This window comes from Metopolophium dirhodum, chromosome 6 (assembly GCF_019925205.1).
Source record: "Metopolophium dirhodum isolate CAU chromosome 6, ASM1992520v1, whole genome shotgun sequence".
NCBI lineage: Eukaryota > Metazoa > Arthropoda > Insecta > Hemiptera > Aphididae > Metopolophium > Metopolophium dirhodum.
Genome location: NC_083565.1, coordinates 33,359,964 through 33,504,142, shown reverse-complemented (window position 1 = coordinate 33,504,142; position 144,179 = coordinate 33,359,964). Strand labels below are relative to the sequence as shown.

The 144,179-nt window shown below is 29.5% G+C and overlaps 9 protein-coding genes across 17 annotated transcripts; 3 read left to right on the top strand and 6 right to left on the bottom strand.

Moving 5' to 3' along the window:
- Positions 1-21,190: 21,190 nt before the first annotated feature.
- Positions 21,191-23,086, top strand: LOC132947161 (KRAB-A domain-containing protein 2-like). Its single transcript, XM_061017371.1, has 3 exons — positions 21,191-22,453; positions 22,519-22,605; positions 22,672-23,086. Exons 1-3 carry the CDS (start codon positions 21,905-21,907, stop codon positions 22,732-22,734), a joined length of 699 nt encoding a protein of 232 aa, XP_060873354.1. The 5' UTR covers positions 21,191-21,904; the 3' UTR covers positions 22,735-23,086.
- Positions 23,087-26,678: 3,592 nt separating this feature from the next.
- On the bottom strand, positions 26,679-35,048 carry LOC132947888 (kelch-like protein 2). 5 transcript variants are annotated; one of them, XM_061018131.1, is made up of 12 exons: positions 31,888-32,232; positions 31,010-31,277; positions 30,571-30,694; positions 30,281-30,509; positions 30,042-30,217; positions 29,876-29,972; positions 28,887-29,043; positions 28,709-28,821; positions 28,337-28,648; positions 27,835-27,975; positions 27,526-27,778; positions 26,679-27,452 (listed from the first exon to the last, which is right to left on the bottom strand). In XM_061018131.1, exons 3-12 carry the CDS (start codon positions 30,690-30,692, stop codon positions 27,265-27,267), a joined length of 1,788 nt encoding a protein of 595 aa, XP_060874114.1. In that variant the 5' UTR covers positions 30,693-30,694; positions 31,010-31,277; positions 31,888-32,232; the 3' UTR covers positions 26,679-27,264. The 5 variants fall into 5 exon arrangements, with proteins under 5 accessions (XP_060874114.1, XP_060874113.1, XP_060874115.1 ...); XM_061018130.1 differs by having other exon boundaries at positions 31,010-31,238; XM_061018132.1 differs by lacking the exons at positions 31,010-31,277; positions 31,888-32,232 and adding an exon at positions 34,786-35,048.
- Positions 35,049-41,370: 6,322 nt separating this feature from the next.
- LOC132947905 (major facilitator superfamily domain-containing protein 6-like) lies at positions 41,371-54,806 on the top strand. Its single transcript, XM_061018166.1, has 9 exons — positions 41,371-41,477; positions 41,545-41,724; positions 45,740-45,838; positions 47,508-47,768; positions 50,137-50,324; positions 51,544-51,680; positions 53,423-53,544; positions 53,608-53,850; positions 54,369-54,806. Exons 2-9 carry the CDS (start codon positions 41,658-41,660, stop codon positions 54,590-54,592), a joined length of 1,341 nt encoding a protein of 446 aa, XP_060874149.1. The 5' UTR covers positions 41,371-41,477; positions 41,545-41,657; the 3' UTR covers positions 54,593-54,806.
- LOC132947903 (E3 SUMO-protein ligase KIAA1586-like) lies at positions 45,750-47,132 on the bottom strand. Its single transcript, XM_061018163.1, has 2 exons — positions 46,607-47,132; positions 45,750-46,508 (listed from the first exon to the last, which is right to left on the bottom strand). The coding sequence occupies exons 1-2, from the start codon at positions 46,886-46,888 to the stop codon at positions 46,077-46,079; spliced, it is 714 nt and encodes a 237-aa protein (XP_060874146.1). The 5' UTR covers positions 46,889-47,132; the 3' UTR covers positions 45,750-46,076.
- Positions 54,807-57,507: 2,701 nt separating the features above from the next.
- On the bottom strand, positions 57,508-57,940 carry LOC132947711 (kelch-like protein 2). Its single transcript, XM_061017967.1, has 2 exons — positions 57,787-57,940; positions 57,508-57,695 (listed from the first exon to the last, which is right to left on the bottom strand). Exons 1-2 carry the CDS (start codon positions 57,938-57,940, stop codon positions 57,508-57,510), a joined length of 342 nt encoding a protein of 113 aa, XP_060873950.1.
- A 7,641-nt stretch (positions 57,941-65,581) lies between these two features.
- LOC132947898 (major facilitator superfamily domain-containing protein 6-A-like) lies at positions 65,582-86,179 on the bottom strand. Of its 2 annotated transcripts, none has more exons than XM_061018153.1 (8): positions 85,999-86,179; positions 85,796-85,886; positions 80,439-80,798; positions 79,601-79,788; positions 78,377-78,513; positions 77,597-77,718; positions 77,283-77,525; positions 65,582-66,004 (listed from the first exon to the last, which is right to left on the bottom strand). In XM_061018153.1, the coding sequence occupies exons 2-8, from the start codon at positions 85,860-85,862 to the stop codon at positions 65,799-65,801; spliced, it is 1,323 nt and encodes a 440-aa protein (XP_060874136.1). In that variant the 5' UTR covers positions 85,863-85,886; positions 85,999-86,179; the 3' UTR covers positions 65,582-65,798. The 2 variants fall into 2 exon arrangements, with proteins under 2 accessions (XP_060874136.1, XP_060874137.1); XM_061018154.1 differs by having other exon boundaries at positions 86,047-86,109.
- A 10,165-nt stretch (positions 86,180-96,344) lies between these two features.
- On the top strand, positions 96,345-96,878 carry LOC132947710 (KRAB-A domain-containing protein 2-like). Its single transcript, XM_061017966.1, has one exon. It carries the CDS (start codon positions 96,345-96,347, stop codon positions 96,876-96,878), a length of 534 nt encoding a protein of 177 aa, XP_060873949.1.
- Positions 96,879-108,534: 11,656 nt separating this feature from the next.
- Positions 108,535-121,159, bottom strand: LOC132947887 (modular serine protease-like). Of its 4 annotated transcripts, none has more exons than XM_061018124.1 (15): positions 120,886-121,159; positions 120,017-120,077; positions 116,741-116,886; positions 116,444-116,599; positions 116,281-116,390; positions 116,027-116,206; positions 115,337-115,481; positions 113,505-113,689; positions 113,143-113,356; positions 112,814-113,029; positions 112,395-112,565; positions 112,197-112,333; positions 111,943-112,110; positions 110,062-110,218; positions 108,535-108,874 (listed from the first exon to the last, which is right to left on the bottom strand). In XM_061018124.1, exons 1-15 carry the CDS (start codon positions 120,929-120,931, stop codon positions 108,696-108,698), a joined length of 2,271 nt encoding a protein of 756 aa, XP_060874107.1. In that variant the 5' UTR covers positions 120,932-121,159; the 3' UTR covers positions 108,535-108,695. The 4 variants fall into 4 exon arrangements, with proteins under 4 accessions (XP_060874107.1, XP_060874108.1, XP_060874111.1 ...); XM_061018125.1 differs by having other exon boundaries at positions 116,027-116,181; positions 116,319-116,390; XM_061018128.1 differs by lacking the exon at positions 116,741-116,886.
- Positions 121,160-127,175: 6,016 nt separating this feature from the next.
- On the bottom strand, positions 127,176-131,135 carry LOC132947709 (uncharacterized). The gene is made up of 3 exons (XM_061017965.1): positions 130,719-131,135; positions 130,166-130,655; positions 127,176-127,420 (listed from the first exon to the last, which is right to left on the bottom strand). Exons 1-3 carry the CDS (start codon positions 131,133-131,135, stop codon positions 127,176-127,178), a joined length of 1,152 nt encoding a protein of 383 aa, XP_060873948.1.
- Positions 131,136-144,179: the final 13,044 nt, after the last annotated feature.

The window sequence follows — 144,179 nt, the reverse complement described above, 5'->3', positions numbered from 1 at the left end:
CTACGGTCATTTTTTTTAGAGTTGCACCAAAAACCAAAATCGATTTTCTCGAAAACGGACTTTGCGTAAAAAATTCCCGTTTTTCCTTTGTTTTTACGTCGCTTTTGAAAACTACTGGGAAAATTTTACTTTTGACCCCCTATAGTACCAACTAGATTCACTTTCCTATCAGAAAAGTTACTGTTAAACAAAATTCAAGCACTTTTACTGTCCTAAAAGGTGATGACAGACACAAAAAATAAATAAAAAAAAAAACACACATCATTGTAAAATCAATACATTTATCGCTTCCCTCAGAATCTAAAAAAAAAAATTGGAAGTGACTCTGCTGAACAGTAGACTGTTATGGATAGTGTTAAATTTGAATTCAATGATATAATATCATAGTATACGAAAAACGATTTTAAGTGGAGACGGTTTGTCAGCCTAGGATATTGTATACTATATTTATATTGATATTATTTAATATTATTAATACCGTAGCCGGTTAAGTTGAATTATTATTATTTGTTAATCATCGTATTTGTATATGATAATATATTTTAGACGTTTCAATTACCCACGAATAATATTTTTAAAATAGGCATATGTATATATTACAAGTAACAACGAATTAAGAACGATATTGCAAAAAATAATTGCCGGAAATCATTAGTTTTTAACTGAAAACGACAGGGAAGTCTGAACTTGGCGGTCAGTCTTATTTTTAAGTTATATGTATTATAAGTAATTTAAGTTTTTGGTATTTTCATATGTACCCGGTGTACCACACTGCACTTGCTCGAACAATTAAAATCAAAAATATCCCTCGACTTGTTATGTAAAACCACCATGGGTGGGTGTCAGAATTATTTTTGCATCATCAATTTTAAAACGTTGATTTACTTAGATTAAAAAAAAAATTAATTTGTAATACTTAAGCTCGGTAAACTTTAAGCGTTGTACAGGTGCGTAAAACACCGAAAATCGTGAACTTCGTAAGGCTATACCATAAAAACCAATGATTTGCAGGTAGTAGAGTTTTGGACAAGTACCTACATAAGTAACTTATAATAATTCATATTGTAAATTAATTAGGTACCAAAAAAATATAACTTCTCAAACACTTTGTCTATTGGCACTGGCGGGAGAATGTATTAGAATGTCTATAAACTTGCGGACCAGTTTGTATAGTTAAATTTGGCATGCGAACTATAATTGAAATAGAAAACCAGAATAGGTGCATTGCAGATCACAAAGATTTCTGTAAAAAAACATACGATTTATAAATATACCGTATAGGTATACCGAGTACTTATATAATAATATATAAGTTCTTTGGATTTATCATAATAGTAAATAATATATTTTATGATATCTATGGCAATCGTCAATTGTCGAAATTCGTCGGCGACGGTTAACAATACTAATAATTTCAGCAATACTATTGTATTATAAATATAATATATTGTATATTTTGATTTCAGTGAACAAAAAAATAATAGGCCACAAATATAAACAGTTCGTTAAACCGGATAAGTTGTAACACAAACTCGCAAATTTCGTTTGATCAGGTTATTTTCATAAAATATTTCGATACTTTCAAGTTTCAGCTCATCGGAGTGAGATGATTAGATAAAGATGGATGAAGATAGCTGTTTCTTTGACGATGGCGGCACTCTAGCTACGTTTCACCGGAAGAGTATATGTTTACGAGTAAGTTTGTTTTCATATTATTACCTACTGTTTTACATTTACTTTTTAGACTTAAATTAAATATTCATTGCCACGGACTTATAAAAATATTCTTGTGCTTCTGATATCTATTCACCACCTTAATCAATAATTAAATTGATAAACGAAAATAATAATTTAAATAATACCTATATCATATTATTATAATTCAAATTCAAAATTATAAACTATTTTGGTTTATTATCATATCAAATTTCAATGAACAAATTGGTCCTTAACACAGAACTCTTTGGTATAAAAAGTTGCATTATATTATATCCGTGGATTCATCATATTGACGTACCTAGTATAATATCTATCATTTATTTATTTAATCTATGGCAAATCTCAAAGTCGTTGCAGAAGACACAGTCGATTAAAAATTCTAAAATTTCAATAAGCAAAGAAGATATGAGCAAAAAACTTACTGCGTTTCGTATAATTTTATTTTTCATAAATCACAATATTCGAATTTCTGGCTGTATTCTGGAGCGTTTCCTCATGGGCGTCGCAGTTCACACACGTCACGGATTCCACCGAAGGAGTCGATAATTAAAGTAAGTTTGTTCTTATATTCTTTCGGGGCTTAAATTTAATTTTAAGACTTAAAACAAATATTTAATGTCACGAAAAATGTGCTATCCAAGTGTTGTAGGCGCATATTTTAGTTCCGGACTAGAAATGTATAAAACACGCGAGATATAAACGCCGTCGTCGTTTTTCCAGTCCCTGTTTGTAGAATAATTATAATTAATAGGTGCATACCTATACAGGGTACTTCATATAAATATATAAATATTTTGGTTTAATTTATAGAAATATATGTTATGACTTATAACTGATAATAGTCATAAGATACAATTTTAATTAATAACTGGTAATTTTTTTTTCCAAATACAACGTTATAAGTTATAGGTAACTATTAATTTAGTGTCACATACTTAACTTCTATTGTTCACCTAATATCTATATTCTATATCATAGGGATTAGGGATGTATAACCATGTACACATAAAAGTATATTCACGGAATGGTCAACTGCCTATCCTGACGTGTGCGCACTTATGAATAATATACCTACTCATATACTCGTATAGGCAGTGGCGCCCAAGATATATTTTTCAGGTGTAGCAAGAAATAATTTCACCCACCCACCTACCCACCCCCTTACAAACTCAAAATTTTATTATTTTTACATATTATCATATTTTAATAGACAATATTAGTAAATATGAAGGTATCAACCAATATAATCTGTGATTAATAATGAACATATTTCAAGTTAATTATTTTATGTTATTATACCTACCCACCCCTTATTTTCAATGTGTAGCGACCGCTACACCTAGTAATAGGGTTGGGCGCCACTGCGTATAGGTATATAAATATACCTATATAAATAGTGTAATACTACATACACGAATGTGTTACCTATTATGTCCCTAAAAGTTCAACAGTTATTATTATATTTATTTATATTTTAAATATAGGTAGGTACATTATAAGACTCTAATTAAAATCACATTTTTTTTTTATTTTTTGAACACAATGTTTTAAAAATTATTAATTAATATATAATTTATTGGTATAGTACTAAATAAAATTAATGAAATAAAACAAACACAACTACTATAATTATTAGTAATAATAATATTATATCCATGAATAAATTATTAAAATACAAAACGAACAAACGAAAAACGATTCTGAGCAAAGATATCGTTGACTAATAAATAATATTGAGATTAAAGTAATTTATTTTTTCGGTAGAAAATCGGTATAAATATGAATTATAAATATTTTTTTATTTTCATACCATGACGCGTGTGTGAAAAATTGTTTATATTAAGTGTTTAAGATGTTAGATTTCGGTTCGGCTGATTGTCCACCCCCTCACTCTTCCGCATCAATGCATCAGAAATTATTATTTATAATATTTAAATATAAACTGCATTTTCTGAATTTTCTAAAACATTGCTTTCCAAGCAAAGAATTCGTTTCATATATTATCAACGAATTGAAAAATGAAATTAGAACATTTATATGGGATAAAGTCTATTTTATAAAAACTTATAGGCATTTTTCTTATTTTTAATGCATTTAAATCCACGTCCTATTTATAACTTAACGTTATTTTGTATATACCAATCGATTAGTGTACACAATAAAAAATATAATATTATTGATGGGTTAATAGGTTGATGACTATTATGTAGGTAGGTACAGTTTTGTACGTTCAATATATCGTTCTAAATTCATAAAGTAGCTAAATGATTTTGTCAAGGGGTGGTGGGGGTTATGGCTGATTTTTTAACATGCACTATTTCAAGGGCTCTTGACCTAAGGGGCGCACCACTCTAAGGAGGAGTGACACAATTTCGTAAGGGGGGGGGGGGGGGGGGGGGACGTGAAAATGTTTAAAAAAAAACACGAATTTATTTAGTTATTTTGTTATTTAGGTAATACATATTAATTAATAGGTATTTCTTAAATTTTTTTATTATTTTATTTGAAACATTATTTTTAAATATTGGGATCAATAAAACTATTTTTATATAATTACTATTTTATATCAATTAGAATTTGTTTATAAACCAAGTAATAAATAAATGGTTACCAAGTAAAAAAAACCGTTATCTATATTATAAATTTGAATTCAATTTACCGCATTTGCGTCTAGTAGAAACAAATAAATGTTTTTTTGAAGATAATGTAAAAATATCCATCATCCATCGGTTATGACCATATATATATTTTCTATGATTGGGACGGTTAGGTTATAATTATAAATAATCTATGGCAAATGACAATCGTTTGAGACGAACAGCGATTCCAATACGTACTCACATATTTCGTTCCATTCTGGTTATTAAGCAAGGTGCCTATTTTTATAAATGTCATTAATCTCAATACTTCCAGACTGAACTTTTGGATCGGAGATATGAAGACACGCACTGCATTTTGCTTGGCGGAGACGCACAGCTCTGACACTAGACAATATTATACACTCAAAGGGACCGCGTTTGGCCGGAAGAATAAATAATTACGTAAGTTTTGTCCTACTTCTCTGTTGACGCGGTAGACCTAATGTAAATATTTATTGTCAGACAAACATATATACCCGCTAGACGTAGAGTAGTTTTTAAAATCCAGTTGTTATAGGTGTACAAAAATTAGGATATTATGAAAAATACCTTAAATTATAAAACTTTGCCTACAACTGTTAATTTATTGTTATAGTAGAATATTTTTTAAAATTTTAAATCAATGATTAGGTAATGCTTTTATAAGTAGGAAGGTAGGTTTTTATACCTACCTAACAAAATAAGAAAATACATAATGATTAATGTTATTTAATATGATTTGTAAGTACATAGCAGATTATACCTATCACTTGGTGACGATTATTTTTGTTTTATACGTTCTTCGTAATTCAGTTCCGTCACGATAGTTTTAGTTTTCGTTAAATGTGAAACATACATTTTCTATGCATACGGGATACGGGCATTAAATATTTGGGTTTTAAGAGAACACCTCAAACGTACGTTTTATTTTGGGGGTTTTACGGGATATACCTATAGGAAATTTTCTTCAAATTTTCACATTTCACTATTTGATATTGTGATATTATTTGAACCTAGGTTAAGTTTCTGTTTTAGAATCGATCGATATGACCTAGGTATATCACATTCTTTAATTTAAATTCTGGTAGTCGAGTATTGGACAAGTACCTACGTAACTTATAATTTGTATCGTAATTTAATAACTAAAGAAATATAATTTCCCCAACAGTGTCTAGGGCCACCGGCAGCAGAACGCATTATAGAATGTCTATAAACTTGTGGTCTAGTATATGGTTAAAATTGGCATGCGACCAACAACTGGGGGCGAAAATTTTCAATATTTGTATTGTAACTATACTGGTATAACACTATTCGGGCTATCAATAAAGTCGTGTTCAAAATTAGAAAATTGGTGAGGTATGATATTTTTTTAAGAAATTCTTTCGAGTAGGGAATTCGCTCAATGATATTTAAATATTTTCACCGATAATCAAGTACGATGACTTGTAGGTAACTAGAGACTGAGTGAATAGGAATTAGGAAGTGTGTGATATGGCGAAGATAAGGAAATGGGTCAACAGGATTTCAGAATGATTGGTGTATGAAAGGGAAAGATGAAAAAGAAATGTAAGGTTAGAGTAGGTAAGTGGAGTGAGAGTAGAAGATATGAGAATAATAAGTAAGGTGTTAAGGTACAAAAGAGGATAGAATAAGAAATTAATTAATTAAGGGTAGTGTAGGGTAGTGTACATATTGTAGTGAAAACAAGAGAGAATAGGTTTAGGTGGTTCGGTCACTGTATGATAAGAGATAGTGAGAGTGGCTGTAGAAGTTAATTTACGGGAGAAATGATGGACGAGAAGACTGAAGAAGAGATGGATAGACAGAATACCGATCATATGGAGGTGTGGAATGAGAGTGGCTGAACCTGTATATAGCTGTGAGAGACGGGGGAAGAAAAAGTGTAAAGGTAGAATAGTTAAGTTAACAATGCCGTATACGTAGGAAAAGATATTGAATTGCAAAGGCCCTATTGACTCTTTGGCTTCAACTAACCATAGGTTTACCTAACTAACCTTCTTATGACTTATTAGGAAACATTGAATAAAAAGACCCTGAGTTGCAGGTTGCTGAACTTAAGTATTTGATTATCAAGTTGATCCTTTGATTGTTGACACCTTAATCCATGCTATGGATGAAGCCCATAGATAATAAAGATATGGATAGTCCACGCCTATGTTAAATACATTTGAGGCGGCGTTCCCGGAGGGGAAGGCTATTGAGGCTCCTTTATATTGATAGTCGATAGTCGACACTCGATATAAGTATACTTTATTTGGCCTCAATTTATTGTTCCCCTTGAAGATCGCTGATAAGACCATTATGTCCTATCCATATATTTATTATCTATGATGGAGCCATACCCAGCTCACTCGTGTAAACTTGTTGCGCCGGTTGGGATGTCAGCGCACTATTTGGTTTCCATCTTTGACCCACGCGTAGCATACCAAATGTACGATTAAGAAAACACTAAAATGATTGGGTCAGAGAGGAGAAATAAATGGTGCGCTAAAAATCTGACATCATCTTAGTGTTATCAAGTTGAAGAAGCAGTTGATTGTTGACAATTTGACTTTAAACATTAACTGTGGTAGGTATTATGATTTGAAGTAAAAGTAATTAGCAGGGCTGTGAATTTAATGCAATGAAAAAGTGTTAAATCTTTGCCTGCATGTATGCACCAAAAACAGGCAAATATATGCACCGAAATATTCAAAAATATGCACTTAAAATTCAAAAAAATACTGAATGAAAACGTTTTTATTAAAATTTTTTTAAATTAATAAATTATAATTCAAATTGGTTTACAAAAAAAATTCTTTATTTACACACTTGGTAGGTAGGTATGTAGGTAGGTAACGGATGAACCGAAAATATAAAAACATTTTAAGAAAATAAGCATAAATACGAAGAAATCATGAAAACATGCAATTATATTAACTAACCAAAAAAAAAAACGCATATTGGTAACGGTGTTGTAATAATAGGGATCTCCCAAAAAAAATATGTACTAATAGTTCAAACAAATCATAAAAGCCAACTGTAATAAATATTAATTTATGAAAAAGTATATAATGCTTTTTAATATAAAGCATTATTATTATAAATGAAACAAAACTATGAACTATGGACCGTGACATAATATAGGTATTTCTATATTTTTAGCTCCATAATTTCTGTTAAAATATTAGGAAAATGTATTAAGTACCGTAAAAGTGCTAAATTTGAGCTATTACTTAAAATATTATATTCATAACAAATTATCATAGAAGGTTAGGTACCGTTATTCCACATACTTATTATAGTTTAATTTAACTACAACATTCTAGTAGAGTCTGATAAAATTTGGTTCCACGACTTTGATCATACAAACTTTAAATACCAAACTATGGGTCTGAAATTTAGTTTATATAGATGTAAATAATCCAAAACATATATTGCTTCAAAATATAAAAATAAAGTGTCTTGTATTGTACTAGGTGGGTAACTTTCAAAAAAAAAACTAAAAAAAATCATACTTGAAATCTATGTATAATATACGTATATTGTAATAAATGTTCAAATGTTTACTATAGTACATTATAAAAAATTAACTTAAATTCAATATAATACATTATAATAGGTCTTCAAATAAACATTTCATACCAAAAATTTTGTTAATTCACACAGTCTCTCTTCAATTTTAAATTTTTTTCAAATTATCTACAAAATATAAATGTTTAGTAAATTGGAAGACTTGATTGAGTATTTAATCATTTATCTAAAAGAGATGTGCCGGGTCGCCACATTACTATATCGAGGGGCCATGGTGCAAGTGTCGTCCATAAATATCATAACATATATTATATTAGAAATACAAACTTAATATTTCACTAACAGTAAATATTATAAAAAAATATTACGAAATGTACTATAGGTACTCATGTTATATTATGATTGTATTAGTTACAAACTCTTGAATTAAGAGTTATGTGTGAGGATTTAATTGATTTCCTAAAAGGAAATGTCTCAAGGTTTCCTCAGTAAGTTGAGGGACCGTAGTTAAAGTGCTGTCCACCAATAAAGTACCCGAAAAAAAAAAAACGATTAATTCAAATATAGAAGGTACTTATATCATATACTTTTATCAATTGTGTTAGGCACGGTCTTGTGTAAATGATATTGTCTTATGTTTTCCCAATCTAATTATACAAAATACTGAAAATTAATGAAATCACAAATATTAGTACAATAGAGAGACTGTGCATTGATTTACAAATTTGTCTTAAATTTACTTTTTGCATAGAGAATAATATGAAGGTGGGCTGAGCTTTTAATATCAGAGTATGGGGGACAGGGCTGGGAATTCATATTATGAATTGAAATTAAAGTTCTAAAAATTCATGAAATTTATTTTTGTGAAATATTTCATTTTAATGAAAAATTAAATAAAATATTATTTTTTTAAATTGTAGTAAGAAATACAGTTAATTTTTACTTAGTGAGGTAGATATTTATTGCCTTTGTGTATAAGTATAATATACCTATATGGCTATATAATATGAATCTTAATGTATACATATAACTATATAAGTATATAACATATAAGATATAAAATATTAAAATATATATACATTTATTATAATGTAATGTATATGAAATATGAATATATTGATATAATGATTATGATATATCAATATCAGTATATCACTTAAAGTATTGTTTTTTGAGTTCAAATAAAAAAAAATTTATGAAATATAATAATTGGTATTATATTTATAAATAATAAATAATAATTATAAAACTTTAAAAATATTAACAAAAATAAACCTCTCTTTGGCAACTGTGTATGATTTAAAAATTAAAATAATAAATATAAAATTAAAATAAAACCTATAGTATATTAGATATAAATCAAAATATATAATTAAATAGGTATAAAACTAAAAGTTAATATTTTTGAGATTTAAAATTTTATTTTTAATTCGGATGATACCTCATTAAAAAAACTATCTATACCAGATCTTGATCCTTCATCATTTGAATCAATTGAATCTGTTTCTATTTCCAAATCACTAATTGAGTTTTTTTCTTGTAATTCTGCTAATTCATGATCAAAATTTTCTACATCTGGAGTTGGATCATTTACAAGTAAATCATTTATTTTGTCTGGTTTTTCATACTTGTACATTTACTTTTTTGTTTCCTTCATTCATTGTCACATGACTAAAACATTTGTGAATTAAACTTTTAACTTTACCCATATTAAGTTATAAATTATAATATATTATATAACTATTAACTCATAAATTATAATAGATTATTTTTTTTTATTGGGTAACCCGCGGCAACATAGGCCATTGGGTGTGGGGAGGGCACTGTAGGTTTTTTATATTGGGTAGGTTGATACACGTGTGTTGTGTTTGGCAGAATTTCTAATGGGGCACCCGTAGGTTTCTGCCGTGCCCCGGGGTGGGGGGATGGCGGCACTTGTTCTCCGGACACCGTGACTCGCACGGAGAAAAATGCCGCCCAGTGGTCGAGGACCGAACTCGGACCGGCTGTGCCGAATCCGTCGCGTTAGACCGCTCGGCCACCTCGTCCCCCAATAGATAATTTATTAACACGTTAATCGTAATAACTTTATATATTTATACCTTATACGTTTTGTAATGCTAACGTCGCTACTCGCTAGCACAAACACACACAAGTCACAAATACTGAAATACCCAATGGCCAATGGTGTTATTGAATATGCGGTAGCGGTATTTCTATTTCCGTTATTGGCGAAGAAAATGTAGATATTATCATGATTTTCTTTATACAATATTCTATGTTTATACTTCATTAGCTGATATTGTCATATGGATGATAAATATGAAATCAGTGTGACCATATAATTATGACTTTATTATGGACATACCAAAAAACACACCATTTTGAAAAAAAAATAATTTTCAATATTTCATTGAAATATTTCAAGGAGGGTGAAAGTTTCAATTTTGAAATATTTCAAAGTGAAAATTTCATGTGAAATATTTCATACTCATAACCCTAATTGAAATATTTAAATAATTATAGAGATTCGTTGATCGCATTTATGTGCTTCAAATTGTTTACACGAGTGAGCTGGGTATGGCTCCATCATAGATAATAAAGATATAACATAATGGATAGGACATAATAGTTTTATCAGCGGTCTGATCTTAGAGGGGAACAATTGAGGCTTCATCCATAGCATGGATTAAGGTGTCAACCATCAAAGGATCAACTTGATAATCACTTGAGTTCGGCAATCTGTAACTCAGGATCTTTTTATTCAAAATGTCCTAATGAGTCATAAGAAAGTTAGTTAGGTAAACCTATGGTTAGTTGAAGCTATGGTGATGATAGACGACTACCATCACCAGTCGTGAGCTTTGCGATGATCTTTTCCTACTAACTATCAAGGTATTCGATATTGTAAACATAACAATGAAAGAAAATATTTAAATATTATTAATTTGGTTAGGTTAGGTTAGGTTAGGATAGGGCAGGAAATTAGATGTTAACTAATTATCATAGTTTTTAACACGGTCTTAAAGAATGTCAGCAAGAGTTGTACCAGTATAGTTATTAAAAACTTAAATACAGCCAACATTAAATAATGATTTTTTTACCACAACAAATTATAAAATGTATTTTAAAATATTACAAAATATTATTTAATTAGGGTTTTATAAGGTTTTCAATACTTATGAGTTTTTGTAAATAAAAAATGTATAAAATCAATAGTTTGAATTTAATATATGGTTTTGTGTTTTAATATTCTATTGTCAAAGAATTCTCAGGGTTTCCTTTCCACATTTTTTTACATTGTACTAAATCTAATTTTTTTCCGCCCATATTTACAAAGACTAAAACAGATATCTGACTATGTTTTTATTTGCATTTAGACTTTATAGTTTGTAATTTATATTGACTGTAGACCCACCAAACACAATATTATTTTAAATTAAACATTTTATGTCCTTTATAAATAACAATCACATAGTAGAGTCCGTGCAGGACCTTTTATCATTTAATTTCTTTGCATCCATTATAATTTACATTTATTTTTATACATTTTCTAATACATATATTACCGTGATACACCTCTGATCATAATAACTGTGCGCATTATTTTTTTTTTTTTTTTATTTAAAGTTTACAGGCTTCAACTACAAAGGTTATTAGCCAACATTTATGTTTTAGTTTAACAAAGCAAAAAAAAAAAAAAAAGGAAAAAAGAAAAGTAGATTACAATATTAAAAAATTACAATATTTGTTTAAATAGATATACAATTTGATTTATATTAAAACTATATTTTGTTGATAAGGTTGTCTTTGGTGATGAATTCGATAGTTTTTAAAGTGTGTTCTTCATTTAGAGCTTCTTTGATGTTGGGTGGTAGGTTGAGAAGAGTGCGGGTTGGTTCGTGTACAGGGCATTCTTCAAAACTGTGTCTTATGGTGATACGGGTTTGGCATGTGTTGCATATAGGGGGTTGATCTTTACTGATGAGGAAGGAGTGTGTGAGAAAGGTGTGACCGATTCTAATGCGAGTGATGGCAATATTTTGACGTGCGCATTATTATAATGTAAACAACACCTAGTTTTTGGATTGTAGTTAATATGTATTGCAGTATTTAGCTTCCAGCGTATTCTTTTGTTTAGTGTTATTTCACCCAGATTTCTCAAACAATTTTTTTTTCACTTCACTGAACTCTAGTAGATTTTTTTGTATAAACATTTTTCAAGATTAACCGGCTATACCTGGGAGTACGCTGAGTACCTGTGTACATAATATATAACTTGAAAAGAGACTGGCTACGTTCTCTCACGTTCCCCATTTAATTAATATTTTTATATATTTAACTTTTTTTGATTCTTTTATATATATCTTTTTTTAAAAAATTAACAACTTGGTGCCATATGATTTTTTTTAAATTTTTTATCTGCTTCTTAAAATGCGTTTGCCTGCGGTAGCCCACGTTCCCCCTTTCAATTTTTTCTCATAAATTTAATTCAATTGATATTTAATATGAATATTTTCAAATTTGTAAGCCTTCAGAAAATTTTTTTCTGTCATTTAATTTCTATCTAGATATTTCTATATAGATTTTTTAAACAATGACAAGCCGGCGCCAACACCATCCTTCATATTTTTTTTTTGTAATGTAACTCTACTTGAATATTTAGTATTGACGTGAAAATTGATAACTTGGTGCCTGTAAATAACCATTCTTTAATGAACTAAATAATTCTTATCTTTAATGAACTAAATATTTTAAATGGTTTTTTTTGTTAAAGATTCTGGGCATTTTAGTTTGAACTTTGAAATGTATTTTTCTTCTGTAAAATTTTTTCAGAATTTTTTTTGGTTTCCTAAAATGCATTTGCCTGCAAACGCCAACACCCACCTTCAATTTTTTTTTATGATTTAACCTCTAGCCAAATTTTTTAAACTTTAACGATCGGGTACCCTTGAATAATCCTTATCTTAAATGAACTAAATATTTTAAATGGTTTTTTCTGTTTAATATTTTGGGCATTTTAGTTTGAACTTTGAAATGTATTTTTCTTCTGTAAAATTTTTTCAGAATTTTTTTTGGTTTCCTAAAATGCATTTGCCTGCGGCCGCCAACACCCTCCTTCAATTTTTTTTTATGATCTAGCCAAATTTTTTAAACATTGACAATCTGGTACCTCTTGAATAATCCTTGTTTTATGAACTAAATATTTTAAATGGTTTTTTTTGTTTAAGATTCTGGGCATTTTAGTTTGAACTTTGAAATGTATTTTTCTTTTGTAAAATTTTTTCCAAATTTTTTTTTTGTTTTCTAAAATGCATTTGCCTGCGGGCGCCAACACCCTTCTTCAATTTTTTTTTTATGATTTTACCTCTCGCAAAGTTTATTAAACATTGACAATCGGGTACCCTTGAATAATCCTTATCTTTAATGAACTAAATATTTTAAATGGTTTTTTCTGTTTAATAATTTGGGCATTTTAGTTTGTACTTGTATTTTTCTTCTGGAAAATTTATTCCAAATTTTTTTTTTTGGTTTCCAAAAATTCATTTGCCCGCGGGCGCCAACACCCTCCTTCAATTTTTTTTTTAGTTATGTAACTCTTGTTGAATATTTTGTATTGACTTGAAAATTGATAACTTGGTGCCCTATGAATAATCATTCTTTAATGAACTAAATATTTTGAATAGTTTTTTCTGCTTAAGATTCTGGGCATTTTAGTTTGTACTTTGAAATGTGTATTCCTACACTTAAATTTTTTCAAAATTTTTTTTTGGTTCCCTAAAATGCATTTGCCTGCGGGCGCCAACACCCAACTACAATTTTTTTTTATGATTTGACCTCTAGCCAAATTTTTTAAACTTTGACAATCGGGTCCCTTGAATAATCCTTATCTTTAATGAACTAAATATTTTAAATGGTTTTTTCTGTTTAATAATTTGGGCATTTTAGTTTGTACTTGTATTTTTCTTCTGGAAAATTTATTCCAAATTTTTTTTTTTGGTTTCCTAAAAAGCATTTGCCTGCAAGCGCCAACAGCCTCCTTCAATTTTTTTTTTAGTAATGTAACTCTAGTTGAATATTTTGTATTGACTTGAAAATTGATAACTTGGTGCCCTATAAATAATCCTTATCTTTAATGAACTAAATATTTTAAACGGTTTTTTCTGTTTAATAATTTGGGCATTTTAGTCTGTACTTTGTAATGTGTTTTCCTACACTTAAATTTTTTCAAATTTTTTTTTTGGTTTCCTAAAATGCATTTGCCTGCGGGCGCCAACACCCTCCTTCAATTTTTTTTTTAGTAATGTAACTCTAGTTGAATATTTTGTATTGACTTGAAAGTTGATAACTTGGTGCCCTATGAATAATCATTCTTTAATGAACTAAATATTTTGAATAGTTTTATCTGTTTAAGATTCTGGGCATTTTAGTTTGTACTTTGAAATGTAATTTTCTTCTGTATAGTTTATCCCAAATTTTTTTTTTTTGTTTTATAAAATGCATTTGCCTGCAGGCACCAACAACCTCCTTCCTTTTTTTTTTTTAGTAATGTAACTCTAGTTGAATATTTTGTGTTGACTTGAATATTGATAACTTGGTACCTCTTGAATAATCCTTGTTTTATGAACTAAATATTTTAAATGGTTTTTTTTGTTTAAGATTCTGGGCATTTTAGTTTGAACTTTGAAATGTATTTTTCTTTTGTAAAATTTTTTCCAAATTTTTTTTTTGTTTCCTAAAATGCATTTGCCCGCGGGTGCCAACACCCTCCTTCAATTTTTTTTTTTATGATTTTACCTCTAGCAAAATTTATTAAACATTGACAATCGGGTACTCTTGAATAATCCATATCTTTAATAAACTAAATATTTTAAATGGTTTTTTCTGTTTATTATTTTGGGCATTATAGTTTGTACTTTGAAATGTATTTTTCTTCTGTAAAATTTTTTCCAAATTTTTTTTTGTTTCCTAAAATGCATTTGCCAGCGGGCGCCAACACCCTCCTTCAATTTTTTTTTTTTAGTTATGTAACTCTAGTTGAATATTTTGAACTGACTTGAGAATTGATAACTTGGTGCCCTATGAATAACCCTTAGCTTTAATGAACTAAATATTTTAAATGGTTTTTTTTGTTTAAGAATATGGGCATTTTAGTTTGTACTTTGTCATGTGTTTTCCTACACTTAAATTTATTCAAAATTTTTTTTTGTTTTCCTAAAATCCATTTGCCTGCGGGTGCCAACACCCTCCTTCAATTTTTTTTTTATGATTTTACCTCTAGCAAAATTTATTAAACATTGACAATCGGGTACCCTTGAATAATCCATATCTTTAATAAACTAAATATTTTAAATGGTTTTTTCTGTTTATTATTTTGGGCATTATAGTTTGTATTTTGAATTGTATTTTTCTTCTGTAAAATTTATTCCAAATTTTTTTTTTGGTTTTCTAAAAAGCATTTGCCTGCAAGCGCCAACAGCCTCCTTCAATTTTTTTTTTTAGTAATGTAACTCTAGTTGAATATTTTGTATTGACTTGAAAATTGATAACTTGGCGCCCGATGAATAATCCTTATCTTTAATGAACTAAATATTTTGAATAGTTTTTTCTGTAAAGGTTAGGTTAGGTTAGGTCCTAACCCTTTGTCGACCGACGGTACATATAAGTACCATCACTTTTAAAATATATATAAAATCAATATGAAACAATTTGTACGTTATTTCCCGTCGGTACTCTACAGTGCCAGTGAAGTGCCACTACATCTATCGAAAAAAAAAAAGTAAGATATAGGTAATTCTTTATTGGAATTAATTTTTTTATGGGTTATCATAAATTACCTAGCTGGAAAAACTTCTGATCACCTTTTCCAGTTCTTGGTGTTAATTTAATATCTAATACAATGCCACGAAATAGGTTTGATCTAATATTATCAAATTTACATGTCCAGGACAACACTTTAATTTCTCCTAATAATACAGACAAACTTTTTAAACTTAATCCATTGATTGATTATTGTACTGAAAAATTTTCAAAAACATAATATGGCACGAGGAAATTATCAATAGACGAGTTTATGATAGTTTTTAAGGGATGTAATAAAGTATGGAAAAATACAACCCCATGAAGCCGATAAAGCGTGGCTATAAAATATGGTGTATGTCTGATCAGAATGGTTATATACAAAATTTTAAAATATACCAAGGTGAAGATGAACAAGTGTCTGACGAATTCAAACATTTTGGGCTTGGAGAATGAATCGTACTGCAACTGTCTAAAAGTGAGTGAAATAAAAATAGATGCTTCAATTTTGACAATTATTTTACGACTATTCCTCTTTTAGAAAAACTGAAACTCGAAGGTTGTTTAGCTTATGGCACTATTCGACCAAATCGTAAAGGTTTACCAAAATTGGCTGATGATACAAAATCTAAAAGGGGAACTTATGACTACCGCATATCTGATTTAGGTATTAGCGTCTTTAAGTGGAAAGACACAAAAACTGTTCATTTTGCATCAAATTATCATGGATCTGAGGTAACAACAGTTTTACGTAAAAACAAAACTGGGGAAAAAAATAATGTCACATGTCCGCAAGTTGTCAAAGACTACAATCGTTTTATGGGTGGCGTAGATCACGCAGATAACGATAGTACTTTTTTTATAACATATTTTATAAAGTATTCTAAATATTGAAAACCAAGTACATTTCTACAATTAATTACAGGACTTAAAAATTCTACATCAATAGCAACTTTTCAATAACTTGTTAAGTGTAATTTATTTTATAAGATATTTTAATTATCGAAGACCTAGAACTTTTTTTAAATTTATTAAAAGGTTTGGAAATTTATTTTTAAACTCAAAATATAAGCTCAGGTAACAATAATATATAAAATGTATCATAGATAGGGCACAACGGTACTAATGAGTACCATGTTAAAATTGTGAATTTGACCAACAGTACTCTGTAGTACCACCATCGTAAGTCAAATTTGGGTTTTTAAAACAAAAAAATTTTTTTTCTCTTTTAAGTATAAAAAAAATATTTGGTAAAAAAAATTTAAAAATTCATATTTATTTTATGATTGGTCTACAAAGGGTTAAGATTCTGGGCATTTTAGTTTGTACTTTGTCATGTGTCCAAGTATCTACAGTCATTCGTTTTTTAATAACAATAAAATAAGAAAATTGTTACATGAGAAATCGAGTGAAATTAAAAATGTGAGATCAAGTGGAATAAAAAGTAACAAGGCATATCGAATTTTGAAAAGATACGACCTCATTACTATTGGAGAAGAAGATAAATTAATATTGCCGTTGTTGGAAGGTAATACAAACATTTTGTACTATATTACTAAGATATTTTAATTATCGAAGACCTAGAACTTTTTTTAAATTTATTAAAAGGTTTGGAAATTTATTTTTAAACTCAAAATATAAGCTCAGGTAACAATAATATATAAAATGTATCATAGATAGGGCACAACGGTACTAATGAGTACCATGTTAAAATTGTGAATTTGACCGACAGTACTCTGTAGTACCACCATCGTAAGTCAAATTTGGGTTTTTAAAACAAAAAAATTTTTTTTCTCTTTTAAGTATAAAAAAAATATTTGGTAAAAAAAATTTAAAAATTCATATTTATTTTATGATTGGTCTACAAAGGGTTAAGATTCTGGGCATTTTAGTTTGTACTTTGTCATGTGTCCAAGTATCTACAGTCATTCGTTTTTTAATAACAATAAAATAAGAAAATTGTTACATGAGAAATCGAGTGAAATTAAAAATGTGAGATCAAGTGGAATAAAAAGTAACAAGGCATATCGAATTTTGAAAAGATACGACCTCATTACTATTGGAGAAGAAGATAAATTAATATTGCCGTTGTTGGAAGGTAATACAAACATTTTGTACTATATTACTAAGATATTTTAATTATCGAAGACCTAGAACTTTTTTTAAATTTATTAAAAGGTTTGGAAATTTATTTTTAAACTCAAAATATAAGCTCAGGTAACAATAATATATAAAATGTATCATAGATAGGGCACAACGGTACTAATGAGTACCATGTTAAAATTGTGAATTTGACCGACAGTACTCTGTAGTACCACCATCGTAAGTCAAATTTGGGTTTTTAAAACAAAAAAATTTTTTTTCTCTTTTAAGTATAAAAAAAATATTTGGTAAAAAAAATTTAAAAATTCATATTTATTTTATGGTTGGTCTACAAAGGGTTAAGATTCTGGGCATTTTAGTTTGTACTTTGTCATGTGTCCAAGTATCTACAGTCATTCGTTTTTTAATAACAATAAAATAAGAAAATTGTTACATGAGAAATCGAGTGAATATCAAATGTTGTAAAAATATAAATTTCAGACGCTCATAAAAATTTAATTTAAGTTTTTTTTTTTGATAAAGGTAGACAAACTTATGAGTAATCTTATATTACATTTTCACATTTTAGATTTAAAAAGAAAAATTTTTATGAATTCTCAACTCAAAATAAATTGCTAATTTTCGTGATTTTTCCGTATTTTGTCAAAATTTGAATTTTAAATGCTTATAAGTAAAAACTGTGACTAAGGATTTTTAATTTTTTTCATCTTTCTTTGAAACAATAACCTAGGAGCGTTCTACTAAATTTTCAAGCTTTTTTACTCAACAGGTAAAATTTTATTGATACTTATAGAAAAAAAAACTAAAAAAAAAATGGAAATTGACAATGTCCATTAACAGCTCAAAATAAGTCAAAATATTTGGAAAATGTTATGGTGTACAGGAAATGCAAATATAAACATTCAGTCAAAATTCCCTACGGTCATTTGTTTTAGAGTTACGCCAAAAACCAAAATCGATTTTCTCGAAAACAGATTTTGCGTAAAAATTCCCGTTTTCCTTAATTTTTCTTTTGTTTTTCACGTCGCTTTTGAAAACTACTTAGAAATTTTTACTTACAACTAGATTCAATTTCCTATCAGAAAAGTTACTGTTGAAGAAAATCCAAGCACTTTTACTGTCCTAAAAGGTGATGACAGACACAAAAATAAAAAAGGTGGATAAGAAAAACGATTCTGAGCGAAAACGGTCAGTCAACCTATGATATTACCAAGTATATTTGATGATATTATTGTGAATAAAGTAATTTATATATAACCTATTTACGTGGAGCCTTGTTTTAAATTTTCAATCCTTAGCTATAAAAGTTGAACATTTTATACATTTTTTACTACAAAATAATTAATAAATTATAAATTTGATAAATGTTGTCAAAATTTGAACTTTAAATGCTTATAAAAAAAAATTGTGCCTATGTATTTTTAATATTTTTCAACCGCTATTAAAATATCTTTCTAATAGCAGTTGAAAAATATTAAAAATGATATTATCAGGAGCCTTATATTAAATATTCACGCTTTTTTACCCAACAAATAAAATTTTATAGATATTTATAGAAAAAAAAACTAAAAAAATTGAAAACTGACAATGTCCGTAAACATCTCAAATAGAGTCAAAATATTTTCAAAATTGTATGGTGTATAGAAATTGCTAATATAAACATTCAGTGAAATTTTCAAGTATCTGCAGTCATTTGTTTTTAATTACAATAAAATAAAAAAATTGTTACAATATGAGAAATCGAGTGAATATTAAATGTTGTAAAAATATAAATTTCAGACGCTTATAAATATTTAATCTAAGTTTCTTGTAGACATATTTTTTGTTGATAAAGGTAGACAAACTTATGGATAATCTTGTATTATATTTTTAAATCTTAGATTAAAAAAGAATTCTCAACGCAAAATAATTTGCTAATTTTCGTGATTTTTCCGTATTTTGTCAAAATTTGAACTTTAAATGCTTATAAATAAGAACTGTGACTAAGGATTTTTAATTTTTTTCATCTGCCTTTGAAACAATAACCTAGGAGCCTTCTATTAAATTTTCAAGCTTTTTTACTCAACAGATAAAATTTTATTGATATTTATAGAAAAAAAAACTAAAAAAATTGAAAACTTACAATGTCCGTAAACAGCTCAAAAAGAAAGGTGATGACAGGCACAAAAATAAAAAAAAACACACATCATTGTAAAATCAATACATTCATCGCTTCGCTCAGAATCTAAAAATTAAATATAAACACATATCATTGTAAATTCAATACTTGGTTCACAATCTAAAATGGTTAAATATGCGAAATACCTATAAAACTATAAATTTTAAAAATCAACTCTTTTTGCTATGAAACAATATTCTATATTACTTAGCTATGTTTTTAATGATTATTTAAAAATATGCAAACTCCTATAAGTCCGAAGCCCTGCTATTGAGTAATTGACACACGACTAACATGCACATATAGAAATTGCCTGTATTGAACTCCTTAAAAGTGGTATCGCATCGCCTTTTGTTTGAGATTGTAAAATAGATCGGTACCAGGTCATTGTTACCACTTACCAATCAATGTGTAATTTAAGTTTTAACCTCCCCCCCAACATCACCACCGCAATTAGAGCCGATTGTACCTACAGTTTTAAAAGCTTTTCTTTAATATTATATATGTTACGGGTAAAGTACAAAATATGGTTAGTGTTCACATTATCCGGGTAATGTGTAAACTACCTGTACCTATTGGATAAAGTAAAAATACTATTTATAAAACGTTTATTTCGTACTTTACTCGGGTATTTTACACATTATCTACGACTGAGTGGGTAAAGTACTTTGATAAAATGTATATGAGAAAATAACGATTGTAGATAAATGTTTATGAAGAAACACACGCAATAATATTTAGTACAGTGCTAGTTCGTCTTAATACACGCGTCGTACATATAATAGGTTTTTAAAATGACTTCACCCGAAAAATTTTATGAATGTTTTTATAAAATAGTTAATGAAAAAAATAATAATTCAGTTTATTTATCGGCAGTTAAGTATAACGAAATAGTTACGGAAATTAAAAATGTGAGATCAAGTGGAATAAAAAATAATAAGGCATATCGAATTTTGAAAAGATACGACCTCATTACTATTGGAGAAGAAGATAAATTAATATTGCCGTTGTTGGAAGGTAATACAAACATTTTGTACTATATTACTAATGAAAATATCTATGATGTGCTACACGATGTTCATTTGAGTATTGGGCATGGTGGAAAACACCGCATGAATGCTGAAGTTAAAAAAAAGTATAAAAATATAACACAAGAAGCAGTGTCTATTTACTTAAAGTTTTGCGAATCGTGTCAATCTAAACAAAAATCTAAAAACAAGGGTCTAGTGAACAAGAACCAATGGTGTTTTCGGAAATGAATAGTAGGTGCCAAGTGGACCTGATTGATATGCAGTCGCAGGCAGGCACGTAGTCAGAAAATATTCACTAGGTGGGCCAATGTTAGATGGGTCCCCTACCTAAATATATTACCTTGTACAGTTGTAGGGGTGTTCGACAGACGAGTTGACGACCATAATAATAATATAATTCTATATGAAATATGAATCAATATAATGACAATACCCTTACTCAAAAGTATTTTAAAAATAGACATAAAAGTATACAACAGTCACTGACTAGATAAGATAAGAATAACATGACATGCTAGTATACTATAATAATATGGTACCAGTGTTGGGCTTTAAATAGCAATTATTTCCTAATCAATCGTTGACGATATTATGATTTATAAAAAATAAATTATCACCGATTCTTAGTAGGAACAGAATTTAAATGTAATACAATATACATATTTTATTCCAGAAATGGACATGGATTGAATTTAGTTACGTAACTTATTTTAGATTCTAATTAAAACCCGATATATTTGGTTTTATTTGTGTAATATTTAGACAATATTAAAAATTTGAAATTTCATTTAAATTAAAAGCCCCCGTATAATAATGGGCCCCTCTGAATACTTTGGGTGGGCCGGCCTACGGCCGGACACATAATAGGGTGGGCCTGGCACACCCTGGCCCCCCCTTAGCTACGTGCCTGGTCGCAGGGGGATGGAGAGTTCCGGTTTATTATGGTATATCAGGATCACCTTACTAAATTCGTTCAACTAAGACCCTTAAAAACAAAGAGAGCAGAAGAAGTTGCAAAACACCTTATCGACATATTTTGTATTTTCGGAGCTCCGATGATATTACAATCTGACAATGGCCGCGAGTTTGTAAATAAAATAATAGAAGACTTAAAAGAAATGTGGGACACACTGAAAATCGTTCACGGAAAGGGAAAGCCACGCCACAGTCAGTCACAAGGAAGTGTCGAGAGAGCAAACCAAGACATACAAAACATGTTGATAACATGGATGAAAACAAATAACTGTAAATCATGGTCAGAGGGACTTCGATTTGTACAGCTAATGAAAAATAGGGCCTACCACGATGGCATTAAAAGATCTCCATACATGGCCATGTTTGGTACTGATGTGAAAATTGGTTTGTCATCATCTTTTCTACCAGCTGAAACAGTGGAAAAATTAACCACTGAACAAGAATTGGAAGAAATATTGCAAAGTGTTGTGTCAAACTATGAACAAAGAGAAAATCATAGTGTTTCCGATAAAGAGGTAAATTGTTGGCAATATATAGTCGTTATACCAGATTTAATCACTTCTAATTTTTTTCTTAACAGGACAGTACTGTATCTAATTGCTGTGAATCGTGTGGCTGTATTCTTGGTAATGAACAAACATCTATTTGTGGTTTATGTGATAAAAAAGTAATTATTACAAAACAAGTTTTATTTAGGAAAAAATGTTATTTATTTTTATTAAAAATGTTTCAGAACACCATAAAAATGAGAGAAGCAATTCAAAATTATCGCTTGAGCAACAAGCAAAAAAAATGAAGTTCAGATCCATCAACAAATTCCCACCATGCAATGTTGGCGACACAGTTAGAGTCAAACTACCAGAAGTAGACAGAAGTAAGGGTGATCCACAGAATATACTCTTTGCGGTTGTGTCTATAAGTGATAATCAATATTACGAACTCGGTAATAAAAATGGCACTCTTCATCAACTTTATTCCAGAAATCAATTCACTGTATGCTCTGAACCATTAATAGATATTTTAGAAGTTTTAGCCACAAAAAAAATCTTTGCGTGAAATAGCTAATGAACAATCTTTTTCCGGTGGTCAAGGTTTTAAGAAGTGTTTATGTAAAACTAAATGCTTAACAAATAAATGTAAATGCAAATCCGGGGGAATACTTTGTAATTCTAAATGTCATCCAAACTCAAATTGTTCTAATAAATAATTGTATTTCGCTTTTAAATTTTAATTAGGTAAATAGTAAAATTGTTCAAATATATAATTTATAGTTTAATAGTAATAATAATAAATAATTTTTTTTTGAATTAGTATAATTTGGTTTTTGCTACTAGAAAGACTTTGTATAATCTGTACCATTTTAAGTGTTTGATGCGTTGGTCATGTTGTACCGAAGTTATAGGTTTACGATTATAGTTATACGAATACATTATCCACATCACACCGGATAATGTATAAATTGATTGGATACTACATATTTAAGGTGGATAATGTATACATTACACTAACCGTTTTTGTACTTCACCCGTAACATATATACAATATGGATACTTTAAATTAATGTACCTAGTTAAAATTCGACTTTTAAAACTATGTAAAAGTTATCCATTTTAAATTTTAGCAATATATTTCAAAATAAAGCAACATTTTTGGTAAATACTAGTTTTATTTAATAATACAAATTAATAGCGAAATATTAACAAATTTTAACAAGTTATCAGTACATGGCACTTAGATAGGTATATTATAGATAATTCGCCCCAAATGATTACGTGAATTTTTTTGTATCTGGATGTTGTGGAGATAGTAAGACAAAAGTAAATTACTTTTACAAACCACTTTTTTGTAATAATTTTGAAGTAAAACTATTAAAACGTAAATTAAAAATTAATTATTGATAAACACAATCAAAGAAAATATCTTTTCATCACACAAAAAATTAAAAAAATTAAAAAAAAAACACACATCATTGTAAAATAAATACATTCATCGTTCCACTCAGATTCTAAAAATGTTTGTTCAAAAAACGAGTGGTAAAATAAAATGTATAAAATACTAAATATATAAAATATAAGTTTATATGACGGCTATAGTAGATTTTCGATGGTTTAGATAGTCGATTTTGTCGATTTTAAAATTTTTTAATGTAATGCTATATTTTTTAATTTAACTAACTTACCAAATTAAATTGAATTATATCGTAAAAATTTCAATGGAAAAAAATTTGAAGAAAAAACATTTTATTCTTTTTCTGTAACAAATTTGAATACATTAATTATTTTAAAAATATATATTGATAAAATTTATAAAATTAATAGAAAATATAAACAAGACTTGTTGGTCGACAAACTCGTTATACTCTGATCGCGGTACTAATATGAGTAATATGACAAAAACATTTGAAAACTAACCGGATTTACAAATTGGCTATATTGACATTAATATCAGATTTAAAATTTTTATTTTCAGTAATTTACATAATATGTAAATTGATATTTTCTAATTTTTATAGAACATGGTGGCCTTATATAATTACCTACCAACTTTCCTGTTTTTTATATTGTATTAATAAAACTGTTCTGACGCATCCTCTGCAAAACTATAAAAAGCAATATTATATAATCATATAAAACTTATACTAATCACTAACAAGTAATAATTGTGTCACTGCGTATTTTCAATATTTTTTAATCGGAATAAGTACAACATCCGAGGAACCTTGTTTAAAATGTTAAAGCTTTTTACCGAGAATCAACATTTTTGCCAACATATCGTATAGAAAATAAACCAAAAAAATATATATTACTCTTAAAATGCATACCATGAATTAGGTAGGTAGCTTACACTTTTTTTATTATTTTTAAAATATCATTGTGCATAGATAATTTAACCGTTATCCGCCACTGGCCGACGGACTGAGCGACGTGAGTTCTACGTCATCAATAACCGTCGACAATCGGTGGTTGCAGTACAATGGCCGTACATTAGGTAGCCTATACTAAAATTAAGTCCAAGGAAACATCAAATGTGATTACAGAGGCTAAAATACCGTGTCCCCTGACACACTTTGTGTCCCCTGAAAATCAAAGTGTGTCCCAAGTTTTAAAACGTGTTTTCAGTATTTTTAAAAATAACAAACATTAAACGTTTAATATTTTAATTTACTAGGTAGTTATCTATTCTGTTAACTTAAGTTAATTACCTACTTCTTTTATTTCTATATTATGGACAAGTTTGTTATAAAAAAAAGAAGAAATGCTAATGGGTCAATTCAAAGTAATTAGGTACCGGCCTTAGTATAAAATAACTAAACATGAAGGTACCTACATAAAATATTTAAATTATTCTATGCTGTGTCTATTGAAAGTTGAAAGACAATATTTTTTACTTTAATATCTACTGAAAAGTTAACTTTACTAGTAAGAGCATCGTAATTTATAGAATATTGTCATAGTATTATATAATTAGGTATAGGTACTATTTAATATTATAAATATGTATTGTTGTTTATTTTAAGTCTAAAATAAGTTAAAATATTTAAAAAAATGAAAGTACTAAACTGATTATTATAATCATAAATCGGATTTTAAAGATTTAGATAGTTATTTTGTCTTATAATAAATATAACTTACTAAAAAGATCTACATACATAACAATATACATATAATATTTTATTACAGTTTATTTAACAAACCCAATATTATTTTCTAAACATAATCAAATTTGTTTTTAAAAACGTTGAATATTCTTATAAACTATTTTGTTACATAAATTATATTCTAATTGATGATGAATAAGTGAATAACATACAAAAATATTTAAATATTTTTCAATTTACTACACACATTGGTGTCTATAAAAATAATCATATCATGGGCCAATATTATATTTCGTTCAAAGAATAAAATTAATGTTCATGATTTATAATATGTCTTGTCACAAATTTAAAACTAATTTTTCTGGATCGGAAAAAAGTATTCTTTAATGAATAAAAAATACAAATAAAAGAATTCGGAATACGTATTTGAATACTTTTTAAAAAAAGTATTTAAAATAGCATTCGAATACTTTATGAGACTGCCCCCCCCCCTGAACTACGCCTATAGCCCCACAGGTTTTATTTTTGCTGTAGAAAACTGTCAAAGCCCAAAAGTAACAGTTCAATTAGTAAGTGTGTGGTGTGTCCCCTGAAATCAGATGTATTTTAGGCCCTGCTAATTAGTATATTAAACGTTCTAATCAGTAATAGTAGAATGCTTTAAGTATTTATTATCTAGGACAAACATTTTTTTAGTTATTAAAATTTATCATAATCATTTATGAAGCAATTGTACAAACATTGAATATCTAATGTGGTCAACATTTGAACTTCATATGTATATGCACACTAGTTTTACGCTATTTTACATATAAAATTCCAGTAAAATAAACTTATAAGGAATCTCGTATACATTTTACAAGACATATGGGTGTTGAAATTAAAATGGTGGGTGAGTGGATGTCTCTCTGCTATATAGTAGGTTACAAGTCGGTCACTGTATAATGGATGGTATTAAATTTGAATTCAATGATATAATATCATTGTATATAAAAACCCATTCTGAGCATTGAGTTGTCAGTGTGGATATTTTATATTATATATATTGTTGTTACTTATAATGAATACCCTATTCATAATAAGTAATAACAATAGCCGGTTAGTAGAATTAATATTATAAAAATATAGCAAAATAACTAAAATTGTTATTCTTGGTTATTTAATATGTAATTTCTTCCAAATTTGAACATAAAATATTTATAAAAAAAAAACTGTGTTTTGATGATATTTTTTGATTACAGAATAATAATTGCTTTAAATTTTCAATCCTTGACTAAAAATTTGAACATTTTATACATTTTTTACTACAAAATCATTTTTAAAATTTGATAAATGTTGTCAAAAATTAAACTTTAAATGATTATAAAAAAAAAAAATTGTGCATAATATGTATTTTTAATATTTTTCAACTGATATTTAGGCAATATAATATCAGGAGCCTTGTTCTAGATTTATTACATTTTCAATCTTTTTGATTCAACAAATACATTTTATTTACATTAATATAAAAAGAACTAAAAAAATTGGAAACATAAAATGTCCATAAACAGCTCAATACAAGTCAACATTTTATGGTGTAAAGCAGTGGTGTTTACAATAGGTATAATTTTATTGCTGGTTTATTTAATTCAACAATAATAGTTTTTTTATTCTATAATACACTAATTATCATAATATTACACATAATATGATTGTATATTATAACTACCAACCATGAGAGCATTTACGCTAATCGGTCTTAAAACAAGATGGTCTACAAACAGGTACTGCAGCAAAAATAAATCCAGTATCATTTATACAGGTTTGCATTATTTTCCATGCATTGGTTTTCGGATTGTATATTTGGATAGTCAGCGTATTAATACACTCTGTATTACCCACAACATACAATAAACCATCTATAACAACTACTTCACCTATATCAAAAAAATGTAATATTTAATACATTTTTACAAATATATTCTTCGAAAATATAAATATTATAGTTACTAGAATAGTTTTCAAAGGCCATATTAGTCACTTTAGTCCATACTCCGACACTTGGTCTATAGGCCTCGACAGATATACAATATCCTGTGCCTTGTTTACCACCGACAGCATACATAACACCATCTATGACTGCAATACCAGGATTAGAGCGGCGATGGAGCATTGGTGCTACTAGTTTCCATGTGTCAAGACTGGGATCATAACATTCGACTGAATTTAAATGTTCTTTTGTAGAAGTATCAAATCCTCCTACCTATACAAATGATACAACTGAATAAAACTTAATTTTACTAAAAAATATTTTTTTACCGCATATAAAAGGTTGTTTAGAATTCCAACACCAACATTGCATCTCTTGTTAGCCATACTAGAAACCATTTGCCATTTTTCCAAATTGACATTGAAAACTTCAACACTATTTAAACAAATAGAACCATTTTCCCCGCCAACCTAGATTTTAATATTATATAATGTTAATTAATCATATACTATCCATCCCACGCCTAGTTTTCCTTTTTTAATATAAAACTATAAATTAATTTTGGCCGAATGGTTCCATATCGTTAGTTTAAGTAAAGTAAACAAAAAATTCTATAATTATTTCTAGTTTCCAATACTCAGATGGTATTCGATTGATATTAGATGATAATCAATACAAATTTTATGGACCAACCTTTTATATACATTTTTTATGGGTATATTTAATTTGACAAATTTTTAGTATTGCTACCTATCTGTGTGAAAAAAGCTTGTAAACACAAATAATTTTAGCAATCACTGAAAAAACAAATGAGTAATATTAGTAACTTACAGCATATATATTATTGTTCAATAAACCGACGCCTAAACGACTTCGATCAACTAACATATTAGGCATTTGTACCCAACTGGATTTTTGTGAAAATAAATCAAGCATTTGAATACACGGATAAGATTTACATAACGCTGTCGATCTATGGATACGACCAACAGCAACCACAAATTGGTCTGCTATTAAGACAAGATGATTTATGTGGCACTTCTCTTCCATATCTAGTGCAATGCGGCTTACGTTGTTAGTAGGGTCATACAAACTTATAAAATTATTATCCATAAGCGGCGAGACACTAAACATAAGAATAATCTGGAAGAAATAAATTTATAAAATAACTATAAAGGTAAATTTATCAAAACAGAAACATACTTTTTGTAAATCACCAGATTGTCTAGGTTTACACCGAATAGTTTTTGGTATAGGTATTATTTTTTGTGACTTGAGTAAATGAAATTGTATCGCTTCTAATATATAATCTTTACCTAAAAATATTATAATTATATACTACAAAAATTACAATAAAATTATAATTTATGGAAAAGCATACATTTATGATTATTTTTAAGGAGAGGCTCTTCAGATACATTTTTTAATAGATACTGTTTTGAAGTTAATGGCAATCTTACATGTTCCATCAAATCTGGCAAAAATTGTTTTCTACAAGATAATTCATGTCTTACCCAATTCAGAACACTTTCAAATACCTATAATATATAAACACAATTTAATTAATATAAAATAACAAAATGTAAATATATAATATTGTCGCCAATATCTTTTTTTGCTCAATAATATATTTTTTTTGTTATACCATCAACACAAACATATTTAATTGATTTGCACAAGATATTTTGCATAGCTAGATCTAATAACAAATTTTTCTTGCAATCTCTTAAACAATTTTTTTTATTTTTTTTATTGCAAGCCATGAGTTGTTTACTATATCTCTATATTAGTATATTTAAAATATAAATATTGTTAAGAGTTATATTAGATAGGTATATATATAGTTTTATTATTTGTAATTTAATATCTACAGACAAAGTTTATTGTAAGAAACATTAATCATTAAAATGTATTACACCTATAATAGATGTGTAATAGGTACTTCATATATATTATATTAAAATAGGTATTTGGTTTTTATCAACCAAACCAAATCAATCTTTACATGGGACAACCACCAAAATATTAATTTCTATTCTGTAAAACGTAATTCAAATACATATACTTTTTACAAGCGGCCACTATATAAGATATAATATTACACTTGTACAGTTATTCATATAATATTTTCATGCATACTCTGTTCAAGTTCAGAATCGTATTCCCGACTTGAGCGCAAAGCTTGGCAATACAATAATGCGGGTATACAGATAATTTACAGGGTGGAGGAACAAACGATTGCTGCCAGACTAAAGCCTGACGAACTGATCGCCGCTGCATGACTATGCAACAGAGTATAGGTAAGCAAATTGAGCCATCTTCAAGTTTCAACCCATAATAATAAAATAACAATAATTTTAGTTTGCTTACATCTTCTTCAAGTTGAACAGCAAGGTCAGAACTGGAGATAAGTTGAATCACTTCTTCAAGAGATAAAGACAGAAATTCATCACATTTTACCAATTCTCTGAAAATAATAAACGTAATGTATAGAATTTACTTACTGAACAAGAAAATTAAGTTATGTTTATCATACAAAAACTTTTTTTTAATATAGGCATTAGAAGTTGACATCAGTTCTGTACAGTAATGTAAATCAGCAAGTGCTCTGATTCCAAGACAATTTGAAGGATTTAGCTGTATTTGCAAAAATTCTTCACATGAGGCTTTTATATAGTCTAACTGTATGAGACCTGCAGCCGCTAACAAATCCTTGAGAAATAAACAATAATAAATTAAAATCATTTTAGAATAAGTCTTATAAATATGTAATACCTTTACATTCTCTTCATTTACAATTATTTCTCCAGTGTAAATATAATTTATCAAAAGTTGCAAAATGGTTGAGTTTAATTCTTTTATAATAATACAATCTTTATTCCTTTCTTCAAAGCTAGTGAACATGGCTCTGAAATATGGACTTGCTGATACTAATACAACTTTATGTCCAAAAATTACTGTACCATCGTCTGTTTCCAACTTAACATCACAAAACATTTCATCACTAAAAACAAACATTTGTTAACTTTTTATTTTTCTAGATACTAAATTCAGTTACTACATACATCCTTAATGATTGCAAGACCCCAAATACTTCTGCCGGGTGAGAGCTATTTTTAAATTTTTTTGGTTCACATCTTTTAAATTTCAGAACACTTGGCAAATGTTGTAAATCATTTTCATCCATTTCTGTAATAGAAATTAAATATTTTTAAATAATATGTTGAAAATTGTGAAAATGATACTTAAATATACGTGGTTTTACCAATTATTCAATATATTATACATATTGTAAATTAAATTGAAAGCTACTTAAAAATATAAACATTTTTTGTGTTTAGTTCCAGCAGTAATTTACAAAAATTATTTTCATCAAATTTAACGTTAACAGTTGATTGAGCCTAAAATCGTGTTTTTGATAAAGAAAATCATTAATGAGTTCTTATGAATTATACTTAAAATGTTTCTTAAAATTGTTTTTATTGATTTTATATTAGTACTAACTGATCCCGCTCACTTCACTGCCCGTAAAAAATTACAAATTTAAAAAAAATTGTGATTGTTCAACTCAGCCTTCCTGTTAGACAATCTGACTACATCTGATCACAAACAATGTGTGACAGCATATCAAGTAAGAAATGTGCGAAAATTTGATTTGAGGCATGTTTTCAACTGATCTGCACGATTAACCAATGGCAACCAATCCTCATTAGGACACCTCCTCGGGTTGGACCTAGGAGGGTGAAAAATACATTACAATGTATTCTCATACCTACCAAATATACAAAAAAATTTTCATTAACATAGGTCGAGATGTTTCAGAGAAGTGCAACCACAAACACCGTGACACGAGCATTTTATACTAGATTATATAATAGTATGTATAATTATTTAAATTTTGCTATTCATATGCTCAAATGTATGCACCAAAAGGTGGTTGACCATGTATCGGCCCTTAAAACCATAATATTGACATCAAATTATTTTTTGATTCGTTTATGAATTATGATAGGTACTCTATACTCTGTTCCACCTAAGAGTGAACCGCTTTCGTGCACGCAGACTGAGCCGCCGAACAATGCCTGGCCCCCCATGCGATGGCTATGCATTCTGTGATTGGCAGACAATCAACACCGGCCGTCGTCAGTTATCGGGTGCCTGACACCTGTGCTAACGCTCTCATCGGTGTCCGGATTGTGGTGGTAATGCGCGGAAAAAAAACGTGTTTCGGTCAGCCGAGTGTTTCACTCTTAGATGGAACAGAGTATGAGATGGTGTGGTACCAATTTTATTTCTCCGTTATAATAAAACATTAAGTACCTACCTAGTTGTTTTGATAAAATATTATTGAATTCGATACAGAATATTATGTTTTATCTTACCTATTATTTGTTGTAGGTGGCTTACTTCAACAGAAATCGAATGTCGAATGGTATTTACTATTTATTTTATCTTATCGAAAACGTATCCGACTAAAGATTATTCTGAACCGAAATAATAATATTATGTACAACAGTCAGTATTGATTGGTGTAGTAACCTATGGGCTATAACTCTATGAATTGAGAACTATACGATATTATTCAATACGATTTATTTCACATTTAAAATTATAAAATGCCTTCGTGAATAAAATTATTGTGGTCCGTCGTCTGTGGAACGTAAAACAATATTGAAACTATACTCGAGTACTCGACATGTATGTCTAATAACAAATAACAATTACACAACAACTACACAAGATTAATTTTTATCACAGACCTTTGTTTTATATAACCTCAAAAAACTGCGATAATATTATATTGTTATCAATGATAATGAGGAGCTGGTCTCACTGCGCAGTGTTACGTGAACGAAATTAAATAAAGGGTGTCTCAAAAAGAACGCCGGATTTAAATCCGCTATACATTAAATTTATTTTTCTTAAAAGAACATTACAGATATATCATTCTCTTCAGGATAAATGGAGGTTTAACAGTGAAAAACAACATCGGGCATATGACCTACGGGCGATTATTCTTTCCATAAAATTTACCATCGCCCCATCAAGTTCGTTGAGGACACGACTAATGTCTTGCCTAAGTTCCAAGACGTTTTGGACTTTGTTCTGGTAAACTCGTGACAACTCTATGGTACAACAAATACCTATTGGGTATTAAATTGGTTGTTATTTATTGAACGCACAAGAACGATTAGAATATTTATGTATGTGTACAAGTAAAGTGAATTTATCAAATAATATAATATTATTATGTGGTGTTATGATTGATTGAATATTTAAAATTTAAATGACGTGAGTTTAATTACTGACGACATGTTTACAGCCAAGAAAAATCCTCCGTTTGAGAGAGGTTTCTGATAGCAAATTAGATGTTGAAATCTACTTTGTACTTAGCCGGTACCGTCTAGGTGAGTGGAAGAAAACAAATTTCCCAGTATTTTTCAAATTAATCAGGAAACAGAAAAAAATAAAATAATACCTTTATTAAAAACTGCAATATTTACTCGAAACTAGTTTTTGTTCTTTTGATGGACGTCTTGTGACCAATTCAAAAATAAATATAACCGCAGAGACTTACAATGTTCACCAAATATTTACTTAAACCTATTTGTATAGATATGATGATAAAATGTTCAATTTATTTATACAGTGTTGTTTGTGAGTTAAAATGCTTGATAATTCCTCATAAGGTTTTCTAACAGAAATTAAAATATATTAATATATGATGGTTCCTATCTGCAACAAACAATATTATTTACTTAACAAGTGTTTGAATTTCAAATGTAGATGTAAACGCTAAATATTTTGTATCGTCGTACTCGAATGGACATAATATAATAATAAAGTCTGACAGACCGTATCCCTACTAAGATATATCTTAAATCGTGATCAGAATCATACCTCTGATTTTAGATTTTTTTTTATGTATATACCTAACTTTTAATTCATTTTGTGATCAAACTAAAACATCCGTGATTTACTTGAACAATGATGTTGTTGTACAGTTTGAATATAAGGGATGTAGTCAAGTTATGAAAAGTCTATAGCAAAGTAATCTAGTTCATCAGTATACCTATTCCAAAATTCTTGAGTCCTCAGGGTTTTTTTTTTTTTACTTGATTATTATTTTCAGTTTCAGCCTGGAATAATCTTATTATTTATGTCTGATACTTTTTTTATTCGCTGTAGCCTGTAGGCATCTGCTATAATATTTACTAATTAATCTAATAATATAAAATAATATAGGAAGATATGTTACTTAGGTTAATTCCAAAACAAAATGTAAATTTATATTAATTTTATAAAATAGTTAACAGAGTTATTATAATTATAATATCCACTATAAATGTTTGCTTTATTAAATATGTAAAACATTGCCTATTATAATATATCCAATTTTTTTTATAAGCATTTAAAGTTCGAATTTTGAGAAAATTTATTAAATTTTAAATTTGATAATTATTTTGTAGTTGAAAATTTATAAAATGTTTAACTTTTATATTTAAGGATTGAAAATTTAAAACAAGGTTCCACGTCAATAGGTAGTAATAAATTACTTTATTCACAATAATATCATGAATTATACTCAGTAATATCATAGGCTGATGACAGTCTTTGCTCAGGTATCGTTTTTCTTATATAATGATATTATATCATTGAATTAAAATTTAACACCATCCATTACAGTGACCCACTTGTAACCTACTTTACAGCAGAGCGACATCCACTTACCCACTCTTTTTAACATTAATTTTTTTTTATAAATGCATATAACTACTTTTTTTGGAGCATATTTAAGTAATTTTTACAACATATCAGCATATTTTTTAGGGAATATTTAATATTTTTTTTTGGGCATAAAAATCCGAACCATAGTCATCACGTTTTAGGACAGTAAAAGTGCTTAGATTTTCTTCAATAGTATCTTTTCTGATAGGAAAGTAAATCTAGTTGGTACTTTAGGCCTTGGGAGGGGTCTCTAACCTTATAATATTGTTTAAAAAAATTCCTAACGATCTCAGTCCCAGTGAAATTATCAGGAATAATCATTAGAGTACTTTTATTCATTCTCCTCTTGTTCAGTGTATTATATATAAAATTATATATTATTTTTTCCTATAGTTTTGAGGATGTCAGTAGACACTTTTAAAAAAGTGGGTATATAAGTCCACTATGTTGTCTATGTTCTATAGAAAATATTGATTTACATATTATTATTATTTATTATTGTAGGTACAAAACACTTTTTCAAACATTTTTCAAAAAAAAATTGAACTTACCAAAAAATTGTCTATAATAGAACCGACGAAGCACTTTGTAAAAACTAAATTTTATATTATTGGGAACTGTAATTGAAAACTTGAAAATATGAACTTTTTCGAATCATTACTAAAATTAAATTAATATTAAAAACGGAAAATGTTTCGTACGATCTACAGACATTTTTCTGCTGAATTCAAATATTTTTTCAGTATCAAAATCAGACAACGTTAACTAACTTTAATTGTGTCAAAACAATAAATAGGTATGTCGTTGTAAAATTCGTGTAGTGAAATGTATAATATTATGGTTATCGACTTATTGACATGTGCATGCGCGTACGAGAGAGGTTTCCGTCGGCGGCTCCACCCCGTGAATATCCACCGCCGATACCCGCATTTAATTTAACTCAAATCATTTACAACAAATCTGTCTGAACTAAATTCAACCTGTCTAAAATTTAGTAAAACTTTTTCACAAACATTTTTATTACAATATTGGAACGACATGGTTTGTGTGCAATGCCATTTGTGTGATGCCGGCTGTCGATAGATGGTGCTGTGTTGAGAATATGTATATTATTATTATTATTATTATTGTTCTTCGTTTACCTATCAAATTTCGTCCAAATTTGAACTAAAATTATTTATAAAAAAATCATGTTTTAGGACTTAGGTATATATTTTATACATTTTTTGATTAACAGTATTAACTACTTATGAGTTATGAGAAACCTTAATTTAAATGTTCAATCCTTAGCTATAGAAATTAAACATATTATACATTTTTAGCTACCTAATCATCTGCAAATGTGCGTTATTGACAAATAAATTACAAAAACCTTTTAATAAAATATTAAAAATTTAAAAATTAATTGAAATACAATAAATATATATCATACAATGTATGAAAATTTTATATAAAAAAAATTATGTATCGTATATTATGCTATACAAAATGTGGCTTGTCAATGGCTATAAATTTATGATATACAAAAATATAATGGCCCTCTGATTCAACAAACATGCTCATTCCAATTTTTTCTTCAATAGTGCAATTGTTCAAAGTTATATGATTTGTGGAATTTATAATTTTACCTAGACCATATTTTCAATATCTTAAAATTTTTTTGTACCTACTACTGAAAGAGTATTCTGTAGGGATACAAAATTTAGTTATTCGCTTTTCTACTGTAAATTATTTAATGGGTATTTTTTTTAAAAAGTTTAAATAGGAATCTCATTTAATGAACTAACATTTGTATCACTGCAGGACAATGCTTCAGTAGTACATAACTTATAAATACATTATTAAATGGGTTAATATATTAAATTTTAATTCAATAACATAAAACCAATCTATACCAAAAAAATTCTAATAATTATTTTGTAGTTAAAAATGTATAAAATCTTCAACTTTTATAGCTAAGGATTGAAAATTTAAGACAAGGCTCCACGTAAATAAATTTATAAATTACTTTATTCACAATAATATCATCAAATATATTAGTAATACCATAGGCTGACGGACCATTTTCGTACAGAACCGTTTTTCTTATACAATGATATTATATCATTGAATTCAAATTTAACATCATCCATTACAGAGACCCCCTTGTAACCTACTGTATAGCAGAGCAACACCCACTTATCCACTTTTTTTTATTTTATTCATGTTTATATTATTTGAAATTACTCGTATATTTTCATGCAGCAGAGCGACATCCACTGAACCGGTTTTTTTAGATTTTGGTAACAATACCAACCAGAGTTGGGCAAAATTTTATCTAGGTAATTATTCGAATAAAAAAAATATTTGATTGATTTTTTAACATAATTATTCGAATAATTTGAGAACATTATTTTCAAAAATTTTTTTTATAATTATTCGAATATAAAATCTATTCGAATAATGTCAAAATATTATTATTCGAATAATTTGCGATCATAATTTTATTTAAATAATTTTCAAACATAGTTATACTAGTACTAAATATGTAAAATAATATAATGGTTATAATTCTTCTAGTGTGTCTACATGTATTTAGTATGTACCAATAGTAATTATTTATCAATATTGAAGACGTTATTATTACATCTAGTATAGTCAAGTTTCAGTACTAAATTATAGTCCCAGATTTTTTGGTGTTCGGTAGAATAACTTAATTTGTCTTCAAATTGATAATAGCAATAATTATTCTGTTATGTATTAAATTAAATTAATTTTTTTAATAATTTAATAAGCAAACGTTTGATTGATATGTATTACCTAATTTTAAATACTGCAGCTTGTTCTGACGCTCCAAGAATGCGAGGTGTATATATATAGCTGTAGCGTGTTTATACTACTATTTATGATTGTTGTAATAATGTTACGAAATATTATCATCAAATTATAATTTCACATTATAATATAATTAAGAAAATATATATATTTTAGATTCTGAGCGAAGCGATGAATGTATTGATTTTACAATGATGTGTATTTTTTTTATATATTTTTTATTTTTGTGTCTGTCGTCACCTTTTAGGACAGTAAAAGTGCTTGGATTTTTATCAATAGTAACTTTTCTGATAGGAAAGTGAATCTAGTTGGTACTTTGGGGGGGTCAAAAATAAAAATTTCCCAGTAGTTTTCACAAGCGACGTGAAAAATAAAAGAAAAATTAAGGGAAAACGGGAATTTTTACGCAAAATCTGTTTTCGAGAAAATCGATTTTGGTTTTTGGTGTAACTCTAAAACAAATTACCGTAGGGACATAAAATTTTGACTGAATGTTTATATTAGCATTTTCTATACACCATACAATTTACAAAATATTTTGACTCTTTTTGAGCTGTTTACGGCCATTGTCAGTTTTCAATTTTTTTAGTTTTTTTTTCTATAAATATCAATAAAATTTTATCTGTTGAGTAAAAAAGCTTGAAAATTTAATAGAAGGCTCCTAGGTTATTGTTTCAAAGGCAGATGAAAAAAATTAAAAATCCTTAGTCACAGTTTTTATTTATAAGCATTTAAAGTTCAAATTTTGACAAAATACGGAAAATCACGAAAAATAGCAAATTATTTTGAGTTGAGAATTAATAAAAATTTTCTTTTTAAATCTAAGATTTGAAAATGTAATATAAGATTACTCATAAGTTTGTCTACCTTTATCAAAAAAAAAATGTCTAGAAGAAACTCAAATTAAATTTTTATGAGCGTCTGAAATTTATATTTTCACAACATTTGATATTCACTCGATATCTCATGTAACGATTTTCTTATTCTGTTGTAATTAAAAAACGTATGACTGTAGATACTTCAAATTTCACTGAATGTTTGTATTAGCATTTTATATACACGATAAAATTTTGAAAATAATTTGACTTATTTTGAGCTGTTTACGGACATTGTCAGTTTTCAATTTTTTTAGTTTTGTTTTCTATAAATATCAATAAATTTTTATTTGTTGGGTAAAAAAGCGTGAAAATATAATATAAGGCTCCTGATATATTGTTCTAATAGCAGTTGAAAAATATTAAAAATACATAGGCACAATTTTTTTTTATAAGCATTTAAAGTTCAAATTTTGACAACATTTATCAAATTTATAATTTATTAATTATTTTGTGGTTAAAAATGTATAAAATGCTTAACTTTTATGGCTAAAGATTGAAAATTTAAAACAAGGCTCCACGCAAATAGGTTATATATAAATTACTTTATTCACAATAATATCATCAAATATACTTGGTAAAATCATAGGCTGACTGACCGTTTTCGCTCAGAATCGTTTTTCTTATACAATGATATTATAACATTGAATTCAAATTTAACACCATCCATTACAGCGACCCACCTGTAACCTACTGTACAGCAGAGCGACATCCACTTATCCACCTTTTTTTTATTGCTTGCTTACCGGCTCAAGTTTTGTCTATTTATTAAACATACCAGAAATTCTTTTCGATTCTTTTCGAGCAGTTTGCGGTAATTTTATACTTTTAGCCCCACCACCCATTTATTTTTTTAAGTCATATTTCTCCCAAATTAAAAGATTAATGTAAATACGCGTCACGAAAAATAATAATTTTAATTTAGGTAGAATAAGGTACTCAACTAAATTAACACAATACGCAGAATAATTGAATCATACACGGCTGTCGCAAGTTAACTGAAGTCCCTGATCAATGATAATTAATAAGAGTGCCAATCAGTTGTTGTTTTTAAAATTTGTATTAATTTTAGATTTTAGAAATTAAACTATACGAGATTATGATTGCAACTGTTAATTTTCCTTCACGAAACGTGTGTGAAACACACACAAACAAGCGTACATAAATACATACCCATACATACAATGTGTACGTCCCCGCATACAAATATAAATGTATTCCAATTATCAATTAATAAAAATGTATCATTGGGACAATAATTTCTTAGTACATAGTACTAAATATTATTAAATATTATTTTCTGAAAATATTATAAAATAGGCATGTTTTTGCGCTAATATAATATAATAATGGTAAAACAGCAACAACTGGACACCGGCCCATCGGGCCCCTTTTAAAATCAGACAGGGGCAAATGCCCACCTTTCCCCCCTCCCAAAATGATGCCATTGAATATATTATTATGATAGTTCGCAACACGCACTCATTTGAAACGAACTGGTCGGTCGGTGCCCGCGGTGGGATTGTACTATAATAATATATAACAATAATATTATATTATTAGGTGTAACTCAGTATAAGTACCTTCGTTTTACGCCGCCGACAATAATAATGTGACATTATTAATTTTATATTTTATACCCAATAAAACGGTCAAAACAAGAATCAAAAAATACCACTGACTAGTGACTACCGTAGGTAAAACAAATGTAAAATATACAATCAGTTTGTTATATGATATAATTAAGTGTAAACCCATAGGCGTGCGCAGACTTTTGGTTCCGGGGGTGCACACTAAAAATTAGGGCCCACAATAATTTTGAAAACAACTAAAGATACAGACAAAAGTTTTAAAAATATCAAATGCACTAAAGATATATTTTATTCTATTTTATTATTCATTCTAATAAATATTACATAACAATATATAGAAATACAATCTTATAATGATAATCGACGTTTAAAAGGAACAACATTTTTTAATAGAATTTGAATGAAATTTTATTAGTTTAATTTACACTTAGGTAATTAATAATTAGGGCCCTTATAGTTTTAGGTGAAGGGTCCGGGGGTGCCCCCTGTGCGCACACCTATGTGTGAACCATATAATAACTGTTTCATATACATTTAGTTATATTTTGCGTAAACATTTTTTAACGCGTACACACTATTGAGTAGGTAAATACTTTATTTTCATATACCAAATAACAACATTTAATAAATCATCATTCGTAAACTACAAATTTTCAAGGCTGGGCAAGTTAATGATTTTTTTTAACTCAGATAAGTTAAAAGTTAATACACACTTTTTGTTAACTTTGTATTAAGTTAAAAAAAAGTTAATTTGTATATACAACGCTAGCGTACTTAATTTTTTTCCAACCCAAAACTAAATTATAGGATATAGTGTTAATACTTCATACAGTATTTTCATATAAGTTAGATATGAATGATATAAATTTTTAACTTTAAACAATTTACGATACATATTTTTTGACATGAAAACGAAATAGACTGAAATAGTGAAATATTATAAAATTAAAACAAAATAAATAACCTAACTTACTTCTTAAAATGAAAAATTAACTCGTTAATTTCACGTTAATTAAGAAAGAAATTTAGTAAGTTAACAGTTAAGTTAATGAAAAGCCAAAAGTAACTAGTTAAGTTAAAAAGTTAAAATAAAATTAACTTTTTACCTTAACTTTAACTTTTTAACTAGTTAATGCTCAGCCTTGCAAATTTTAGTCAAATATTATTTGATAAAAACGCGTTAACACAATTAGATATGTAGATACTTTATTTTTATTTACTCTTCATTATTAGATTAAAAAGTTGGATATCAAAATATCAAAATTTTCCAAGTTACTCGTATTCTCCCGTAGTTGGCTGTTGGTAAAAAAAAAATTAAAAATAATCGTTCATGTTATATTATTTTTATTTTCACAAAAGTTTAGGAAACCTTAACTGTCGAGGACCGTACCAGTTTTCCGTTTACCACCTATATGGGCTATATTGGGTTTTCTATACAGGTATATACTCGAGCCGACTACATGAACATACGATCATCTGCCGGGAAAAGCATTTTTTTAGCGTACAAACCGGGAACAAAAATAATGTTATTTTTTTTTTTTTGGGGGGGGGGGGGTATTTTAGGTTTTTTTTAACACGTGTATGTATGTGTGGCAAGGATTTGTCACTAAAAATCCAGGGTGGTCACCCATCCGGAGCTAGTGACACCGGCCAGTGCATACACTCAGAACGGTACACGCCACGCCGCACCGAGCCAAACAAAAGAATAATATGTGTACCTAGTAACATAATATTAATACAACAAAATATACACACAATGTACGTGTATTGTCGGCGGCCTTCCTTAATTTTTTCTTCCACATTTGCCCGCACGCGCCAAGACGCGGTATTCGACCCATGATCGTTCGTTATTATGGTTCGGTAATCAGTTACCACATTTTATTTATTTTTTTGTTTAACATAGAATTTCGAGTGATCATCATCACCGTGGATGTGTGCGACGAGTAACAATATCCGAGCTAGGTCTGTCTTGCCTGTCTCTCCAGAAACTCGTGCACCATAAGAATTATAGTATTGTTTTTTTTTTTAGATTCAATACATTCGACACACGTTTAAACAATTAAACTCTTTAATAAACACGATAATAATATTATATTAATAACACAACTTGCTGTGTAGTGTGTACGAGTGACAACCACAAAAATGACCTACTTCCAGGTCAATAGAAAACTCCTGTTGATGAAAATTCACTATTTTTTTGGAATTGGAGGTGAGAATATTATAATAATATACCTACATACTCAGAGGTTTTAATGCAATAATAAAATGATAAGAAAGGATGATAGCATAATATTATGCTCAATTGTAAATAATATTATATTATAATAATATCGCACGTTGGATAAGTCACCGATATTTTAGTCATGCAACATACACCTGTTATCACATTATAATAATATTATATTATGTTCATTCAATTATTATATCGTGTCGTTATTATTTCTGACTATGTGCAGAATCATGTTTACCACTCTGCTATATTATGCAGATCCCTAATATGCTTATTTGAAAAATATTGAACACTCACAATTAACTATGAATTTCGTAATAATTATGAGATATTTTTTTTATTTATACAAAATAATTCAATATAAAAAACATTATTGCGATATGATTACTTCATAATTTAGAAAATTGAATTACATTTAGGTAAATATGAGTAGATATTTTTGGATGAAAATAGATTGTTTTTTTTTTTTCAAATCCTACACTTAATATATTAAATTATATTGTATAATATATAATATGGTCATATGGAGGTAGGAAGTTAAATAAGGAAGTCAAATAAAATATATGATTATGTAATAATTATAATAAAAAAAAGTTTAGCATGTAAGGATTTATTTTTTTAAAGTATACTAAGTGTGTATAATAATTATTAATATCAAAGGTTCTGGATATAATATGTATTGGATGTGTCCATTGACATACCTAATATTATATTTAAGGCCCGGAACTTAATGACCTTCAAATCTTTAAAAAATGCACACGAAAAAAATGTTAAAATTACTTATAAACATCAAAAAATTACTTAAAAAATTACCACAGAAATACCAAATTTACTTTATAATGACTTAATATTTTTAATAATTTAAGTTTTACAATAATTACGTTTTATACAATTCATGGGTCACAAATCGTATTTATTATAGATTCTAGCTTTTTCAAAATGTTTACTCTCGAAGGAGCCTTCAAAAATATTTTTTTCGATCGAATTTTGGGAATATTTTTTTTCTAATTGATCGGGCCTAAAATAATATTGGTCTACAGTTTATTAAATAATCGTAGATTGCGATACCAAATGATAAAGCTAATGAACGTCGATAATCGAAAAGCTAATGGAAACTGAATGTGTCACGATAAAGTGTAACAAGGAAAATGCAAATAAATGTAAAAAAAAAGTACAAAAATGAATAAAATGCACCAAAATTACTAAAAAATGACCGTAAAGCAATAAATTCCCTAAAAATGCATAAAATTCAAAATAAAAATTGTCCATTAAATTCATTTATTCCATGAATCAAATTTCTGTAAAGACGAGCCTCGTAAATGTATCAAGTTCCGGGCCCTAATTATATATTATTATTATTATTATAATGATATATTATTATAAGCAATCGATTCCAAAACAGTTTTTTTTATTCAATAGAATCGTTTGTCTTACTACTAAACAATATTATGCATACCTACTTAAACATAATATGTCACCGCTACGGAGACATGAAATATACACGGATACTGCGGTGTGACACGTATAATAATTTTATGGACACTCCGCCGCCGACCGGCTCACACAAAACACATTTTCGTTTTATTTTTGTATAATAAAGTTATTGTCTACGTTATTATATAATTCTAATGATTATGCAGATTACAGAGACGAGTAATCGGCCACCGCCGACGAGCCGGTTCGCGTACCTTTAGCACGGCCGCCCAAACAGGAATCGGTTCGCGGCAAACGGTCAAGCTAAACAATTATTGTTATTACTGGCGCAAAACGTCGTTTGGTTATTTTATATTGTTTTTTGTGGGCGCAAATCGTCACAGTTTACTATTATTTTTTTTAAACTCTCCGTGTTGATCGTCGTGGACGTGTTCATAATATTATAATTCAAAATTGCCAATCGCCTGCACTCATAATAAATTAACAATTCTCAAGGCACTAGTCGCCACTTATTATTGTATTATACGTACATAACGTTTTTTTTCTTCGAATTCCACAATTATCACATATAATATGGAGGTGGGAAGTCAAACCAAAAATTTGATTATGTAATAATAATAATAAAAAAAAAGTTTAGTGTGTAAGGATTATTTTTTTGCTTTCAATAGAATCGTTTAATTTACTACAAAATGATATGCATACTTAAACATATAATATAAAAATTCGTTAGACCTTGCCGGTGGCGGACTGAACTTACATTTTAAATGACGAATTTTCAGAATTAAGTACTTACCACCACCCTCACCTACCATTATAACCATAACGAAGTTATGATGTAAATAAAATGTGGTCGAAAGAGCCAAGAGGTCGGGCCTTAAGCATGTAATTTTGTGCCACAGTCACGGGGTGGCACCACCCCATCTGAAAAGTTGACGCAGCTGCGTCAAAATTGAGCCCTTCAGCCCACCACTGGACCTTGCAGTGAATAATAGCTGTATAGGCGTATAACATTGTATAATAATTAATAATACCATAAAATATGGCATGATTATGGTATTTGAGGTGAATCTGGTCAAAAAAATGATTTTTTCTTATTTTTGACTGAAGTGAATTAAGTAGGTAGATATTAGTCATAAACAAATTTCAGTATTCATTGTTTTATTTACCGAAATATTTAAATTAAATTTATATTCTATACAGGATATCGAATAGTCTATTGGATTTATAATCAAATTATAATACCGACACCGTTATCAACATATTATTCATTATACACTAACCTAAATTCAAAAAGATTATTCTTTCGATAGGACGCGCACGTGCGTTCATAATAATAATGACTGGGGCTCGGATTTATTTGTATTAAGAAAAAACTAAAATGTGTAAATATATGTATTATTATGTAATAAAAAAATGAAAATAATATGGTAGATTCTAAAAAAAAATACAAAATAATAATGCAAAAAGTACAATTTGTACTATTTGGATTAAATCTTAGATAAGTACTGGTTTGTTATATCCCCGCCTGGGCGTGTCAAAACTTTATAGCCACCCACATAATATCAATAAAAACTTTTTTATAAAATAAACTGTTATCATCACTTATATACCTACTGTCTTATATTATACAGACAGGTATTTGTAGGAAGACGTGTTATAGTCGCGGGTACCGCCGCAAATTTTAGATTCTGAGCGGAGTGATGAATGTAGTATTGATTTTACAATGATGTGTGTTTTTTTTGTGTCTTTCATCACGGTTTGGGGCAATAAAACTGCTTCGATTTTCTTCAACAGTATCTTGTTCGATAGGAAGTGAACCTAGTAGGTGTATTCGAGACGTCGAAATTCCCAATAGTTTTCAAAAGTGTCGGGAAAAACAATATATAAACGAAGGAACCAATCATATATTATAAATATTATTAAAACCAGAAATATAATGAGGTACATAATACAATATATAATAATATTATTTAATATTATATGGTTCTCGACTCAGTACCACGCTGCTCGCAATTCATGGGTTGGGAACCACTGATCTAGAACGTCTCGGAGGATTTTATTGATATTATTATTTTTAAGTAAGTTTTGATTGTTTTAAAATGTTCAAAAAATGAACAGTTTAAAAATGGTCATAATACTTGCTTCTTAATAAAAAAATTTCAATAAAAGCCTCCGGGATGCTTTAGATAGTAATCTTACATTTAAATTGTATAATAAAAGATTCACACTAGTTTTAGAAATTACAGTGTAAAACGTTTTAATGTGAATGTAAAATTTGCCATATTGTACGTTTGGAAGACGAAGACAACAAATGCCTGAGTGGCGGCCTCTGAATAATCAAGTGCCATAATGCAAAGTATGTCTACAAGTATAATTATTTTTAGTTTCAAATGCATGAGTAAAGAACCCTATAAAATATATTAAAGTTTTAAACATCAAATCGATTATTCTCAAAACTATACATTTGGAGTTATGACAGTCTTGTTCTGAAGCTAGATGTGATATTGAGATTTACGTATTGCAATCAATGACTAAATCGTTATTTTTCTTATTTGTTCAGGTTATGCGTTTACGCCATTTTTGACGATAGTATCAAAACAACGTGGTTATTCTGCATTCATTGTTGGTTTAATATTCATGCTACAACCAATTCCTGGAATGCTGATGAGCAGAGGTGTTCCCAATATTTTTTTTGAGAGTATACTAAGACTAGTCGAGGTGAAGATCCATGATTTAGTAATAAACATGAATATTTAATAATATACAAATATTTTTACTGTGGTCTATAATTATAAAGGATGTGTTAAAAATATGAAAAAAAAATCAAACTTTTAAAAAAAGCTTGAAATTACCTTTATAAGTCAATAAAATATGAAAATATACAAATACTAAAAAATTTAATTAAATAAATTGTTAAAAAATAATTTCTGCATCTTATTTTCGTCGTCTATTTCTTTTCTTTCTTTACCTCTAGGAGTGGAAACGGCAGAACGGTGATCTCTTAACCAAATTTTAATATAAGGTCTAGGATTAAAATCTGCAACTGAAGGGCCATTGATAGAGATGAACATCAAATCTGACACATTTTCAATGTTTAATCTAGTCCTTAAATCAGTTATTGTCAAATTCATATCGGAAAACCCTCGTTCACAATCAGCTGTTGAAGTTGGGAGTATATTTAATGCTTTCATGAAACTAGAAAAAACATTTCTTGAACGGAAGTCAACTACACTTTCAAATTCAGAAAAACCTAATGTCCGTGATACTCTTTTAACTTCATCTTCTCCCTTTGCATCATTAGTTGCTACTTTGAACACTTCATCAATTACCTATAAAATAAAAGACGATTTATTAAAATATTCATTTATTCTGTTTAAATAATCAAAATATTGAAATAAATTATCAAAATAATAGTTTTTTTCTTTACCTGAATGTCTTCTAGCATTGTTTTATTTTTTGAGTCATCAAATAAGCGTTGACGCATTCTGTCTACTAAATTTTGCAAAAATTGTAACCTGTTAATCCCTCCTGATTTTGTCATTGTAATATTGACACCTTTGTTAATTCCTTTCTGAATAGCTTCTATAATTTCCTTTTCTTTTTCCCCAGGTTCAGCTTTCAGACTTTCTAAAATTCTAATCGTTCTATTTATCTCCGACTGGGCACGCATTAGAGTTGTTTTTCTGGACTGTAATATACAAGATAACATTGCAAGCTCAGAAAGAACATCGTAAAAAAGTCCAAGTTCCTCCAAAAAAGAAGAGGATTCTAATTTTTTTTTTTATGCCGTTTGATGTCGCATCATGTGTTTTACTAACATGTAAATATATTCCCGGATAATTATTCCATATGGCTTTTATAGTTCGAAAACTGCTTGCAGACCAGCGTACATTCAAAACACGACCTATTTTTTTCATTTCAATGCCTACTTCAACACAAGATTTATCTAAACCCATTGAATTTTTAGGACTTTGATGATAGTAAGCGTAGAGTTTGTCCATTAGATTTTGGAAACGAGAGACTCCAGTACAATCTTTTATTACGTCATGTACTGAGAGTTCGAGGCGATGACATAAACAATGCCAGGTAAATAGATTCGGAATTTTTTCGCGTAGTTTAGTAGCAACTCCAGCTTTCTTACCCGTCATTACACTTGCTCCGTCACTGGCAAAAGCAATCCAGTTGTCTAGCATTTTCTGAGTAACCAAAACCAGTTTTTTTTTTTACTTTTGTATATAATTTGAGAGTATACGCAGTATACCCATAGTTTTCACAAAATATCTTGAGAGTATACGGCGTATATGTAGTATACCCTATGGGAACACCTCTGCTGATGAGACCAATTGTAGGTGCCGTTACAGATAAATACAAATGTCGTCGGTCTATGTTTATTGCGAATTCAATAATCATGTTTGTATTGGTATGTTTACTATCAATAATTCCTGGTACGACAACAAAAGAGGAAATGAACGATTTGGACGTGATCAAGTCGCCACTTTTTTGGATGTTTTTTACTACACTTGTCTTAATCAAAATGGTCGGAATGGCGAAAACTGTTTTAGAGGACACGATTTGTATGGATTTATTAGGTAAAAATAAATAATGATCTTATTAAATTATTGATGTGAGATTGTGGGAACAATTTACTTTTGGGAGGTAACAGCTGCTGTATGGAACCATAGTATAATATTAATTTTCCCGATATCACCAAGTCACTATATTATTGCCTATTGGTATTGTACACGTTTAATCTTTATGTTCTGAAAAACTAAAATTGTTGTGTTTAGGTAGGCAAGATGGTAAGAAGGTTTACCTATTAGTAGTAGAATACACTGAGAAACGTCTCAAAAAATGTAAACAGTTGAGCTTTCCTATAATACCAATAATACCTACTTGTTGTAATCGGTCCATGTTTTGTCTTTAGTTGGCTTCATTAACCATTACTTATATTATACCTATTGATCAGTGGTGTAGTGGGGCGTATACGCGGGTATACGGCGTATAACGACTTCTCCAGTTTTTGGTTGATGCGTATACTTATAATATAATTTGTGATACGCAGGTATACGGGTATACTGTATAGCTATAAATCAATAATATAAATAGTATTAGCGAATAATCAATAATACCAAACATATTTCCTTATTATCATGTTCATTAGGAACTAATTTTTACATTTTACACATCTATTTTTAACTTCATTGCATGGATTTCTATTTATTATATATATATTATATATTATACGTCTAAAATTATAAGCTTATCGATAACGATAGCCGACGCTGAGATTCACGGTCACATGCATTACTGAAAATAATTTTGTCAAAAAATATTATTTTATGTACATACACTGTGTCACACAATAATTACATAAATATAACAATTGATCTAAAAAAAATGATGTTTTCATTTATTTTTAATCATTCAAAGTTGTGATACCTTATTTATATACTACCGAGTATACATTTAAGACTATAAATATTAATAAATATTTAGGTTTTTTGACTTAAAAAGAAGTGGTGATAGGGGGGGTTAAGAAATTAACATAGGTAATCATAAACAATTTAAATGTATAGGTAATCATATATCTTAGGAGTATGATTGTAAACTATAGAGACTCAATTGCGGTAAGGTAGTAGTAAAGTGTATGTAATTATAAATATATCATTAGTAATAGCGTAGTATATATAGTGGTTGGGGGGGGGGGGAGGGGAGAAGCCCCCACGTTTACATATCAAGCACATTAAAACGTATACTCAGTAAAAAAATTACGACTACATCACTGCTATTGATACTATTATCAACCAAGCTGGGCAGTTACTAGTTAAAAAGTTATTAGTTAAGTTAATAGTTACTTTTTTTATATAACTTTTAACTTAACTAGTTAAAAAAAAATAGAATGTAGAAAATAACTTAGTTAGTAAATAAGTTATTTCTTTTTATAAATAATTGTAACTTAACTTAGTTATTTTGTTAAAATTAAAGTTATTTGTAAAAAGTTAATTTACAAAAATGTTCTTATTTTGATTTATGTACTGTATATTATTTGCATTGATATTTCTGAGAACCGCCAGGATTAATTAAGTAATTTTATTATTTTGAACACTTCTGTTAGTTCTAATAGTTTGATTGCTACTTTTAATAAACTGATGAGATTAGGACTGTAAAAATATTTTTGAAGTAACATTTTAATATTTTATATTTTAATGTGAACTGTAAATATTTTCTTTTTTATATCAATGTTTTAAACATTTTCCTTCAAATTCAAAAAAGAAACATTTAGATTAGACAACATTTAAAACAAAATAATTATTAATTTCACAAGTTTGCTTTATAGCAGAACTAGCAGCAGTAGATTAATTTATATTTTTTGAGTAGAATATGATTAAATAGGTACTATATTATACTATATTCTATTCTATATTTTTATTGTATTTTAATGGAAACAAATGGAAAAAATCATATTTCAAGATTCAACTACTATTTAGTTTTTTTTAATAAATAAATGCTAATATTTAAATTATACTGCAAATATATAATTTTGATCTGTATGTAAGGTACAGCTATAACAATAATCTAAAATAGTTGTATAATTTATAAAATAATAATATAGTCTGTGCATTTGTTATTAATTTGTTTTACTTTATACCAAAACTAGTTATTTTCCTACGATGAGATAAAAAAACGTTCATGAGTAAGTTAAATGTATTTAAAAAAAAAAAGTAACTTAACTTTTAACTTAACTTGGTTATTATTTTCATGAAAATTTGTAACTTAACTTAGTTACTCAAATTCAGTAACTTTTTAAAACTAACTTTAACTTAGCTTAGTTATTTTTTATTTTAGGATAACTTAACTTTAACTAGTTAAAAAAATTGGTTAACTTGCCCAGCTTTGATTATCAAATAATACGTACAATGTCATTATAGTTGAATCGTGTTTGTGTTTTCTATCAAGGCGAAGACAAAAATAATTATGGAAAACAAAGGTTGTGGGGATCCATTGGTTGGAGTTTGTTCGCCATTATTTCCGGTGCATCCGTAGACTGGTATAGCGCAGGGCTAGAGTACAAAAACTATGCTCCAGGTTACGTCATTGCAATGCTATGTTTCCTTTTAGATATATATGTCGTGTTTAACCTCAAGGTACAGTATATAATATCTACAAATCTAATAGACTTCTAGTTATAGTTATTGACTTATAGCTAGAACTATCCATCATATTATGTGTGTTTGGGCGCTCACGAATCGCCTCCCATCTGACCTCGAATTGCCTCCTGTGAAATTATTTCTTAAAGGTTTCTCCCAGTTTCAAAATTATTCGTTCACTTGAATTGCTTCCTAATTTATTTAGGTAGTGACCCTACATTATACCGGAATTGCCTCCGATAGTTATAGCATATAACTAAAAGATTTCTAACCTTAAATTATAGGAAATATTAATAAATTAAATAAATTGTGTAAATTGAGTCAGTGTCAAATTTTTTTAAATAATCAATAAAAATAATAGCAATAATTAAAAATAATACAAAATAATTAATAATCAATACATACAATTTAAAAAAAAAAATAAAAAAAAATTCGTTTCGCCTATTTTACTGTTCACGTTCATTTTATATTATTTTTTATAAAATTATGTACCTGCGCATTAACGTGTGATTTATGGAAACGGTTGCGCTAACGAAACTGACTATGATAATGGGCTAATATTTAACTTACTTAAAATATCGACAGAGACAAGAGACATTTAGTGATGGACAAGATTACAGCATTCAACAAATTAATAGTGAAATACTGTAGGTACCTATAATATAGGTATAAACAATATATTTTGAAGATCGATATAATCATTGATAGACGATAGTACACGGACAACTAACGATATATTAATTAAATATCTAGGTAGCTATGGAAGGCAATTCGAGTAGACCATTTGGGTATTTATTTTCGAGGCGATTTGAGTGTCATCGTGTGTTTAAGCTTTATTTTTGAACCAAAATTTGCTGATTATTAGGTGTACCTACTTTAAATTTTAATCAGATATATTTTATATATTTTACTAGTGTATATAAAATTCAATCGCACTTCACTTTTATACGGATAAAACAATCATAACAATTTGGAAGTCAAAAATGTGATTTTGTTTTATATTATTTTAATAATATTGTTTTCCAACGTTATCGCTTAATAGATTTCACTCAAATTTTTTTAAAGTTAGTTAAATTGGAAACAAATCCATCTCAAATTTGACGGTATAGAAAATCGATGTTCCGTCAAATGATTTACTTCGTAAATATGTAAAAATTTTTGGCTTACACATATAATGTCATGAAAAAACTACATATTTGCTTGTTCTGTATTATAGGTTGTACAAGAAAATGATACCAAAATTGTAGCTTCTGACGTAAAAAAAGTATTCACTGAAGGTAAAGTACTCGCGTTTCTTCTTTGGGTTGTTTTTATTGGATTTTTTATGTCTTTCATATGGTACTTCGTATTTTGGTAAGCAAACAATTACATAAATTTAAATAATACAAATACATGACCTGTTTTATTTTTTAAAAATACTAATAATATATAATTATTTTAACATACGTATTTCAGACTAACATATAATAAGTGTAGGCAATTTCGATAGTTAGTTAAATTATGTAATTATATTAAATGTACTGTTTAAAATAAAAAAACAAAATACAACAGTTTAATATTGTTAATATAATATTATAATAATTCATTTAGATTTTAGATGAAAACTGTTTTCGATATCTACAATAATTACCCATATAAAATTATTATCTTACAAATTAAGAACCAACGTTGATAATAAACGATAGTGCTAAATTATGTTCTATTAACATAAATATTCCTATGTAATGTATTAGTTTATCCAACGGCCGTGGCGCGAGCTAAGTAAAAAAAAAAAAATAATTGCACGACACGGTGTGTGTATAGTATAACGAAGCAGGAGTTGCCTATTGAAACTGTGTAAAATACAGGTAAATTTGTTATACGACATAACTAATTTTCTAATGCATCAACTAACTCCTAGTTAACTCTAAAACGTCAGAAATATTGTGTAGAACGTGCTTTTGTAAAAATCATCAAAATCGTACGTTTATAAATTAAATTATAAATGAAAAAGTGCAAACTTTTTAACGGAAATTTATATCAAATTCAGAATCACGGTAGTCGTCGTCGCAATGCGACTGCCGGATTCAGAGCCGAGTGTCGTGCAGTATGCATTCATTTCGTTATTTTCCGTCGTTTTTAGCTATCGTGTATATTAGTTTGGGTGTATATTAGTGCCGTTTTTGAATCATTACACAATCATAATTAAAAAATCGAATATTTGGTGTAGGTGTAATGATCTTATATTTCTAATAAAGAAAGATGGCAAATAATAGCTGTGTATATAATAACTCTAGAAAACAAAACTAAAATAATTATAGATACATTATTTAGATAAAGTTATAGATAAAAATATATAATAAACAATATACTATATAAAGATAAAAATATAGATACATTTTCGTTATTTGCATTGATGATAAAAATTAGTGGTATCACAACAAAAATCCTTCGTTAACTACGTGTACAAATGGCTAAGTAAAAAAAATATAAGATCTTAAAGCACTATAATGTGATAATGTGATAATGTGATATCATGAATAAATGCTAAGTATATTGAATTTAAGTAAACTTATTTTGTTTCAATAATTTATTTACTTGGCGAGGAATTATTTATAATAGTATATAAATATTAAAAATAATATTTTTAAAATAATAATAAGTTATATTTTGATATTCCTTCGCCATTTAATTATTTAGTTCATCACACTTTGTTTCTTTTAAGAAATAATTCCTCGCCAAGTAAATAAATTATTGAAACAAAATAAGTTAACTTAAATTCAATATACTTAGCATTTATTCATGATATCACATTATCACATCTTAATAGTGCTTAAAGATCTTATATTTTTTTTACTTAGCCTCTCTACTTCCAATTCAAGTTAAACATAATTTATAGATAAATAATAAACTATTCTATACTCTCAAATTCTATCCCATTATTGTACTATGATAATATTATTTCATATTTTAATACCATAAAATATACGAGATAAATAACACGGGCGATTTGGAAGATCAATTATTTTAAATGAACATAATATTAATATTAATATATTTAGATATTTTTGTTGGTTAGGTGCTAATAATAAATCCCAGTATTATACACATTATAGGTACCTGGAAGACTTGTCGAATGAGTTCCACCCCGAGACGAAATCTTGGATGAAGACTCTCCAAGGAACATCATTACTAATCCAATGTTTCGGTGGCGAAGTGCCGTCGTTCCTTTTTTCCAGTAAATTGTTGCTTGAAAACAACAGATAAAAATGATTGTTTTATATATTATATATTATTATAGGCTACATACTGAAACGTGTGGATCACATGACCATATTGTCCATAGTATTTTTCACGTTTACGTGTATATTCTCTTCGTACACGATCATCGAGAACCCTCTTTGGGCGTTACCAGTGGAATTACTCAACGGAATAACGTTCGCAATGTCTTATTCGGCAGCCATTTCGTATGCGGCACTTATAACGCCTGTCGGCGCTGAAGGAACACTCCAAGGAGTCGTCGGGACGGCTTACATTGGAATAGGTTCGATATATTTTCATGTTTCCATATTCAACTGATATTAAGGGCGGGTGTCGTAGGATTCTATTACCCTCAATAATTTTTATCTCATCTAAAAATTATATAAACAGTTATTTTTAGTACATGTGTTAAGATCAAAATATTTAGTCGAAATTAAATATTTATATGTATAAGTAGAATAACGATTTATAAAAAATAAACTAGTTATTTAACTTAAATAAACATTTTACCATCAATATTTTTCTAAAAACAAGATTTAAAAATAGGCTGTTTAGAATATTTGCAAAATTTTTTTTATTTCCAGTATTAAAAATAAACATAAACAATTTTATAATATATATTATTATAGCGCAAGTGTTTATACATTATTATAGGTACAAGAAAATCAGTTTTAAAATATTGATTTTAATACAAGTTTTTTTCGTTTGTCAGGTCATTTCGTTACACTTTAAATACCTTTATAATATAAACTTGAAAATATTTTGACTTTACATTCACGATGTTGATTGGTTGTGTCTTAGGCGCGCCCATTGGAAGCATCGTAGGTGGTTATATGTTCAAACACATTGGAAGTATTGCTACGTTTAAGCTGTTAAGCATGGTCGCATTTGTCACTTGTGCAATACAAATTATTGTCAATTTTATATTAAGGCGTTTGTCTAAAAATGATGATGTAAAGGACATGAATACTAATGTTCAAACTAAAGATGATAATATCAAAGAAGACATAAATTTAACAACCTAGTATTATTTTGGCAGAAAACTATTTTGTAATTACTTATATAATAAATATCTGAATTGTTGTGTATTTTGTTTTTTATTCAATATTATATATATTTTAGTTTTTTAAATTTAAATATCCACCTAAAAGTCTCAGACACCAACTATTGTTACCGGTAAACATATAGCAAAACATTAAAACATAATTTCTAGTAATAATTAACGAATGCATATTACACTTGCATAGATTTTTTAAACCTTAATTCATTTTTCAGAAACTTTTCTTTTAATGGAAAAAATATTAGTGAACATTTCATCGGATGACCAGAGAAAAATTACATTAACAAATGATTATGTATTTCTGATTCTGAATAGATTGATGGTGTATTCTCAAATTAATTTTTACTACCGGTAACTTATTTAGGTACTATGTATGTAAATATTGAATTTAATGCAAAAAACATATTATTCTAAAATTCAGTGCTGGTAAAATGAGAATAGTAAGTACCTATACATTTTGAGTAGAAACGATTTTTGAATTGTAATGGGTGTGAGCCAAATCAGAGAGGGATAGTTTCTACTTTAAATTAGCGCTTTTACATGGTTTAGTATAAACAATCTGCTGCAGCGTATAAGAGTTTTGTAAACAAAGATTTATAAACAAATTCTAAGCCATACGTAAATAATAAGATTGTTTATATTCAATTATGCTATACGCCCGTCTTCCACTAAATACTTAATAGTAATGTGTGTGGAGCCAAATTCGAGAAAGATAGATTTTACTTTAATTCAGTGTTTTTTTCCTCATTTAGGGTAAACAATCTGATATGTTTAAGAGTTTTGCAAACAATGTTTTGTAAACAAATTCTAAGTCGAACATCAACAACAAAGCTATAATATTATATACTTTTAATAAATAATTGAAAACAAAAATAATTGTGTATTTTAGATTCTTAATAGAATGATGATGTATTTTCAAATTAATTTTTACTACAGGTAACTATTTACTAGGTTTATTAATATTTAATTTAATGCAGACAAAATATTATTCTAAAAATCAGTGCTCAATAAAATGAGAATAGTAAGTACCAATTTGAGTAAAACGATTTTTAAAATCAAAATGTCGAAATACAATTTATTGTAAATATAGTATTAAGTATATATCCCACCTACTTAATGCTTAATAGTAATGGGTGTGGGCCAAATCGGAGAGGTATAGTTTCTTCTTTAATTTAGTGCTTTTAGATGGTTTAGTATAAACAATCTGCTGTGTAAGAGTTTTGTAAACAAATATTTGTGAATAAATTCTAAGTCGAACATCAAAAACAAAGCTTGTTTAACCAATTTCATTATACACCTACTTAACACTTAATATAGTATCTAGTGGATGTGATCATATGTATATTTGTGTGTGTGTGGGGGGGGGGCTCTTTACTTGTAAGTTGTAACACATGTTACAAAAATGAGTACCTATACCATATTTTATTGGATCTAGGACCTAATGGTCTTCATTTTTGTATTTATTTTAAAATTCTTAAGTCTAAAAATTAAATAAATTATAGTTTAAGACAAAGGTAGACATAAACTAGTTAAAATTTAAAGTTACTTTCTTTTTGTGATTTGTTATATTTTTTTTATACATTTTATGTAAATATGATGTGTACCTTTATATATGAATTTCTAAATTATAATAATATGCACATTTTCGAGATCTCGATGAATTTTGTCAAAATTCTGACTTTATACGCTCGTATAAAATGATTGTGGATTAACGGTAAAAAAACAAAATAGCTTTTTTTCGAAAACTGGTTTTGCGTGAAAAATTAATATTTAATAATAACTATTTATTGTTATTTTAAATTTTCAAAAATACTATCGAAAATTAGTGTGTTTAAATTTTTTGCAAGGGGAAAATTCAAGTTCTGCAGTTTCGGTAACTTTTTAGCTATCGGCTCTTAACATTGTCATCTATACTTGTTTAATTCGAATAAATCACATGGATATTATATTTTTAATTTCGCATAAGGAACACTGTAGAAATTTTACTACCTACTTTGTTTTTTTTCTCGCTCACTCTATATCGTTCCCATGACATCTCTCTCTAAGCGCTGTTCATTAGTTTTAAAGTCTATGGCCTTAACCAAGCCCATCTTCGACGTAACTATATTATGCTCATATTATATTTTATCTATCAAAGTATTGAACTTTCTGTTGAGTATAATTCAAATATATTTTTATAAATTATAAATTATTTTATTTTTTTCATTTTACGTGGTTAAAATAAAGACAGAAAATGTATAGACTAAAAAAAATAAGTTTTCTATTTATATGTACCTACCTATAATTTATAAATCACTATTATTTTTGTTATTAATAAACATTTTCAAAATACCAATTTAATTGGTTTTAGTTTAAAACTTTTTACTTAGTTGCAGAACGGCATTCGCCCATCTCAAGCTGTTTACTAAAGTGTTGAATTTATGCGTGTTTGAGCCTCTGGAAAAGCAAGAAATACTGCAGGTGCCGAGGGATTTGTATTTGGTCACTAGCATGATAAGTCCTAGGAAAAAAAATTGATTAAAATATTTCGTATTAAAAACCGAATAAAAAATTTTTGATAAAAAATTATCTGCAAATTTTAATTATATTTACAGAGATAATACGAAAACTTTTTTGATAAAACATTAAAATACTGTAAAATCAATAGAAATACAGTAATTAATATACATATTATTATACATTAAGGGAAAATATTTATGCAAAAAAAAAATTATGTATCTTATATGCTATCAATGGCTATCAATTTATTATGTATAAAAAAATCTTTTAGTAAAACATTAAAAAACTGTAAAATTAACGGAAAATTAATAAAGATACTATAAAACAATAGATGAAAACATTTATATTTTATATTATATCAAAAAAAAAAAATCACGAATTCTAACAAGTGTTAAAAAGTTGTGGCCTATTAATGGCTATTACTCCTGCTGAAGTCCGTGCATCATTCATTGGCACTGTCACCATAGTCCAGGTATTGGTGTGTGGGCTGTAACATTCTACAGAATTCAAACTAGAAGTTTCGTCGTTGCCACCTACGACATACAATACACCATTTAATGCAACTACTGCTAAATTGAAAAATTAAGTTATATCCATAAAATATTTACAAAAAAAAAAAATGTTCATACATTAACTTCTAATTTTTAAAGAACAAGATACCTGCATCACTTCGAGGCAAATGCATATCTGCAATAGAAGTCAAAACTTCTATACTTGGTCTGAATGTTTCAACACTACTTAGAATGTTTGATCCATCTTGACCACCCACAGCATATAGTACACCTACTCCAGCACCTTTGTGGCGTACACACATTTTTGCGACCGGTGTCCGCACGTATCAAAATTGCGATAATAACATTCAACAGTGTAAACCCTGCTTTGATGAATGATTATATCCACCTACCTACAAATGTACATAATAAAAATAGGGAAATAAAAATCCTTCTCACCAGGAAAAAAATTCCAGAATACAACATTATTGCATGGCATTTACAATGAAAGTGATTGAGTACATATTTATGAAAAGTTGAATAAATACAATATTATTATTTAATTAGCACAGCAGTTCCCAAACTTTTATAACCACGGCAACCTTTAGAAAAAAGTTTCGTGTTTCATGGAATACCAATGCTTGTAAAACGAATATTTTACAGCAATTAATATTATACTACTTGTAACTATTTTCTTTAGGTAAATTTTAAATCTAAAATAATTTTCTAAATATTCACATACACCTGGCGGAACCCTTGAGATTGTCCCACAGGACGACAGAACACTTAGGTTCCTTTGAACACACTTTGGTAATCGCTTGGTTTTCCGCCCGGGATTGTTCCGTCGTCGCGTTTATTTCATGCGACTCTTTTACACTACTACCCCCCCCCCCCCCCCCCAACCAACCAACCAACCAACTGACCCAAAATGGAAGAGTCATAAAATCACGACTGTCCTCCGGGCTCCGATTGCCGCAGACAACGCAGCTGTGCGTGTGCGCTGGTCTATTATACCGAAATAGTTTTCACCTGAAGAACAACATTATTACCTACATGTTATTATTGTGTGTCATTATAATATTTATCATAATATTATGAGGTATGTGTTATGCAGTTATACGCCACAAACATATTCAATATTCTTGTACGACATTGTTTAATACAGCAGACCGCAACGTGCGATTTTATAAAATCTATTTCGTATTAAACTACCTGTCACAGTGACACTGATTGCTGTGTTCGTGTCGATTTTCATACGATATTATAGTACATACAATATATTATATCATATACAGTAACCTCTCCTAGACGACATAATAAAATACCTTTCGGACCGACGATGATTTATTGTTTATTTCTTGTTGTTTTTCTTATTTAAAGATAGCTTGTATAATAACGTATACAAGAGACGGCAGACCCTTCTCGGCGTGTTTACTTTACCAAGGTGGTAAGGCATGAAGGATTTATCATTTATTTTCTACCAAATTTAGTGTTTACAATTTGTGCTTGGAGAGATTGAACAACTGAGTGCACAAAAGTAAATAAATCTGCATTATCTTAAAGCCTACAAAAATGACGTGAATTAAACGAAATTCACAATATTGAATAATTGTACTTTTACAATTTACATTCCGATTTACATATAATATATGTCCAACTAATAGCTATTTATACGACTGCTTAAGCGTGTTTGGGCCATCACGAAAAACTTTTTATGAAAAAACACAAATTTCGTAATAACAAGTCAATCATTTTTAAACTGCTTATTAACTCAGAATGAAGTACATTTGAAAATAATTAGGTACACTGAAAAGTATCAAACATCTTATTATGTATAACTGTAAATTATTAAAAAAGATTAAGTATGAAATAAAAATTTTTTTCATATCACCTTACATTAGTATACATTTAATTATTTTTTACTCGTATATTGTGTTTAACGTGCTATGCTTATAGAAAATTTTAATTTTTTATTGATTTAAATTTTGAAATTATAAATTATAAAAATCATTTCAATTAAATATACGAGTGTCTTATTTATCGTATTATCGTAACACAAGAAATATACCTTATAAGGTATACGAATACAAGTCTAAGTTGAACTTTTTATAAAATATTCATTATAGTAACTTACGTATTACATTTTTAAACTTTTTGACCGGATAAATAATTTTTTATTGATAATTATAGAAAAAAAATTTAAACTAATCAAATCCAATTCAAGTGAGGATGGTATAACCAAGCTGGTTACCAAACAATTTTAGTAAATTTTCATTTTTTTTTCTCTAATTATTTTAAAAAGCACTGATCATTTTCAATTTCGACCTGTTAAAAGTACCAACTAGTTCCAACGTGCTTCCAAAAACATACATTGGGCATCAAATTTTATGATCAGAGCATTTTTTCTACCAGAAAAGTTGAAAAGTTACAAACATTTTAAAATACCTTGAATAAACGTCTGAAATTATTAGACTGAACAAAACAAAAATAAAATTGTAACTGATTTTCAAGCCCCCCCATTGAAAAATCCTGGGTACGCCACTGGTCTTACGTGTAATTTTTTTGTGAACCAAATTAAGTAAAAGGGTTATCGGTATTTAAGCCGAACAAAGATACAGTTTTAACACTCATCGTTATAATGACAACGAATATCAAAATAATTAATTATCAACTTTAACGAAGTTTAAAACCTTAATTATTATGATAATTCATATAATATGAATTTATTTGATATGTTAATTTTAACGTCGGCATTATTTTTAAATGAAACCTTATTTCACAATATTTATCGTGTTTTTTTTTATCAAAATTTCCATTATCTAAAACGGAACGATATTATTCCAGGAATAATTATGTGTAATATTGCTTGCGTCGACTGTGGTAATAACCAACGGCGTAACCTCATATTGACAATTATTATGCATTTATTTATTTGGAATGACTGATCATTTAAAACAAGAACATATAGCATTGAGAAGAATATTACAACCAATTAGTATTTATACATTTTATTATTACATGTTCATACATTTTATTGTTACATATTTATACATTTTATTATTACATATTTAATATTTATACATTTCATTATTACATATTTAATATTTTTACATTTTATTATTACATTTATACATTATATCATTACATAATTATACATTTTATTATTACATATTTATACATTTTACTATTACATATTCATACATTTTATTTATTCATCTTTGTTGCACATTGTTTTCTAAAAGTTACAGTTCAATATGAATTTTTGCTTACAATAGAGCTATATATATTTGTGATTTTAACCCTTTGTAATTCGAAAATATGGTTAACAATATAACAAAAAATATTATGTGTAAATTATAAAATATGCATTTATACAGTGGGTATAACAAACAATCTTATATCAATCTCATATCCTAGGTAGGTATACATTTTTTTTAACACATTTTCAAGATTCAAACTTTTCTAGGTATTAGGTACATAAAAACCAGTATACCACTAAACATACCAACGTCAAGCACAGCATAGCATTCGCTTGGTCCTTTTCCAAATCGTCTTAAGCTTTGGTTTTCCCACATCCTCCTCTGTCACCGGTTCCGTCGCGGCGTGCAACGCTGTCTTATCGTTAGTTATCACACATCCGTTTCCCGTCTCGGACGGCTCGACCAATTCGCTTGACGTATCGTTTCCCCTCTCGGTCGACTTGACCAATTCGCTTGACGTACCGTTTCCCGTCTCGGACAACTCGATCAATTCACTTGACGTACAATTTCCCCTCTCGGTCGACTCAACCAATTCACTTGATGTACCGTTCCCCCTCTCGGGCGACTCGACCAATTCGCTTGACGTACCGTTCTTTACGTCGGCCGACGAAGATGTGGACAGCGAACCGTCAGAATACGAAATTACGGACACCGCAGATTCAGATGACGAAATTACGGATACTGCAGATTCGGACGTCGGCGTGGAAGATGCCGACGAAACGCGTGGCAAAGGTACAAAAGGCGAATTGTCACACGGCGAAAGTATGGACACCTCAGATTCGGCCGACGAAGATATGGACAGTAAACAGTCGGACGTCGACGTGGCAAATGCCAAGACGGGTGGCGTATGTATATCGACTTCAGCGGAACTGGACGACATAATTTCAGTGCTCACCAACCCAACGTCAGAGCAGATATTGGGACTTGCAGAATCTTCAACTATAATATCCGTCGGGCAACTTGAGTCGATTCCGACGGATGAACATTGAATCTCGTCTACCGACGACTTTACATCATATACTTTACTGATATTTGACATGACCGCAGATTATATTTAATTATTATATTATCAGAAACGTTTTTTTCTATTTTTTAGAAAAATATTATGTACAGTAAATATTTTAGAATTACGAAGAACGATACAGAATTAACAAATAAACAACTGAGACACAGAATCGAAATCCAAACAGTATAGTTGTTCGTAGCAACAATATTTTTAAAACTTCCATCTCGGGAATAATATATATTATATTGGTTTATTAATTATCATTAAAACATGTTAAATTCAAATTTAAAAAAGGCGGGCAAGGGGTGTCACTCTGCTGTACAGTAGGTTACAAGTGTGTTACTGTAATGTATGGTATTACATTTAAATTCAATGATATAATATCATTGTATAAGAAAAACAATTCTGAGCGAAGACGGTCAGTCAGCCTGTGATATTACTAAGTAATAAGTATAATTGATGATGTTTTTGTGAATAAAGTAATTTTTTTTTCGATCGTGAAGCCTGGCAACTATGGCCATTAGCTGTTTGTGTTTGTTTGTAGGGGAGGAAATTGTAGGTGTAACACGTGTGTGTATTTTTTGGCAGATTTTTTTAGTGGATATCTGCCATGCCTGGGTGGGGGATGGCGGCACTTCTCTCCGGACACCGTGACTTGCCCGAAAAAAATGTCGCCCGTGAACCGAGGTTTGAACCAGCGTCGGTTTGCGCCACAACCAACGCCTTAGTCCGCTCGGCAACTCCATCCCCCTAAAGTAATTTAGGTATGAGTATAACCTATTTAAATTTTCAATCCTATTAGATATAAAAGTTGGACATTTTATACATTTTTAACTACAAAATAATTATTAAATTTTAAATTTGATACATTTTATCAAAATTTGAACTTTAAATGCTTATAAAAAAATTGTGTCTGTGTATATATAGTATTTTTCAAATGACATTTTGTTATTATTACGTTTTTTGTATTAAGTTTTCACGCATTTTTACCCAACAAATAAAATTTTATTGACAATTATAGAAAACAAAACTAAAAAAATTTAAAACAGCTCAAAAAGAGTCAAAATATTTTCAACATTTTATGGTGTTTAGGTAATGAAAATATAAACATTCAGTGAAATTTTCATGTATCTACGGTTATTAGTTTTTGAATTACAGCAAAATAACAAATCGCTAGGTACATGAGAAATCGAGTGAAAATCCAATCTTGTCAAAATATGAATTTCAAACACTCATAAAAATGTAATTTGATTTGCTTGTGGACATTTTTTTTTTTTGATAAAGATAGACAAACTCATGAGGAATCTTGTATTACATTTTGAAATCTTAGATTTAATAAGAAAATGGTTATGATTTATTATCTCAAAATAATTTGCTATTTTTCGTGATTTTTCTGTATTTTGTCAAGATTTGAACTTTAAATGCTTATAAAAAAATTGTAATTAAGGATTTTAATATTTTTCAAATGTCATTGTAACAATATAGTAGGAGCCTTGTATTAAATTTTCAAGCTTATTTACCCAACAAATAAAATTTTATTGATATTCATAGAAAAAAAACTAATAAAATTGGTGCAAGCTAAAAATGTCCCTAAACAGTTCAAAACAAAACAAAATATTTTGAAAATTTGATCGTGTAAAGAAAATGGGATATGAACAACTAGTGAAAATTTCATGTGTGTGCGTTTTAGAGTAACACCAAAAACCTAAATCTATTTTGTTGAAAACTAATTTTGCGTAAAAATTCCCGCTTTCCCTTTATTTGTATGTTATTTTTCACGGCGCTTTTGAAAACTATTGGGAATTTCTTTTGCATACTTACCTAATTAATACATATTTTATAGTAGCTAATTAAATGACAATTCAGTTAGTGCAGTATATTATATTATTATTTTAGTTATTAAGGGCGGAAATTTTCCACAGGCCTACACGCGGGAAACATTTTAATACGCCCCTGCATGTACCTATTGCATAAAAAAGTTTGACCATTGTGGGTTGTGAGCATGAAGTGTTAATTGATGTGGGTCACGGGTGATGGTAGGGGAGTATACACACACTAATGATCATTTACTACACACACAAAGACGATCAGTAATCGCAGGAACGAAATAATTGCCAAAGCACAACTCTTTAAAAATGACACATTTGCAGGAGCCTTAATTTAAATTATTTATATATCTGTGTAGATTACTGGAACTAGAAAGGAACGAACAATTTTGTTATTATTCCTTGAAAAAAAGAACTCGTTTATTTTCTCGTTCTTTTTTTAGAAAAACGAATTAGTCCCAGGAATCCGTTTCTTTTGGAACTCGTTCATTCCAAACCCCGGGTCACATTCACTAGATAATATTAATTATTAAGAAGGTTATGGCGAAATTGCTTAAAAAAGCTTTGTTGTTGATGTTGACTTTGTTTACAAATCGTTGTTTGTAAAACCCTTATACATATCAGATCATTTACCCTAAATCATGAAAAAACACCGAATTAAAGTAAAAACTATCTTTCTCTAATTTGGTCCCACACACATTACTATTAAGTATTTAGTTGGTGTTGGGCGTACATAGCAAAAGTGAATAAACAAACTTATGTTTTACGTTTGGCTTAGAATTTGTTTACAAAACTCTTACACAACAGATTGTTTATCCTAAGCCATGTAAAAGCACTAAATTAAAGTAGAAACTATCCCTCTCCGACTTGGCCCACATCCATTACTATTAAGCATTAAGTAGGTAGGTATACTTAATACTATATTTACAATAAATTGTATTTTGACATTTTGATTTCGAAAATCGTTTTACTCAAAATGTGTACTTACAATTCTCATTTTACTATTTTATTGAGCAGTGATTTTTAGAATAATATGTTGTCTGCATTAAATTTAATATTAATATTCCTTGTATATAAGTAAATTAATTTGAAAATAAAACATTGCTCTATTCAAAATCTAAAATACACAATTATTTTTGTTTTCAGTTATTCAAAAAAACAATATAACAATAATACAAATCCAAAATCCAAAGACCTTATATTATTATGAATTATGACCTATTCTTAAATTTATATTTTACAAAATGTATACTTTTTAGTTCTGGCTCATGATGCGATGATGACATTTTCGGACAAACTTTGTCATTATTATTTTGACTACTACTCTGATAAATTAATACATCATTGAAAAACATACTACAGAAATATATTTTTTACTACACGTTTTGTGATTAAAACTGAATCATATAATAAGTACTTAAAAATATATTTGTATTTTTGATTTATTTTATAATAGGCAATTATTTTGATTCACTCGATATTAATTTGAAATTGAAAAGTAATGTAAACTTAATTTTAATTTTAAATTATCAAAGAGGTCATTAATTATGATAGTTTTAGTTTTTAAAATGTCACATACCATAAATAATATGTTTTATTTAATAATAGCATTATATAATAATATTGTGTGGAATTCAAAATGTAGAAAGTTTATTTTCTTGTATTACAGTGTATTAAAAAATATTCTTCCAGTGTAGATTCTGTGATAGGTAGGACTAAAACAAACACAAAAAACAGTTAATATTTAAATAAAACTATAATCATGTTAAATTTTTTTTTCTCGTCATCAGATTAAATATTTACTAATATTTTTTCCATTAAAAGGAAAGTTTCTGAAAAATGAATTAAGGTTTAAAATATCCACGCAATCTATGTATTCGTTAATTATTACTAGAAATTATGTTTTAATGTATTGCAACATGTTTACCTGTAATAATAGTTGGGAAATGTCTGAGACTTTTTGGTGGATATTTAAGTATAAAAATCTAAAATATATAAAATATTGAACAAAAAACAAAAAACAAAAAACACGACAATTCAGATATTTCTTTTATAAGTAATAACATAATAATTTCCAGCTAAAATAATACTATGTTAAATTTATGTCGTTTTTGATATCCTTAGTTTGAACATTACTATTTATGTCATCATTTTTAGACAAACGCCTTAATATATAATTGACAATAATTTGTATCGCACAAATGAAAAATGCGACCACGCTCAACATCTTAAACGTAGCAATACTTCCAATATGTTTAAACATATAACCACCTATGATGCTTCCAATGGGCGAACCTAAGACACAACCAACCAACCAACATCGTTAATGTAAAGTTAAAATGTTTTCAATAGCTTATATTATATAAGTATACAAAGTGCAATAAGATGACCTGACAAACGAAAAAACTTGTATTAAAATCAATATTTTAAAACTGATTTTCTCGTATAATATGTATAGACGCTTGGGCAATAATAATATATATTATAAAAATTTTTATTTTTACTTTTAATACTAAAAATAAAAAAAAATTGCCAAAAATTTAAAATACCCATTTTTAAAATCTTATTCTTAGAAAAATATCGATGGTAAAATGTTTATTTAAATCAAGTAGCTTATTTTTGATTTTATTTGAAATTATCAATATTTTTTTGAGTAAAATATGTAATTTGAAAACGTAATAACATTTTTCAAAATATTTTTTCTTGGAATTTTCAGATATAAGTAATCGGATTACTGTATATATTTACGTATTAATAATTTCTATGATGCTCAGCGAATCCTCGTACTTTGGCCCTGCTTGTAGGGCGTAGGCAACTTTGGCCCAAATTTTCTAATATTATAGTTATTGCAAATTTCATATTTGTAGAAAATAACTAGAGGAAAAATTTCTCTACGTAAACATTTTAACGTATGTAATTTTGTAAACTAATTCCTTGGCTCCTTGAGGATAAATATAGTATGAATATAGCAACTAGTTTGTACCTACTTAAGATTAGAATTATTTCATTTTCATACTAGCTTAACTGCACTGACTCTCGGGCATGAGCGTAACCTCTGTCTATAAATTCTTAAATACATAATTTTTTAGTTTTATTATTTCTAATATATATTAATTATACTCGTATAAAGTTTTACTTTTTCAAATTAACTGGTGTGATTCCTATTTCCAACAAACAAACCAACGACGAGACGTCAGACTTCGTTATTAAATAATTATGTGTGCAAGTGTAATATGAGAGTACTACGTGCGTAACTTTTGGCGTGAGGCGTCTTTTATGCTACAACAAACTATATCAATTAATTTTGAATTAAAAATATTTGTTGCTTTCGCGATAAGAAAATTATCGTATTTTAAATTAGTTAAATCATCGGTTCGTAGTATTCGTGATAGACAGTCGGCGTTCGTATTTTCGGATCCTGCCCTATGGATTATTGTATAGTTATATTCCGATAACTGTAATCGCCACCGCACGATTCGCGATGAAACATTGAAACGTCTTTAATTCCGAATAAAAAAGTAAGAGGTCGGTGATCCGTGACCATGTTACATTTTCGTCCGTAGAGATACGCTCTAAAATATTTCACTGCCCAAATTATTGCTAGTAGTTCCTTTTTTATCACGCTGTAATTTACCTTAGCTTTATTTAATGTGTGACTTGCGTTCGCAATGGGTTGATCAGCATTTATTTTGCTCAAAAATGATTTTTTTTTTAATTTTAATTTTTTTTTACGGTCAAGGGTTGAAAAGTACTTTGACGACTCTAGGGATTCTAAAATGTTGAGTAAATTTGGTAAGTTATAGGCTTCGTTTTCCGTTATTTCATAAAACTTACGAAAATCCACACTGCAGATTCTATGTTTCTGTTTCCCATTTTGGTCTGTTCTCTTTTTCTTAACCACTACCAATGGAAAATTAAAAGGTGAAGTGCAATGACGTATTACATTATTCTGTTTCATGTATGTATTACTTGTTTCTCTATTTCTTGTTTATATGCCCATGGTAAACGGTAAAGTCGTATGTTAATAGGTTTCGCCCAGTGCTGTGTATTTATCTTATTTGTTACTACATCAGTAGGTAGTGCTTAAATGTTCCCCATTTACGTAAAATAAATCGACACAATCTTTGATTAATTCTAACCAATTGTTTTTCTCTTCCTTATTTAAATGGTTTAAATAATTGTCGATAATTTTAGATTCTGAGCGGAGCGAGGAAGCTAGTGATTTTACAATGGTTTTTATTTATTTATTTATTTATTTATTTATTGTTTATCCTGTGTAAAAAAATTCTACTAGAAGAAGAGCTTTGATTTCAATATGTAGTACCTTATCTTTTACCAAATTGGATCAAGATGGTACTTTAGAGAGGTCATTTTTCGATTGTCTCAATAGATAACTTAATGCCACTGGAAAAATAACCAATAAATTACGAAAAATCGCTGGGATTTTAATTTTTAACGCTTTGTTTATCACCTTAGCAACGAATAAAAAATAATAATATTATGATATTAATTCAACTTTCAGGCTATAATAAATAATTCTACTAATATTATAAACGCGAAAGTTTGTAAGTATGTTTGTTACTCTTTCACGTAAAAACTACTGAATGGATTTTAATGAAACTTTACATATAGCTTATAAATCAGAATAACACATAGGCTACAATTTATAAAGATATATTGTGTGAATTTTAGATTCTGAGCGAAGCAAAGAATGTATTGATTTTACAATGATGTGTGTTTTTTTTTATTTTTTTATTTATTTTTTTATTTTTTTTTATTTTTTTTTTTATTATTGTGTCTGTCATCACCTTTTAGGACGGTAAAAGTGCTTGGATTTTCTTCAACAGTAACTTTTCTGATAGGAAAGTGAATCTAGTTGGTACTTTGGGGGTCAAAAGTAAAAATTTCCCAGTAGTTTTCAAAAGCGACGTGAAATACAAAAGAAAAATTAAGGAAAATCGATTTTGGTTTTTGGTGTAACTCTAAAACAAATGACCGTAGGGACATGAAATTTTGACTGAATGTTTATAATTGCATTTCCTATACACCATAACATTTTCCAAATATTTTGACTTATTTTGAGCTGCTTACGGACATTTTTAGTTTCCATTTTTTTTTGTTTTTTTTTGTATAAATATCAATAAAATTTTATTTGTTGGGTAAAAAAGCTTGAAAATTTAATAGAAGGCTCCTAGATTATTGTTTCAAAGGCAGATGAAAAAAATTAAAATCCATAGTCACAGTTTTTATTTACAAGCATTTAAACTTTAAATCTTGACAAAATAATGAAAAATCACAAAAATTAGCAAATTTGCTATTATTTAGAGTTGAGAATTGATAAAAATTTTTCTTTTTCAATCTAAGATTTGAAAATGTAATACAAGATTATCTATAAATTTATCTACTTTTATCAAAAAAAAAAAATGTCTACAAGAAAGTAAAATTAAATTTTTATGAGCGTTTGAAATTGATATTTTTTTTCAACATTTGATAATCACTCGATTTCTCATGTAACGATTTTCTTATTTTGTTGTAATAAAAAATGAATGACTGTAGATACTTGAAACTTTCACTGAATGTTTATTTTAACATTTTATATACACGATAAAATTCTGAAAATAATTTGACTCTTTTTGAGCTGTTTACGGACATTGTCAGTTTTCAATTTTTTTAGTTTTTTTTTCTATAAATATCAATAAAATTTTATTTGTTGGGTAAAAAAACGTGAAAATTGAATGCAAGACTCCTGATATATTGTTACAATAGCAGTTGAAAAATATTAAAAATACATGGGTACATTTTTATTTTATAAGCACTTAAAGTTCAAATTTTGACAAAATTTATCAAATTTAAAATTTAATAATTATTTTGTAGTTAAAAATTTATAAAATGTTTAACTTTTATAGCTAAGGATTGTGAATTTAAAACAAGGTTCCACGTAAATAGGTTATACAGGGTGTATCTTATGTCATTGTACGTGGGTTTTTTTAACGATTATGGATCGATGACATAGGATTTCGTTAAAACAAAAAAAGACGTGTTTCTTTATTTTTAACAGGCAATTTTTGATAACAATTTCAAAATTTTTAAGGACGCAGGTGTACCATTAGCAAAATCAACTTTATTTTTTAAATGGCAACTACTATATTTTTTAATGGATTATGGTAAAGCTTTTTTTTTCAGAAAATGTTGATAGTCAAATTATCAATTTTGGTTGGCTAGTTTATTTTCTATGGTCCTCTAAAGTTTAGTAAGATCTGCATTAATACTTTTAATTGAAATAATTATTGGTATAGGTTTAATTTACAAGATCTAAATAAGTTTTTCTTATAACTACCTTTTTTATACACTTAAGTAATTTAATCGGTAGTCTAATAACACTAAAAACAAAAAAAAAACAAACAAAATTGTTTGCAAACATAGTTCATTATTTTTATTTTAACATACAAATCAATATTATTATTTTAATTTGTTATTATAGTTAATCGTAATTAATTACTTCACGGTTACTTTTCTTACAATATCATAAATTTGGATTCTTTATTAGGTTGCTAAAGTAATAATGGTTAAAGGTATTCGATTGTTGACATTATTGTCTTAGGTATGTTTGGGGGTTAAAAAAAAAATTGTGTAATGAAAAAAATGCAATGTTTTGTGGTGCTCTTCTCGTAGTGGGACAAACTTGAAATTTGAACCATATAGGTTATACTTATTGGTAGGCCTATATTGGTAGATATCGCATGCAAAGTATAAATTTAGGAGTTGAAATTCATAACACCTCTTATTTTTTAGTTTTGGACATTTAAAATTTGAATTTTATTTCGTACTTTTCCTATCATAAATTCCTATCATACTTTTCTTACAATAGCATTAATTTGGATTCTTTATTAGGCGGCTAATATTATTTTTTATTATTCGGTTTATATTATTCGAAATTACTCGTATATTTTCATGGTAAGGTTCCCAGTCCAAGTTCCGCGAGGTCAATTCCTCGATAAGATATACCTATGGTTGTTCGGATATGTTTATTACGTTACTAATTATTATAATACATTTGTATTTACCGGTTTGCGATTATTACGTTTATTATTATTATTATTATTATTAAGATGCGTCGTCATTTAAATAATGTTTCGTTATAGTTATTTTTTTGCACTGAATATTCCTCGCATTTTTAATTAGCATAACGCAGTTACTTCGTAGAGGTATAATAATTAATGATAGTTCACACTCGCGATCGGTAATTAACAACATTTTTTGGTTCATATCTGATATGGCATTATTTTCCTTCAAAAATGTGCGGCCAATTATGCCACTACCGGGTATCGGATAAACGTCTTTTACTATGTCAAACTTAGTAATTAATATAAAAGTTACGTCATTAATCTGAATCTGAACCTAACGTTTTGATAGTTGTAGAACTGATGCCCTTGATCTTTTTTTCGTCCGACTCATTTACAGTCACTAGGTCCATATTTAAGCTGATAACTTATAATAATATTCATCTATGTCCCGAGTCTATAGATTACTACCCGATGCGAAACTGCTCACGTTAATTATTTCGAGTTCCTATTCCATCTGTGTAGTTATTACTTGAATGTTTTTTAACTCACCCGTTGTTCTATTTTGATTATCACCCCAAATTTTGCTTTTTTTTCTTTTCATTATAAATTCGTTTCCGACATTCGGAATTATCGTGGTTAGGACGTTTACAATACTTGCAAAATTGTACGTGGCCTGTTCGCTTTGTTTTATTCTCCATGCGATTGTTTATTATATTCCTAAAACCCGACGAGCCTGATGCCCCTAACCTACACTCGTTAGCGTAATGATCCATTTTACTGCACCGATTACATTTTATACAATTTTATATTTTATTAGAAACACGGTTGTTATCAAAAAATGGTCGATTATTATTTTAATTATAGTTTTTTTCAAATACGTTTTCTTAATCTGTTGCTATTTTTACTGACTCCTCATACGACGTAATATTGCGCGTTTCTAAAATAAGGCGTATTGAAGGGTTAATATCTTTCATAAAATATACGATAAGTGCGGTAATTAACATGGTCTCGGCTATTAATCGCGATTTGGCTGCTGTTTCGCCTAATGTTAAAGCGCTCTTGTGGGTTGGTGACAAGTTTGCAAGCCTGGGCATTAACGAGTTAAAAAGTTAAAGTTAAGTTAAAAAGTTAATTTTATCTTAACTTTTTAACTTAACTAGTTACTTTTGGATATTCATTAACTTAACTATTAACTTATTAAATTCTTTTTTTTATTAACGTGAAATCAACGAGTTGATTTTCATTTTACAAAATAAGTTAAGTTAATTTTTAAAAATTTTATATTTTTCCAATCACTCTGTACTCTAAAGAAACACCCTGTATAGTGATACATCAGAAAATATTTTATAATAAAAGGTTTTATATTATTATTAAATAATTATATCAAGTAACAATAAAAATATAGACATAATAATATTGTCCCATTATGACTCTATGGCATTATGATTTATGGCTATACCCTTATGGGTATATTATTGTTATCAATAACCGAAGTCGCCATTTCGGGAAAAAAATATAAATCCAACTAGCCTAAAAATAAACATAAACCAATTATCGATATTATGATTTTGTGTGATGTGGTCCTGAAATTTTATCATTGTTCAGTTGTGAACTTTTGGTTATACACGAACGACACAAACAGTATGCAGTATGCACGTTTATAATTTATTAAAATATAATATACTATATAAAATATAATAACTATATCTATATGACTAAAATGTGTATTCTGAAATAATAAAATATTATATAATTATCCAACTATTTCAACTTATTTATTATCTTTTACTTTAAATTATATGTTATATTTAAGTATTTTACTAAGTATGTAATACCTAGTACCTATCTATTTAATAAAATATTTAGTGATTATTTATTAAACACAGTAATATTCCATTTCAAACCCACACACACAAATAGTATCTGTTTTCAAGGCATGATTAATTAATATTAATTCATTATTTTTAGGTATTTATTTACTACTTATTATATATAGGTAAGGTAACTACTGTTCTTTTTTTAGAAATGAAAACTTCAATGAAGTTCAATAATATACTGTATGGAGTATAAACATTTTTCTAGTCACAGTCCAAAAATTAGTTTTGGGTTTCAGGGTTTGTAAGAAAATAAAATATGCAAAAAAAAAAAATTAACTTTTTTTTAACTTAATAAAAAGTTTAAAAAAAATGTGTATTAACTTTTAACTTAACTGAGTTAACCTAAAATTAAATTAACTTTTAACTTTTAACTTATTGGTGCATATTAACTTAACTTAACTGAGTTAAAAAAAATCATTAACTTGCCCAGCCTTGCAAGTTTGTCGTATACGGTTAGAGAAATTCGGTATGTTCTCACCGTTTCGTTGTTTCATAGCTGTTAATTGTTTCTGCAGGTAGTTAATAGAATGCGAAGTTTTGTATTATATTGTTTTAAGGTAATTTTTTAATTGATCCCAGGTATTAAATTCGTGATATTTCCCCTCTATGTTGACTATTATAGCTCGCAGTAATAGCAGTTTAATAGTATCGGTCAAGTTATCAAAAAGAAATTCACATTTTGCTATAAAAATGGAAAGCTGACTATCTGTGCTAGAGATGTTCTGGGTAGAAAATCTGGTATTAAACCGAGTACTGGCCGAGTAAATTTTTTTATACTAACCGGGTGTCGAATATTGGCCGAGTAAAATGTATAGTACTAACCGGGTATCGAGTATTGGCCGACTAAAAATTTTAATACTAACCGGGTATCGAGTATTGTCAGAGTAAAAATGTAAATACGAAATGGGTATTATACTACTATCAAAGTATCAAGTATAAACTATATAGACATTAGACAGTGAACACGAGATTTATTTTTGTAATTCGTAGAAGAAAAACATGATTTGTTTATAATCAACTGGCTATTGTAAATCGGTTCAGTTATTCCAATATGTACCAAAATAAATTATAATTTATTACCCTAGAATTTTAGATTTCCCGTTATACTAATAATTATATGCATGCATATATTTATAAATAGATTATCAGCGTTTGCCATTGGATACGAGTCGTGTAAAAATGTAGTATTTAACCGGGTACTAAATAAGGGCCGGGTAAAAATGTAGGTACTACGCCGATATATATATATAAATATATCATATTTAAGAGCTGAGTCTTAAATATGATATCCAGTACCCGGCCATCGAGTGATTGCCGGGTACCCGGAACATCTCTAATCCGTGCCTCCCGAGAAAGAAGGCGCCTTCCCAACAGCGGTTACTATAATCTCAATGTTGTGGCAGCAATAGTTATACGTTATACGTTATACGACATACGTTATACGTTATACGATTATACGTTATACGTTATAGTTATACGATTATACGCGTCTATCTGTCAATTATTACGTGTACTGTCAGACATACAAAATATATACTACACAATAATAACTTACAAAGTGTTTATGTTTGGAAGTAGTACTGGTCTGGTCCTTGCTAAATGAATAATGAATGCTTTGAAACGTGATATATAATGATATAGAATGCTCTGCTTACAACCGAAGAAATACACTTTTACAATTAATTATTTAATAACGAAGTATAACGTCTTGTTGTAGGTCTGTTTGTTAGAAATAGGAATCACGCCAGTTGATTTGAAAAAAAGTAAAACTTGATATATGTATTTATATAAGTATATTTAATATACCTATATTAGAAATAGTAACACTTAAAAATTATGTATTAAAAAAGGTGGGCAAGTGGATGTCGCTCTGCTGTACTGTAGGTTACAAGTGGGTCACTGTATAATGGATGGTATTAAATTTGAATTCAATGATATATCATTGTATAAGAAAAACGATTCTGAGTGGAGACGATATGTCAGTCTAGGTATAAGACATATTATACACTTATCTATGGTATTAAAAAAAAAATTGACCTATAATAAATTCCAAATTAATCATATCACAATATCCATTAGGTACATATAACGCGTTATACATCAACAACAAACCGTGATACTATCATCATAATATATCGATGAAAATATTACAAATTAGAAGTTTCAAGTGCCCACGAATAATATTATACAATCACAACAAAATAACTAAAATAGTTATTCTAGGTTTTTATGTAATTTCGTCCAAATTTGAACTTAAAATGACTATACAAATAAACTGTGGTTGTGTATTTTTTAGATTTTTTGGTAACCGAATTATCTATTTACATGGAATCTTGTTTTAAATTTTCAATCCTTAGCTATAAAAACTGAACATTTTATAATTTATTAATTACAATGGTTGATAATTTTCGAGATTTTGATAAATTCTGTCCAAATTTGATCTTTAAATGCTTATAAAAAAAAACTGTGCCTATGTATTTTCAATATTTTTCAACTGCTATTGTAAAAATATATCAGGAGTCTTGTATTAAATTTTTACACTTTTTGGCCCAACAGATAAAACTTTATTGATATTTATAGAAAAAAAAACTAAAAAAATTGAAAACTGAAAATGCCCGTAAACAGCTCAAAAAGTGTCAAAATATTTTCAAAATTGTATGGTGTATAGGAAATGCTAATATAAACATTCAGTGAAATTTTCATGTATCTACAGTTATTCGTTTTTGAATTACAAGAAAATAAGGAAATCGGTACATGAGAAATCGAGTGAATATCTAATGTTGTAAAAATATGAATTTAAAACGCTCATAAAAATTTAATTTGACTTTCTTGTAGAAATTTTTTTTTTGATAAAGTTAGACAAACTTATGAGGAATCTTGTATTAGATTTCAAAATCTTAGATTTAAAAAGAAAATTTTTTATGAATTTCTAACTCAAAATAATTTGCAAATTTTCGTGATTTTTCCGTATTTTTTCAAGATTTGAACTTTAAACGTGTATAAAAAAAAACTGTGACTAAGGATTTTTAATTTTTTTCATCTGCCTTTGAAACAATAACCTAGGAGCCTTCTATTAAATTTTCAAGCTTTTTTACCCAACAAATAAAATTTTATTGATATTTATAGAAAAAAAATTTAAAAAAACTGAAAACTGACAATGTCCGTAAACAGTTCAAAAAAAGTCAAATTATTTTCAAAATTGTATTGTGTATAGAAAATGCAAATATAAACAACCAGTGAAAATTTCATGCATCTACGGTCATTTGTTTTAGAGTTACACCAATAACCAAAATCGATTTTGTTAAAAATCGATTTTGCGTAAAAATTCCCGTTTTTCCTTAATTTTTCTTTTGTTTTTCACATCGCTTTTGAAAACTACTGGGAAATTAAAATTTTGACCTCCCCAATGCACCAACGATATTCACTTTCCCATCGAACAAGATACTGAAGTCGAAAATCGAAGCATTATTTCGACTACTTATCGTGTACACAGACACAAAAATAAAAAAATAAAAAAAAAAATAAAAAAAAAAATAAAAAAAAAAACACACATCATTGTAAAATCAATACATTCATCGTTTCACTCAGAATCTAAAACTAAAAAATTGTAGACAGAGGTTACGCTCGTGCGTGATAACTAGGGCAGTTAAACTAGTATGAAATAATTCTAACTAAGATTCTAACTAGTTCCTATATTTATATCTGTACGTACCCGCGGCGTGATCCTAAAGGAGCCACGGGATTGGCTTACATAATTACATGCGTTAAAGTGTTTACGTAAAGAAAATGTTAATCTAGTTGATTTCCACAAATATGAATTTGCAATAACTAGATTTGCATATTTGGGCCAAAAGTACAAGGAGGACCAAAGTACAAGGAATCGCTGAGCATCATAGAAATGATTAATACGTACAAATACAGTAAATCGTAATTACCAAAACACGGTTGACCACAATATAATGTTCATGTTTTTTTTCATACTAGGTTGTATCAATTTTGAATTTTAAAATTTTCAGCACTTTTTGTTACACAGTGTATAATTTATATTATGTATTTAAAAGGGTTGCAAATGGCCAGTTATTTCAATCAAAATTTACCAATTGTTTATCAATAATAATATACCTACAGGTAATGTGATTATACTTTTGAAAATTGATTTGAATTTAGTAGTATTATGTCTACTCGAGAGCGATCATGCCACTCTTTTAAAATGTTGTTCCTAAATACATGCATTTATTATCAATACACGCATTCTTGCAATTATAAAATTTTGAACATTTTAAAAATTGTCCATTTGCAACTCCCTTAAGGATGTCGGTGCCGGTTTTTCCAATATTTCTCAATTCCATAAAATTTGAATATTATATTTTATATTTTAATTGCTACGTTAATTATTATAATACTTTTCCACTAATCTACTGTTCGATACCTATTTAGGACCCGCCTAGGATATATTTTTCCCCCAGGGATGACAAAATATTCTAGTATATATTTACACCAGGTAACTATATATAACCTAGGATATTTTACGGGGGGAGTTCAAAATTATTGAGGGTAAAAGAATCTTACGACACCGGCTCCGACGCCCTTAATATTATTTTAATAATATGCAAACTTAAAAATATATCGAACCTATTCCCATGTAAGCCGTCCCGACGACTCCTTGCAGTGTTCCTTCAGCACCGACAGGAGTAATAAGTGCCGCATACGAAATGGCTGCCGAATAAGACATTGCAAACGTTATGCCGTTGAGTAATTCCACTGGTAAAGCCCAAAGAGGGTTCTCGATGATCGTGTACGAAGAGAATATGCACGTGAACGTGAAAAACACTACGGACAATATGGTCATGTGATCCACACGTTTCAGTATGTAGCCTATAATAATATATAATATAGAAAACAATCAGTTTTATCAGTTGTAAAACGGTTTTCAAGTAACAATTTACTGGAAAAAAGGAACGACGGCACTTCGCCACCAAAACATTGAATTAGTAAGGCTGTTCCTTGGAGAGTCTTCATCCAAGATTTTGTCTCGGGGTGGAACTCATTCGACAAGTCTTCCAGGTACCTAAATGTGTATAATACTGTGATTTTTTATTAGCCCCTAACCAACAAAATTATCTAAGTATGTTAATATTATTATTATGTTCATTCAAAATAATTGATCTTCAAAATCGCCGGTTACTTATCCCGTATGTTTTATACTATTTAAAAATGAAATAATATTATTATCATAATACAATATTGGGATTTAGAATCAAGGTATAGAATTTGAGAGTAGAGAATAGTTTTTTTTATTTATCTATAAATTACGTTCAACTTGAGTTGGAAGTATAGACGTATCATAAACTAATATATTACATAGAAATATTTATGTATATTTATGTCAATAGAACATAATTTAGCACTATCGTTTATTATCAATATTGGTTCTTAATTTATAAGATAATAATTGTATATAGGTAATCATCATGGATATCGAAAACAGTTTTCATCTAAAATCTAAATGAGGTTATCATAATATACTGTTGAATTTCTTTTTATTTTATACACTAAATTTAATATAACCACATAGATTACTAACTATCGTAATTGCCTACACATATTATATTATGTTTGTCTAAAATACGTATTTTAAAATAACTATATATTTTTAGTGTTTTGAAAAAATAAAACATAGGTCATTTATATATGTATTATTGAAATGTATGTAATTTGTTGCTCACCAAAATACGAAGTTCCATATGAAAGACATAAAAAATCCAATAAAAACAACCCAAAGAAGAAATGCGAGTACTTTACCTTCAGTGAATACTTTTTTTACGTCAGAAGCTAAAATGTTAGTATCATTTGATTGTACAATCTATAACAAACAAATATGTAGTTATTTTCATGAAATATGTGTAAACCAATAATTTTTACATGTTTACGAAGTAAATCATTAGACGGGACATGTTTGTACCATCAAATTTAACTAACTTAAAAACGATTTGAGCAAAATATATTGAGCTTTTACGTTTGGAAAACAATAATAAAATAAAATTAAATCACAATTTTGACTTCCAAATTGTTATGATTGTTTTATCCGTATAAAAGTGAATAGCGATTGAATTTTATTTGCACTAGTAAAACGTATAAAATATATCGGATTAAAATTTAAAGTATTCCTATTCGCCAGTAAATTTTTGTTCAAAAAACACGGTGACACTCGAATTGCCTAGAAAATAAATTCCCAAACGGCCTACTCGAATTGCCTTCCATAGTTACCTAGATATTTTATTAATATAATATAGTTAGTTGTACACGTAATATCAATGATTATTTCGATGTCTGAAATATATTATTTTTTAGACGTATACAGTATTTCAAAGACAGATTAATTTGTTAAATGCAGTAATCTGGTCCATCACTAAATGTCTCTTGTTTCTGTCGATATTTTAAGTAAGTTAAAGAGTAGTCCATCATCACCAGTTCAACATAGTCAGTTTCGTTGCGCAACCGTTACCATAAATAACACGTTTATGCGTAGGTACATAATTTTTTAAGAATGAACGTTAACAGTAAAATAGGCGAAATAAAATGTATTATAATTTTATTTTTTATTTTTTGTTAAATTGTAGGTATGTATTGATTATTTAAAAAAATTTGACATTTATAAATTTATTTAATTTATTAATATTAAAGTTAGAAATCTATTAGTTATAGGCGTTAACTATCGGATGCGATTCCAGTAGAATAGGGTCACTACCTAAATTAGGAAGCAATTCAAGTGAACGAATTTTTGAAATTTGGAGTAACCTTTTTGAAAAAATTTCATGGGAGGCAATTTAAGGGCCAGATGGGAAGTAATTCGTGAGTGCTCAAACACACATAATAAGATGGATAGTTCTAACTACAGTCTATAACTATAACTAGAAGTCTATTAGATTTATAAATATTATATACTGTACCTTGAGGTTACACACCACATATATATCTAAAAGGAAACATAGCAATGCAATAACGTAACCTGGAGTATAGTTTTTGTAATCTAGTCCTGCGCTGTACCAGTCTACACATGTGCCGTAAATAATGGCAAAGAAACTCCAACCAATGGATCCCCACAACCTTTGTTTTCCATAATTATTTTTGTCTTTGCCTTGATAGAAAACACATGACGATTAAATTATAATGACATTGTACGTGTTATTTGATAATAGTATCAATAGGTATAATATAAGTAAAGAAGCCGACTGTTTTAATATAATGACAAAACATGAACCGATTAGAACAGGTACAGTGGCGTATTTAGGAATTTGTCATGGGGAGGGTTCAGATCATTTTCAGAACACAAAGCCGTGGGGAGCTTATAAGTCCATATACAATTTTTGAGTTTTTAATCATCGAATATATAAAAATCTCGTGTCATGGTGTTAGTGTTCGAACCATTTGGTAGGTACGAAAATAGGTCGTAAAGTATATTTCACCCTCCTAACCCGGGGAGTTGCTCAAACGGAGATTTGCTGTGTCAATTTAAATAGGTATCTATAATTGTGCATAATCACAATGTTATACTGGTAATGTTAATTTATAACAAAAAAAAGTCATGCTATTAATTGAAAATTTTGACAATTGAAGCGACGAAAAGTTTTTAAAAATTCCTTCGTATAGTATGATAAAATTTGTTTTTCTTAATTATGTAAAAACACAATTTAACATGTACGAAACACGAGTTAATTGGAGGGACCATGGACCCCCCCCCCCCATCTTGAATCAATAATTTAATAAAAAAACAGTATTTATTTTTACCTAATAAATCCATGCAAATCGTGTCCTCTAGAACCATATTCATCATTCCGACCATTCTGATTAAGACAATTGTAGTACAAAACATCCAAAAAAGTGGTGACTTGATCACATCCAAATCGTTAATTTCCTCTTTTGCTGTCGTACCAGGAATTATTGATAGTAAACACACCAATAGAAACATGATTATTGAATTCGCAATAAACACAGACCGACGACATTTGTATTTATCTGTAACGGCACCTACAATTGGTCTCATCAGCATTCCAGGAATTGGTTGTAGCATGAATATTAAACCAACAATGAATGCAGAATAACCACGTTGTTTTGATATTATAGTCAAAAAAGGACCAAACGCATGACCTGAACAAGTAAAAAAAAAATATAATGTTGATGATTTGGCAACACCTCGTATCTGACATTTCAGTAATTGTTCAGGAGGCTCAAAAACCCGGTTTATTTTGTTTGTAAAATAGGAAAAACCTCAATTCTTTAATATTTACTAAAAAAATATAATTAAATCACTAATTTTTAATTATTTCAATTAATTTCATTATTTTTAATTTTTTTAGTGTAGATACGTGTTATTCCAACAAAAAAAGTTTTACGTGGTATTGCATTATGACGATACAAGTTATTTCAAAAATTATAAATGTATAAAATTATATTATGTAATTATTATTTTTTTTTATTTTACAATTCATATTTTATCTAACTAATATTTTTAGATTCTGTTTTTAATACAAACTATGAATTAATTAGGAAAATATTTAAAAAAAAAGTAACAATTTTATTAATTCTTTAATTTTGAAATTTACCTTTTTATTGATTCTAATATTATTATTAGGAATTGCACAGTTTACTTTAACATTAAGACAGTCTTTTTTTTCAATACATTTTGGAATTAAAACTTAAAAAAAAGACGTATTCATGGGTACTCAACAAAATTAAATTTTTTTCTTATATTTTTTAAGTCAAACAATACAGTACAACAAAAAAATTAAAAAATACAAATATCAAAATTTTTTTGATATAAAAACAACAAATTAACTCTTTTGCGCTTACACCATTCACTTTAAAAACAAAATATACTTTAAACTAAAAATATTAAATCATTATTAGGAATTGCACCGTTTACTTTTACATTAAGAGTCTTTTCTTTTCAATACATTTAATAACAAAACTTAAAACTCAAAAAAGTTAACTTTCTTCTTTATAAGACTTAAAAACAAAATATTCTTTAAACTAAAAATATCAAATCATTATTAAGAATTGCACCGTTTACTTTTACATTAAGAGTCTTTTCTTTTCAATACATTTAATAACAAAACTTAAAACTCAAAAATGTTAACTTTTTTCTTTATAAGACTTAAAAACAATACAATTTAACAACTTTAATCAATGTATAAAGAACAAAATAAACTCAATATACTAAAAATATTAATACTTAAAACAAGTTAGACATTTTTAAATGTCTTGAACTTTCCTCTGCTTATATGAAGCTGCATGAGGTAATGTATCATAAAATGAATGTGTGTCAATTAGTAATACATGTTTGAGTTTTTGTAAATCTGTCCATTTCGATAATGTTAATGGTAATTGGCTACTGTATAGTTTTTCATAATCCTCTGTTAGCTTAAAATGTTTATTTCTAGGTAAAGGTAATATTTCATAGGAATCGCTGAATGTGGTTTTAAAATAAATCATTTTAGTAGCAGGATCATACTTCAGACATCTTAGGTCTCTGACTTCTGGATCTCCTTTACCTTTACCCGGTCTAATAGATAAATAAGTTTGGTTTTTTTTATAATCTGTAAAAAATGTATGGTCTAACAGTGTTGCTTTATATGGAGAAGGGTTAACTCGTGCTTCTTTAGTAACCCGGATGAAGTCTGATGGTAAATGTATCTCTGTATTTTTTAACTTTCGTTCTATACAACTGTGGACACTATCACAACTCATCTGTGTGTGGCCTTTTTCCAAAAATTTTTGTTCTATAACTACATTATTGAGAACAGCAAAGTTTAAAAGTGCACTTGACAAGACAGAATTTCTGTTTTGGTATCCACAGCCATTATACTACAATGCAATGCACAATTATATCCAGCTTACACTATACCGTGTGTAGATACGAGTAATTGTAAATCAAATTCTGATACAAGTTATTACACTAACGTATTTTCCCAGAATATCAGTAACCATATTATATTTTAACCTCAAATAGTTTTTATTCTCCTTGAAATTCTGAATTGAATGATACCAAAATGTCAAAATCGAAAAATTGTCAGATACGAGGTATTGCCAAATCATCAAATCATAATTTATAATGATTTAGTCATTGATTGCAATACTTAAATCTTAATAACGCACATAGACCTGCAATAGCCGTAAATTTTATCCTCAGGCCCGGCCCGGCCCGATCCAAAAAAATATTGTGAAAAAAAAGCCCTGGCCCGGTCCGAAAATAATGCTAAGCTCGTAAAAAGCCCGGTCTGGTCCATAAATTGTATCCCCAAGCCCGGCCCGGCCTGGTCCAAAAAATATTGTGAAAAAAGTATAATATTATTATGGTATATAAATAGCTTTATTATACCCACCAATCAATATATTATTATATACCAACGTCGGTTTTACCATTATTATTTATTATTGTAAATTGTGATTCTTTATTTTCGAAGAAAAATCCTTAAAAAGCCCGGTCCAATCCTTGATTTATTATTCGAAGTCCAGCCCGGCCCGGCCCGGAATAAAATTCCAAGACTTAAAAAAGCCCGGTCTAATGTCACTACGGACCGGGCTTTCTGAGGACCGGGTCGAGCCGGCCTGGCCCTTGCAGGTCCTTAAAAGCTCTAGAACAAGACTATCACAACTCCAAATGTAGTCTTGAGAAAAATCGATTTAATGTCTAAAACTTTAAGATATTTAAAAGAGTTCTTTACTCATGTATTTGATACTAAAAATTTAAATATACTTATAGACATACTTAGCATTATGTGACTTTGTTATTCAGAGGCCGACACACGGGCATTTCTTGTCTCTGTCTTACAAAAGTGCAATTTGGCAAATTTAATGTTCACAATAAAACTTCTTACTCTGTAATTTCTAAAACTAGTTTGAATCTATATCTTATACAATTTAAATGTAAGATTATTATCTAAGGCATCTCGGAGGCTTTTATTGATATTTTTATTAAGAAGCAAGTATTATGACAATTTTAAACTGTTCATTTTTTGTACGTTTTAAAACAATCTTAACTTACTTAAAAATAATAACATCAATAAAATCCTCCGAGATGCTCTAGATAATATTCTGAGCTTTAAATTTCATTAGAGGTAAACTCACTCTAATTATAGAAATTACAGAGTAAAATGTGTTCTTCTGAACGTACAATTTTCCATGCTGTACGTTTGTAAATAGGAGTCAACAAATGCCCAAGTGGCGTCCTCTTAAATATTATGAAATACTCTCTCTTAATCCCTCAAGAGTCAAAATTAGTAACCCATAAGTGATGGTAATTAATTTTTTAATATGTATAATAGAAGTTTAAATAATAGTGGTTTCAACAATAAAAAAAATTCGAAAATAGTTAATACTTTTCGAAACAATTAGTGTACTCTCTTAAATGAATCACTCTGTATATAAGACAGTAGATATATAAGTGATAACAACAGCTTATTTTATAATTTCTATAATAATAATTTATTTAAAAAAAAAGGTATTTAATGATATTATAAGGCTATAAAGTTTTGACACGCCCGGGCGGCGATATAACAAACCAGTACTTACCTAAGATTTAATCTTAATAGTTCAAATTCTACTTTTTGCATTATATTTTTTTTTTTTTTTTATAAGCTACCATATTATTTTCATTATTTTATTACATAATAATATATTATATATTCACAAATAAATCCGAGCCACAGTTATTATTATTATGGACGCACGTGTGCGTACTGCGTATTGTCGAAAAAATAATTCATTTGAATTTAGGTGAAAATGACAAAAGAATTTCAAAACCGTTGGTGAAAACTAAACGCTTTGCAGTATATATTTTGGGTCAATTTTGGTGCAAATTGACTAGAGCTCTCTCCACGGTTGTTGAGCGTAACATAATTATATTATAATATGTAAAATGTTTTTAAAAATGTTATAGCTACTTCAGAAAAATATTTTTTTTTTAAAAAGTTATAAAAAAAATTATAAAATATTATATTTTTTAAGGCCAAATAGAGAGAAAGCAACAACGAATACATAGTGAATAATATGTTGATAACGGTGTTGGTGTTATAGTTTGATGATAAAACCAATAAACTATTCGATATCCTGTAGACTAAACATTTAATTCAAATGCCTTGGTAAATAAAACAATGAATACTGAAATTTGCTTATGACTAATATCAGCTATACTTAATTCTCTTCAGTCAAAACTAAGAAAAAAACAATTTTTTGACCCTATTCACCTCTATGACCATTATCACTCCATTTTATGGTATTGATTACATTTTAATTAATATATAATATTATACGCCTATACATTATACAGCTAAGGTTAGGTTAGGTCTACCAAGTTTATATTATGTTCAAGCATGTATATTGTTTTGTAATAAAACAAACGCTTCTATTGAATAAAAAAACTAGGATAAAATTGTTATGAAGTCGATTATAATATATTATAATATAATGCTAGGTATGTCAATGGACACATCCAACACATATATCCAGCACCTTTGATGTTAATACTTATTATGCAAATTTTTTATTATATAGGTAGGTGGTATCCATATTTCAAAAAAATAATTCCTTACACACTAAAATTTTTTTTTTATTATAATTATTACCTAGTCACATTTTTGGTTTGACTTCCTACCTCCATATTGTACCTATGTGATAAGTGTGGAATTTGAAAAAAAGCATTCTATTTTAATCCAAAAATATCAACTCATTTTTACCTAAATATAATTCAATTTTCTAAATCATAAAGTAATCATATCAATATATTTTTATTTTGAATTATTTTGTATAAATTTAAAAAAAACTCATAATTATCAGGTAATTTGTAGTTACTTGTGAGTGTTGAATATTTTTAAAACTAGGGTACTAGGTATCTGCATAATATATCAGAGTGGTAAACACGATTCTGCACGAAATCAGAAATAATAACAACCCGATATAATAATTTAACGAACATAATATTATTATAAAAGGTGTATGTTGCACGACTAAAATAGCAGCGACTTATCCAACGTACCATAATATTACAATATAACGTTAATTATAAAATACACACAATATTATTTTTTGCAATTGAGCATAATATCATTCTATTGTTGTTTTAACTTTATCATTTATAATATTCTTACCTCCAATTCCTAAAAAGTAGTGAATTTTCATCAACAGGAGTTTTCTATTGACCTGGAAGTAAGTCATTTTTCTGGTTCTCACTCGTACACACTACACAGCAAGTTACAGTTATTATAATATTACTATCGTGTATATTAAAAAGTTTAATTGTTTAAACTGCTACGTGTGTCTAATATATATATGTAAAAAAAAAAAACAATACTATAATTATTATGGTGCGCGTATTTCTGGAGAGACAAGCAAGACAGACCTAGCCCGGATGTTACTCGTCGTACACATCCATGGTGATGATGATTACACGAAATTCAATGTTAAACTGCTAAAAAAAAAAAATAAAATGTGGTTACCGAACAAAACGATCGTGTATCGAATAACGCGTCTTGGCTCGTGCGGGCAGATGTGGAAAATAAATTAAGAAGGGCCGCCGACAATAGACGTTACCTATATTATTTTTTGTGGCTCGGCAGTGTTGGGGAGTAACTTAACTTAAGTTACAAGTTGGTGTAACGAAATTTAAGTAATTTGATGGTTATTTAATTACATTTTATTGTAAGTTATTTATATGTAATTTAAGTTACTTTTGTGTAGTAATTATTACCAAATTACTCGTTACATATTTTGGTTCAATACATTTTTAGAACGTATTGATAATATTGTGCGTACATATTAAAATATACCATATAACTTATTAGTATTATAATTTATAGGTAAAGTTGTCTGAACTGTAATATTTTTGTTATAGCTATTGACTATTTGACTATAAAGTGTTACTTTTACAATGGAATTCTTATTATTTACTCTGTGTTGTAACTTTGCGGACAAAAATAATAATAAAAGTGTGGCTCGGCCGCTACCAGTCGCGCAATACGACTGAGAGTAAGTTACGTCCGCTGCTACTAGTTCCCGGATGGGTGACCACCCAGATCTGTAGTAGTAAAAAGTAAAAACCTTCCTACACATGCACGTGTTTGCATACCTACCGTAACAACACCTTACCATACCAACCTTACTAATCACAGTCAATAATCCCCTACAACAGCTAATGGCTATAGTAGCCGGGTTTAAGTTCAATAAAAAAAAAAAATAATAATAATAGCTTAGCATCATGAGTATCTGTTAATAATTTCATATTGTTGATTGTCATTACTTATTTAGTTTATGTATTGTTGTATTGACAACATGATCATTAAGCTCCAGTGATACCTAATTTTGAAGAAAAAAAGTAACTTCAATTGTAATTGAGTTACTTTTTAAACTCAAAAGTAATGTAACTTGACCAAATAAAAAAAGTAACTTAAAAATAATCTAGTTACGATTTTGATAAGGAATTAGTAATGTAATTTAATTACCAAAAATAAGTAACTTCCCCAACACTGCAGCTTGGTGTGGTGCGGTGTGTGCATTCAGTTACGAAACCCGTTCCAAGTGTATATGTTACGGGCAAAGTAGGAAATCCAGGCATTGTACAACAATGTCCGTGCACTGTGCACAATGCCCGAACATTTTGGGTAGTGTAAGAATGATAATTTTTTTTTTTTTATTGTAACAAATGCCTCGGCAACTATGGGCCATTGGTTACAAAAAAATATTACATAGTATTTATATTAATAATAGAAAAGTTACATTAAATATGGTAGGTACATTATACTTATAATTAAAGACCGGATTTATATTCTCTTAAAATACCTAAAATATGATGCTAATATTCTCTAAAAAACCTTCAAATATTCTCATTATATTCTCTTAAAATTTTTAAAAAATATGCCAACATATGCTAAATTATGCAATAATAATCAATAAACATCATTATTTGCCTAAATATGTATTTTTCAATTTTATTTTAATAGTGAGGAATTAAATAGGTATTAAAAGTTGCGTATCCTAATGGAATACTATTGCACTTTAGTGAGAGTTGGAAATGATAAAAAAAAAAAAATTTGAAAATGTTCAAAAAAATTTTCTGGGTACCGTAATATTAAAATTCAAAATAAATACAAATTTTTTCTCACAATTTGCGAAATATTCCAAAATATGCTAAATGGGTTAAATATTCTCTAACCCATGAAATATTCTGAAATATGCAAAAAAAACTTTTTTCTACGCATTCGGAATTGAACGAATCGTCCACATTTTTTACTCTCATAAGACTGCATAGACCCAGTAACGATATGTAAAAACATATAAACTCGGTCTTTACTTATAATATATATTAAATTTCTTTATGAAGTTCTGTATCCCTTAGGAATTTGAGAACGTTGGTTGTATCGATGTTGAGGTTTTAAGTGAGATGGTGAGTTAGATTGAATTTTTGACGTTGTAATTCGTACTTTCTGCAGTCGGTGAGGATGTGTTTAACTGTCATGGGATCGTTGCAAGTCGGGCACATGGGTGGGTCTTCATTAGGAAGGCGTGGGTTAATCTAGTGTGGCCTATTCTGAGCCTATTGATAACTACTTCTTCTTTTCTGGTGAGTGTGTTGTTTGGCCAAGGGAGAATGTGGTTTTTAATTTCATTCAATTTGGTGTTAGAAGTTTTCCATTCGTTTTGCCAGATATTGAGAATTATTATTTTAATTATTTGTTTGATGTCGGTTATTGAATAAACTTGGCATGGGGTTGCATTTTGTGACACAGTAGCCTCTTTGGCAAGTGCATCAGCTCTTTCATTTCCTGAGATATTTGTATGACTTGGTATCCAGATTATTTTTATGGAGGTGTTTTCTTTTTGTAATTTATATATTTGGTTCTGTATTGTTCTTGCAGTCTCGTTTGGTCTATATGAGTTTTGTATACTCATAAGGGTGCTAAGGGAATCACTAAAGATTATCGCTTTTTGAATATTTTTATTTTTGATAAGGTCGATGGCTTGAAGTATGGCTTGTGTTTCGGCGGTATATATGGAACAGTAATTTGGCAGTTTTAACATTATTTCAGTATCTTGACATGTCACTGCTGCACCGACACCGATTGTCCGATTTGGAACCATCGGTGTATATTTCCGTATAGTCTTTAAAATTTTCTCTTATCTGTAAAAAGTATTGTCTATATGCATGTGGTAATGTAAAATTGTTTTGAAATATATTCATTTCTGAATTTATATTTATTTCAGCTGTCCAGGGAGGGACTAAGGCATTTTCTCTAGTAATCATTCCAGCATAGGAGAAATTAATTTTTTTTAACGTGTCTTTGATGTTTTCCATGATTTTTAGGTTGTTTAGGGCTCTTTTGGATGCTGTTGTCATAACGTTCTGTAGTCTACGAATTTGAAGAGATGGCATTCCAGCAATGTTATAGATGCTGCTACATGGGATTGATTTAAAGGCACCTATAGAAATTCTTAGGCCTGAATTGTGAATAGTGTCGATCATTTGTAGGTAGTTATGTTTGGCATTGTGAAATAAGAAGGATCTGTATTCAATTTTTGAGATGATTAAAGTTTGTATATTTGCAGTAGAGGTTTAGAGTGAGCACCCCAAGACGTATGCGCTAAATGATCATTTTAATATACTCATTTTTGTACATTGACCGGGCATTGTACTAGATTGCCCGGACAAAGTTTACCCTGCCAGATTCAAGTGGGGAAAGTGAATTAAATACGGCGCGCTACACACATTTATATAGAATTGCATTTATACGTAACAATATCACTACAAAACTATACTAAAATATTTTATTCGTACGCGACAACTATAACTATATGACGGCTGCCGATAATACGAACCGATCCGTAATCTTAGCAATAAAGTGATCACATTAGTATATTACGCGGACATTATAGCTATCTAGGTGTCGAAGTAGGGGGTATTTAATGATATTATAAGGCTATAAAGTTTTGACACGCCCGGGCGGCGATATAACAAACCAGTACTTACCTAAGATTTAATCTTAATAGTTCAAATTCTACTTTTTGCATTATATTTTTTTTTTTTTTTTATAAGCTACCATATTATTTTCATTATTTTATTACATAATAATATATTATATATTCACAAATAAATCCGAGCCACAGTTATTATTATTATGGACGCACGTGTGCGTACTGCGTATTGTCGAAAAAATAATTCATTTGAATTTAGGTGAAAATGACAAAAGAATTTCAAAACCGTTGGTGAAAACTAAACGCTTTGCAGTATATATTTTGGGTCAATTTTGGTGCAAATTGACTAGAGCTCTCTCCACGGTTGTTGAGCGTAACATAATTATATTATAATATGTAAAATGTTTTTAAAAATGTTATAGCTACTTCAGAAAAATATTTTTTTTTTAAAAAGTTATAAAAAAAATTATAAAATATTATATTTTTTAAGGCCAAATAGAGAGAAAGCAACAACGAATACATAGTGAATAATATGTTGATAACGGTGTTGGTGTTATAGTTTGATGATAAAACCAATAAACTATTCGATATCCTGTAGACTAAACATTTAATTCAAATGCCTTGGTAAATAAAACAATGAATACTGAAATTTGCTTATGACTAATATCAGCTATACTTAATTCTCTTCAGTCAAAACTAAGAAAAAAACAATTTTTTGACCCTATTCACCTCTATGACCATTATCACTCCATTTTATGGTATTGATTACATTTTAATTAATATATAATATTATACGCCTATACATTATACAGCTAAGGTTAGGTTAGGTCTACCAAGTTTATATTATGTTCAAGCATGTATATTGTTTTGTAATAAAACAAACGCTTCTATTGAATAAAAAAACTAGGATAAAATTGTTATGAAGTCGATTATAATATATTATAATATAATGCTAGGTATGTCAATGGACACATCCAACACATATATCCAGCACCTTTGATGTTAATACTTATTATGCAAATTTTTTATTATATAGGTAGGTGGTATCCATATTTCAAAAAAATAATTCCTTACACACTAAAATTTTTTTTTTATTATAATTATTACCTAGTCACATTTTTGGTTTGACTTCCTACCTCCATATTGTACCTATGTGATAAGTGTGGAATTTGAAAAAAAGCATTCTATTTTAATCCAAAAATATCAACTCATTTTTACCTAAATATAATTCAATTTTCTAAATCATAAAGTAATCATATCAATATATTTTTATTTTGAATTATTTTGTATAAATTTAAAAAAAACTCATAATTATCAGGTAATTTGTAGTTACTTGTGAGTGTTGAATATTTTTAAAACTAGGGTACTAGGTATCTGCATAATATATCAGAGTGGTAAACACGATTCTGCACGAAATCAGAAATAATAACAACCCGATATAATAATTTAACGAACATAATATTATTATAAAAGGTGTATGTTGCACGACTAAAATAGCAGCGACTTATCCAACGTACCATAATATTACAATATAACGTTAATTATAAAATACACACAATATTATTTTTTGCAATTGAGCATAATATCATTCTATTGTTGTTTTAACTTTATCATTTATAATATTCTTACCTCCAATTCCTAAAAAGTAGTGAATTTTCATCAACAGGAGTTTTCTATTGACCTGGAAGTAAGTCATTTTTCTGGTTCTCACTCGTACACACTACACAGCAAGTTACAGTTATTATAATATTACTATCGTGTATATTAAAAAGTTTAATTGTTTAAACTGCTACGTGTGTCTAATATATATATGTAAAAAAAAAAACAATACTATAATTATTATGGTGCGCGTATTTCTGGAGAGACAAGCAAGACAGACCTAGCCCGGATGTTACTCGTCGTACACATCCATGGTGATGATGATTACACGAAATTCAATGTTAAACTGCTAAAAAAAAAAAATAAAATGTGGTTACCGAACAAAACGATCGTGTATCGAATAACGCGTCTTGGCTCGTGCGGGCAGATGTGGAAAATAAATTAAGAAGGGCCGCCGACAATAGACGTTACCTATATTATTTTTTGTGGCTCGGCAGTGTTGGGGAGTAACTTAACTTAAGTTACAAGTTGGTGTAACGAAATTTAAGTAATTTGATGGTTATTTAATTACATTTTATTGTAAGTTATTTATATGTAATTTAAGTTACTTTTGTGTAGTAATTATTACCAAATTACTCGTTACATATTTTGGTTCAATACATTTTTAGAACGTATTGATAATATTGTGCGTACATATTAAAATATACCATATAACTTATTAGTATTATAATTTATAGGTAAAGTTGTCTGAACTGTAATATTTTTGTTATAGCTATTGACTATTTGACTATAAAGTGTTACTTTTACAATGGAATTCTTATTATTTACTCTGTGTTGTAACTTTGCGGACAAAAATAATAATAAAAGTGTGGCTCGGCCGCTACCAGTCGCGCAATACGACTGAGAGTAAGTTACGTCCGCTGCTACTAGTTCCCGGATGGGTGACCACCCAGATCTGTAGTAGTAAAAAGTAAAAACCTTCCTACACATGCACGTGTTTGCATACCTACCGTAACAACACCTTACCATACCAACCTTACTAATCACAGTCAATAATCCCCTACAACAGCTAATGGCTATAGTAGCCGGGTTTAAGTTCAATAAAAAAAAAAAATAATAATAATAGCTTAGCATCATGAGTATCTGTTAATAATTTCATATTGTTGATTGTCATTACTTATTTAGTTTATGTATTGTTGTATTGACAACATGATCATTAAGCTCCAGTGATACCTAATTTTGAAGAAAAAAAGTAACTTCAATTGTAATTGAGTTACTTTTTAAACTCAAAAGTAATGTAACTTGACCAAATAAAAAAAGTAACTTAAAAATAATCTAGTTACGATTTTGATAAGGAATTAGTAATGTAATTTAATTACCAAAAATAAGTAACTTCCCCAACACTGCAGCTTGGTGTGGTGCGGTGTGTGCATTCAGTTACGAAACCCGTTCCAAGTGTATATGTTACGGGCAAAGTAGGAAATCCAGGCATTGTACAACAATGTCCGTGCACTGTGCACAATGCCCGAACATTTTGGGTAGTGTAAGAATGATAATTTTTTTTTTTTTATTGTAACAAATGCCTCGGCAACTATGGGCCATTGGTTACAAAAAAATATTACATAGTATTTATATTAATAATAGAAAAGTTACATTAAATATGGTAGGTACATTATACTTATAATTAAAGACCGGATTTATATTCTCTTAAAATACCTAAAATATGATGCTAATATTCTCTAAAAAACCTTCAAATATTCTCATTATATTCTCTTAAAATTTTTAAAAAATATGCCAACATATGCTAAATTATGCAATAATAATCAATAAACATCATTATTTGCCTAAATATGTATTTTTCAATTTTATTTTAATAGTGAGGAATTAAATAGGTATTAAAAGTTGCGTATCCTAATGGAATACTATTGCACTTTAGTGAGAGTTGGAAATGATAAAAAAAAAAAAATTTGAAAATGTTCAAAAAAATTTTCTGGGTACCGTAATATTAAAATTCAAAATAAATACAAATTTTTTCTCACAATTTGCGAAATATTCCAAAATATGCTAAATGGGTTAAATATTCTCTAACCCATGAAATATTCTGAAATATGCAAAAAAAACTTTTTTCTACGCATTCGGAATTGAACGAATCGTCCACATTTTTTACTCTCATAAGACTGCATAGACCCAGTAACGATATGTAAAAACATATAAACTCGGTCTTTACTTATAATATATATTAAATTTCTTTATGAAGTTCTGTATCCCTTAGGAATTTGAGAACGTTGGTTGTATCGATGTTGAGGTTTTAAGTGAGATGGTGAGTTAGATTGAATTTTTGACGTTGTAATTCGTACTTTCTGCAGTCGGTGAGGATGTGTTTAACTGTCATGGGATCGTTGCAAGTCGGGCACATGGGTGGGTCTTCATTAGGAAGGCGTGGGTTAATCTAGTGTGGCCTATTCTGAGCCTATTGATAACTACTTCTTCTTTTCTGGTGAGTGTGTTGTTTGGCCAAGGGAGAATGTGGTTTTTAATTTCATTCAATTTGGTGTTAGAAGTTTTCCATTCGTTTTGCCAGATATTGAGAATTATTATTTTAATTATTTGTTTGATGTCGGTTATTGAATAAACTTGGCATGGGGTTGCATTTTGTGACACAGTAGCCTCTTTGGCAAGTGCATCAGCTCTTTCATTTCCTGAGATATTTGTATGACTTGGTATCCAGATTATTTTTATGGAGGTGTTTTCTTTTTGTAATTTATATATTTGGTTCTGTATTGTTCTTGCAGTCTCGTTTGGTCTATATGAGTTTTGTATACTCATAAGGGTGCTAAGGGAATCACTAAAGATTATCGCTTTTTGAATATTTTTATTTTTGATAAGGTCGATGGCTTGAAGTATGGCTTGTGTTTCGGCGGTATATATGGAACAGTAATTTGGCAGTTTTAACATTATTTCAGTATCTTGACATGTCACTGCTGCACCGACACCGATTGTCCGATTTGGAACCATCGGTGTATATTTCCGTATAGTCTTTAAAATTTTCTCTTATCTGTAAAAAGTATTGTCTATATGCATGTGGTAATGTAAAATTGTTTTGAAATATATTCATTTCTGAATTTATATTTATTTCAGCTGTCCAGGGAGGGACTAAGGCATTTTCTCTAGTAATCATTCCAGCATAGGAGAAATTAATTTTTTTTAACGTGTCTTTGATGTTTTCCATGATTTTTAGGTTGTTTAGGGCTCTTTTGGATGCTGTTGTCATAACGTTCTGTAGTCTACGAATTTGAAGAGATGGCATTCCAGCAATGTTATAGATGCTGCTACATGGGATTGATTTAAAGGCACCTATAGAAATTCTTAGGCCTGAATTGTGAATAGTGTCGATCATTTGTAGGTAGTTATGTTTGGCATTGTGAAATAAGAAGGATCTGTATTCAATTTTTGAGATGATTAAAGTTTGTATATTTGCAGTAGAGGTTTAGAGTGAGCACCCCAAGACGTATGCGCTAAATGATCATTTTAATATACTCATTTTTGTACATTGACCGGGCATTGTACTAGATTGCCCGGACAAAGTTTACCCTGCCAGATTCAAGTGGGGAAAGTGAATTAAATACGGCGCGCTACACACATTTATATAGAATTGCATTTATACGTAACAATATCACTACAAAACTATACTAAAATATTTTATTCGTACGCGACAACTATAACTATATGACGGCTGCCGATAATACGAACCGATCCGTAATCTTAGCAATAAAGTGATCACATTAGTATATTACGCGGACATTATAGCTATCTAGGTGTCGAAGTAGGGGGGGGGGGGGGTACGGGGGGATGGCATCCCTCTACTTTTTTGTACTTACATTTTTCATCCCTCTACTTATTTTGTCTAGAATAACGCATCCCTCCTAAGACTTGTGTTGTAAAATTAAATATCATATTTATATTTATATACAAGAAAGTTTTTTATTTTTTCGGTGAAAATAATATTGTTTTATCACATTGAGGCCCGGCTATATCGTGTTGTTTAGTATAGGCAGTTTCACCTATACTAAAAATGATAAGCGTTGATAACAAATGTTACGTCATACTATCTGCCCGTATATCACAGACAAATAACAATATTGATGATAATAAGTAGGGACGTAGCAACTAGCAATATGCAAAAATATCTAAACGTAATTTCTGACACAATATCTTGTTGATAACTAATAAGTACCTAGATGTGTAATATGTGCGAGTCGATCAATTTCTAAATTAAGCCCATGGATAGAATACTGTTACTCCTTAAGTTTTTTTTTTATTTACTTTTATTACTTAATTAAGAAAAAGTGATGCTAAATTAAGTAGAAAAAATGTTTTATTTGAATATTAATAGATTTTGTTGTATTACATATCATATTTTTAGTATTAATTACAAATTTAACTATATAACCTTAAATCTATATAGAAAAATATTAGAAATAAAAATCAGTTTTGACTAAAATTTGAAAAAATGTATTTATTCGTTTAATTTTAAAGACTATTTATGATAAAAAAAAAATTGTTATGTTTTGATGCATAAACAAAACGTGAAATATAAAAAAAAAAATACAAAAAAAAAATATCATACAAGGTGCGAAGAATGTTATAATGATATCAGGAAATCTAAACTGTAAGGCATCTCTCCACTTATCTTGAGCCATTTCGACCACTGTGGCTATCTAGATAATATTATATTTTCGTCATCAAATGTACGATTCCTATTCGATATTTTCTAATGTCACGACGACGACAATTGAATTAAAAAATACGATGTTGTAAATAAAATCAGTTATCGATAAATTAGTAGTTCCAGTATCCGAAGGTAATTTAATTAAGTATTATGTTTACAACGAACAATTATTTTGACTTCTTAATGAAACACATGTATCTGTGGGACATGGAGGTAGAAACCACATGGAGTATGAATTGAACTTGAAATATAAAAATATAACAAGGGAGACTATAATGATATTTTTAAATTTATGTGACCAGTACTGTGGTCAAAAAAAAGGTAACACAATAAAAAAAGGTTTAGCTGTAAAACCTATTCTTTCATCAGAATTGAACTCTCGCTGTCAAGTTGATTGAATTGACATGCAAGCCCAACCTGATGGCGATTACAAGTTCATTATGGTCTATCAAGATCACCTTACGAAGTTTTTTTACGTAATTCTAAGACCTTTAACATATAAACGGGCTGAAAAAGTAGCCTACGTGTTAATTTATATTTTTACAACATTTGGAGCCCCTGAAATTTTGCAAAGTGACAATGGAAGGGATTTTTTCACGAATAAAGTTATTATTGAGTTGTGTAGTATGTGGGAAGAACTTAAGATTGTCCGAGGAAAGCCTAGATACTCACAAAGTCAAGGATCTGTTGAAAGAGCCAATCAAGACATTCAAAATACACTCGCAACATGGTTAGCCGATAATAATTCCAAAAAGTGGAACGAAGGTCTTAAATTTGTTCAATTTATGAAGAATCGGAGTTTTTACTATGGTATAAAACGTTCACCGTACGAAGCTATGTTCGGAACACCTGCTAAAGTTGGCTTGAAATCAATCCAAACCGATTTAATATCTACTTTAAAATCAGAGAAAGACTCTAGGCTGTGGAGCTGTCATTGAAAACTAAACGAGAAAGACGAAAAAAGTGATGCAGTTGATAATGACAGTGCAAAACAACTTTTTTCTGATGAAGATGAAAACGATAAAATAAAATTTAGAATAGAATCAATTTCTTAAAATAGATCAACAATACTCGGTCGTCGTGCACAATGTCCGACTTCCTACTTTGCCCGTAACATATACACTGGCTGGTGTCGCTAGCTCCCAGATGGGTGACCGCCCTGGATTTTTAGTAACAAATCCTTGCCACACATCCACATAAGCAATGCTGGGCAAGTTAATGATATTTTTTTAACTCGGTTAAGTTGAGTTAAGTATTTTTTGTTCAGTTAAATTAAAAGTTAAATTAATTGACATTTTTAATACATCAATAAAGTTTAAATTAAGTTAACAAATACTGTTAACTTAACTTAACTTCAATTAATAAGTTAAGAAAATAATAAAAAAAAAAATGCAATATGGCGGGTATTATTTAATAATAAAAGTGATAATTAGGGTTCGGGACTTCTTGCACTTAAAATTATCGAAATATGCATGCAAATAAATATGCAGTAAAAATCGACAAAATATGCAGCTAATTTTTTATTTTGTTTTTAAAAAACGTATAAAGTATATTATTAATTATTATTATAAAAATGAAAATCTAAAAATTAGATAGGTACTTAATATAATATAAATAATTTTTACACGGGATACATACCCGGCTAATAACTGATTACTTGGGAGAGTTTGAATTTATATTTGTTTCATGATAAGTCTGTTGGAGTATAGGATTCATTAGGTTTTACCACAACTATACAACTGTCGATATTGTCGATACAAATTTTGATTATTAAGAGATAAAGAGACTATCATCGTAAACAGTACGTGTTAGATGCGACAGACTACGACCATCCAATTATGATTTTCCCCGACAATTTTACGTTTATAAAAATATTAAATGTGAAAGATGCCGAAATATGCAAATTCAAACTTAGTATTTAATTTCGTTATTTCATAAAACAAATATATAGCTCACTTAGAATAGATTACGGCCACTACAGAAAAACATGCAAATGCAAGAAGTCCTGAACCATAGTGATAATCATTATTGTACTAATAAAAATAATAGTCCGTTGTTAAAATGTCTATAATAGTATGTTCTTACAAGCATGGACCCCCTTATCGAAAAATTCTGGTTGTGCCACTGTACCTACCTGCTACTTTTTTTTATGTATTTGTATTTTATGGTCATTTCAATTGATAGGTAGTAGTATTATTTTTTTGTTTTTAACATATATTATTTAAATTTAACTAGTGTACGAATGGTGATTCATTAAAACTATGTAAACATAGTAAATATTTTAGGACTCCTGAAAATGAAATTTTGAAGCGAAGCAGTATTCTGACAAACCCTATATAGGTTACCTATATGGTTATATATGTACATTATTATAACCGACCGACGAAATCGTATAAATTGATTATTTTAATTCATCGACCATAAATAAGTACCGTTATTGTTTTAATATTATCACTATAATATTGCGAATGATTATTAATTAATAAAATTATTATTAATGTATTTATAAATTGTTATTATAGTTTAATTTTAGTTTCTTTGCTATGTTTAAATTGTTTATTAATTGTATATTCTTGTTTTTGTTGTTGTTGTTAATTTGCTATATATGCATATACATTTTAGTTAAGATTGTATTACTCTATATCTCTAACATAAAGAAAGCTTAAAAGAGATAGATAATAATGTATAATGTTTATAATTACATTTTTATAAGTTATAATGATATTTAATAAAAAAAAAATAAATAGAAACGCCTGCTTAAGTACTTTATAGTTGCCTAGGAATTTCTAGATTAAGTATTTTATTGCGCACACGGTCTTAAGTCGAGTTCGCGTAAGTAGATAGGTATGTAGGCGTAGGTATATAACATAAATGGTGTTCGGGGCCGCAGACCAAAATAATGTATATTTTGCAAAAGCGTAATAACTGCACTCTGCCGGCGTCACGTCATGTTGTGTAGATTTGTGTGTGTATGTATCTCCAGAATAGGTTTTTACTGTGATTATGGTTAGGTAACGTTTACCGAGCTCCGCGTGGAGAGCTTAATAAATATACTTACATATTATTATATCAATATTACCCTCGTACGGTAGTTATCCTGACCATTAGTCGTGCGTCACCAAAGGTGGGCAAGTTAATGAAAATAATTAACTGTGGCAAGTTAAGTTAATTAAATTAAATTGCCTTCAGAAAATATCCATGATTACGTTGTTATATGTATGATATATGAGTTTTCGATGTAATAGGACATTTCCCCACCGATATATTTTTGATGAGAACATTTTCTCCCTATTTTTATTTTAAAGTTTACTATTTAATATTATTATATTATTATTTGATATGAAATCATATTTTTGCCAATTGACTAATATTTTCAACTATTTTCATAAATATAATGAATTAGTGATGTATATTTTTGAGCAACTGAACTACTTTAATCAAATTCACAAGCAATTATTAAATTCAAAATTGTTAAAAATCCAAACTGGTACAGTTTTAATAAAAAAAAAACTAAATAAATATGAAAAAAGGCTAAAGGTGGGTAAGTGGCAAATGTTTTCAAAATGTTATGGTATATAGAAAATGAAAAATATAAACATTCAGTAAAATTTGTGTATAAAGTTATTTGTTTTTAAATAACAATAAAATAACAAAACCACTACATGAGAAATCGAGTGAATATCCAGTCTTGTGAAAATATGAACTTCAAATGCTCATAACAATTGTATTTTATCATAATATGTTGATTTTCTGGTTAATATCCAATACCTAACTTCAATACTCATAAGAATATTTATTGACTTTCTGGTAAACTATTTTAGATTCTGATAGAAGCGATGAATGTATTGATTTTACAATGATGTGTGTTTTTTTTTAATTTTTAATTTTTTTTTTTTTTGTCTGTCATCACCTTTTAGGAGAGTAAAAGTGCTTGGATTTTCTTCAACAGTAACTTTTCTGATAGGAAAGTGAATCTAGTTGGTACTTTGGGGGATCAAAAGTAAAAATTTCTAGGTAGTTTTCAAAAGCGACGTGGAAAACAAAAGAAAAATTAAGGAAAAACGGGAATTTTTACGCAAAATCTGTTTTTGAGAAAATCGATTTTGGTTTTTGGTGTAACTCTAAAACAAATGACCGCAGGGACATGAAATTTTGACTGAATGTTTATAATTGCATTTCCTATACACCATAATATTTTCCAAATATTTTGACTCTTTTTGAGCTGTTTACGGACATTGTCAGTTTTCAATTTTTTTAGTTTTTTTTTCTATAAATATCAATAAAATTTTATCTGTTGAGTAAAAAAAGCTTGAAAATTTAATAGAAGGCTCCTAGGTTATTGTTTCAAAGGCAGATGAAAAAAATTAAAAATCCTTAGTAACAGTTTTTATTTACAAGCATTTAAAGTTCAAATTTTGACAAAATACGGAAAAATCACGAAAATTAGCAAATTATTTTGCGTTGGGAATTCATAAAAATTTTTCTTTTTAAATCTAAGATTTGAAAATGTAATGTAGGATTACTCATAAGTTTGTCTACCGTTAACAAAAAAAAAATGTCTACAAGAAACTTAAATTAAATTTTTATGAGCGTTTGAAATTTATATTTTTACAACATTTGATACTCACTTGATTTCTCATGTAACAATTTTCTTATTTTATTGTAATTAAAAAACGTATGACTGTAGATACTTGAAAATTTCACTGAATGTTTATATTAGCATTTTCTATACACCATAAAATTTTGAAAATATTTTGACTTTTTTTGAGCTGTTTACGGACATTGTCAGTTCTCAATTTTTTTAGTTTTTTTTTCTATAAATATCAATAAAATTTTATTTGTTGGGTAAAAAAGCGTGAAAATATAATATAAGGCTCCTGATATATCGTTCTAATAGCAGTTGAAAAATATTAAAAATACATAGGCACATTTTTTTTTATAAGCATTTAAAGTTCAAATGTTGACAACATTTATCAAATTTATAATTTATTAATTATTTTGTAGTTAAAAATGTATAAAATGTTTAACTTTTATGGCTAAGGATTGAAAATTTAAAACAAGGCTCCACGTATATAGGTTATATATAAATTACTTTATTCATAATAATATCATCAAATATACTAGGTAATATCATAGGCTGACTGACCGTTTTCGCTCAGAATCGTTTTTCTTGTACAATGATATTATATCATTGAATTCAAATTTAACACCATCCATTACGGTGACCCACATGTAACCTACTGTACAGCAGAGCGACATCCACTAATCCACCTTTTTTTTTGTGAAATGCAAGAATACTTATGGGGAATCTTGTATTAAATTTTCAAATCTTAGATCGGTATAATACATGTAGGTAAATTTTGTATGAATTTCTAACTTAAAATAATATGCAAATTTTCGAGATCTTGATGAATTTTGTCAAAATTCTGACTTTATACGGTCATAAAAATTATTGCGGATTAACGGTAAAAAATCAAATCAATTTTTTTAAAAATTGGTTTTGCGTGAAATGCTCAGTTTCTTTTAAATTTTTGTTAGTTGAAAACTTTGAAAACTACTGGAAATTTGTTATTTTTGAGTTTTGATTATCCCCCAAAGTACCAATTAGAATCACTTTCCTACCAGAAAATGCTGAAGTAGAAAACTGAAGCATTAATACTGCCCCCAAAGTTGATGACAGAACAAAAAAAAAATATAACTTTGAATAAAAATTTAACACATCCATTACAATGACCTTTATTTATTTATTTATCATATGAATAACCTCATAATGTCGAACCAAACATGAACCGAACAATGCAGTGCGATGTCGAACTCAAACCGAACTTTTTAACCGTACTCGAATCGAACATTTCGTTAAACATAAAAGCACACCTGTACCATAATATATTTATTATATTTCATTGTACGAGCCGGGAGCGACTAATGATATAATACGCGAGCCCGGTTATCTTTTTACTTCATGCGCATATACAGTATACCTGTAACACTATATTTATAGGCAGACCGGAATTTGTATGTGTGTGTAAGACGCGGTGTAAATAGCTCGATCAACAAGTGCATTCCCTGCACCCCCACTTCCGAATTTTGAATTGAAACCGAGTGCTCGAATTTTATCGTTTGTGCTGCAACCCTTAACTAACTACAGGGTATCATTAGTGGAAGGGGGTGGTATGGAGCCATAACACAACCACAATTCAAAATTTTGTAACTTCAAATGAGCCAGTTATAGCCTGATATCCAGTACCATCTATTTAAACTAAGTACTTTACTACTTGCGGAGTTATCCTTATAAATTTAATTAGGGGGTTGTAAAGACATGCCCCCCTCATAACGAATTGTTTGGTCAAAATCAGTCCCCACACCACACAACCCCCTAACCCTTATTTAATGACACAACTAGGATGAATTTTTAAAATTATAATAAGGATTCATAATTGTATTTATATTGCGTCTACCTAATAATTAGCGATCTAGGACAAATGGACGTAGCCGATATAAGTTATTTTATTTATTATATATTACGTCAAAAATGAATACAAAATATTTAAATATACAAATTAATAATTATATAAAATATTAAAATTAAAATCATATCTAAAATAAATTTTTTTCATTATTATTATAGGTACGCCAGCAATTAAAATACAATATAAAAATAAGTTATTTATACTAAATATAATATTTATTATAGTCCGTCAAAAGTGTGTATAAAATATCTAAAAAATGTATTTATTGTATAAAATATCTAAAAAGTTGTTGAATGTCAAACATAGTTATTTATACTAATTATATTTGCTAGAATACGTCCAAAATATAAATAAATTATCTAAGAAGTTATATTACATTTCATTGTTATATTTTATATTAATGTAGAAAAATATTTTTAGCGAGTCCACGTAAAAATTATAATAAAGTTCTAGTTTCATAAGTTTGAACGATTCTTAAAATACGTTTATCGGCATCAATAAATGTCTTTAATTTTTTGGGAGGACTCTTACCTGCTTCAAGTTGGCTGTAAAATACATCTCGACCAGCTTGCACTTTTTGTAGACTTACAGTTGACGAAAGACCACAAACTAGGATGTTGAACTCCCATTTCGAAATTTAGTCGACTATTAGCTTCTTCAGCATGATTGTTAGTCCTATCTTGAACATTCAAAACTCGTAGGTGTAAATTCCAAATGTGTGGTGGAAATAATGCTGTCCGACGACCTCTTCCGTTTCTATTAACCCTTCCTACGTTCATAGATTTGTGAGTATTATTATGTATAAATGTTTAGTAGATAATAAAAGTTAATCATAACTGAAATCCTGATATCTACAACTACCCTCGGCTACGGTAATTATATCTATAGGGTCCTACGATTCTCTCTGGATATCTTATATTTAACTGGTCGTTCCCCCGACTACGCTATAATATGATATGCGAATTTGATGCCATTTATGTTCACTTCGTGTTGTACGAGTGAAAATATGCTATCAGTGATCCTTTCAATTGTGGTTATAGTTGAAAATAAATTCATTATCAAAATACTGACCTAATAACTAACACGAAAAAAGAGAACTATATGTTTGTTGGTTAAAATAATATTATATTTTAAGATCAATGTATAAAAAAATGTAATATAATTATCTATAATCCGAGACCCAAATTACCGATAGATCCTTTTTGGTATAAGTATAATGATAATAGGTATAATGATTAGGGGATTAGGTAGAGTTAAATTAACCTAAAACCGTCGCAAGTAACTTAATTAATGGATGTATGCAATATTTTTTAATATTATACTATAATATATTAATTATATTTGTAACATAAATAATCAAGTTTAGATGAAGATAGTTATCATCGTTTTTTTTCCATCTATCTACGTAGTTTGACCATTGGTCGATCATGTCATCACATACAGTTTAAGGTAGGTACACAATAACAAACCGACTAGGTATATATATAAGCATCATGCGATAGTAGCTTAGATTTGTAGAAGTCTGGACATTGTATGCTAGAACTCTAGTGTTGTAAAGTTGTATTGGTAAGTCTTGTCTCTTCCATAGTGTTATCTTATTAAGTAAAAATTAATTAATTCCCTACACATGTTGTCAGTGTTTTTTATATAATACATTATATTATTAAAGTATATTCTGCTATACCTACATCTAAAAAAATGTACAGTCAAATATTTTTTAATATATAGTGGCTTACATTTTGCATAACTTATATTTAAACGTTTATTGAATATATTTTTTTAGTCTCAGCTCAACATTGGCAATGAAGGTGACATATTCTTGGATCATATATTCATGTTTAATTTTTGGTAGGTACGTAAACAATATTGCAATAAATAGAAAAATCATGTTTTTAAGTCATGTATAATAATATTATTCATTATATTTAAATTTAAAATCTACCCATAAAAGCATATTATATTTATATAAGCATTCCAAAGCAGAATATCTTTCCAAATATTTTTATTTATCTAAATAAAAAGAAAAATATTGTGAACTCTATGTTGTAATTCAAAAAAGTAAAAAACTTAAAATAATATAAGGATAAAATTTTTTTAAAAATTAGATTTTTTAATAAAAATGTAGTTTTTTAAACAACTTGAAACTATGTAAAAAATATTTTCAAAAACATTAATATTTTTTGAAATAATGAGTGTTTTATAATAAAAGAATCACCTTGTATAATATTAGCAACTGAAAAATGAAAATTGTGAATATAAAACACAACTACTTATTATTCGGTGATAACGACAAACAGAAACGTTACAATAATCCTTATGATAATAAATTCAAAATAAAATAATAAAGCGTTTGAGTTGAAAGTTTGAGACAAACATTGTAAGTGGAGAATGTAGCATGTAGGTGGAACCATTGCTTTACTTTTTAAGTTTTAATGGATGTTAAAAATGTTGTTCCCCACCCACTACTATTATCTGAAATTATGCCACCGTGCACATAACACACGAATGCACGATATATCAGATTATAATATAATTATAATCCTATTGATTTCAAACCACAAATGCTGATTAAAATAATAAATAATAATCTTAATACACTAAACATTGTTTACGTATGTTTTTAAGCATAACAAAACATTATTTCAGGAACCGGCATTCAGTGTGACAGAAAACTCGAAAGAAGACAAACTGTATCATCTTGCTCAGGGTTGGTGACTGTAGTATAAATTAAATGAATTTTATTATAAGTTGTGAAAATAATTGTGGTTGTGCCTTGAAAGGTGTGATCCCTAAAGTCTCAGCACCCTCAATCAATTTAGACCTTAATAAACTAGCGTACCAAAATTAATGATTTAACATAAAACATTTTCAAAAAAAAAATATTTACCAGAATCCAATAAGAATTATAGTAGTTACCTTTTGAAAAATTTAAGTTAATTTTACTATTGATACACCTTGGTGTTTAAAAATGTTGAAATTGTTCTGAAAAAATTGCCTGTTAAAAATAAAGTTATACATCTTTTTTCGTTATAACGAAACTCTATGTCATCGAACCATAATCATTAAAAACCCCTGTGTACAATGACATAAGATACACCCTTTTTATACCTATACATATTATGACGTATGAAAGATTATTATTAACTGCAAATGTATAGTGATAGATATACTTAAACATATCCTTTATCATACAGGATTATGTAACAACTGATATGCAATATTATTATTTAATCTTAATCCACTTCTGAAAATGTCCAGAATTTAGAGGCAAATTTTGAATTTTCGTTCTAGACTTTTTGTTCTTACAGTCCTTCTGGATCTAACAGTAGGTAAGTCTTGATAACAATTGACAACCTATTTAATTAAAATGTATTATTTTATTATAATCAAAAATTAATAAAATATATTGTAATTATTGTAAAATATTTAATACCTACCAATAATCTATGTGTATATACTACCATGAAAATCGTTGTAAATCCTGAAAATTGAGGTATAGGTATACAAAATAAAAATATAAATGATATTAAATAATAATAATATGAAATTGTTTATTGGTATCTGGATATTTGTATGCAAGCGTTAAGTGTTCCCGGCGTATTGTATAGGCAAAATAGGTACATAACATAATATAGTGTTTAATATTAGCCATAATCATTATATACATTTTTAGCAATCAATAGGGCCCGGTAAGTTCCAATTAAGTTTTTTTATTAATGATTAGTTTCATAAAAAATGTAATTAAAGTTAAGTTCCAATTAAGTTTTTATTAATTAAGTTTAGTTTTTTTTTATTAAAGTTAAGTTTCAATTATAAGTTTTTATTAATAAAGTTAAGTATTTTTTATTAAAGTTAAGTTCCAATTAAGTTTTTATTAATAAAGTTCAGTTTTTTTTATTAAAGTTAAGTTCCAATTAAGTTTTTATTAATAAAGTTAAGTTCCAATTAAGTTTTTATTAATAAAGTTAAGTTCCAATTAGTTTTTTTATTAAAGTTAAGTTTTTATTAATAAAGTTCAGTTTTTTTATTAAAGTTAAGTTCCAATTAAGTTTTTATTAATTAAGTTAAGTTCCAATTAGTTTTTTTTATTAAAGTTAAGTTTTTATTAATAAAGTTCAGTTTTTTTATTAAAGTTAAGTTCCAATTAAGTTTTTATTAATTAAGTTAAGAATTATTTTTTATTATTCTTATTAATCATATAAAAAATTATTTTTTCGTTGCTTCTGAGTAATAATTAAAATTAATAAAATTTATTACATGAAAACAATTAATAAAATGTTCAACTTTTTACTAATTATATTTATAATATATTTATTTATAATCTATTTATAACAGATTATTTATTCAAGTTGACTTTATTTCAGTTAAGATTTTTTTATTCTATTTTAATTTTATTATTCAATATCATTTTTTATTGAATTTAGAATTTGTTTATTCAATGATTTTTTTTTATTAAATTTAGATTTTTTAAAACTACATTTTTTTCAACTTTTTAAACCTTTTTTTTAAAATATGAAATGTTTATTCAGGTTTGATTTAAAATCGATAACAGGACATACAAATTGATATTTAATAAATAATAGAATTTTAACTATTAATCATTAGCAACTAAAAAATAATTTCTTATAATGATTAATAAAAATAATAAAAAATAATTCTTGTCGTAATGGATTGCATGTGAACAAGGTTGCACAGAAATTACGATCGTGTGGATTTCGGCGATATTAGTGCAAACCCATGCTTAATGTGTGCTAAATGTGGAGTAGTTCTACTGGCGTTTCAGTATCTCTCCAGCACCACCCGTCTTTGTGATTCCGGGGAGACTGATATCGTGCAAATTACAAAATTAGTCATGCAAATTCATGCTAATTGCATTTTTTTTGTACGTGCTAATTATTAATGAAATATAAATTTAAAAATTTCCAATGGTCGGTGCTGGCGCAACTCACGTAATAATATAATAATATTATGTTTTAAATATTCCATGGTAAACCTAACTGAGAATTTATCTCAGTGGTATTCTGCAGAGGGATCAGTTTTTATTTTTCAAAAATATTGATTTTGAAAAAGTTTTTTTGAATTATACAATAATATTTGAATACGGAAAAAAAAATTTTTCGTAGAATACACAAATTAATTTTTTTATCGGTATCGCCATTTGTATAATTAGTAGGGAATGTTGGTATAATTGGTTGGGTTTTCTGATTTTTTAATCCATGACAGTTTCAAAAATGTGTTCATAATATTTGAATTATTCAAAAATAAATTTGGCAGGAAATTTTCTTTTGTCAATCTTAAAGGATCAAGATAAATGTCAATCCAACCAGTGTCTTGTACTTTTGTATGCCATTGTATGATACGGGAGTGAGGAGCCGACGGGGGTTTCAGTGTTTAGTCATTCTGTTATCTGCTTGTATTTTGGCGAAACCTTATTTATAAATTATCAGAATTTGGAAAATTTTTTAAATAATATGTAGAAACATAAAATTAAAAATAGTACATTTCAAAATATTAGTAATTGGAATTTGGATCAGACCACGAGAGTTAAAAAAAATATTTAGTATTCTAGAATAAAAATACAAATAAAAAGTATTTTTTTAGTATTTAAAATACATTGGTCAAAAAGTATTTGAAAAGTATTTGAAATACAAAAAAAGTATTTAAATACAAGTATTCGAATACTTAACAAGACTGCTTATTTACCATATTATATTATGAAGGTAGTGGCTAATTAATAATAGGGTAGATACTCATACCAAAGACGATCTCTCGGTAATTTGTGTTTCGGATTGTAGATAATTATACATTAATCATTTTTTTATACTTTGATCTTAAAATATAATTTTATTTTAACCAACAAAAATGTAGTTTTTTTTTCCGTGTTAGTTATTAGGTTAGTATTTTGATTATGAATTCATTTTCACCAAACCATAATTGAAAGCCTCACTAATAGCATTTTTCTTTACTCATTTTTCAGCTCAAATATATTAGGTTTGAAGCATAAGTTTTCATAAATAAAACCATATCGTAGTTGATAAAACCTAATAATAATACGAGAAATTATTTCCAATTAAATGCACAATACCTAGGAATAATATTTATGAAATAATTAATAGACAATGAAAATTGTACATAATTGGTATATATGCTAAAAACTGTTTGAATTTAATACGTGTCAATTACAATATTTATAATGTTCCGGTTACTACATAATAACAAAAAATATTGATTTCAATTACAATTGGACAAAATTATTTTAATATCGTTATCATAATTATATTGGAATTAGTTATGTTTGTCATGCAGTCTACGAATCCATTGAATATGGTGCCTAATTTCTGTAAAAACTGTGACTGAATTATTTGTTTCTGGATCTTTGACACTCGCTATTCCGGTTAAATAATACAATTTAGAGTGTATAAAACTTAAGCCTGCACCGCTATTCCCATCACTCACTTCTTGTCCTGAAACAAAACATATTTTATTCATAATAGGTACTTAATTCTTCATTCATATGGCTTTTATTGGGTGTAGGTACAATATAGATTTACCTTATGCATTACAAATTATATACACGTACAAAATGTCAAGGGTATATGATATAACATCTATAGTACCTATGTGGCAGATGCGGTTCAAAATCATAATATTTAGAAGTGATTTGTACGCACATCCACACTTAGCACGATGAAAATTGTGATAAAAGTAACTTTTAGCCGATAATTAAACGAATGTATTATTATTGGTAGGTAGGAAACGTAATTTTGAATTAAAATTATATATTGTGATTATCAAATATTAAATGAATCATTAAATAAGCTAGATAAATACCGTATTTTGCTATAAGACATTATCTTTATAATTTAATAAATATGTAGCATACAACACAATATTTTAACGATAGAGGTATTATATAGTTTATTTTAGCATGTAAGTCACTAACGTAAAGTAGTATAAAACATTACCATAGTTTACTTAAATATAAAACATATAGCGTAAGTAATTTCAACGGACCTTACAACATGTGAGATGATGCAATATAATATACAAACACATAGGTAAATGCGTCATACATATTTAGTAGCATACAACACAATATTTTACTACAATAGGTATTTTTCTACTACAATAGGTAAGAACCGAGAATTAAATTTGATAAAAAAATGTGGTTACAAAGTATTTTGATAAGTGATACGGTTGTTAACCAATTTTTCATTTAATTTAATAAAAATCAATAAACATAGTATTATCATTATCTAGAAATCGTATAAATTTGACAATTTAATATTTATAATAATCCTAAAAGTTATGACTAATATGTTAGTCGAGGATAACTCTTCTTAAAAAAACTGCATTTTTCTAGGGCATACTCATTATATGAGTGGATGAGATATCTTACAAGCAACGGCCACACCATAATTCAACAGTGCCAGCCACATTACCTTTTGGATATTATGAATCTTTAACTTGTGAAGTACGAAGTCAATAAATTATTTAAAACTATAATGAAAAATTATTCAATAAGTTTTCAACGTGTATAGTTTATTTGATAGATTTGTAGGAACATATTTTGTATTCTTCAAGGTATTCTTAATTTTTAAAACTGTCGACCATCAATAATTTTAAGTTAAGTATATTACTATTTTATTACCCGATTCAGAACCGGCACAAAACTTATCAATAGTCACATATTTTTGAAATCCGTTTGTATACATATCCCGGCAAGAATTATGGTCAATGTACGGTAAAGATGCTTCCACCAAAATAGAACTTTCAATGCCTTTTTCCGTTTTTCCCCAAATAACAATCTGTAAAAGTATTAAACGGTTGTTGTACAATGTTCGATTATAATATTAACGTATCATATTAATCACTTTTTATGTGAGTATTGGGAATGTGTATAACTTTTTGAATATATTTCGACTGATAAATGTTTTTTAATTTTGGAAAATATGAAATAAGAATAATGTATGCCATAGGCATCATTTGGTTTTATAAGTATTTAAAGATGAACATTTGATAAAAATGGTAAAAATCTCGTTTAAAGTAGTTTGTACCTAAAAATGTATAAAATGTTCAGTTTTTAAATCTAAGAATTGAAAATTTAAAACAAGTCTTTCTAAAAAATCGATTTTGGTTTTTATTTTATCATTTAATAAATTACCGTAGATACATGTCATTTTCACTAAATGTTAACATTATCATTTTCTTTACAGTTTTCAAAATATTTTAATTTGTTATGAAATGATATGGACATTTTCAGTTTTCAATTTTTTTAGTTTTTTTTTTTAAATGTCAATAAAATTGTATGTGTTGAGTAAAAAAACATAAACATTTCATACAAGCTGCTCCTAAAATTATATTGTTACAATGACATTCAAAAAATATTAAAAATACATAATCACAATTTTTTTTTATAAGCATTTATAGTTCAAATTTTGACCAAATACTAAAAAATCATGAAAATTTGCAAATTAATCTGAGTTAGGTTAGTTCGATTTGAAAATGTAATACTAGTTTCCTTAAAAGTTTGTCTACCCTAAAAAAAAATAAACCTCTACTGGAAATTCAAATTAAGTTTGTATGAGCTATTACCAATTGTTTATTTTATCATTATTCCTATACTTGATAACATTTTCAAAATAATTTGACTTTTTTGAGCTGTTTTCAGTATTCTATTTTTATCTATAAATATCAAGAAAATTTTATACGTTGAGTCAAAAACATTGAAAATGTAATACAAAGCTCCTAATATATTGTTACAATGGAATTTAAAAATATTAAAAATAAGTAGGAGCAATTTTTTTTTAACGCATAAATTTAAAATTGTTCACAAAATTAATCAGTTTACAAATTTAAAAATGATTTTGAAGTCAAATATGTATAAAATGTTCAACTTTTAAGGATTAAAAAATTAAAACAATGTACCGCGTGAGTAAGTTATTGTGTAACCAAAAAAACTCAAAATATATAAAAACCCAGTTTTTTTTTATAATTATTTTGTGTTAAAATTTGAATGAAATTAGATATTTAAACGGAGGAAAACAATTTTAAATGATGTGTTATATTTGAAATATATTATGCGTGAGTACTTAAAACTTCTAAAGTATATAATAATATTCAAATATGATGATAAAATAATTATAATAATTCAACTTAAATAGTATTAATAATAACAATATAAAATAAATACAATATAAAAATATTTCCTAGGCTGATAAACTGTCACCGCTCGGTATCTTTTTAGTATACAATGACATTATAACACCATAAATTTTAGTCACCCACTTGTAACATACTGTTACAGCAGAGTTACACTCACTAACCCGTTTTTTTTTAAAAAGTTTTTTTATTTAATGTGCAAATATTTATACAAAATTTAGCAGAGAATCTCACGGTTTTTGCTCTTTACATACAAAAATTACGTATATTTAATGGAATATTAATTATTTATTTATGGTCGATAATGGTCGGTACAGAATTTAAATGTTACTAAAACAATTTTCCTATTTAAATAATACTACAAACAAACCTTTCCTTTAGCTCCATTTGGTATAGTATTTATATTATTCCAATCAACACAAACTGGTGCAACACCAATGCTAAAAGAAATTCTGTTTCGTACCACAATAATAGCTAGATCATTAGCATGAAACTCATAAGGCCCACTATAATGTTCATGCAGGTAAACAATTTCCACCTATACAATATAATATATATTTATTTTAATACATGTTATATAAGTCATACCATTTATTTGTAGACTTTGAATTATTAATAACTTACATTCCTAATTTTAGTAAATTCAATATTGTCAATAATTGTGATGTTTCTAGAATATTTTCCAACAGAAATCTTGTACAGATCATAATTTATTGATATGTTCCTAGATGACATACCATTTTCCCAAAAACAATGAGCCACTAAAAATTATATTTATTAAATTAGCGTATTTTTTAAAAATTATGTGTACAAAGATTTTACCAGAAACGACCAAATTTGCAGAAATAATAGATCCTCCACAAATCAAGTCATAATTGGAAGTTGTTTTATGAAATTGATAAACTCCAACATTCCATGGTGCCGTTCCATTAAGTGCTGTTTCACTATCGTTGATCATTCCATTGATTATCTTATAATTAGGTTTACCGCAATCTAATATAATATTTGAATATTTATTACATGTTTATAGTTAACAAGTAAAAATGCCTATAGAATAGACATAATGTTGATGGGTTAAACATTCACATCAATCAATTAACCCAAACCTAACAATTCATTGTTCTTAATTTATTTTACCATTTGTTATGCAAACAAAAGCATCTGGTAACAGTAAAATTATTTAATAGAAATAAATTGATGACTTATATTGTATATTGTATATGAAAGAAAAATACAATTACATGGATTGCATCTATATAATCGGTTATTCCAAATCCCATTAGGCTGACAAACTAATTCTGGTGGAAAGTCTTCTTCTCCATATTTTGCAAAATATGATTGCTTACATGATTGTGTTGCTATTGTGTTAGGTATTGATAGATTTGAGCAATTACAATACTTCCCATTAAGAGTGCATTTAAAATCTAGATTATCTGCTTCTAGAGGTGGACACATTTCTATAAACGTAAATAACTTATAATCAAACATAACCAAATCTTGGACTTAAAATCTATTAATAGATTACTTGATTTTGTTACAACATTTAAATAAATTACTATACAAAACTTACTGTAACACAGTTTATGAGAACTCGACAACCATTTTCCTTTTCCCGTACAATATCTAAAGCCAATGGTATAAGACTTATAATATCCAACTTCACAATTCTCAATAACATTAAGGTAACGATCAATTATTGTCCCGTGAGATAATGTCTCATTAGAACCTTCAAAAGAGTATACGACTCCTTCAGCAGTCGGTAAAACGCATGAATTCACTGTCACCTGTAAAAAAACTCTGATATTAAAAATATATATTATTTCTAAAATATTATTAGTTTTGAAGCAGAAGTTGTCATTAAAAAAACCTAGCTAGGTAATACAATTAATTAACAGTTTAAATTGATACCTATAAAAAAAGATATTTACATACATGTTTGCTGAAAATTCCACGTATCCATGGTACATAGTTTTGTATCTCTGTAATAACTAAATATTTGACTAGATTTTTGGGTTTTACCCAGCCAGTCAAAACCCCGTTTAAAAAATTTGAAGTAGAGTGTAAAACTCCAAAGCCTGATCCTTCCATTCCATACGTTATATTCCCTAGATCTGGAACTAGAGATATTTTTACATAAATACATAAAACGGTTGATTTTAAAAATGCTTTGAATTTTTTCAACAGCATCTTTACTAAGTGAATCTAGTTGCTAAATTGAGAGGGTCTAAAATAAAAACCAGCAAAATTAGTTTTAAAAAAATACATTTAGTTTTACACGAATATTTGTACTCATTTCAGATTTTAAAAAAATGGCAGTCGTTAAAAATACTCACTAATATATCAGGTATATTTTTTTAATAGCAGTTGAGAAACATTAAGGCACACATTTTTATTAATTACATAATCATACATTTTTTAGTTTCTGAGTGGATTGATTTAACAATAATGTGTGTGTTTTTTTTTACTAATTTTTCAAAATGTTATGGTGTATAGAAAATGAAAATATAAACATTCAGTAAAATGTTCATGTATTTGCAGTTATTCGTTTTTGAATATCAATAAAATAATAAAACTGCTACATGAGAAATCCAGTGAATATCCAATATTGTAAAAATATGAACTCATCATAAGACGCTCATAAAAATTTAATTGGATTTGCTTGTAAACATTTTTTTTTGATAAAAGTATACAAACTTGTGAATAATCTTGTTTTACATTTTCAGATCTTTAATTAAAAATGAAAAATTTTTATGAAATCTCAACTCAAAATAATATGCTAATTTTTGTGATTTTTCCGTATTTAGTCAAGATTTGAACTTTAAAAAAAAACGTGACTAAGGATTTTTAATATTTTTTAAATGTCACTGTAACAATATAGTAGGAGCTTTGTATTAAATTTTCAAGCATTTTTACTCAAGAAATAAAGTTTTATGGACATTCATAGAAATAAAAACTAATAAAATTGGAAAATAAAAATGTCCCCAAATAGTTAAAAACAAATCAAAATATTTTTGAAATTTTATCGTGTATAGGAAATTCGAATATAAACAACCAGTAAAAATGTCATGTTTATATGTTCATTTGTTTTAGAGTTACACTAAAATCCAAAATCGATTTTGTGGAAAACCGTTTTTCCTTCATTTTTATGTTGTTTTTCCCGACGCTTTTGAAAACTGTTATTTTGACCTCCCGAATGAATCAACTATATTCACTTTCCCATCGAACAAGTTAATGTTGAGAAAATGTATTTTTTAATGTTTTTCAATTGTTATTGTAACAATATATTAGGAGTAATTTATCAATTTTTTCTTTAATAGGCTTTTTTACCAAACAAATAAAATTGTATTAACATTCACAGAAAAAAAATAAAAAAATTTACATTTCAAAACTTAATTTAATAAATTAAAAACTAAAACATTAAAATTTAAATTTAAAAAGACTAATAAAAAGATTAAAAATTAAAAATATTTTAAAGATATTATTATATATAGAAAATGCAAATATAAAATTTTAGAGAGAATTTCATGTATTTATGGTTATCCGTTTTTAAGTTAGTCTAAAAAAACACACCTATATCTTGTCTCAATCGGGTTTTGCATAAAAATTACCTGTCATCCTTAGTTATTTTTTTTAATTTTTCAACTATTTAGAAAAATATTAGAATATTTTACTTTTGACCCCCAAAGTACCAACCAGATTCAATCTTCTGTTAAAAACACGCAGTAAAAATAGAAATTAATGATCAAAATATAAATTTGTATTACCATCCTTTAATGTGATACATAACTTATCATCATTCACCCTAGTATTTTTTAAATGATTCATAAATGACGTACAATGCATGTTGTTGGTGTATGGAAAAAATCCTTGTATTACCAAATCCATCGGTTTTTTATTGGTTAAAATAAACTGAAAAAAAATATGAAACCGTTTTATAATGTGCAATTATAATAAGGGTATAATATTAATATCTCGTTAAGTACGTGTCCGTAATGAATTAATTTGTAAATGTTAAATAAAATGTGACTAAACTATATAAATAAAGAGGTAAATAGAATATGAAATAAGAATAATTAAAAGACGTTTTAAAAATATTTGTTTTCTTATTTCCAAGTGATGAGAAAACTCACAACCACAACAAATTTACTCGCAGAACTGATACCTAAGAGGAGGAATTGGGAATGTTAAGAGAAACAAAGTTAGCTCCTTTCTTCAAATTACAATGAACAAAAAACTAATATTGTAAATCTAACCTAACTTTAAGGTTAGGTATTTGATTTTATACCTTCTTTATATCTATAAGTTCTAATTTAAAAGGCCTAACTCACATAAATCCTCAAATTTGTCCAAATCCTACCACTCTATAGAATTTAAAACAGGCAATCAATACAATATTTTAATTAATGTTTTAATAAAACTAAAAACTAGTAAATTATATAGTAAAACAAATGTACCGTCATTTGATCTTTCTTTCGTAGATCATATTTATTAAACCAATCGATACAAATAGGCATGAATCCATTATCAAAAGAAAATTTGTTGGCTAACACAAAAACTATTATATTTACAACTTTGATTTCAGCAAAAATTGCATCGGTATGGTTAAAACCTATAGGTAAGTAAATCATTGATACCTGCACAAATGTTTTAAAATATATAAATCATATAACACATATTACTTGTAGACTTTTAATAATTAATAACTTACATTGATTAAATGTGTATTCCCATTGTCAGAGTACTTACTAATTTTTAATCGACCATCGTTTATTTGCATTTGCTCAGATGTTGTAAGGTAATTCCAAAACATAGAACCAACTAAACACAATATTTAATTAATTTTCATTCTGCCTTAAGTATAAAGACTTTACCAGAAATTACTATATTTGGAGCGATGATTGTTCCCATACAAATATATTTAATACTGGATTCTGTAGTCAATTGCTGTACCTTAACATTCCAAGGGGCTAGTGCAAATGATGATTCTTCGGATATGTTTTGGTTCTTTATATTTACTCTACCACAATCTAAAATAATATTTGTATAGATGTCTAATATCAGAAACACAATTTATAGATTATTATGCGTAACTCTGGCATCTATTAGTAATTACACAAATATATAAATATTATTATGTGTCAAAAAGCAATTATTTTGTAGTTTTGTACCCATGGTCATATTTGTTCCAAACTCGTATATAGCACACAACTCATTGGTCTCATCTGAACCGTCTGAACAATCCTTAAGACCATCACAAACCAACGGCCATTCGATACACTGTCCATTTGAACAGTTAAAATTATCATCAGTGTTTCTATAATTTTATTCAAATGAGCAACAAATTATTATTTAATAATAATTATACAACTATTAGCAAATATGAAAGCTTTACGAATATAAACAATTAGTATAAAATATATTTAAAGGAGCAAAAAACACAAAAAATAAGTTTTGGATTCTGAGCGGAGCGATGAATGTATTGATTTTATAATGATGTGTGTTTTTTAATTTTTTTTAAATTTTAGATTCTGAGTGGAACGATGAATGTATTGATTTTACAATAATGTGTGTTTTTAATTTTTTTTTTTTTTTTGTTTGTTATCACCTTTTAGGACACTAAAAATGTTTAGATTTACTTCAACAGTATCCTTTCTCATAGGAAAGTGAATCTAGTTGGTACTTTGGGGGATCAAAGGTAAAAAAGCACCGTGAAAAACAAAAGAAAAATTAAGGAAAAGCGGGAATTTTGACGCAAAATCTGTTTTCGAGAAAATCGATTTTGGTTTTTGGTGTAACTCTAACACAAATGAACGTATAAACATAACATTTTCACTAGTTGTTTATATTTGCTTTTTCTATACACGATTAAATTTTAAAAATATTTTGATTTGTTTTGAACTGTTTAGGGACATTTTCAGTTTCAAATTGTATTAGTGTTTTTTTCTATGGATGTCAATAAACCTTTATTTGTTGGGTAAAAAGCTTAAACATTTAATACAAGGCTCCTACTATATTGTTATAATGATATTTGAAAAATATTAAAAATCCTTACTCACAGAGTTGAGAATTCATAAAAATTTTATTTTTTAATCTAAGATTTTAAAATATAATACAAGAATATCCATAAATTTGCTTACATTTATCAACAAAAAAAATGTCTACAAGAAAGTCAAATTAAATTTTTATGAGCGTTTGAAATTCATATTAATCAATATTAATATTTTGGATATTCACTCGATTTCTCATGTAACAATTTTCTTATTTTATTGTAATTAAAAACGAATGACTGTAAATACTTTAAAATTTCACTGAACGTTTTACCCTTTTACGGACCATTTCTAATTTTAATTTTCTTAGTTTTTTTTCTATGAATATCATAAAAATGTTATTATTTGGGTATAAAAGCAGGAAAATTAATTGCAAGGCTCCTGATATATTATTACAAAAGCAGTTGAAAAATACATTCGCACCATATTTTTTTATAAGAATTTAAAGTTCAAATGTTGACAATATTTTGTAGTTAAAAATTTATAAATTGTTCAACTTTTATTGCTAAGGATTGAAAATTTAAAACATGATTCTACGTAAATAGGTTATATATAGATTACTTTATTCACCTTTATATTATCAAATATACTTAGTAATATAATAGGCCGACTGATCGTTTTCGCTCAGAATCGTTTTTCTTATGCAATGATATTATATCATTGAATTCAAATTTAACACCATCCATTACAGCCACCCACATGTAACCTACTGTACAGCAGAGTGGCATCCACTTACCCACCTTTTTTCAGTTTGAAAGTAGTTATGTTCAATTCTAAGAATAATGGTAGAGATTTTATGTTTTTACTCACATAATTCAATAAGTTATGAGTAATTGAAAAAATACGTATGACGTCATTGGTCCCGGCTGATTTTAAATGCCTATCTTAAATGTGTAAAAGTTTCTCGCTTCACTCAACGATTTACCAACGACCAACCTAAATATTTTACTTTTGAAATTTTTTACATATGAATGTGTGGTTTTATGTGTTCAAGACGATTCAAGTAACAGAATTTCAATATAACGTTTAGTTTTTTTAAATATTAAAAATTGTAAAAGAGATATTTGAATTTTGTATTTTATATTTAAATGGCCATGACGCGCCGTTTAACAAAAATATCACTTTAAATATTTAAAAACTAAACGGTAAATCATTGTGTGAAGTAAGGACATTTTACTTTACACGTATAAGATGGGCTATTACGATGAGCCGGGCCAAAGGAATCCCGAAAAAAAAGTCCGGGGAAAAAAAGTTCACGGAAAAAAAGTCCGACAAGAAAATTATTATACGGAAAAAAAGTCCAGTTTGATTTATTGTTTCATAAAAAATATTTAAACTTATTTAATTAATTCAAAATTAATAATATATATGATTGGTATGATCTAATATAATTTAAAACTATAAAGAATTAAGATTTCACGTCGTTATACAATCTACAGAAATAGAAGGTATTAAGGTAAGGTAGATAGAAAAAATATAGAATAAAATATGATAGAAAAATCGTGTACATTAAAAGGCAATAAAGATAGCACTATTAATCTGTATTATAAGATAAAATATGAATGGAAGTTAATTTCTAAAATGCACGAAGAGTTAGGAGTAGATAGAGCTAAAATAGCGTTATAAAAATTAGGTGAAGGGATTCCAACACCAAAAAAAACGTACCGGTGAACGTTTAAAAAACTTATGTTATAGAGTGACCATTGACGAAATATCGGTGGAAGAATTTTAAATTAATATTGGCCATTGCATTTGAAAACGAAATAAATATTAGTTTTAAATTTTAATTATTTATAGTTTTAAATTAAATTAATATTATATATTATACATTTAGTAATTTTATTTTTTTTAAATTGAACCGGACTTTTTTTCCGTATAATAATTTTCTTGTCGGACTTTTTTTCCGTGTACTTTTTTTCCCCGGACTTTTTTTCCGGCTCCCGGTCCAAAAACGTCATGCGGCTATTCTACATTTCTCAATATTTCTCAAAGTAATCATTTTTTTTTTACATCAGATTTTCAACAAATTTTTTATTTTGCCCCAGGCTCCTTTAAGGTACCAATAATTAATTCGATTGCAGAGCATATAAATAAATGTCATATTTAATGTCGGAATCTGATATCGTATTCGAAGTCAAAAGTTTGACAGTAGAAAAAAAATGAGAGGATATAGTAGATACAATTAGTTTCATACATATAAAAAATGTAAAAAAAAAGGGGTTTTCCTGATCGCATAATGACAATGGGTAGTCAGTACTACGAATACTTAATATTAAATATGGATCGTTTATTGATTGAGGTTGCTGAGACTTTAGGGATTACACCTTCCAAGCCACAACCACAATTATTTTCACCACTTATAATAAAATTCATTTAATTTATACTACAGTCACCAACCCTGAGCAAGATGATACAGTTTGTCTTCTTTCGAGTTTTCTGTCACACTGAATGCCGGTTCCTGAAATAATGTTTTGTTATGCTTAAAAACATACGTAAACAATGTTTAGTGGATTAAGATTATTATTTATTATTTTAATCAGCATTTGTGGTTTGAAATCAATAGGATTATAATTATATTATAATCTGATATATATATATCGTGCATTCGTGTGTTATGTGCACGGTGGCATAATTTCAGATAATAATAGTGGGTGGGGAACAACATTTTTAACATCCATTAAAACTTAAAAAGTAAAGCAATGGTTCCACCTACATGCTACATTCTCCACTTACTATGTTTGTCTCAAACTTTCAACTCAATTGCTTTATTATTTTATTTTGAATTTATTATCATAAGGACAAACTGAATTATTGTAACGTTTCTGTTTGTCGTTATCACCGAATAATAAGTAATTGTGTTTTATATTCAAAATTTTCATTTTTCAGTTGCTAATATTATACAAGGTGATTCTTTTATTATGAAACACTCGTTATTTCAAAAAATATTAATGTTTTTGAAAATATTTTTTACATAGTTTCAAGTTGTTTAAAAAACTATATTTCTATTAAAAAATCAAATTTTTAAAAAAATGTTATCCTTATATTATTTTAAGTTTTTTACATTTTTGAATTACAACATAGAGTTTACAATATTTTTCTTTTTATTTTGATAAATAAAAATACTTGGAAAAATATTCTGCTTTGGAATGCTTATATAAATTAATATGCTTTTATGAGTAGATTTTAAATTTAAATATAATGAATAATATTATTATACATGACTTAAAAACATGATTTTTCTATTTATTGTAATATTGTGTACGTACCAAAAATTATACATGAATATATGATATAAGAATATGTCACCTTCATTGCCAATGTTGAGCTGAGACTAAAGCAAATATATTTTTTCAAAATATAATCAATAATATATAATATAAACGTTTATACATAAGTTATGCAAAATGTAAGCCACTATATATTAAAAAATATTTGACTGTACATTTTTTTAAATGTAGGTATAGCAGAATATACTTTAATAATATAACGTATTGTATAGAAAATAACAACACTAGAGTTCTAGGCACACAATGTCCAGACTTCTACAATTCTAAGCTACTATCGCATGATGCTGATATTATATATAGTCCATTTGTTATAATGTACCTTAAACTGTATGCGATCACATGATCGACCAATGGTCAAAGAAAACGATGATAACTATCCTTATATAAACTTGATTATTTATGTTACAAACATAATTAATATATTATAATATAATGTTAAAACATTAATTAAGTTATTTGCGACGGTTTTAGATTAATTTAACTCTACCTAATTCCCTAATCATTTAAAATACCATTTTATCAATTAAAACATTTCATAACTATTATCAGTTCGGTACAACCTTCACTACTTTATACAGCAGTTAGTTGTTTTTTAGACTATAGATGTGATTTAATGTTGTTTTATTAAACCAGTTCAACCTTACTAATGTCAAAGTTCGCTGATAGGTGGCAAAGAAAAATGATGATTTAGCAACTAATATAATGTTACAATATACTACTAACTGCCTCTTACCTGTCATTTTAATTGTAAATCATGTTATTACGTATCTCTATAACATGGTCACAAAGTTACTTATATGTTTTTTCGTGTTAGTTATTACTTATTAGGCAATTTCGAAATGGGAGTTCAACATCCTAGTTTGTGGTCTTTCGTCAACTGTAAGTTTACGAAAAGTACAAGCTGGGCGAGATGTATTTTACAGCAAACTTGAAGCATGTAAGAGTCCCCTCAAAAAATTAAAGACATTTATTGGTGCTGATAAACGTATTTTGAGAATTGTTCAAAGTTATGAAAGATGAAACTAGAACTAAATTATCATTTTTACGTGGTATCGCTCAAATATTTCTCTACATTAATATAAAATATAACTATGAAATGTAATGGACGAATTATAGCAAAGATATTTAGTATAAGAATATTATGATATTGTATTTTAATTTCTGGCGAACCTATAATTATAAGAAAAAAAAGGTGGGTAAGTGGATGTCGCTCTGCTGTACAGTAGGTTACAGGTGGATCACTGTAATGGATGGTGTTAAATTTGAATTCAATGATATAATATCATTGTATAAGAAAAACGATTCTGAGCGAAAACGGTCAGTCAGCCTATGATATTACCAAGTATATTTGATGATATTATTGTGAATAAAGTAATTTATATATAACCTATTTACGTGGAGCCTTGTTTTTAATTTTCAATCCTTAGCTATAAAAATTGAAAATTTTATAAATTTTTAACTACAAAATAATTATTAAATTTGATAAATTTTAACTTTAAATGCTTATAAAAAAAAATTGTGCCAATGTATTTTTAATATTTTTCAACTGCTATTAGAACTATATATCAAGAGCCTTATATTAAATTTTCACGCTTTTTGATAATATTTGATAATATTTGATAATATAAAGGTGAATAAAGTAATCTATATATAACTTATTTACGTAGAATCTTGTTTTAAATTTTCAATCCTTAGCTATAAACGTTGAACAATTTATAAATTTTTAACTACAAAATATTGTCAACAGTTGAACTTTAAATCCTTATAAAAAAATATGGTGCGAATGTATTTTTCAACTGCTTTTGTAATAATATATCAGGAGCCTTGCAATACATTTTCACGCTTTTATACCCAAATCATAACATTTTTATGATATTCATAGAAAAAAAAACTAAGAAAATTAAAATTGTAAATGGTCCGTAAAACGGTAATATAAACGTTCAGTGAAATTTTAAAGTATTTACAGTCATTCGTTTTTAATTACAATAAAATAAGAAAATTGTTACAGAAGTCGAGAAATCGAGTGAATATCCAATATTGTTTAATATGTTCTAAATGAAATAAGTAATAGTTTTTTTTTTCCAAAGACTCAAAAATCTATTTAAAATTTTAGATATAGAGTATAGATAATAATAAGTAATATTCATTACTCAATTGTCATATAGGAATAGGTTTGATAGACTGGTAGGTAAAAAAGGAAAATAAATATTCTTCCAACATTTGAACAGTTCATAAAAACTTGAAGAAGGTAAGAAATTTAGTATTTAAGCATTATTTGAAAATTGAAAAAAATTACACCTAAAATTTTTGTTTTTCAAAATTTACCAATTTACTGAATTTTACGTAAATTTACCGAAAATTTTTTACCGGTAAATTCCACATCTCTAGCACGTAACGCCATATTAAATAAGATAAGAGTAAAAATTTATTCTGGTATTATATGTTATGTATAATCATATATACAAATACAAAAAAAGGTGGACAAGTGGGTGTCGCTGTGCTGTACAGTAGATTACAAGTTGGTCACTGTGATGCATGCTGTTAAATTTGAATTCAATGATATAATATCATTGTATAAAAAAACGATTCTGAGCAAAGACTGTCAGTCAGTCTATGAATTATGATATTTCTAAGTATATTTGATGATATTATTGTGAATAAAGTAATTTATATATTATAACCTATTTTCGTAGAACTTTGTTTTAAATTTTCAATCCTTAAATATAAAAGTTGAACTTTTTTTAAATTTTTAACTACAAAATAATTATTACATATTTTTAAATTTGATAAATGTTGTCAAAATTCGAACTTAAAATGCTTATAAAAAAAATTGTGTTATATTATCAACTGCTATTGTAATAATATATCAGGAGCCTTGTATTAAATTATCACTCATTTTTACCCGACAAGTATAACTAAAATTAAAAAAAATTGAAAATTGACAATGTGCGTGAACATTACAGTGACCCAATTGTAACCTACTGCACAGCAGAGCGACACCTACTTGCCCAACTTTTTATATTATTTGTACTATGGACATAAATAGGAGTGGGCACTCCGAGCCCAAACTAAATTAATATAACATTTTAGGCACCATGAATTTATGTTTGCTATCGAGCCCGATCTTCCTAAGGACCTCCTTGGTGGAGAGCTATACTTACTTGGTATTCATTTTTAGTATCGTGTGATGGCTACAAACACAATATAAACAAACGTACACAAACAAGTTATTCCTACAATTGAATATTATCATAAATAATAAATATACTGGCTAAAGAATATGCTACCTAATAATTATAACTTTCTTATTAATGATATTTTTTATCGTTTTAATTTTTTTCAAAAAACATTTGTATAATATCCATCAGTTTTTACTTTCGTTTTTAATATTTATAATTTTCCGATGACTGCTGTTCTAATTTTTAATTTCTATAAGTTTTCCGATGTTCTTTTAAGCTTTATTTAGTTTCTTTTCTATCGTGAAGTATAATTTATTTTTGCCAAAATGCTAAGAGGTATATCCGGATATAGTATCTACCGTTGGATCGACATTTTCAACGCAAGTTATCATGCCAGAGAATGCTGCCTTCAGTGTTGAGCCGAGATAAATATAATTTTATCTAGATAAAGATAAAGATAAAAATAACTTAATTATTTATTTATCTAGATAAAGATGAAAAAAAATTTTTTTTTATCTAGATAAATTATCGGATAATTTTTTTTTATATTGGTTTATGGAACTCTCTGTAAGCTCGTAGAAATATAAAATAACTTAATAGTATGTTATCAAAAATGTCGATGATTATTAGTAAAAATCACCTACTTAATAAATTACCTACTTAAATTATCTACCTATAAATTTTAATAAATAAAAGCCGTTTATTAAATTAAATTATCTGGATAAATTCATCTAGATAACAGTGATTTTTATCTTAGATAACTGTGTAAATTAATAATCTCTGTTTATCTAGATAGGATAAAAGGTAAAAGAATATTTATCTAGATAGACTCAACACTGGCTGCCTTAATGATACCTCACTTTTTCCTTAGCTCCCTTAACTGAGCCGAAATTACATAGTCTAATGATATGTTTAACATGTTTAGAGGATGTAATCAGTGGTGTATTGGTAAATAAATTTATGGGTATACGCACCTAAAAGTAGTTGAATATACCTATATATACGATATACCTACCTTAAAAATTTTCTCGCTCCGCTCGAAAAATCATTACACTTAGTATTTAATAATCTTGTACTACTTTATTACAAACACTTACTCTTCATGTGTATATGTATATGCAGTGACGTATATACCCCCCTATATACGCCCCCCAGTTCACCCTATATTCACCCCCAACCATAAAATTAATTCATATATACTCAGATACTCCACTGTGTGTAATATGTACCAAGTATCAATGTATTATTTTTTTTTAAATTGATTCAATTCATATATATCATAAATAATACAATTTTTTATTATCAAACTTTAAAAAAATTGTACAGTAAAATACTTATATGTTATGTATATAAAACAATAAACAACTATGTTAATAACATATCAAAATTTAAATATTATTATATAAATCATTTTAAAGAATTAACAATTGTCCATAAACTTCATTAATGGTTTTAGTAGCAGAATCTAATGTATAGACAACATCATTATTGACTGTAACTTCCTGTAAATATAATTAAATAGTTTCATATTTGATATTATAAACTTAAAATATTACTAATTATTAGTAATTAGTAACATTGTTAGAATAAACTATCACTGACCAATAAAATAAACAACAATTAATAAATTTAAACTAATTTTACACACAGAAATAAAGAACTTATATTAGGTACTGTTTAAACAAAAATCTTAAAAGGCAGTTTTAATGTAATTCTTGTCAGTTATGTAAATTAATAAATTAATTATAATAGGTTACATTAACAATTTAATAACTTACTTTTTTACTTTCTGACAGATTATTAGTTATTGCAACTTCATCATCAGTTGGTGTTGGTTTATGTTTTTTCGTCGACGGCACAGAAAAATAATTAGTGATTTTTTGTGAAGTAGCGGTACGATTATTATCCATTATCGATCATATAATATTATAATATATTTATATATAAAATATTTTACAAAATTAATAGAATTAATATAATAAGAAACTAATAGTTCGATTTTATAATTTGGTTATTGGATGACAAGTAATAACACAATAAATCAACAATAATTATTTTATTATTATTCCAATTTGTCATTATCATTTAGTTTGAAATTACGTATGTTTATTGTTTTATATTATCAATAATCGTACACGATTTTTTGACTATGGATCTATTTTTAACTATTAGATTAACCATACACGTCACACCGCGACCGATTCAGTGTAGGTAATAGGTATACACGATAAAGCAGTGGTTTACAATATATTTTTGAAACTTAGTAGGTACACAGTTTGGGAACCGCTGTACATTGATTGTATATTATACGCTCGGCAGTTTCCGATCGTCTTCGCAAGAACTCGTAGTAGGGTAAAATTTAATTATTATTTTTAAGTTTTTACTTTTGTTTGGTGATAATATGACTAAATTGTCTGATGATAAATTAGAAACGTGCGTATACCCATAAAAGACTAATTTTCTTAAAGGTATACGCATAAATCCAAAAATAGGGATCCGGGTATACGACGTATACCCGCGTATACCCTCCAATACACCACTGGATGTAATACACGCATGTGTAATTATTTTATCAGTTACAGTATTAATTACTTATGATAAACCTTAATTTAAATGTTTAATTTTTAGCATTGGATAATTAAAATAGAAATTAAACAAACTATATATTTGTAGCTATGTACAAAAAATAACTTTAAAATGTTCGTTATAGTTTACCATTTAATAAAACATTCAAAAACTATAAGATAAATAAAATAAATCAATTAATACACAATATAACAAAATACGAAATAATGTATATATTGTATCAAAGAAAAATCATGAATGCTAATGACTTTTAAAATTTCGAGGCCTATTATAATGGCTGCTACTCCTGCTGAAGTATGTAAAAATGTCCTTGTCACTGCGACTATGGTCCAGGAATTGGTTTCGGGGCTGTAACATTCAATAGAATGCACAAAAAAAGTTTCGTTAAGTCCGCAGATGACATACAATAAACCGTTTAATGCAACTTCTATATTGAAAATTAAGTTAAATTCAATATATTATTTAGAATAAAACAAAGTTTTCATAAAATAATTCTACGAAAAGTTACCTTTGAGGCTTAAGCATGTCCAAAATAGTGCTCCAAACTCCCGTACTTGGTCTGTATGCTTTAACACTACTTAGAGTTTTTGATCCATCTTTACCACTCACAGCATACAGTACACCGTCTAAAACACCTACTCCAACACCATCGCGACATACAGACATTTTTGTGACTGGACTCCATCTATCAAGACTGGGATGATAACATTCAAGAGTGTTTAAGGTCTGTGATGATTTATTATGTCCTCCTACCCAAAAATTAAATTTATACAAATTGTGGCGGAATAACACAAGTCCTATAATATAATATTATTGCCTAAAGTTTTTAATAAAAGTAATTAAGTACAACAGTACATATTTATGAAAAGTTTAATAAATACAATACTATTATTTTTAACTACAAAAATGTATTTTTTAATCATTAATTTGCGTATCAAATTATATTTAAACTTGAAAACTATAAGCAAATAAAAATCGATCTTGAAGAAGTATAAATAAATTATTGTTTAATAAAAATTAAAAAAAAAACAAATTAATCAAAATAAAAAAATCAAGATATATTCAGTGTTTAAAATATAAATTTGATAAAATTGAATTACTTTAATACATTTTGTATTGTAGTTTTCAAGCATTTTCAAACATTAACAATATTAATAACTTATAAGTTCTACTAAGATTACTAATTTCATTAAGTTTTGAATAAATCTGTTACTACAATGAAATTGAGTTTTGGTACCTTCTATATTGTAAGGTAGACTTCTCGATCATTGAAAATGAATCAGTCTCCGTTGAAATTATTAAACCATTGCATTTTGAGGTTATATAACCAAATATATTTTATATTAGTATATTAGTTATTAATTATTATCAATTTAAAATGTTAATCTATTGACATTTTTTATTTTATGGATATTAAATTCCTTGATTTTTTATCAGAAGAATTGTATTATTTCAATCACAATTGTTATTCTGACAAATTTAAAATAATTAAAAATAATATTAGTTTACTGCATATAAAATATTATTCAGGACTCCTACCCCGTAGTAGGATCTTGCAGTATACATACTAGATATCATACGCCATTCTTGAGTATTGTTGTCAAAAACTTCTGCATAAGATAATGAATCATCGATAATATTATATCCGCCGACCTTAAATGTATTATATTATGGAACTTAACTTTAATGAGTTTGAAAAACACCAAGCACTGCGTATCCAATAAAGACGCTGTGTGCCAGTACGACGTTGTTACAGCACCCGGGCAGGTAATTTGGTTTTGCGTAAGAGGGAGAGGGGTAAAATTTTTTATGGAGGGTACAAATGGGTGAAAATCGGGTACAAAACAATGAGATATGTAAGGGGGGTTTGTCGATTTATGGGCGTTAAGACGACCTTGCAAAAACTTTAATTTGACTGGATTTTAACTTTAATAAAACTTATATAGAACTTAACTTTAATAAAACCTATATGGAACTTACTTTTAATTTGACTGGAACTGAACTTAAATATTACTTATATGGAACTTAACTTTGATTTGACTGGAACTTAACTTGAATAAAACTTATTTGGAACTTCACTTAAACATCTCTGGAACTTAACTTTAATTAAAAAACTTATTTGGAACTCAGCTTTGATATTACTTATATGGAACATACCTTGACTAAACCTATATGTAACTTAACTTTAATTTGACTGAAACATATTACTACCATTGTTATGGACGTCTCCAAAACCGAGTTTGTTCGCTAATAAGAAATACGTGGTGTATGAGTTATCACTAATACTTTATTAATATAATCAGTTGTACAGAATACTTAGATTTAAATAATTAGACTTAAAAGATTAACAGAGGTTCTGCTCGATGGTCTGACAGTACTACACTAACTCTTATACAGACAGCGGGGCTCGCTCGGGCTTAAAACTGTCCACACAGCGAATTCCTTTAGCCCGTGTGACTCTGCCTGTTCACATATTAATATGCTTACACACTATTCTATATTATACTATTACTATATATCATACTGCGTATAGCATACAGACAGGGGTTCACAACCCCCCCCCCCCCGGACTACATGAAACATGGGGGTCTAATGATCACCATGTTTCACTTCATCCGTGAGTTCCGATGCTCTGAAGCTTTCAGAATTTGTAGAGGAGTGTATGGGTTGCACACATTCTGCTACTTCCGGTCTTTAGAGTCGGGGTAGATTACACTTATATTTAATCAACATGTACAGACTTACTGTTATTATTAACATGACAATAATATAAACTATAACAAAATTATGGTCTGGATTTACAAATATTTTGGTATCGTTGTACATTTTAGATAATTCTTTCAGTTTTTCGGCATCTTCAGCTAACTGATTAAAATTTTTAAAATATTGATTTGTATCTATTTGCTCGGGGACATGACTGTTAATTAATTCTGGTATTTTTAACATTGCGTGCAGATTTGGATTTTCCAGAACGAAATCTTTATGAATTTCTGATGATAGGGTTCTCGATGGTGTTAAGATCAGATTTTCTGTATATATAACGTAATTATCGGAAATTTGAATTTTTCCTGTACCCGTTAGTAGAATTCTGCTAGAGCTTTGTGAGCATGTTACTGTCACTGCCTGCGAAATGCAATAATATAACCACGCGTTTTGCAGATAAAGCTTATGCCAGAATGTAGTATTTAGGCTTAGATATTTAAAATTACACGCTCCTATCGTTTGATACGGAGAATTGTACAAAGATACCTCACAATTTTCCTGGTGTATAAATTTACTGATTGCCTCAGGATTTACACATAACTTAAAAGAGAACAATGTTTCACATTTTTCATACTGATTTTCGGTTAGACTAAAATGATATTCATTAGTATCGCTTATTGCCAAGTACTGAGCTTGTGGTTCAATGATTACTATATTACCTTTATTTGTAGGTATCGGAAGTGGAATATTATGAAACAGGTTAAACCGAAGGTTTGACAATCAGGGTATACGGGTCACAAATACGAGATTCTGTTGGATGTACACTACGCTTAACTTGGATGTTCTGAATAATTCAGGAATTGATAAATGAGATTCAGTTATAGGTAGCTCTAGTGTAGACGGTAATGTCAGTTGTATTTGTTTAAGTTCGTGAATCAATTGAGATGGGGGGTAGACATTTGTATGCATCAATCCATTTAATGCTGAGTTGACAATGGATTGCAGGTTTTGAGTTTTCCAAGGGAATTGGTTTAGAAAAACTGTCAATATTGCAGTGTGCTCCAGGGAGGTGTTTTGTATTTCCAATATATTGATTGTTGCCACAGAACGCCTGGATTGTTCTTCTATTTTGTTTATATTTTTCTGCAATTTTTGATCATCTGCTAGTAGTTCATGCATGGTAGAATTAACATTATTCATGACTGAAGAGACTATGCGTATTTGTTCCTGTGATAGATGAACATGTTTATCCTCGGAATGTGCTAGATCTTCAATGTTTTTCTAAAAGAATTCTGAATCTTGATCAGATCAAACTCCAAAAAGAATGTTTGCTAGCCTTCCTACTGCATTTATCAACCCGCGGGGTTGTCGATTTGGATGTTCAGAAGTTCTGTGGTTTGACCCAAGGATTCGTATGACAGAATTGAAATTTGATTCAATTTCTTGCATGAACGGAAACGTGGATTGTATGAAATCCGTACACGCACTAGTTAAGATCGAGTCCTCTCTTTTTTTCAGTTGAATACAAACGTCTCCCGTTTGATAATGGAATTTCTGGAGTATTTGGTACTTCATGTAATAAGTTGTCAGATTTACGTAAGTGATGAAATCCCAATTTGTGTAAGATATGCGAAGAGGTCCCATTGCTTCAAAGTATAAGCCTGATGAGTTCTGGAATGAAGTAACTTGAAAACGTCCGCTCTGAGAGTTTGAAAGTCCACAACATAACAGTGAGATTCTGAAACACAATTTAGATTTCATTCTTGAAATTTCTTCAATAGATTTTTGTGCAATTTTACATGTTTATTTTTTTTTAATATGGTCACATTCAGAGAGTCTGTATTAGTTTCCACCACTGTGAATGGTCCTAACCACTTGGGTGCTAATTTTCCTTTACTTGATATTTCTTGCACTATGACTTTATCACCTACATTGATTTGCAATGGTACTGCAGTACGATCATATCGCTCCTGCGATTTGTGTTTTGATTTCATTTGTTGCTCTATTACCATCTGATGCGTTTCTTGCATAAGACGTTTCATTTCATATTGGTAGTCTTGATAGTTATACTGAAGTTCTGACTTACGACTTAGAAAATTTGGTATTGATAACGGATATCCATACACGACTTCATGTGGTTGAAACCTTGTGGAGGTGTGTACTGAAGAATTATGACAGTACATGGCATAAGGAACATATACATCCCAGTTTTACGGATTTTTTCCAGAGTAGTTCCGCAAATATTCACCAAGGGTTCTATGACTTCTCTCTAAACTACCATTACTCTGAGGATAATACGGAGTAGTTGATGTTTGAGAGATCTTCAAGAGTTTGCATACTTCTTTAAAAACCTTACTAAGGAATTCGGTTCCACAGCCCGTCACTAGTGATTCTGGTTGTCCATGCAGACATACAAATTGAGTAACAAAATGCTGTGCGACGGTGTTTGCTTCATGATCCTTCATGGCACACGCCCAAGTGAACTTTGAAAAATCATCGATCAGAGTTAATATATACGAATACCCGTGGTAAGACTTGTTGAGAGGCCCTACGATGTCCATGAATACTTTTTCGAATGGTTTCGAAGCAGTAGTTGTTATCACCATAGGTTCCCTGATGGTCTGGTTTGGAGTTTTGTTGATCTGACATACAGGACATTTCTTTATGTATTTCCGGATTTGTGCTCTCATGCCCTGCCATTGGTATTGTTGTGCAATTTTGTTGTATGTACGCGTTACACCTTGATGTCCACCAAGAGGATTTTCATGAAATTCCTGGATGATCTGCAGTTTGCTATCTGCCGTTAACTCATCGCGGGTGTATATCTGAATATACACAGGAGAGTCACGGAAGATATACCTTAATATATTTCGTACGACTTCCCACTTCAGTCCATCTAGGTCGCAACCTAGACGTGGACAAGCGAGCTGTGTAACTTTATACTTGACACAGATTGACTTGAGGTTCTGCAGACTTTGAAAGAGAATTTCATAACTTGTTCTTTGCCAGAAAAATTATTTTGTGATTATATAAAACACCTGATGATTGTTCACATTAATTGTTGCAATCTCTGTTATTTGGCATTTTTGTCGATGGAATTCATTAACTTTTCCAAATCGGTTTCGGAATTTGAATGCAATTCCTTTTCTCGATTTAAAATCTGCCGATACACAATGAGCTAATGAGATTCCAACATCTACGGAAAACAGATCTCCTGTTTTCTCGGCAATGTTCTTCGTAGGACCCAGCTTAGTTTCATCTGCTTTCAGAAATGCTTGATAACCAACATCACCTTCGCCCTTCGATTCTAAGTCTAGGTGTTCGTTATCTACTAATTGTAAAGAGGTTCCTTGAGTTTCTGGAGGTTCTGACTGGTTATGATGTCCCAACGAGGTTTGAGCTCTCGTTGTTACTATTTGAATACGACTCAGTGCGTCTGCATTGGTATTATTCACTCCTGGTTTGTAATGAATAGTATACTGGTACTCTTCAAGCTTCAAACGCCATCGAGTTAAACGTGATCCCGGGTCTGTAATATTGAATAATCAAACCAATGCACGATGGTCCGTTAAAATGCTGTCCAAAAAGGTACGGCCTAAATACTTTTATTCCCCATACAATACTAGTTAGCTCTTTTTCCGTAGTGTTGTAGTTGATTTCAGCCTTGTTTAGTGTCCTTGATGCGAAGGCTATTGGTAAGTCCTTTCCAATAGGTCCTTGAGACAGAATACAGCCTATAGCGTAGTTGCTTGCATCACACGTTAGATTAAATGGCTTCTGGAAATCTGGGTATTGTAGAATCGGAGCTTGAGTGAGGAGGTTCTTCAATGTTTCAAATGATTCTTGACATAAATCGCTCCATTTATAAGGAACGTCCTTTTTTAACAATGAGGTCAGTGGCTTAGCGATCTGCCCGTAGTTTCTGATGAATCTTCTGTAGTAACCTGATAGTCCTAGAAAAGACTTGACCTCTTTCACATTTCTCGGAATTGGAAATTGTTTCACACAACTTATTTTCAGAGAATCTGGCTTGACTCCTTCGTCAGTGATTTGATGTCCGAGATAATTAACTTCTTTTCGGAGAAATTCGCACTTCAGTGGTTGAAGTTTGAGATTATATTAGGGGAGTCTCTGAAAAATCTCGGTGATTTTCTGTGAATGATCATTTAAATCTTTTGCATAGATGATGATATCATCTAGATATACGAATGCTTTGATTCCATTTATACCGATCAAAACTTTATTCATGAGCCTCTGGAAGGTCCCTGGAGCTCCCTTCAAACCAAATGGCATTCGTTCAAATTCGAAATGTCCCCGGTCTGTAGAGAACGCCGTTTTACTACGGTCGGAGTGATCCATCAAAATTTGGTGGTACCCATGGGCTAAATCAAAGGTACTGTAATATTTTGACCTGCCTAGTTGGTCCAAAATATTCACAATATTTGGAAGTGGGAAAGCATCTCCTATCGTGACCTCATTCAGTCGGTGAAAATCCACACAGACACGGTATTTAACCTGGCCATTGACGTCGGGTTTCTTCGGGACTACTAAGAGTGGAGCGTTCCAAGGTGATTCACTAGCTGTAATCACACCTTCCCGTTCGAGGGCCTCCATTTGGTCCGTAATTTCCTGTCTATGCCTTTGTGGTAACCGGTAGGGCTTCACGTGAATTGGTGAAACCGTTTCTGAGGTTTTGATCCTGTGCGTCACCGCTGTAGTTGCTGATACTCGATCTCCTTCTAAAAAGAATATGTCTGAGTAGTCTTGACAGATGGCCACTAATGATTCCTTTTCTTCAGAATTCAGATGATCGGTTCTAAGTGCTCCTTCCAGTTGTTTCAGTCGACTACTGCTTGCATGAGGTTCTTCCTGTCGATCCGTGACTTGTACCGAATGGATCAAAGCTTCCCTGAACTGCTCGTGGACCAGTTCCTTTAAATTTGGCATCTTTAGCCTAATCGCTTCTTCAGTAGGGTTGATGAATGTGGCTAACACCCTTTTGTTTTGTACTTTTGTTACGGCGATGCTGCAAGTGACTGATTTCGTGATATCTTGACATTCGATTATGATGATTTCGTCTTCTGCGTGATTCCCTGCTTCTATTCCTACAAGGGTTTCAGTGCGGGGTTGTAGCACTATTTCAGCCCCGTCAGGAATGATAACTTCATTAGTCTGATAATTCAGAATGATTTTGTTTTCCACCATAAATGGACGTCCAAGGATAACATCATTGGGGATCGGGAATGCAGAATGGATTACTTGGAACATTGCAACTATAATTTTATCCTCGATATATAGTTCAAGTTGTGTTTGTCCCAGTGTGTGTACTATCTGGTCATTAATGCCCTTCAGGTGATATATAACGTCTTCATACACGATTGTCTGATCCGCGAGAGAAGATATTTTTATTAGATTAAGGTCACTCCCAGAGTCTAGAAGTAGCTTTGATTTTTTGCTGATGGTCTGTTCGATATAGCAGGTTAGATGATCTTGATCTAATTCTGCTTTGAAGTAGAGGATTTGGCGTTGCCAGTGTTTTTTAACTCGCTCACCGGGCACCCACCGCTTGCGGCCGGTTGCTGCTGGTTTTCCTGCTGGTTGCCTTCCTTTTTGGAGTTTATATAATTCCTTTTACGACAATCTTTCAACAGGTGTCCTGGCTTTTTACAATTGTTGCATTCAATGCTTCTAATTTGTGCCGTTGTGGAAGAAGGTCTTGAGTTTGTCGTTGTCGGTTTGCTCCTGCGATCCTTTGCCATATTACAAACTTTATTACAGTGAAAACAAGTGGGTTTCTTCGTGGGTTGGTGTGGCGCTGCATATAGTTTCTATATCGCTTCTTGTTAGTTTCTGACCCGTTCTTCTTCCCTTGCTGCTTGTATGGCCTTGTCTAAAAAAAACGGATTCCTGACCTTGATGAAGTCTTTTAGAGGTCCTAGTCCCTCTACGAATACTTGAATGCTTTGCCTCTTGATACTTGCTCCTAGCGCTTGAGCTACCTTCCAACTGTGCCCACTCGTCTCTTGCTCTATGATAAGTGTTTGGAGTTGCTCAATCCTATTTGCGTAGTTAGTTACGTCTTCTCCGATTTTCTTTCTGGTTGAATACAATTCTGAGAATAGGTAAGTGGTCGTCCTCTGCGGTTCCAATGCAGATTTCAACGCTTCCTTTAGTTCAGTCGAATGTCTTATTTCCTTAAACTTGACTGCCTGACGGGCTTTCCCTGTCAGTCTAACTTGGATACCTTGGAGAAGTCGAGCCTGTACATGGTCATGTGCGCATGCTAACGCAAACTCGCATTTTTCCAAGAATATCTCCAATTCCCCCTGCTTGTCTCTACTGAACGAGCCTGGCAAGAGTTTTAGAGCGGCCTCCAGTCCTATTGTCTCTCCTCTTGATCCGAATGAATATCGTACACCGGATGGATCTGGATTTTCTTCGATTACTTGAGGATTTGTTATCGTTTGAGTGTCTGCATTTGATGGTCCTTCAGAATTTACCATGTCGCTTTGCTGGTCATTACCGGTACCACCCTGTGTTTGAGCTGTTTCCTGAGTACCTGGGTTCATGGTTTGGTCACTAGAGTAAAGAGGAGGGGATGTTATATTTTGATCTAAAAGATTATCTTCAATGGATTCGTCTAGGATATTAAGGTTGAGTCGATATTCTGTTTCCCCCAAAACGGTATCTACTTCCCCCAAAGTTACTGAGACGTTATGTATTAACTCTGAATTATGGTCTATTAATACGCCAGTTCTGATGAAGATGTTATCAGTACTGATATTCCCAATAGAACGTTCGGATGTCAGATTTTCTGGATTTGAGAATCGTATTAGTAAACTTACACAAGGGGTAGGACTTGGCGGTACTATTGGATTACTCGATTCGTTATCTGAATTTGGGGTTGACCTATCCGAATCGTTTTCGCTTTTCCCCTCATTAACTACTTAGCTACTTGACTGATACTTAATAAATTGCTAAATTGACATGCATAAGTGTGTGTATTTACATTCAATTATACAACACTGCTAAGGTTAACTACGATATTAATATTATATTAATACAATACTACGGATTTATGATTCTGAATCATACATTTAAAAAAAAAATAAAGAAAACGTACTTATCAGTTAATACGGAGTGCAGTACTGATGACCTATCATTTAATCAAAATACGGTTACAGTTTTTTTTTTTCTTTTTAAATATAAATTTGTTTATTTTTACTCACAGTATCGCAATTACAATGATCCTTGCCATGATTTTTTTTTTATATTTACTGATTTTTTTTTACTTCTACGGGATGCTCTGGATGGTCTGCACGGGTTTTCGGCTTGGCTTGAATCGAATTTCTTGACTGTTAACGACGACTTTCCTCTTCGACTGCGCTTGTGGAATCGAAGTTCGCTAGCCCCGAAACTGCTGGCGCGGGACCACTACACCCTGTAGTGGGTTTCTATGATAATACTAGTATAGTATAATTTTATTTCACGTGTCAATGAACACGGCGCACTCGTGTAGTATATTTATATAAATAATATATACTACTATAGCGACGACCTGTGCGAAATATTGACGAAAACTGAGAGCGCGCGTAATATTAACGTATATGATAATACGATATATATATATTATATATACGTAATACGACGGCGGCGGCCCACACTGCTTGATACTACTAGACGGCAGTATTTGTTTACAAACACGACGTTACGGCGACTATATTCTGCCGTCACTATATTATAATATATATGTATTTATACACACGGCGGCAGCACAGACGTTCGGTTTCGTTAGTACGCACGGCGGATGCGTGCGTGCGTAAGTGAATGTCGTCTGATTCGGCGGCACTATCGACACGGCGGCGGCGGCGCGTGCATTATGATATATTATAAGTCGTTTTTGTGTGTGTCAATAAATTGACCTTCGATTTCAGCGGTAACACGTACAACGGACGCGGCGGCGTTAATGCTCGTATTACGGGATCGCGTTCGCGTGCGTGCGTGCGCTACTAACCATTCGTTCGGGCGGCGCTACTGCGTGTTTCCTCTCATTGTCTTATACACTAGAGTTCCTGTACACCTCGATGTTTTGGATTTTCTGGACACTTCGGATTTTCTTCTTCAGATTTTCTTCTTTAGATTTTCTTCTTCAGATTTTCTTCTTCACTTAATTATATTAAAAGCATAGATTTACTTTAACTCGAAATCACACAACATTTACTAACTTATTGTTTACCGAACTGGAATCTACGGATCCCACCGCTGCCACCAAAAATGTTATGGACGTCTCCAAAATCGCGTTTGTTTGCTAATAAGAAATACGTGGTGTATGAGTTATCACTAATACTTTATTAATATAATCAGTTGTACAGAATACTTAGATTTAAATAATTAGACTTAAAGATTAACAGAGGTTCTGCTCGATGGTCTGACAGTCCCCCGACTTACCCCCCTCGCATTGGTCAATTACATAATACATTTGAACATTTTAAGCATAATTAATAATGTCGGTTTCATGAGCCGACCGGAGTCAGACGCTCTGGATGTCTCGTTCCTTTGTCCGCTTCTCGGGCCGACCTAAGTCCGCCGCCCTGGTAATCGCATTCTTCTGTCCTGGAAGTCCTGCGATGCTGTGATCGCCGTCCCTCCCTTAGTGTCACAAGTGAGGGGATGAAGAACGTGGTCGGTGACACTTCCGACGTTTCGCATTTCGCGAATCGAATGGAGAGTGAGGCCGTCACGTTCTTCATCTTGCGTTCCGGGAGGCCGGGTGGCTGGTTAGCCGTTGGCCTAGTCTTCCCTCTCGTCACATTCTTTCGACGACATGATTGTCTCGATCATGGCGATGAGCTCCTTTTGGTTTATCACTGACTGAGCGAGAAGCCTGGTCTGAGATGGTGGGTCGTCGGGTAGTGCGTCTGATCAGGGAAGAACAGCAGTTCCTCGACGTCTTCTGCGACGGGGGGTCTCCGGAGGATCTCGACCATCTGAGAGCGGTTGTCTATCCATCTCAGACACACGAACAACGTGTGTTCCGCCGTGTCGTTGGGATCTATGCAGTAAGCACAGTACCTGTCGTCAGCCCGCTTGAATCTGTGCAGGTAGCTCCGGAGAGTGTCCGGAGAGTGCCTGCGTTAGCCAAAGGTGAGGCTCATTTTTGGTTTCGCTAGCCACCGGCCGATGTCGGGCAGCAACTGGTGCGTCCATCTGCGTCCGACGGCCTCCGGAGTGGCTGCTGACCGGTCCCATCTCGCTTGCCAGGAGTTTATGGATATTTTCCTCTCCTCGGCTTTGGTCGCGGCCGTTGTCTTCGGTCCTAGTTGCTCCGCTAGCCGATCCTTCACTCTGGCCCGTTCGTGGGTGAGGAGGTCTGCCGGCAGCATAGACGACAGTCCTGATGACGCGTCGGCGGATATCGTCCTGTAGCCTCTTATGGTGCGGAGGGCGGTGGTCCTCTGAGACCTGGCCATGGCGAGGCGATTTTCGCAGTTTAGTCCCTCGGACGGCCCAGACAGGGGAGGCGTATAGCATCTTACTGTTTGCGACCGACCCGAGTAACGCTCTCTTGCTTTGAGATGGCCCACCGATGTTGGGCATAAGCCTGCCTATGGCGAGCGCTGATTGAGAAGCCTTGAGGGAAGCCTGATGAACGTGTTTCGTGTTTTTTTACGCCGAGGTACCGCATGGATGGTTTGATTGGGATCGCGTGACCTTCTACGAACAGCTCCGGGTCGACGTAAATGTTCTTCCACGTTAGGACAACGGCCTCAGTTTTAGCATGGGCTAGCTTCAGTCCGATGCTCGTCATCCAGTCTGAAACCTTTTCCAGCACTGGATTGAGTAAGGTTGCTGCTAGCTTTCCGTTGCGGGCAATGCCTAGGACGCACACGTCGTCGGCGAAGGCCACCAGTTGGACGCCCGACGGTGTCTCCAGATCCAGGAGTCTCCATAGCAGTTTGTCGTAGAAGACGTTTCACAGGACTGGTCCGAGAACCAAGCCCTGGGGGACGCCGCGCGTGACGTTCCTGCTGAGCAGCGACTGGCCGACCTGGAGTTTCTACCGTCAAAGTACGATCGTATGGTGTTGTTCAGATATGTGGGGATCTGACTTGCTCGTAACGCGGCATCGATTTTCCTCCATGGCGCGGTGTTAAACTCGTTTTTCCCGTCTAGCAAGACAGCCACGCATATGTCCCGATGCTGGACGACGAGCATGGCTGCACCGTGAGCGGCTTGGAGCACTCGCTCGATTGCGTCGACCGTCAACCTGCCGTTGCGGAAGCCGTACTGGTTTTTGGACCGCTGACCTGTGTCGACGATATGTTGGTTGAGCCTGCCGAGCACCAGGCGCTCTAACAGCTTGCCGGCCGATTCGAGCATGCACAGGGGCCTGAAGCTCGATGGTTCGTCTATTGGCTTGCCGGATCGTTTGTGGAAGAGCACCAGTCTCGCCATCTTCCAACGTGCTGGAAACTCTCTGCGGGCCAGGCACGCGTTGAAGGTTTTTAGTAAAACCTGAGGACGGAGTCGCGATACGTGAAGTAGGACCTCGTTGGGTATGCCGTCGGGCCCCGTAGCCTTATCCGCTGGTAGTCTTTTGCAGGCCGTGAGGATTTCGACCATGGTAAACTCGTGGCCTTGTGTTTCGTGGACCCAGACTGTTGGCGGGGATCCGGGAACAGGTGATCGGCTATGGCTGCTTCTCTGCAACGTGCTTCGATCCCTGGACGACTTCGGCCTATCTTCTTGGTGACCACCTTGTAGGGAAGTCCCCAAGGGTCGTCATCGACGGCTTTGCAAAGCTCTGCCCAGCTATTGGACTGCACGTCCCGGATGGCGTTGCGGAGCTCCTTCCGTTTTGAGGTGTAAGCCTCGCAGTGGGCGTCTACGGTGTCTTGGAGGTCGTGCCTGCGCGAGGACCGTTGTTGCGCTCAGCGCAGCTTGATGGTCGAGCTGCAGAGGGTGGTCAAGTCGCGTTCACCCTAGATAGGGCAATGGAAGTGGAAGACATCAGTGGCCCCGTCCCCAGAGGCTGGTCCTACCGTCAACTAAACCCCGGTGCCTTAGCTGCATATCTCGCCACTACCGCTGAACCCATCGTACGCGGCGAAACCACCGCATCAGAGGCAGCCGACTTGCTTATCAAATACCTAGAGGTAGTGGCGCGGTAGTGGCGAGATATGCAGCTAAGGCACCGGGGTTTAGTTGACGGTAGGACCAGCCTCTGGGGACGGGGCCACTGATGTCTTCCACTTCCATTGCCCTATCTAGGGTGAACGCGACGTAGCGATGGTCACTGGCGGAATACACCAATCGTGAATAGCCCCCGGCGCGATGAGGCGGGAGAATGTAATGTCGATTACTGATTCGGCGTTTACTCTGCAGTAGGTGGGAGTGGTGCCTACGTTAGCGACGAGAAGATCCAGGCTGGCTGCCAGGTCTGCCAGTCGGTCGCCTCTTTCGTCATTCCGAGCTGACCCCCACTCTTGAGACCAGGCGTTGAAGTCGCCTCCTACCACTATGGCAAACTGTGGGTCGGCTGAGCGGACGGAACCTTGGATATCCGAGAGTAAGGCTTGGAAGTTTGCTTCGGAATCGTCCCGGGAGGTGTAACAGCTATATATCCTGAGGCCTTGAGTCTGGATCCATGCATAACCTCGACCGGACCCCGTCGACCCGGGGGTGAAGTCAGCCGACGCCGTGAGAGCGACTGCGCAGGAAAGGTCATCGCTGACTACCCATCTGACGCCGTGTGCACTGTGCAGGGCTCCAGTTGTATTCCGATACAAGAAGTACTTGAGCGTCGTTAACAGCGGCGGTCTGCTGGAGCAGACTCTGTGCTGTGGAGCTCCAGTGGAGGTTTATCTGAAGGAACGTGATCATCTTCGGTTGGTAGAGGCGTTCATCTCGGCGATGGCTTTCCTGCGAGCTGCGCAAGCACTGGTATCACGTCATCGACGTCACGTGTGTTCCCATGCCCTCGAAGTTGATGTCGGTGCCCCTGACTTCGTGCAGTGTGTCAGCGTAGGTCCGACCTTCGAGGACCTTGACGAGCACGGCTACTGGTCGAGGGCGGGCTTTCCTGGCGGGTTGCGTTCTGTGGGTGTTGGCTTTCCTCGCGGGCCTCTACGGATCTTATTTTTCTTCGATGGGCTCCGTTTCAGTCGGTGCGGGTAGCTCAATGGACTGGGCTGGCGTTTTCTGCGATGGAGCATTGCGTGCAGGGGTCCTGTCATGAAGCTTCGTTTTCGTGTTCTTTTTCTTCGGTTGTTGCTGTTTGTTGCCTTTATTCGGTGAAAGTTTTGTTTTCTGGTTGATCGGTGGATCGGGCTCTGTTCTGGTGGTGGCGTCTTTCTTGTTGGGTTTCTGGACGACGGGTGCCAAGTATCGCTCTCTGGAGAGGAGTTGCAGGGCGTTGCAGACTTGTTCAAGTGCCTTGACGACTTTCGACAGACATCCTCGACGAGACTGACCAAACTAGGTCATGTACCTAGTCGTGGGCCGTTTGGTTGGATCTGGAGGTCGGCTTTTGTAGAACGGTTTTTAAGTTCACTTGTATCGGTCTGGCGCACTGAGTTCTTAGGCGAAACGAACAAGCGAACTCTTAATCGCTCTGTTTGGTTACTAGACAACAGCTGCGCGAGCGATTTTTGGTGGTCGCGTTCGTGAGCGGCTGATTCGGCACACACTTTAGCGCCTGCGTAACATGGTAGTGCTTTATCGTGGTTCCGTCGCGGATCAGGGCAGTTACGGACCCGCTGAGTGCACGCGCGAAGTCTTTTTCGCTTAGTTGCGTGCAGCTGAAGACTTTAAGGCATCAAACGCGAAGATCGGACAAAGTTTTCGGACAAAAAATTTTTCAGCGTCGTTCGGCGGATTTCGGAACACTGTTTTCGCGATTTCGTAGCCGTAGTTGGACGGATTTTATTTTATATTTTATATTTTCTACGGACATATATGGAACTTAACTTAAACAGAAAAAACTTTTTTGGAACTTAACTTTAACTTCTCTAGAAGTTAACTTTAATAAAACTTATATGGAACTTAACTTTAATTTGTCTGGAACTGAACTTTAATGAGTTTGAAAAACACCAAGCACTGCGTATCCAATAAAGACGCTGTGTGCCAGTACGACGTTGTTACAGCACTCGGACGGGGGATTTGGTTTTGCGTAAGAGGGAGGGGGTTAACATTTTTTTATGGAGGGTACAAATGGGTGCAAATCGGGTATAAAACAATGAGATACGTAAGGGGGGGTTTGTCGATTTATGGGTGCTAGGACAACGCACCTATTATTACATTAAATTATTTAATTTTAATTCCATCAAAAACAACTTACAAACCATAAAAAAGTAAAAAAACTGATCAAAAAAGCAAAAATAATCAGAAAAATTGGAAATAAGCATTTTTTTGAATATCTCCGAAAAAAGCAAAAAAAGCACTTTCAAATTTCATAATTGAATCCTTAGTCACAGTTTTTATTAATAAACATTTAAAGTTCAAATCTTGACAGAATACTGAAAAATCACGAAAATTAGCAAATTATTTTGAGTTGAGAATTCATAAAAATTTTTCTTTTTAAATCTAAGATTTGGAAATTTAATACAAGATTATTCATATCTTTGTCTACCTTTATCAAAAAAAAAAATGTCTACAAGAAAGTCAAATTAAATTTATATGAGCGTCTGAAATTTATATTTTTACAATATTTGATATTCACTCGATATCTCATGTAATGATTTTCTTATTTTGTTGTAATTAAAAAACTTATGACTGTAGATACTCGAAAATTTCACTGAATGTTTGTATTAGCATTTTTTATACAATATAAAATTTTGAAAATAATTTGACTCTTTTTGAGCTGTTTACGGACATTGTCGGTTTTCAATTTTTTTAGTTTTTTTTCTATAAATATCAATAAAATTTTATTTGTCATGTAAAAAAGCGGGAAAATTGAATGCAAGGCTTCTGAAATATTGTTACAATAGCAGTTGAAAAATATTAAAAATACATGGGCACAATTTTTTTTTATAAGCATTTAAAGTTAAAATTTTGACAAAATTTATCAAATTTAAAATTTAATAATTGTTTCTTAGTTAAAAATGTATTAAATGTTCAACTTTTATAGCTAAGGATTGAAAATTTAAACCAAGGCTTCACGTAAATATTAATATATAAATTACTTTATTCACAATAATATCATCAAATATACATGGTAATATCATAGGTGACTGACCGACACACACACACACACAAGTACACAAAACGTATTCGTTATTGTATGTCTTATTTTTGTATTATATTTTTGTCGTGTATTATGTAATACTGGTTCACTGGTATGCAAATTTAACACGGCCGCCCAGTCCTCAGTCCATAAAGTTACGTCAACGCGTGCGCAAATCGCCACGCCGAATTTCATTATTTTTGTATTGTATTAATTTTAGTGTGCGCTAATCGCCACTTATATTATTTCTATTGTAGTCCGTGTGGTGTGCTCTAATCGCTACCAATTTTTATCATTTATATTTTCACATTTTGTGAATTTAACGTTGTTATTATTGCTGCAGAACCAGCTAGCAAGCCTGCGCTCCACAATTCGTAAGTTTTAAATTATTATTATTATATATTATAATATATTGTTGGGCCAAAAGGTCCGCAATGTATACCTTGTGGCTGTTATTTATTTTCTATATCTTGTTGTAATATTCATTATCCCAAATGTATGTATAATACAACAAATCAACCATCTGAAATCTTAATTATAATCATTTATATTTACTTGAGTTACCTATCCGTCTTTAGTTA

Coding starts and splice junctions, on each gene's coding strand:
- LOC132947161 (XM_061017371.1), top strand. CDS start 21,905: ATGGTATATCAGGATCACCTTACTAAATTCGTTCAACTAAGACCCTTA. Junction 22,454..22,518: donor ATAGTGTTTCCGATAAAGAG/GTAAATTGTTGG, acceptor TTTTCTTAACAG/GACAGTACTGTATCTAATTG. Junction 22,606..22,671: donor GTGGTTTATGTGATAAAAAA/GTAATTATTACA, acceptor AAAATGTTTCAG/AACACCATAAAAATGAGAGA.
- LOC132947888 (XM_061018132.1), bottom strand. CDS start 30,692: ATGGATGAAAATGATTTACAACATTTGCCAAGTGTTCTGAAATTTAAA. Junction 28,822..28,886: donor CCTTAAAAATAATCATAAAT/GTATGCTTTTCC, acceptor TAATATTTTTAG/GTAAAGATTATATATTAGAA. Junction 27,779..27,834: donor TAAACAACCTTTTATATGCG/GTAAAAAAATAT, acceptor TCATTTGTATAG/GTAGGAGGATTTGATACTTC.
- LOC132947905 (XM_061018166.1), top strand. CDS start 41,658: ATGACCTACTTCCAGGTCAATAGAAAACTCCTGTTGATGAAAATTCAC. Junction 45,839..47,507: donor GCTACAACCAATTCCTGGAA/TGCTGATGAGCA, acceptor TGGGAACACCTC/TGCTGATGAGACCAATTGTA. Junction 50,325..51,543: donor ATGTCGTGTTTAACCTCAAG/GTACAGTATATA, acceptor TCTGTATTATAG/GTTGTACAAGAAAATGATAC.
- LOC132947903 (XM_061018163.1), bottom strand. CDS start 46,888: ATGTTATCTTGTATATTACAGTCCAGAAAAACAACTCTAATGCGTGCC. Junction 46,509..46,606: donor CAATGCTAGAAGACATTCAG/GTAAAGAAAAAA, acceptor TTTATTTTATAG/GTAATTGATGAAGTGTTCAA.
- LOC132947711 (XM_061017967.1), bottom strand. CDS start 57,940: ATGTGTGTACGCCACAAAGGTGCTGGAGTAGGTGTACTATATGCTGTG. Junction 57,696..57,786: donor TTTGCCTCGAAGTGATGCAG/GTATCTTGTTCT, acceptor TTTTCAATTTAG/CAGTAGTTGCATTAAATGGT.
- LOC132947898 (XM_061018153.1), bottom strand. CDS start 85,862: ATGACTTACTTCCAGGTCAATAGAAAACTCCTGTTGATGAAAATTCAC. Junction 80,799..85,795: donor CTACTTTTTAGGAATTGGAG/GTAAGAATATTA, acceptor TTACTTGTTCAG/GTCATGCGTTTGGTCCTTTT. Junction 77,526..77,596: donor GCCGTCGTTCCTTTTTTCCA/GTAAATTGTTAC, acceptor ATATTATTATAG/GCTACATACTGAAACGTGTG.
- LOC132947710 (XM_061017966.1), top strand. CDS start 96,345: ATGCAAGCCCAACCTGATGGCGATTACAAGTTCATTATGGTCTATCAA.
- LOC132947887 (XM_061018124.1), bottom strand. CDS start 120,931: ATGAAGGTGACATATTCTTATATCATATATTCATGTATAATTTTTG. Junction 116,887..120,016: donor ACTGTATCATCTTGCTCAGG/GTTGGTGACTGT, acceptor ATAAAATTATAG/AAACACTGATGATAATTTTA. Junction 116,207..116,280: donor GGAATACACATTTAATCAAT/GTAAGTTATTAA, acceptor ACATTTGTGCAG/GTATCAATGATTTACTTACC.
- LOC132947709 (XM_061017965.1), bottom strand. CDS start 131,135: ATGAAATCTAAATTGTGTTTCAGAATCTCACTGTTATGTTGTGGACTT. Junction 130,656..130,718: donor CCCGCGGGTTGATAAATGCA/GTAGGAAGGCTA, acceptor GAATTCTTTTAG/AAAAACATTGAAGATCTAGC. Junction 127,421..130,165: donor GAATCTCGTATTTGTGACCC/GTATACCCTGAT, acceptor ATTTTTGGGTAG/GAGGACATAATAAATCATCA.